The sequence below is a fragment of the Cataglyphis hispanica genome, chromosome 1 (assembly GCF_021464435.1).
Source record: "Cataglyphis hispanica isolate Lineage 1 chromosome 1, ULB_Chis1_1.0, whole genome shotgun sequence".
Lineage (NCBI taxonomy): Eukaryota > Metazoa > Arthropoda > Insecta > Hymenoptera > Formicidae > Cataglyphis > Cataglyphis hispanica.
In genome coordinates, this window is record NC_065954.1 from 8,862,289 (window position 1) to 8,987,500 (window position 125,212).

General features: G+C 31.5%; 10 protein-coding genes across 30 annotated transcripts in view; 5 read left to right on the forward strand and 5 right to left on the reverse strand.

Annotated features, from left to right (window-relative positions):
* Nucleotides 1–2,686: 2,686 nt before the first annotated feature.
* Nucleotides 2,687–5,501, reverse strand: LOC126851348 (lysozyme-like). Its single transcript, XM_050595229.1, has 2 exons — nucleotides 4,495–5,501; nucleotides 2,687–4,367 (listed from the first exon to the last, which is right to left on the reverse strand). The coding sequence occupies exon 1, from the start codon at nucleotides 5,041–5,043 to the stop codon at nucleotides 4,561–4,563; it is 483 nt and encodes a 160-aa protein (XP_050451186.1). The 5' UTR covers nucleotides 5,044–5,501; the 3' UTR covers nucleotides 2,687–4,367; nucleotides 4,495–4,560.
* LOC126849913 (chondroitin sulfate synthase 1) lies at nucleotides 5,238–27,577 on the reverse strand. 4 transcript variants are annotated; one of them, XM_050592311.1, is made up of 8 exons: nucleotides 27,427–27,577; nucleotides 21,689–21,771; nucleotides 19,989–20,973; nucleotides 14,906–15,046; nucleotides 14,437–14,617; nucleotides 10,522–10,878; nucleotides 6,656–9,897; nucleotides 5,238–5,854 (listed from the first exon to the last, which is right to left on the reverse strand). In XM_050592311.1, the coding sequence occupies exons 3-7, from the start codon at nucleotides 20,802–20,804 to the stop codon at nucleotides 8,942–8,944; spliced, it is 2,451 nt and encodes an 816-aa protein (XP_050448268.1). In that variant the 5' UTR covers nucleotides 20,805–20,973; nucleotides 21,689–21,771; nucleotides 27,427–27,577; the 3' UTR covers nucleotides 5,238–5,854; nucleotides 6,656–8,941. The 4 variants fall into 4 exon arrangements, with proteins under 4 accessions (XP_050448268.1, XP_050448257.1, XP_050448288.1 ...); XM_050592300.1 differs by having other exon boundaries at nucleotides 6,323–9,897; XM_050592331.1 differs by lacking the exon at nucleotides 27,427–27,577 and adding an exon at nucleotides 23,920–24,086 and having other exon boundaries at nucleotides 6,323–9,897.
* A 7,672-nt stretch (nucleotides 27,578–35,249) lies between these two features.
* Nucleotides 35,250–52,946, forward strand: LOC126849296 (A-kinase anchor protein 9-like). Of its 7 annotated transcripts, none has more exons than XM_050590988.1 (19): nucleotides 35,250–35,586; nucleotides 35,848–35,967; nucleotides 36,070–36,315; nucleotides 36,573–36,743; nucleotides 36,832–37,167; nucleotides 37,752–39,404; nucleotides 39,543–40,034; nucleotides 40,817–40,951; nucleotides 41,170–41,438; nucleotides 41,691–42,343; nucleotides 42,580–42,707; nucleotides 43,517–43,573; nucleotides 44,320–44,487; nucleotides 45,514–45,579; nucleotides 46,141–46,455; nucleotides 46,569–49,423; nucleotides 49,714–50,530; nucleotides 50,787–51,163; nucleotides 51,639–52,946. In XM_050590988.1, the coding sequence occupies exons 1-19, from the start codon at nucleotides 35,524–35,526 to the stop codon at nucleotides 51,751–51,753; spliced, it is 9,036 nt and encodes a 3,011-aa protein (XP_050446945.1). In that variant the 5' UTR covers nucleotides 35,250–35,523; the 3' UTR covers nucleotides 51,754–52,946. The 7 variants fall into 7 exon arrangements, with proteins under 7 accessions (XP_050446945.1, XP_050446953.1, XP_050446971.1 ...); XM_050590996.1 differs by having other exon boundaries at nucleotides 45,517–45,579; XM_050591014.1 differs by lacking the exon at nucleotides 45,514–45,579.
* Nucleotides 52,947–53,992: 1,046 nt separating this feature from the next.
* Nucleotides 53,993–65,314, reverse strand: LOC126850424 (2-phosphoxylose phosphatase 1). 3 transcript variants are annotated; one of them, XM_050593425.1, is made up of 5 exons: nucleotides 65,117–65,314; nucleotides 64,212–64,436; nucleotides 57,694–57,861; nucleotides 56,632–57,206; nucleotides 53,993–54,978 (listed from the first exon to the last, which is right to left on the reverse strand). In XM_050593425.1, the coding sequence occupies exons 3-5, from the start codon at nucleotides 57,857–57,859 to the stop codon at nucleotides 54,226–54,228; spliced, it is 1,494 nt and encodes a 497-aa protein (XP_050449382.1). In that variant the 5' UTR covers nucleotides 57,860–57,861; nucleotides 64,212–64,436; nucleotides 65,117–65,314; the 3' UTR covers nucleotides 53,993–54,225. The 3 variants fall into 3 exon arrangements, with proteins under 3 accessions (XP_050449382.1, XP_050449390.1, XP_050449373.1); XM_050593433.1 differs by having other exon boundaries at nucleotides 64,886–65,314; XM_050593416.1 differs by lacking the exons at nucleotides 64,212–64,436; nucleotides 65,117–65,314 and adding an exon at nucleotides 59,781–60,219 and having other exon boundaries at nucleotides 53,994–54,978.
* A 1,060-nt stretch (nucleotides 65,315–66,374) lies between these two features.
* Nucleotides 66,375–99,876, forward strand: LOC126849756 (patched domain-containing protein 3). 3 transcript variants are annotated; one of them, XM_050591958.1, is made up of 9 exons: nucleotides 66,375–66,530; nucleotides 84,485–84,758; nucleotides 85,247–85,457; nucleotides 85,616–85,801; nucleotides 87,529–87,872; nucleotides 90,894–91,094; nucleotides 91,416–91,547; nucleotides 92,135–92,448; nucleotides 96,591–99,876. In XM_050591958.1, the coding sequence occupies exons 2-9, from the start codon at nucleotides 84,485–84,487 to the stop codon at nucleotides 98,073–98,075; spliced, it is 3,147 nt and encodes a 1,048-aa protein (XP_050447915.1). In that variant the 5' UTR covers nucleotides 66,375–66,530; the 3' UTR covers nucleotides 98,076–99,876. The 3 variants fall into 3 exon arrangements, with proteins under 3 accessions (XP_050447915.1, XP_050447905.1, XP_050447923.1); XM_050591948.1 differs by lacking the exon at nucleotides 66,375–66,530 and adding an exon at nucleotides 68,159–68,481; XM_050591966.1 differs by lacking the exon at nucleotides 66,375–66,530 and adding an exon at nucleotides 68,159–68,481 and having other exon boundaries at nucleotides 87,529–87,812; nucleotides 90,930–91,094.
* Nucleotides 99,877–103,412: 3,536 nt separating this feature from the next.
* LOC126850063 (putative RNA polymerase II subunit B1 CTD phosphatase RPAP2) lies at nucleotides 103,413–106,902 on the forward strand. 3 transcript variants are annotated; one of them, XM_050592700.1, is made up of 7 exons: nucleotides 103,413–103,608; nucleotides 103,683–103,797; nucleotides 103,878–105,359; nucleotides 105,423–105,583; nucleotides 105,699–105,881; nucleotides 105,947–106,082; nucleotides 106,767–106,902. In XM_050592700.1, the coding sequence occupies exons 1-7, from the start codon at nucleotides 103,550–103,552 to the stop codon at nucleotides 106,776–106,778; spliced, it is 2,148 nt and encodes a 715-aa protein (XP_050448657.1). In that variant the 5' UTR covers nucleotides 103,413–103,549; the 3' UTR covers nucleotides 106,779–106,902. The 3 variants fall into 3 exon arrangements, with proteins under 3 accessions (XP_050448657.1, XP_050448649.1, XP_050448666.1); XM_050592692.1 differs by lacking the exon at nucleotides 106,767–106,902 and having other exon boundaries at nucleotides 105,947–106,250; XM_050592709.1 differs by lacking the exon at nucleotides 106,767–106,902 and having other exon boundaries at nucleotides 103,471–103,608; nucleotides 103,687–103,797; nucleotides 105,947–106,250.
* LOC126850250 (negative elongation factor B) lies at nucleotides 106,775–109,778 on the reverse strand. 2 transcript variants are annotated; one of them, XM_050593073.1, is made up of 9 exons: nucleotides 109,600–109,778; nucleotides 109,351–109,496; nucleotides 108,723–109,202; nucleotides 108,491–108,658; nucleotides 108,173–108,298; nucleotides 107,827–108,096; nucleotides 107,405–107,689; nucleotides 107,061–107,261; nucleotides 106,775–106,939 (listed from the first exon to the last, which is right to left on the reverse strand). In XM_050593073.1, exons 2-9 carry the CDS (start codon nucleotides 109,477–109,479, stop codon nucleotides 106,775–106,777), a joined length of 1,824 nt encoding a protein of 607 aa, XP_050449030.1. In that variant the 5' UTR covers nucleotides 109,480–109,496; nucleotides 109,600–109,778. The 2 variants fall into 2 exon arrangements, with proteins under 2 accessions (XP_050449030.1, XP_050449021.1); XM_050593064.1 differs by having other exon boundaries at nucleotides 109,351–109,778.
* Nucleotides 109,779–110,420: 642 nt separating this feature from the next.
* On the forward strand, nucleotides 110,421–118,158 carry LOC126850765 (uncharacterized). Of its 3 annotated transcripts, none has more exons than XM_050594078.1 (6): nucleotides 110,421–110,814; nucleotides 110,943–111,182; nucleotides 111,356–111,980; nucleotides 114,122–115,108; nucleotides 116,996–117,136; nucleotides 117,473–118,158. In XM_050594078.1, the coding sequence occupies exons 4-6, from the start codon at nucleotides 114,572–114,574 to the stop codon at nucleotides 117,950–117,952; spliced, it is 1,158 nt and encodes a 385-aa protein (XP_050450035.1). In that variant the 5' UTR covers nucleotides 110,421–110,814; nucleotides 110,943–111,182; nucleotides 111,356–111,980; nucleotides 114,122–114,571; the 3' UTR covers nucleotides 117,953–118,158. The 3 variants fall into 3 exon arrangements, with proteins under 3 accessions (XP_050450035.1, XP_050450043.1, XP_050450053.1); XM_050594086.1 differs by having other exon boundaries at nucleotides 114,333–115,108; XM_050594096.1 differs by lacking the exons at nucleotides 110,421–110,814; nucleotides 110,943–111,182 and having other exon boundaries at nucleotides 111,264–111,980.
* Nucleotides 117,079–119,935, reverse strand: LOC126851160 (uncharacterized). Of its 2 annotated transcripts, XM_050594840.1 has the most exons (3): nucleotides 119,685–119,935; nucleotides 118,490–119,041; nucleotides 117,079–117,217 (listed from the first exon to the last, which is right to left on the reverse strand). In XM_050594840.1, the coding sequence occupies exons 1-2, from the start codon at nucleotides 119,794–119,796 to the stop codon at nucleotides 118,497–118,499; spliced, it is 657 nt and encodes a 218-aa protein (XP_050450797.1). In that variant the 5' UTR covers nucleotides 119,797–119,935; the 3' UTR covers nucleotides 117,079–117,217; nucleotides 118,490–118,496. The 2 variants fall into 2 exon arrangements, with proteins under 2 accessions (XP_050450797.1, XP_050450789.1); XM_050594832.1 differs by lacking the exon at nucleotides 117,079–117,217 and having other exon boundaries at nucleotides 118,208–119,041.
* Nucleotides 119,936–120,849: 914 nt separating this feature from the next.
* LOC126850301 (PX domain-containing protein kinase-like protein) overlaps nucleotides 120,850–125,212 on the forward strand; it is a 5,002-nt gene continuing 639 nt past the window's right edge. Inside the window, exons 1-9 of one of the 2 annotated variants that reach the window (XM_050593171.1) lie at nucleotides 120,850–121,327; nucleotides 121,625–121,813; nucleotides 121,885–121,981; nucleotides 122,176–122,600; nucleotides 122,686–122,862; nucleotides 123,109–123,519; nucleotides 123,609–123,765; nucleotides 123,843–123,887; nucleotides 124,229–124,376. In XM_050593171.1, coding sequence (XP_050449128.1) covers nucleotides 121,226–121,327; nucleotides 121,625–121,813; nucleotides 121,885–121,981; nucleotides 122,176–122,600; nucleotides 122,686–122,862; nucleotides 123,109–123,519; nucleotides 123,609–123,765; nucleotides 123,843–123,859 — 1,575 coding nt within the window. In that variant the 5' untranslated portion in view covers nucleotides 120,850–121,225 and the 3' untranslated portion in view covers nucleotides 123,860–123,887; nucleotides 124,229–124,376. Of the gene's footprint in view, nucleotides 121,328–121,624; nucleotides 121,814–121,884; nucleotides 121,982–122,175; nucleotides 122,601–122,685; nucleotides 122,863–123,108; nucleotides 123,520–123,608; nucleotides 123,766–123,842; nucleotides 123,888–124,228 lie in introns of both variants that reach the window. The other variant, XM_050593163.1, reaches the window with a different exon arrangement.

The following is a 125,212-nucleotide window of genomic DNA, read 5'->3' on the forward strand; positions in this document are numbered from 1 at the left end:
CTGTAATTCGATTTTCTGATGATCATAAGTAAAAATATTATTTTGTAATTAACTTTATAGTTTTATAACTTAATTTAAAAAATTTAATTATACATTACTGTTGCATATATATATATATATATATATATATATATATATATATATACTTAAGTTTTATTTGAAATTTATATTTCTATCTAAGTTATATAGAAACATTGTATCATGACGGCAATATAAAGATTTATCTATTATTTATCTATTATCTATAAAATTATCTATAAATTTATCTATAAAATTGTCTATAAATTTACCTATAAAATTATATCTGTGTTTTTGAGAAACGTCACGTTGCATCTGAAAAAAAATTGTTTTTACAAGACTTCCATTCGACATTTAAATATCGTGTTTGCGAGATGGCAAGCTGTAGATTTGATTTAATTGAACAAGATGATTTATTTGCGTGAGATCCGCATTGTTCTGCATATTATCGACCCATAGCTTATCGCTATGCAACAGATGCATTATTTTGCTACAATGCGAATGTGGCTGTGCTGGCTATTAAGACGAGCGGTGTAAACGTAGCTTTACCTCCGGCAGAAGGCGATCACATCCTAGGGTCTAGATTCTCCGTGGATCTCAACGTTCGTACACGTACCCACACACCATATCACGTGTACGGAGATTCCTGCCTAGATATCCGGATAATCACGAGTCTGTGCTGATGCTGGCCGCAGATAAGAGCATTAAGTGAACAAATGAAGCTTAATTTCCATCTTTGAATATCATATTGTTTCTCAACTGTATGATGGATTAAAACCTTTCACCGTTTTGGTCACTTTCATCGAATCAAATTAAATTAAAAATTAAACGGAGAAATTAAATTCAAAAATAAATTAAATTAAAAATTAAAATAGATCCGGACTGAGCGATTCCTGGATATGAAGCTACAGAAATGTAAACTTGAATGTAGAAAAGATCGAAGAGTCTCTAACAATTGAAATGCTCTAATTCAGAACTCGAAGAGCTGCTCTTAAAGTAGAGCAAATTGAACTTGTTGAAATCACTTTTCTGAGAGATAGATCATCATATTTAATCCTTCAACCATTACAGCATTATTATTATCATCCTCGTGTGTCTGCAGCGTCGCGGAATTGATGATCTCGATAATCGAAATTATTGGTCTACCTAATCAAAATTTCATATCTTCAAAGTGACGTAAACAATGGTAAGGATCATTAATGATAATTAATAAATCGATATCGAAAGAAAGTCGGAGATAATGAGCGAGAGGGGGAAGAGGTGGCAGGAGGAGGGAGGGAGGGAGAGAGGGAGGAAGATTGCGTAGCGACGTTACGCATGGCTTGGCTTCGGATAAGAGTTTATAGATTTACTTCCCGTATAATTTTATTCCCACGTACAAATCGACGATGGATGTTTTTTTTTCCTCGCTATCGACTGCCTTTCTTTCGCGGAGACGGGACATCCATCGAAACATCATCGAAACCGCCGAGATAGATACTCGTTACGGTAGTGTGCGTGTGTACATCCATCTTCGTGCAATTGCGCAATCATAAGTCGCTGAGAAAGCGCTAACGCGTCTTCGCACGTTACTCGTTTATCTCAAACATCCCGCTGACACGACATGATTAATCGCTGCGTGATGATACCATGAGAGATTCTGCGTATATCCGAAAAGCGCGTCTTCCACAATCTGAATAATTTTCAGCAAGGAAGAAATGATCATCATCGATAGCTACGATCGCTATTGTCAACAAGATGATAATGAAAAGGAGGAAACAAATCTCTCAATACATGGTTAAATTTAATGAAAAGATGAGAATAAAGCCATGACATACTATACAATGAGAGAGATTATTCTCTTGCGTCGTTACATTAGAACAATAGATTAGACGAGAATCGGCGATGAATCAGTCAATGATCGCTCGTCAATTAACGATGCATCGACAATTGCAACGTACGTTTCGCGATGCCTTGGCTGGCACGGAACGGTCGTCCGTAACGAACGAGTGATGACCTGGGTCGCTCTCACGCGTCTGCCTCTCAGCTGTGTTCACTTCCGCTAGTGAAAGGTGCATGCACTCCAGCCCGGGGCTACGATAAAGTGCGCTTACGTGCATCCTCGCATCGTTCAAGCCAGCCAAGTACACCAACTGTTCCGTTAGCGATCTGGCCTGAAGAGGTCCACTTTCCTTGACTCTTGTAAATTGATTCCGATTAAAATTTTACCGAGTGCAATTGAAAAAAAAAAATAACATCCAGGCAATATCGATGTTGTAAGAGAAAGTCTTTGAAAAATTCTCGACGCGATAAAAGAGCAAAATTGTACGAATCGACGCATCTCTATCATTGAAATTCTAAGAAGCGGCTAGGGTGATAGATATCGGCTTGGAATCTTTCACTTGGAGCAAACGCTCCGTTATGCAATTAATCACGTGCTCGCCATCTCGCGCTTCCTATGCATCATGAGTACAATCTAGGCAGCTGATCGAATCGATTTTCAAGACGGAAAGAGAAACCGCCGAGAGAGATTCCGGCTAAAGGAAATTTATTCTCTTTTGATGTTAATCGCAATTTTTTTTTTTTTTCGTCAAACGTTTAAGATATAATATATTTTATTCAAAGGTACTTTTTTTACTAGAATTATTATTTGTGTCATGATTTTATCAAAATAATCAATTTGTTAAAATTATTTGTTTGATTATCATTTTATTTATCTCAATATTTTACAAAACAGAGTATTTTTACTAATGTATAATATATATATATATATATATATATATATATATATATATATAATTATTATAAAGTATTGAATTTACTTCGCATAGATTGAAATAAACTAAAATATCACGGACATGTAACATCAATTCTACACGAACCAAGAAATCGAAATTTGCCAAAGACCTTGATATTAAATTCGGAAGAGAACATGAATTAAAGAAACACGCGACACCGCATTATGTAAACATATAAATTATTCGTCAATCTTCATATCTCTTAGCCTTGAAGATTACTATCGCTTCTCTCCTTAATGCAAATCTATAAGCAGTTGTGTTATGATGATATTCCGATTGTACCCGTAGATTTTGTTTGTTGATACAGTTGTTGGATTGATTAATCGCTTGAGACTTCTGTTATACAAAGCTGGTATCCGAATTATCAGAATCATTTTTTTTTATATTTGCTCAATTGTATTTGTGGGGCAAATTTATGTAACAAAGAAATTTTTTGTTTTTTTTAAGTAAGCACTAATTTAATTTTTTAAATCTAATTTTTAATGATTTATTTGACTTAAAATATTTTGCAGAGATGTTTCGAGATGTTTTTTTAAAAATTCTAAACCTTTGAAATATTTATATATAATTTATATATAATATTACATATAATTTAATATAATTTGTATATTTAATTTGTATATATAATTTATATATATATATATATATATATATATATATATATATAATTTATATATAATTTATATGTAATTTATATGTAATTTATATATAATATTTATATACATTATTATATAAAAAATTAAATGCAATTTATCTTTTGTAACAATTTACAGGACAATGAATAATCAATTAATAACTGTTACTTATTTTCTCTTATACATTAAAATATCACTGACTTTATATAATATTAATTAAATGTTATAAATGTTATTAACATAAGTTTAATATTATATAAGATATCACACAAAATTTATTAAATAGAATTTTTATTATATTTATCAAATATCAGAAAAATAAAACTATATAAAAGTTATTTACACAAAGTATCCTAAAAATATCTGGATGCTTTTTCTTTTAAATCTCTTTACAATATTTTTTTAGACACTTTGCGTTGCATTTAAGATTTGATCCAACATTCACGTTATTCAACTATAACTAATTTTTATGACTACAAAAATTACTGCTGCTTAAAATATTCTTTCCTGTAGAGAGATTCCTAAAGACCTGTTTCTTTCTTCAAATATAGAGACATTATAGTGTGTATTTTACAATTGCTTGTATTTTACAATTTGCTTGTCCTCTTTTTATTTTTGAATTTTAAAACGCGCGGTTTTGCGAGACGATTCTTCAAAATGTCATACACGCAGCATGAGTAAAAAGAGACCAAATCGGGAAGACATCGGCGAAGTCTCGTCACGTATGTTTTTGTGATTCTAGTAACTAGAATTTCGAAACTATTTCGTATTTCTTGTGTCGCCGTTTGCCAAGTCGCGTGCAAGAGTGAGCTTAAGACAACCACGTGAACTTTTGCGTCATAACTGGCCCAGATCCAATCGGATTAGATTCATATTTATAAAGCGTGCTGGTAAACTTTGTTCGCTCAATGCATTGCACGAAGAAGACATGCCATTACTGGTGAGATAAAAAAAAGAGAGATCGGTTAATGGAAAATAATATTGAAACCTGATGGAATCATACACACATAGAACTTTAGCTAAATAAGGGATTACACAAATTACAACGGTTTAGTGAAGGATACAATAAAATTCCTGAGTTGCAAAATTGAGCTTAATGTAATGAGTGTATTAAACAAATTCTTGCAATCTCATACTGTCGCAGGATCAATTACTTCGACTGGGGCCACCATTCTTCTTCTTCGTTTGCAGTGCGCAATGCTGGGTAGCGGCTTATTTTTGCACTTCTTCGTCCATCCTTCCCATGATTTAAATCCTTCCTGATCGAAAATCTTTTTTCCGCACGCGATGTCGTCCTGAATATCGTCATTGAGAAAGTCCTCGCACCGCTTGAAACAGATGCCACCTTTACGTCCTCTCGTGCACCACTTAGCGCTGTTGATTTGAAGGATACCGAAGGAATAGCTGGATGCTGTCTTTGGACCAGTCATTAGCGCCGAATTCAGGCCACTTTCGCTTCGCATCAGGCAGACCCAATTGCTGATGAAGCTTTTACTGATTTTAGCTCGCTCCAGCTCCTTTACGACTTCACATTCTGTGAATATCTTTCCCTCTACTGGCGAACGAATAGCTACGATCGTCAGGATAAACATGATCATCCACAATTCTCTCATCCTTCAACGATTATCTGCAGCCAAGGCTGCCTTGAAGCAATTAGTACCTTGCTTTTTAGACTTCTCGAATCACTTATTGAACAATTTAAGGGAAGAAATTAAAATCCTTTGCTGTTTGATTTTATCCTTCGACAAATTTAGAAACTGAAACTTAATATTCTGCGATTTCCTAGGCAGAGGTTTTTGCTCCGGAAGATATTGCGCAGCAAGATAAAGATGTTCTTCTATTAGCTGATCTGATGCAACACTTTAATGATTCCTGAATCGTAGCTTGTTTGCCGTGGATTGACATATGATATCGATAATATCATACAATTAAGTATGCAAGTGGCTGTTTGGAATGCTTTTAATTACTCGTCGAGCGACTTTTCTGAATAATTTCGCGTCTCTTCGTTCAAAGTTGATGACCTCTCGTGTTTTGATGAATATAACGCGGCACAAAGAACTGACGATCGCACTGAGAATTCGCGCGGAAATTTGTCTTATAAATGCGCCGTCTACCGCGAACGATTGCAGGCGGCCTTGAGCTTGAGCGATACGCTATTATCTACCAACGCCGTAATAAAAACCGGAGCCTCTGTTTTTCCGTCTTCGCGCATGGTTTTGTGTATCGCGAAGGTTCTATGAATTCTGCGTCCGAAGATCTTTATAGGTAACTACGTGATATAAAAACAACATTCTCAATGAGGTCATTAGCACTTTTGTTTAAAGACAATCTTACAAACACAAGACGTGAATATTGAAGATGCGCCATCAATCTCTTCTCTCGAGAATTTCACCGAAATTCTCTATACATGAATTTCTCGAGATCCTATAATAATAATAACAAAAAAATAGAAAATTACAAAAATAAGAATTATAAAAACTATATATAAAGCAAACATCTCGATTTGTGTTACATCGCATCTTAATTAAATTTTTTAGAAAAGAAGAATTTTTTACATATTATTATTAATCGAAAGAGAAAAATTATTTTTTATCAGTTCTTAGAGAGCCTTTGAGAAAATATACTTAACTGTCACTGTACCGGTATAATTATTATGATTAAATTCATTACTCGCTGAAGTATGAGCTGTGCATTATTCAATGCGCTTTAACCGTGCACTGTGATATATAAAACACTATATGTGCAATATATATATATATATATATATATATATATATATATATATATATAATTATATAATATTATATAATTATATATAATATTTATATTCTCACATATTCTAAATCACAATGTCAAAATTCTCGATATCTCGCAATACGAAAAAAATCGCACCTTTTTTTGCACAAGTATGTTATAACTTGTCATATTATCTATTGCGATTCTAACTTGCTTATCATTCATTTTCTGTTTTCCTAAACGCCATTCGCGAAATTCTCGTAACTCCTCACTTACAATCTGCGGGATAAGACACTTATAACAATACCTTCACAGACATTATCATAACAGTTGACGATTCATAACTGCGTTCTAAATTGTCATGTCGTTTTCTATTTTTATGGTGTAACGTATCACATGAGGAAAGTTGCGTCATTTTACCGAGAAGAGATATTTCGGTACTATCTCTATTGTCAAACGCATCATATATTATAAATTATCACTATTTACCATATTTCCAGCTATTTGCTTTCTTCCTTTTTTTTTCAAAAGCTACTCGAAAGCTCGATAAGTTATCGTTTCTTCGTGTCGAGCTAACACGAGATCAATTCTTTTCTAGCTTTGTTTTCTAAGTAAAGTTTGACTTTCTTTCCATTACAAAGTTCCCCGAAAGTTATAATATCTCCAGACATTTTTAGTCAAACGTTTTGAAATAAACAGCAATTTAATAAGTAAGCATGCGCATTTATTTTATATTTTTTCTTCGAAAAGATAAAAGTCTACAAAAAAATGTCATAGAATATCTAGAATATTAACTAATTAGATCTTTTTATGATATTAATGCTGTTACAAGAAAAACTGGAGAACGCAAAAAGATGCAACTTCAGCAATTCATAGTCAATATTCTGATAACACGCTAGCAAATCGCTCAATATTTCTTCTCGAACTTTACATTTGTACACGATAAGAGCTTTCAATATTTAATTCATCATACATTAAATATTTAATTACGTGCTATTAATTTATTTAAAATTTATTAATATTTGTGTCTCATTATATTCGTTTAAACAAATTAAATAATTAAATTTAAATGAATTTATATATCATATTTTATTTTGGAAGAGTGACAAAAATAATAATGATGTTATTACTTAACATAAGAATTTTGTTCAGTAAAGCATGAGTATTATATTTTGATTATTGCAAAGTCTTTTACCTGTGAATATATGTATATAAAATACAGCACACTGACAAAGTATCTGCATTTACAGATCAATAATACATAAATTTATGGAAACAAATTTATAAAAGGCACGATAATATCACATTTACTCATAATATTTAACTTATTTTCTAAGCTGATGATTTTATAAAATATGTGTGTGATTATGTTTGATTCCTATAAAAGTATTGGCAATTGCAACTGTATACGATATCGGTTTATTTTTAGTGATTATTTTCTCGACAAAAAACATCAATTGACGGTAAGAATATAATATCGTTATATAAGCGGTAAAACTGGTAACGCAACTTTGATTTTATCGCCACTTAAATATGTTGTAGAGAAGATTCTTCTAAGCCATTCTGAGGCATTGGTTTAGAAGATATAACAAATAAAATGTTAAAAAACTGTTTCACAGTTTTTTTAATGCTTTTTCTCAGGTATTATAAATGTAAATAATATTAAAAAAAAATGATATATATAATATAAAAAAAAATAAAGTTTGTGTACTTAGTGTAGAGCAGACGAAAAAGTTTGTTTACTTTTATAGAAAATAATTACATGGTTATATTTTGCCAATATAATGTGTTCCATTTATTTCTCACAATTTGTTAACAGCTTTCAATATGCAACTACACGAATTTGTGAGTCTTATCTTAGAAAATATTATTTATTGAATACGTAAATGGGGAAGGGGCTTCGCTCTTCTTCCTGCATCTCCATCCCGAAAAAAACTAACCTAACCCAACCCAACTTAATTTTTAAAACTCAAAATAGATTTGGGTTAGGTTAGAATTTTTTGGGGGGGATACAGGAAGAGACGCTGCCGACACGAAAATGTCATAAACAGTTTTTTTTTAATAAAAAAAAATAACAAGCTATACACAGCATACACATATTTTGATGTCAAACTTCAATTTGTTATATCTTCTAAACCAATGACGTCTCTCACTTATTATTTTTTGAGAGAAATTACTCAGAAGAGCCTTCTCTACAACATATTTAAGTGGCGATAAAATTGGAGGTGTGTTACCTTTTATGCAGTTTTACTACATAAACTAACAACAAAAAATTGAAAAAATGTTTTTGCACATATACAAAACTACAATGACTTTGGTGATTTTCATTGACTCTTTCAGATCTATTCTTTCTGAAGATCACATTCTATTCTTCTGAAGATCATTCTGCGTGATATCTTTGTTTCATAATCAAAACTTTGACAAATGTATTCTCAATCAAAGCTTTGATAAATTATATACATTTTGCCATACAGTTAAACATTAAATTGGATTAATTTTTATTTGTTCATCTCGTACTCTCTATTTACAATGCTTAAATAATGATGAAATATTCTGGCACCGAAGTTCAGAGCGTCCGATAATCGACACATTATAATATACCTCATGACTAAAGCCACAAAGCGTAACGAGAAAAATATTTTTTAATGGGATGCATATTATTCATGGGTCCCTTATAATTTATAATAAAATTAAACTGTTTTCCAGAACAAAATCTTTTTCGACAGCCCATTTTACAAATTTTCATTTATCACTTTCATTTCACAGATTCGTCGATTAACCAGCAGGATTGGTCCTCTTTTGTCTCCTCTCTTTGGCAAAGCGCAATATGTTCGGATCGGCGTAAATCATATCAGCCAAAGTCTCGACCCCAGCATACGTATCAGTCTTGGATCCAATGCACATGGACAACTGCAGGCTAGAAAGCTCTCGGCTGCATTCTATTTCGTGATACACGTGCACTAGGTGCCTATCCGCCGCCCTGAAGACATCGAGGTCCGATTTTACCGCCTTCTCGAAGAAGTCCACATCCTCTTTACCCCATCCCTGAATGGAGAGATCCAGACCGCCCAGGGTACGATAATCTCTCTTATACAGAGAGACAATTCCGAAACCGTACTGCCTCCAGTGTCCGGAGATCTCGTTTATAGTAAATTTGTCCTGTTTCCCGGCATCACCGTAGACAATCTTAGGATCATATTGGCTGAAAACGATCGGAAAGTACATTCTCCGTCCTGATAATGTATTCAATCGTATCCTGTTCAAAGCCGAACTCGTGAATACGATGTCCACATCTATGAACAGCATCAGATCGTCAGCCTGTAGTTTTGATACGCCCAAGTCTAAGGCTCTGGCTCTGGAAAAGTCCCCGGAAATTGGTAGAATCTCTACGCTGGCAGTGCGATATTTGTACTTGAGCTGCTCGATCAGATCTATCGTTTTATTGAAAGAGTTTTCACTCTTGTGCTGGTAGAGTACGACGAGCAGAGACGTCTTCTCACCGTTGGTCAAACAGATGTCTTCGTAATTCTGAAGAAACCTTTGAAAGATTTCGTAGCGACCTGACAGAGGTACGATAAAGTTGATGGTCTTGTCTCGTATAGAATCTTCTTCCTCTGAGTTGAAATTGAGATTTAAAAAGCCACCGTGAAATAAACCGTGAATAGACTTGTCATCTGATTTCTGACGAGACTGGACTTCGACACCATTTACTGTCTCGCGTATTTCTAATCCTGCAAGAATATATAACATTGAAATAATAATTTTATTAGGTAAGTTTATCAGGTAAAGTGCTTAAATACTATTAAAATGTTATTAATTAATTATTATATTTTAATATGTTGTTAAAAATATTTGTTTACACACGTGAACTGCAATCAGTATATACGCGTTAGATTGTGTAACTACATTTTAAATTTTAAATTTAAATTTTAAATTTAAAAAACATTTTAAAAAACATTTTAAATTAAAAAAAAAACCAGAATGATTAAATTATAATTTGCTAAAATATTATTATTTTTTCAAGAACTGGATAAAACTTTAAATCTACTTCGTAGATTTTAATGCTAATTTTTTAGCCTTTTAAACAATGTTGTTTAAAAGGCTAAAAAATTTTTAACTCAAATATTTTTACACATATATATTATACAATTTTTTTTATTTAATATGAAATGCAGAAAAATTATTTTACGTGAATATAAAATAGTCGATTAATTTTCCAAATCAGTTAGATGTATCAGAAACTTTACAAGAATGTTTTTTTAGTTACGACACTATAAGATTCTAACGTGTATATAATTGCAATAAGAAGTACGAAAAATCTCAAAATATAAAATATAAAAACGTCGTGGAAGTACCAGTGAAATGTTGATGGAGATAAACGTGTCGTCTAACGGGAAGAGTGACTTTCCTACCCCGATACTTTCGATAGACTAATAGAAGATCTAATATAGTGTCGGCCCCGTAAGAGTTCACCCTTCTGTATCCATAAAGGGCCGATCGTTCCTCGACAACGCGGCCGCGCTGCCGCGAATAAGAATTAATGGAGGCCATGACCTCTCTTGTGATGTCTTCCAGACCCTCTTTGATGTCGCTATGAATACGTCGCCTTGGATTGGAATCGGTCAAACTATATTCCAGCCTCGAAAGGAAGTCCCACGGAATCACTTCGTCGCTCGTCGTCGGTTTGAACGAACGTAGACTCGCTGGCACACCTGCGCAAATAAGATTTTATTTAACAAATCAATGAATTTCCGGTTTTCTTAATTAACATCAATTGTCAAAATTGCGTCCTTTAGAAATGCATCACAAAATAAAATTTAAAGTTGATAAGTAGATAAGAATTCTTAAAATGTTCAATAAAAATTATTTAAAATTTATTACAACAAATTTTGTTCTTAATAATTGATACTTAATTATATATTATCATGTTTTGTTACGCAAATTATTTACAAAATTCTTATTTTTTTACTTGTAAAAGGTACAAAATTATATTAAAATAATTTTCTAATTCAAAGTATATAAACTTAATTTCACGTGATCAATTTTTCTTTCAAAATTTCTTGCAAAAATATTTTATGCTTTATTTATGAGATTTAAAATTAAAAACCAGAGAATTTTATGTTAAATCTTGAAGATAGAAGATGATAAATGTCAGCTTTATTTCTGACATTTTCAATCGATCATTTTGATATTAAATTGCAAATATTTTATTAAAATTGCATTATTTTATATAAATCAAATACAGATATAATAAGATTAAAATTCACAAAGGATTAATTAGGAGAGGCTAATGAGTGTGGTATCTTCTCAAATCTTAATGTTCTTCAAATCGCAAACACAACTGCAATTCTATTGGAACGTTATGTTCATTTCCGTTTTCAGACGGTTAATATAAATTTATAGCAAATTTTTAAAAGAGTATACAAATATTTTTTTTTTAAATGTTTAGAAAATTTAAGGAGAGATTATTCTGTACAAAACAAAAATCTGAAAAAGCTTTGTTTTAGAGATATACACAGATTGTTGAAGAAAAAATTAAAAAATGAAATTTTTTCTAAATAATTCTTTAAAGTAAATATCTCTCTCTCTCTCTCCCTAAAATTTTTTTGAAAAGTGCACCTAAGCAATTATTTAATCTTAGCAGAAACTTGATTTCTTAATGCACTGGCATATTTTTAGTGTGAAACTAAAAATTTTGTTTTTAATTATCTAAAAAATTAAAAATTTTGTTTTTAATTACCAAAAAAATTAATTATACCTAAAAATGGCAACAATAATACTATTCCAAAACAACACATGTTGACATGAATTTCTTATTTTGAATTCTTGGGGGATTTTTCCTTAAATTCTTTTAACATCTCTTTAAAACACTTTATACGAGAATTATGTAGGTATGCTCTAGTAACTGCATAAATCTGCGAAGGAAATAGAACATAGAAGTGATTGAAATAATAATAATAAATCTCTTTCAATCATTTACGTTGAAGTTGCAAAATGCTCATTTTATGTCCTATATTATTTGATTGGCCATCAATTTGCATGAGCTCCAGTTCTATGTATATATGTGTTTGTGTGTGTGTGTGTGTGTGTGTGTGAGAGAGAGAGAGAGAGAGAGAGGAGATTTATCAATAAAAATTGTTTAATTGATTAACAAGGACACAATTACCCATACTCATACACACACACACACATCTTAACATCATTAACTTAATCGATTTTCAGAGAGAGAGAGAGAGAGAGAGAGATGTGTATTTTTCAAAGATTGAAACGTTATTGCAAAGAAATATGAATTTTTATTTCTGTGAATTTTATGAATAAAACAAGAATTAATTTAAAAATTTTGAAATATTTTTTTATCATTTTCTCTTGCCAACATATTGCCATCACTTAACAATGTATAGTTTTGAATACCAAATTAAAAAATTGTTCTAACATTTCTTTTCTTTTCTTTTTTAAAGTTTTAACTAAAGTTTTTCAAAAATTACAATAAAGATATGCATAAATACATGTTACATATACATTAAACGACAAAGAAAACGGAAAAACGAAATTCAAGGATTGTAAAACGTATCCTTGACTGCAAAGATAAGAAAATCGCAAGATACTTTCGTAAGATACATAAATTCAGATTGAGATTTGTAATCCATATATTTGTCGTGGGGTTATTCTATGGCAAAGGCAAGAACAAAACACGGTGAAATGTAATACGAGAAGATGCAACGCGATGATAAATACAAAGTTATGCATCGCGATTTTCTCCCGTCTCTCCGCAAGATTGCATATCCGGTTTCAAATAGGTTTATAATACCTTCGTCCCTCTCTCTCCTAGAATTATTATTTGATGCGGTGTCCCGTGGTGCAGTATATAGTTACCCATGCACGCGCAGTGCAAATGCGGAAGCATTAATTTAATAGCGATATGCAGTAAAAGTTATATGAGATGAAAAAGTGTGCGGGTCATTATCATTCTCAAGATATCTCGCACATTCCTGCGAAAGATCGCAGGATTGTTGTTAGAGGGAAAATAATGACTTAAACATTATGCAAAAGTGTGTAGCATAAATATTGCAACACAAAAAATTTATGAGATGAACCATTGTTATTTTTTAGTCATATGATTGTGAGCTTGTAAAATGTTGTTTGTAAAGTTTATTTACAAGTTTACTCTTGATTATATGCAATTTAAATAAATCGAAAATAAATCGATAAATGTATTTAAAAACAAGTAAAAGATTGTGCAAATTAGAAACTCGCACATTGTTTCATCATAATTTTATTTTCTTCTCTTTATAATATCAGCAAAAATGTTTCGTAAAAAAAAAAAAATAAATATTTAGCCCGACATCTCAAAAGTTAGAGCAACCACATCATATTATTTTCATGAAACTTCAAAATTTCATAAAAAAATGAACTCTTTCATCAATTCTCATCAAATTCAATACCAACCATCCTTCAATGATATTCCATTCACGAAAAAATATTTAGCCCGATATCTTAAAATTTGTGAAAATTAAAGCGTGTACAGACATTTATTGAAAAATTTAAAATTTCGTAAGAAATAAAACCTTTCACCAATTCTCATTAAATTCAATACCAACCATCCTTTAATGATATTCTATTCATATGAAAATATTTAGATCAATATCTCAAAATATGCGGAAGTTAAAGCAGCAACACCCTTTTTTTTTTTAAATTCAAAATTTTATAAAAAACAAACTACTTCACCGATCCTAGCCAAATTTAATACCAATCAACTTTTAATGATACTCTATTTATATAAAAAAATTTGGACTGATATCTCAAAATTTGAGGAAGTTAGAACAACCACGTCTTTTTTGTGCACATACACATATACATACACACATACGGACATTTTGTAAAAATGTGATTATTCGACGTTTTAGAACATTTTGAATACATTGGCATCAAAAAAAAAAAAAAAAAAAATTAAAAAAAATTTTTTTTATGAAAACAAAGCTTTCTCTATGAGAAAGCAAAAAATAGATCAGAGTGTTTTTTTAGATTGCAAAGCTTCGTTTTTTGTACCGTGAAGCTATTATATAATACTAATTGTTTTAAAATGTAAAAATTTCATAATCCGCAGATACTTTTATAATCTGAAAGGCAATACTTTTTAGTTATTTAATGTACTCGCGGTACAAGTTCTATAGTTTCTTTTTTTATAAGCTGTATGATATACATATAGATGCATACACGACGTACAGTTCGGCTTTTATAGCCGGCTTGCGATAGCGGAAGCGAGAAATCACCTAGTATGTCCGTGTCGCCGGGGTAATCTTCGGAATTAGAATCAACCGGAAAAAGACGTACACCATCCGCTATTTCGTAATTTCTTAAAGTTTCAAGGTTGACTCCCAATTCCTGGCTCATCGTATGAATGTCTCTATGCAGATGAATCCTCTCTTGTTGCAGGTCTTGTATTCGCAGTCCCTGTAAAATTTTACCAATTTAATTAATTAACATGAAACAGATATTCTGCATACTACGTAAGAATAATTTTAATATTAACGATACAGCTATAAAAATAATCTCTGTATCAAAAATACAATTTGAGAGAATCGAGAACAAAGTGATTCTTTTTCGCATCGCTCAAGCAGCTTTGCTTGTTACGCATGTAACGGTTGTCAGATTATTCTACAGTTACGGATAAGTAAAATGTGAGCAGTTTTTTTCTGTAATTATATAATGATTATCATAATTATAATACTTGACACTAACTCTTATGTAATTGTGCAGCCTGTACATGTGAGGCGGATTTTTTACAGGATGCAAAGTAATGGCACGGTGAACTTCCTTTTTCTTGAGATTTCCGGTAAACGCCTGAGACCCGCTGCTGTTGTGATAAAGAATGGACTGCATCTACGACAATAGGTGGATTGCGTGAGTGATGAGTTTAAAGATACAATCGTGCCTATTTATTGATTAATTGTTTTTATTATTTTTTTTCATGGCAACCATTAAAGTCAATATATCTTTTAAAATGGTTTAAAATATGTTTTAATATATTTTATAATAATATGAAAATATCTTTTAATGTATAATTTTATAATAATTTATAATAATTATAATGATTTATAATAATTTTAAAAATCAAGGCAAAAATATTACCTGATTTTTATTTGCAATTTCAAAAATCATATATTCTTCCATATCTTTCAAATTTAAATAAATTAAATAAATACATAACTTTAGAAAAATTCCTTAGATAAGTATAGATTGCGTGAGTGAAGAGTTTAAAGATACAATTGTGCCTATATTTATTGCAGCCTAATTATTTTTATTATTTTCTTGTTCATGGCAGCGATTAAAGTCAATATATCTTTTAAAATGGTTTAAAATATGTTTTAATATATTTTATAATAATATAAAAATATTTTTTAATGTATAATTTTATAATAATTTATAATAATTATAAAGATTTATAATAATTTTAAAAATCAAGGCAAAAATATTACCTGATTTTTATTTGCAATTTCAAAAATCATATAGTCTTCCATATCTTTCAAATTAAATAAATACATAACTTTAGAAAAATTTGTTAGATAAATATGGATTGCGTGAGTGAAAAGTTTAAAGATACAATTGTGCCTATTTTTATTGACGCAGCCTAATTATTTTTATTATTTTCTTTTTCATGGCAGCGATTAAAGTCAATATATCTTTTAAAATGGTTTAAAATATGTTTTAATATATTTTATAATAATATGAAAATATCTTTTAATAAATAATTTTATAATAATTTATAATAATTATAATGATTTATAATAATTTTAAAAATCAAGGCAAAAATATTACCTGATTTTTATTTGCAATTTCAAAAATCATATGTATTTTTCCATATCTATAAAATTTAAATAAAATAAACAAATGCATAACTATAGAAAAATTCCTTAGATAAGTAATTAAATTCACGCGGAGAAAATCTTTTGTGCCAAAACTTGCTCTCCCTCTCTCATTCGATAGTCCTCGATCGACGCGTTGGCCGAAACTAGTTTAAGAAGGACAAATTACTCGATTGAATCGCGTTCTCGCTTAATCATCGTGACAATGGTATCGCGTCTGTCGATTCCACGGCTGTATTAGTCCGCCACGAATGTCTGAATGCACGCACAAGCGAGCCTCGGCAAATGGCAATTAGCACGAACAGAAGTGGAGTTAAAGTGCGAACTTTCTGTCTGTGTGTACACTCTACGACATACAATAATAATTATTAAGAACATTCGTTATTGTGTGCGCGATGTCTCGCCCGAAATATCGAACCCGCGAAGCGTGTTAATTAGTTCGATACTGGGTGTGGTGGTCTCTTCGTCTCACAGAATTAAGTCAGCGATTCTTGAGTTAACGACAAGCATCTCTTAACATCGTTTGGCTCTAAGTTGATGCGAAAAAAAATTCTGGCGCTTTAATTCCCCATCCCTGCCACTCTATTCATGAAATATGAATTTTCCCAATTTTTCAGATAAAAATCAATAAAAAAACGAAATATAATAATTAAAAATTTCTGAGATATTTTTTACTATTGATTTTTAAATTGATTTTTTTATATCAAAAATTTATTCATATTTAATCTAATTATGTATATATATTTTTCATATTTATTTATATATTTTAGCAAGAAATACATTTTTTATATAAATGCAAATCGACATTAGATTTTTTTAAGTTACTTATAGAATCTTCTGTATACACTTCCGATAAATCGCGATTCCATCAACAGAATAATGCTTCTTTTAAGATACGCGTGTTTTATGAATCCATTTCACGGAACACCGTGAAGGAAATTTAATAAGATCTCATTTAGATCACTGATTTAATATTTCATTCAACTTTCGCTATCGCCAAGACCCCTAATTTCGCGGAATTGACGCCGCAGCTCTTTGTTGATCTTTCCGACGTCCTCAATTAGACGCAGCAACAAAGGCATTGCCAAAATCGTAAATCCCTTATCGAATCTCGCGCACGCTTCGATCAATCAATCGCGGCGCGCATTAAACGGGCAAAAATTGCCAGCGTGCAAACATAGCGTTGCGTAGGCGTAACTTGCATGTCGCAAACACGTACTGATTGTTAAGTGTTTCGACCTTACGTCGAGTGTCAAGACGGGAACGAATAGTTCTCCAGGCAGTAGGTTAGCAGGCTACGATTTGTTCGGACCTTAACGAGTAACATCCTCATCTCCGTGCACTTTACCTTTCGTCCGTCGTAACACCACCACAACGCGTGTATGTCATATCGAGATGCACCCACGCAAGTGCATAGGAAATCATATTTCATATTGCGTTCGTAGCGAAACGATACTATCGTGTTTATCTTTCTATGTGTATTTCAGATGAATATACTAAATAATAATTATTATTTTTTTATTATTTATTATTATTTTTTATTTACTATTATTTATTATTATTTATTACTATTATTTTTTATTATTTTTCTATCGTTGATAAATGTATTATATTAAATATTATATTAAATATTATATTATAATATATATTAAATAATATATTAAATATTATATTATAATATATATTAAATATTATATTATAATATATATTAAATATTATATTATAATATATATTAAATATTATATTATAATATATATTAAATAATATATTAAATATTATATTATAATATATATTAAATATTATATTATAATATATATTAAATAATATATATTAAATATTATATTATAATATATATTAAATAATATATTAAATATTATATTATAATATATATTAAATATTATATTATAATATATATTAAATAATATATTAAATATTATATTAAATATATACGTGTATCTTTTTCAATGTCAATTTGCAATTTTGAAATTAATATATCCGTTTGGAGAAAGCCAATGAATATATTCGGCGATTAAAAATTATTATACAATTTTTCGTAAAATAAACACATTACACAGTTCTTGTTTTATCTCAAAATCTGTATCTTTCTTTTTTGATGATTCGCGCATCAATTTTATTTGATTATCGCGACATGCGTCTCGAAGGTTCAAGCACTTCGTGGCGCAAATTGTTACTTAAGCGGTACGACCGAGTGTCAAGATGGAGAAGAATGGTCTTGATTTGGCCACTAGGTTAGCAGGGTACGATTCACTTTTACTTAACGACTAACATCCTCATCTCTGCGTGCATCGTACCTTCTGTACCTAATCCGCCTAATGGCATACCCGGGCTGCATAAGACGCATGCATGGAGTATTTAAACCGGTGAATGTACAACACGCTAGGTGTACACCCGTTATGTGAGCATTGCGCTCTAATTCCCGATTATATAACTCATTACTCATTACATCGAAATCTGTTATTTAAACGGTGAAAAAGAAAATTAAAATTCTTTCGCATAAATATCCTGAGATCACGCGAAGAAAGGCGTGAGAAAATCAATTATCTCAATTAACGAAATGAGCGTGTATTATCAAGACATCAGGAAATTAACAAAAAAAAAAAAAATTATTTGATTGCTACTGACAGTTCATTGTGACACATGTCTAATCCGCCGTGCACGCATTAATCAACAAATCGTTAGGCGTTTCTGCGGGTTCGTGCACGCAAGGGAGCCTATGAGACGACGAAGAAAGAACGACGAAAATAACTTCAGTATCGTGCGACAATACAACGGACAAAATAGTCTGATGGTTTGTAGAATTCCGAGAGTAACAAGAAAAGCCCTGCTGTATATAATGTGTATATCCTGTTAACTTTTATGAATACAATAGCAGAATTACATTAATATTGTAATTGCAAATTAAATTGATTAAATTTTGCACCAACTGATTTATTTTTTTTATCCGTTAAATATATCACAATTGCTATCGAGATTTCATTAAAATTACATTATCGTCTCAATTATAAAAAATAGACGGTGTCAGTTAAATATGTATGAAATCAAGGTGCAATAATGTTTTGGTAATCAACAAGAGATAGCATTTAACATGTACTTTAGGCGATAAGATAAAAAGTATACGAATTATCTATCTGCGTGCGATATGACGCACAATATTCTCAGTAACAAAATGAATGAATCGATAGACTGCGATGTATATATGCTCTCTAATTTATTTTATTTTGATTTGACTTATAAATAATTATTTATTTTTTTTATTCGAGAAGCTTATCTTCTTGTCTTAAATTTATATTTCTGACAAAAACGACATTTTTGAGTTATCAGGAGAGTTTGTCATAATTTTTGAAGGTACTATTTTTAATATTTTAAACTGTAATGTATATATGCTTTTAATATACTTTAATATATTTTATTTTATTTTTATTGACTTATAAATAGTTATCTATTTTTCTGATTCGAAGGATTTATCCTCGTCTTATATTTTTGCTGCCACATCTTTGAAATTTTATCAAAAGATTTTGTCATAGTTTTTGAAAATATTTTGTTTTTAAATATTTTAGACTGCAATATATATATATATATATGCTCTTTAATTTATTTTATTTTATTTTTATTGACTTATAAATAGTTATTTATTTTTTTAATTTAGAAAGCTTATCTCCCCGTCTTAAATTTATATTTTTGACAAAATGCAACATTTCTGAGCTAACAAGAAATTTTTTGTCATAATTTTTGAAGATAATTTTTTAAAATATCTTTAAATCTTTTTGAAAGATGAGATTTGAAGAAGATAAATTTCTCTCATGAAAAACTATCTCTTCATTGTACTTTACCGCTCTCGTTTGTTTGTAAATAAATATTCTCTTATCTGTTACGTCTTTTATCTGTACACGATTACATTAACTCTCTTTTCCATACCCATCACAATCGAGAAACGATACCTCGTAACTCCAAGTACAGGGAATCCCCGCATATTTCTTCACGCATCTGCCAAGCTCGACGTCCTCGTGTGTGGTGTACAAATGGCGCAGGCAGTATTTGATATGCGGTACAATCCTCCCGAGTGTCTCTCTGGACAGCACCACTCCGGGACCACCCATGCAGAAATTCTCATCGTACTCCAATGACAGCAGCCCGAATTCTTCCGAATTGCCTCTGCCGGCTTGTCCGATGTACATCGCCCTTCTAGAATCGACGGATCTCAGCAGCTTCTCCAACCGATCTGTCCTTACGTATACATCGTCGTCCGCTCTCAAGAACCACTCGAAGCGATCGCCGAAGTTGTTCCACATGTACTCCAACATCATGAAAGATTTCTTCTGCGGCGGATAAGTGTCATCCACTCGTGGAAGCGGCACCAATGGTAAATCGGGGCAGTTTTCAGGTACCGTCGAGGATTCCGACGAGAAGAAGGCTATCTTGCCGGGTAACTCCTTGCCCCAGCTTTCATAGACGGCCTTGGCTCGAGTGTCCAAGTACTTTTGAGCCGTCATCACTCCCACAAACAAGAGACTCGTGGTGGAGCTGTTGATTCGTTCGTCGTCCTTTAATCTCGGCATGTTTCGAACCGATGCTTTTGGCGGTGATCGTAAACCGGGCATGGAGGTCCAGATGGTGAACTGTTGTTGTTTATTGGAGACAGTCAGGCGGTAGCTGAGGATCAGAAAACCAAGGATCAGGCCTACAAAGAGGCCCAGAAAGGCGCTGCCCAGTCCACGCCGTTTCCGCATCACTGGATGGTACGTCACCTCTCCCATTTGCTCTCTTTAGAGGTCCCTGGATCCTCGGTCGGATTCATCCTCGTCATGGCGCCAGCGATTGCCGATTCAGGTATAGTAATTAATCTTGACAGAGAATATCCTTTGGGCAATCCCATCGTTCCAACCGTTGTTAAAATGGAAGGACTTTCTTCAAGATGTAGAGCATCTGTGAATAAAATCAGTTACATTATTTTAGATAAAATGCGTTTACATTATTTTAGATATTAAAATGTAAAAAAATTAAATTATTAAAAATTATAAATAAATAATAATTAGAAATTATAAATAATTAAAAATTATCTTTTTTTTCATATTTTTTATATTATTCTTGTTAATCTATTTCCTCTCTCTCTCTTTTTAAGTAGTTGTATTTTTATCATTATATTGTTTCTATAATTTTCTGGGTAAATATTTTAAATCTCTTTGCATCAATGAGAATAAATATTAAAATGTAAGTTTTTTACGTAAATTATTCTTTATATTTTAAAAACAATTTTTAGCAGTTATTATAAATTATATATGTGTAATATGTATTACAATTATTATGTAAAAGATACATTTACGTTTTTCTATATTTCATTATAAATTAGTATATCGTTGGAACAGATGGCACACGGTCTTGAAAAAAGGAGAAGCAATCTGTTTAAACTCTTAAACGAATTCTGCGAAAAACCTTGATTTACGTTTCGTGTTATTCGTAAAGTAAACTTTGGCTATTTGAACTATACGTTTCTCTTCGCGAAGCTGCCGCTTTTAGTCGATTAGTCATTCTTTTTTTTATTTAAAAACCGCAAACATAATTATTCCCGTTGCATCAATATCCAGTAACGAATCAATAATTATAATGAATAAATATATAAAAAGGTCATAGCAAAACTCACATTAAATTTTTGCTTCAAGTTGAAGAGAATCGCCATATCGTGCCAGTGATCTCGTAGAGATTACGCGATCGAAATGCGATAATCTAAAAGCACAGGGAATTAAAAATCTTAAAACGAGTCATTGGAAATTAACATTCACGAAGAATTAAATTCAATATGTACAGCTACATGCGGCTTTGAAAAACGAGGTCGCAAGCGTGTTAAGCAACGAAGAGCGACTCAAATCGACGTCAGCAATTAATACCCAGCCATTTTTCACCATCAAGCATTATTTGCGATGAACGCTTCATTATAACATCAATCACGATATCAACAGAAGAATACATTATTTTTTTATAGTAGCTTGATCTTGGTAAAGTAAAGTCAATTAGTACTTAAGATAAGATCCCATCATTCCGATTATATTAATCCATCATGCTTTATTTATTATAATTATTTACTTATTTACTATATTCTTTTTTATTTCATTCTTTATGCGATTGATTATCACGCAAATATCATGTATAATTTACAATCATTTTTTTTTAATTTGAATAAAAAGCCTCAAGTCTTAATGCAATTGCCTCTGTGTTGCACGAAAACGATACAGATTCGAGAAAAGTATTTCTGCCTAATTAGATACTTAACTCAGTGACCTGCGATAAAGAAAATGAGAACAAAGCGGGCTTTATGTACATATATATATATATATATATATATATATATATATATATCTAGAAAGTCATAAAATGTATAGCCGGCCAAATGGTGTGTCCAGAAATGAGAACCCGACGCCGTTACGAGACTTTGTTCAGCGAATTAAACGCGCCGATTTCTTCGACGATTCTCGAATACGATATTCCGTTGGCGAATCCGCAGACCACTAGGGTATATAAATATTTTATATTATATCCATAATTAATAACTGGATTTTTATCAAATATTTTTATGGGGTTTGAATTATGCGTCTTTTTTCCACCTGTCACTTTACTCGTACAAATGTTTGTAGTCGGAAAAGAAAATTATTTGGTGATGAAAACATTTTTTCAGCAAGCAATTTTACGATAGGCATTGTTTGCGGACACTTTTTTTGTTTCATTTAAGAGATAACCAAAAACTTGGAACGATTTTCACCGCAAAGTTTAAAAGGGACGATGTATTCGTTCCTTTGTTTAGAGAATCCTTCCTAAATCGCGCATCCCCAACATCGTTATCCCAAATTTATTCCCTCCCAAATCGGCGTAGACAAAGGCTGGATTGTTGGCGAAACCGGTTTTCAGGTCGACTAATATATATGCGTGCGCATATCGACAAAGTAACTGTCAGAAATGAATTGCTCTTCAACGATTTTTTGCAATCCCGTCCAGCCACAAAGGTCGCACGTAAATTCATCAGTTTCCTCGCTCGTGTCATCGCGAAAGAATAATTTTAAGAATCTTTTTCGAGCATCTTGAGAGAATGTCAAATTAACATAGAATATATTATGTACACTTTTACGTAATATTTAATGTAACGCGCGGCGGCAATTTTTCTGACCTGACTCTTCGATGATATTTCAGATATTCCAGGGTCGATTCTTGAAAAAAAAAAAAAATCAAGATAATACTCCCGATAGATAATTGAACTTGTGTAATAATACTCTCTTCGCTAATTAATTATTTATAAGATCGTGACCGCCTATTATCGTCGATTGTTCCTAAGTTACTTTCGCACGCTTGTTTCCGTTCACACGTGTTACGCAGGAATTATTAGAGAGAGGGACGCGTAAATTGCTCTTAAAAATTCCTTCAAAGGTCAGTTAACTTATGCTTACGTTAGGCGGCAAACGAATACAAATTCGCTCTAATCTAACGCTCGATCAACTCGTTTTTCTCATATTTATTAAATTATTAAATTTATTTTCGCACATTTATTAAATTATTCACGAATAATACATTTTAAATCATTTTCCAGTTAGACTTCTCATTAAAGAAGCACACGATATATTTTTTATAATTAAATATCGCATGCATATTTCACTCATTTATGCTTTGTAATACAAGTTATACAAAAATTATTAATTATATTAATTCGCACATATTACATAGTTTTCAGAAAAAAAAAATTAAAATTTTGCACAGAAACATCACCACCAATCTCGCGTTTAAAATCACCAACTGATACCATAAATGTCAAAAGGCACAAACAATTGGTTGTAAGAATTGTGGAAAGAAAATGCCGAGTATCGACAGCATTACTCTTCCCGTGCTTACTTCTTCCGGTATTACGAGGAGAAAAACATGCTGGTCAGATGCGAGAACCGTTATGATCAAAAATCAACGCGCTCTGTCGTCGAAAAGAAGCTGCGGAGTAGCCGTAGATGCGGTAATCGCGATTTACACGCTCGACCTTTCAGATCCACGAAAATCCCGGTGTTCGTCCCGTTAAAGGATACGCTCCGGAGTGACGTGCACGAACGAACTCGAGTAGAGGAACTTAAGAAAGGCGGGAGAACCGGTTTAAGCCGAAAGTCAGAGTCGAAGAGCGCCGCTAGATCGTGCTCGTTCGGAGCACGCGGCTGATTAAAGGAGGAAGCGATGGTATATCGTGTGCATTTTAGGTCAAGGTGGCCCTTTAAAATGCAAATTGCCAGCATAGCAAATGCCAGATGAAGACGAAAAAGCGAGACCGGAAAAGGAAACGATAAGTAAAACGACCCACATCGAACGATACCGATTGCTCCGAAAATTTAACATTAATATTTTAATATTTAATTATAAAAAGATTAGTACTTTATATATTTAAAATATACTTAATCATACGTAAAAAAATATCAAAGTTTATTTTCCATTAACAATTGAGAAATTGAGAAATAGGAGCAACGAATTTCGTGAATTTTTTGTGATGTTTGTGACGATTTCTCGTCACCAAATGAGTCTGCGTTTAGAATGTTTTGACTGTACAAGAGTAGCTTTAAAAAAAAATAAAAACATTTCTTACTTTTATATTGTTTAAAAAATCAAATAAATAAATCCAGATTATTAAATATTAAAAATAATTAAAGCATCACAAAATAATATGATTTTTAATGTTTTCATTAAAAAACTAATTGTAATTAATATCTTTCCTAATTTATGACAAAAACTTTCGATTGTGAATATCATTGAAATCACTCAACTGCAAAAAAACAAAAAAAGAAATTTGCAGAAAGAAAGAGAGAGAGAGATACTATTCTTCTACAATTTTTAGTAAATAACTTTTAAATGAGTGGATCTAAATCAAGTATTATAAATATTTATTAATTTCCTTAATATATGTGTAAATTTTTATTTCATTGGCAATGTTTTTTCTTTATCAATAAATGTGTAAATACGCAATTTTTCATACAAATAGTAACTTTAAACTTAAATAATTTCGTTAAGAAATTTGCAGGTTTTGCACAGATATTCAGAAGAAATAGTAGAACAGTCAAAATTTTCAATGGTTTAACATATGACATATACATGTTTGCGACTAAAGGAAATAATTCCTTTATGATTACGTAAAGATCATATGTCATATGTCATAGGCTCAGATTATCAACAATCAGTTTTTATAAATGCCAATTGGTAAAAGTAGTGAAATAAATTACATGACAAAATTAACCGTAAAGCAAAATTTTTTTCCAGTTCTACAGTTACTCCAAATTAATCTTTCCTTATTCGAAATTAAATTTTATTATTTATACGTTTCAGAGCTCTATATAAAATTATAAACTCATATACATATTAATTTTGACATTAGTTAATTTTAGAAGAAATATGAAAATTATAAAATAAAATTAGCATCGCAAATTAAATTTACATCCGTATCAGTTTTAAATATATCTATCTCGTAAAAAATAACTGTAGACTGAAAAGAAATTTCGCTTTTTATCGTCCTTCTCGCAAATATTTCTAAAAATCCCTCCATAAAAGACGGTAATCCGCACGTCAAGTGACATTACTGGAAGATCATGTTCCACGCATGTGGAGCTCTCGTTGAAAGCAGTTGGTAGCAACAAAACGACCGGGTGTCTGGAGACTCATCGCGGTTAGTCAGCCGCGAAAATCGTCGGCTTACATTAACGACGGTGATGGTTACACGCCCTTCAGAGCCGCCGTAGTCGGCTTGCCGAGAGGAGGAGATGAGCCTTCCTCGCTAATTGTTCCCACAGACGGCAAGACGCAGAATTGTTCGTCGGCTGACCGCAGATGACGAGTAAGACCAGATTGTCGCGGTCATGGCAAGGAATCGAAGATACGAGAGGGGAAGATTCGATCCCGACCGGTGAGCTGGACGACCGAAGAGAAGAAGTCATCGACTCTTCTCTTCCGCGGCTCGGGGGACACGCCGTCATTCGATTTCATTTCTCATGCTCCAGCATGGATCTTCGTGGCAATACCACCGAATTTAATCTTATCGGCTAAATTTAAATGGATTTTTTCAAATGACTTTCTCGAGACGCCGGAACATATTTTCCCCGGTGATTGAGATGTGCGATATAAGAGTTTGATTCCAACTTGAAACTTTGTGTAATCTATATTATATAATTTTAATTCTAATCCAATTTTAAAGTGAAGGACGTTTTAGCGAATAGAGATATGGAATACTATTTTAGTATCGTTGAAGAAATCACATACTAATTTAATTTAATGATATAATATAACATTTAACATTTAATATTTAATATTAAATTATTCTCAATTTTTTATACACTAATATTAAATTTTAATACTAAAATAATATTAAATATTAAATTTAATATTAAAAATGTAATATTAAATATCAAAAATTTAATATTAAATATTAAATTTTTAATATTAAATTTAATATTTAATATTATTTTAATATTAAAATTTAATATTAAAATTAAGAATTATTATATTGAGAAAGTACATCAATTCTGATTCACTGCATCGAAGACATGCCAGTCGATCATGTCATTGATTGAATATAAGTAGCAATAAATTAATAGACACCAAAATCATTGCATTATAAAGAACTTGTTTATAAAAATTATTGAAAAAAAATACATACATTATCTATATAAAGTCCATTTTCTTAAAAAAAGATACAGTAAGCTTATTGTTTTATTTTTAATCATTACATCATCTTTGCGTTTCCGTGAAACATATGCACGTGAACAGAGGCAAAAACAAATATCTCTTTCCAAGAACTTACTTTTTAGAACATCACCAAATTTTTTTTTTTTTTTGTCAATGCCACCCACACTGTTTCCGTCCGCGCACGTGGTGGCTCTCGCCTTTCATGACGAAAAACGTCGTGCGCGCGTTATATTTCGTTCCACCAGAAATCACAAAATCGAATCCAGTTCACTCACGGACGACACTTCATGAGCCCGAGTTTTGATCGTCTCTTTTTTTTTAATAATTCAATTTTAATCAGACCCTTTTTAACTTATCGTTGCTCTAAGATTTAAATAAAGAAAAAAAGAAGTTTCTAAAAAATTGTAATAAAAAAGAAAATGTTGCACTGTTTTATAGAAAAAAAAAAAAAAATTATCGCTTTGTTTTTTATACCAGGGAGCACACGCGATAAAAATTTTTAATAAATTAAAAAAAGCTACTAAAAAATATATATATTTTATTCACATGTTATAAAAAGAGAAACAACGATTGTGATAAGAATATATCATTGTTTTCCTCTTAATTATTAAATGTCCTGTCACATGTTGAATTGACGCGATCGGAGTCTCGGATCTAATATTCATATTAATTTTAATAATCGGAGAAACTTACGGAGGTGCTGGCTGTAAAGTATCCTCGTCCACGCCGGAAATGTGCGATCCGATTAAAAACCGGCGCGGAAGCAAGCGGCCGCGACCGCTTTTCAAATTGGGCCGAGACGCGTGTTGCGAGCAGCAGGATGCCACCGCCGCGACTGACGAGAGGGAAGCCAGAACCGGCAGAGCTACGGCAAGGCGAGCGGAGCGAGCGTGGAGGAGCGGCTGAACCGATCCGATGGGTCGAACGCGAGGAGCTTTACGAGCGATGGGACGACGCGGCTCCCTCCTCTCCAAACCGCTTTGCATCTCGGCCTGATGGTAATATGTTGTTTGCAAACCGTCGCCGAGAGCCCACTCCTGACCTGACCTCCTCAATCTTCGAATCTTCCTCCGGCTCTTTCTTCGTTCTTGTCAACCCCGAGCTGTTGCCGAAAGTCCGCCCCGGACTTTTTTTGAAATACATTATCCAGGGTTCGGAGCGGCGTAGAATGAATCCGGACACCAGGATTTTTGTATCAGCTGACGATTAAATGGATGTTTGGGATTTTTCAAAATTTTGAACGCCAAGATTTGAATATTCTCGAGTATTTTCTGCACGTATTCGAGGTTTGTTTTTCTTTAGCGAAAGGAAGAGCGTCATTCCTCACTCATTTTCCAATTTCAGGTCATCCGATATTTTAGTAATTAGTGTCAAGTTCAAATTCTGGTAAAGTCTATTTTAGATTGATACCAAATTTCACAAAAACATATGTGCCTTTTGTGTATTTGCTGATATTCTGTAAAACTAGCCGATCTAATTTAATTACGCTCACGTTTCGTGTAAAACTGAAAAAAAAACAAAGAGAATGAAAATTGAGAAGATGAAAATTGTGCAAAGAAGAAGTTTGCTTCCTCATCATTTTATTTTATTCACAAAACTTAAGCTCGCGGATTAATGCAAGCGAATTTTTCAATTTTAGTTTTCTCATAGAGAAAGATATTTCAAAAATTTCAAAAGTTAAAGCGTGTACAGACATTTCTCAAAAAATATAAAATTTTATAAAAATTAATTAAACTAAATTAAAATTTTATAAACCTTTTTCCTCCACCAAATTCAATACCAATCATCTTTTAATGATCCTCTATTTACGTAAATAAATTTAATCCGATGTTTAAAAATTTGCAAAAGTTAAAAAGTATACAAATATTTCTCAAAAAATACAAAATTTTATAAAAATTAATTAAACTAAATTAAAATTTTATAAACCTTTTTCCTCCACCAAATTCAATACCAATCATCTTTTAATGATACTCTATTTACGTAAATAAATTTAATCCGATGTTTAAAAATTTGCAAAAGTTAAAAAGTATACAAATATTTCTCAAAAAATACAAAATTTTATAAAAATTAATTAAACTAAATTAAAATTTTATAAACCTTTTTCCTCCACCAAATTCAATACCAATCATCTTTTAATGATCCTCTATTTACGTAAATAAATTTAATCCGATGTTTAAAAATTTTCAAAAGTTAAAAAGTATACAAATATTTCTCAAAAAATTCAAAATTTTATAAAAATTAAACCTTCCACCGATCTTCACCAAATTCAACAGCAATCATCTTTTAATGATACTCTATTTACGTAAAAAGAAATTAACCTAATTTGCAAAGGTAAAGCGTATACAAGCATTTCTCAAAAAATTCAAAATTTTATAAAAAATGAACTTTTTCACCGATTCTCACCAAATTCAATATCAACCATTTTTTAATGGTTTTACTTTACTTTATTCATTTACTTTATTTTAATTTTACTTTATTCATTTTAAAAAATTCAAACCGGTATTTCAAAAATTGCGAAATTTGGAGGTTGTACAATATACATTTTGTACATACATACGAATATTATTTATATATGTATATATATATATATATATATATATATATATATATATATATATATATTATAAATATATATATTATAATTATATATATATTATTATAATTTTTTTTTTAATATGATTTTTCGACGTTTTGAAACATTCTGAATACATAGGCACACAAAAAATGGGAAAAAAAATTTGTCACAAAAACAAAACTTCCTCTATAAGGAAGAAAAATTAGAATTATAAAGGATTAAAAAGTATACTGACAAAAAAAACGTTTAACAAAATTTCGTTAAATTGATTATATTCCATTATTATGTAATTTTGAAAAAAAAAAAAAAAAAAAACAAGACGTTAAAACATCAAGATAACAATTGATACAATTAATATCAGATATAAATCAGACTTCTGCCCTTGAATTTCCGTTATGATTGTAGCAAATGATCATAAGCTCGCGTTGAATGACCGTTGAATTTGTAATATTTGCCACTGAATTATTATTTAAAATCCGTCCAACAAATTGTGCAAGACGGAGAGCCTCCGCGTTTAAGAGTGCAACACAATAGCAAATCAAAAATTATACGTAATGACTGTTTGCAAAACGCCCAGCAGTCATCGACCACCATCATCCGTACACATATGATGAGTCATTTTCATTAATCGTAAGTATACGAAGCGCATTCCGCTCTTCGAATGACACGGCACGTTTACAAGTTGATTGGATCATTAGAGCGATTCATTAATCCCATCCCGTACGGAAGTGAGCGTGCGACAACACAAATGAAATATTTAAATAAATATTCAATCATTCAATCTTCCCTTTTTCTCCCTCTACTCGTCTATGATAAACGTGCAACCTCCTATCGACGATGTGGTCTATTGATTCATCTTGCGTCGATCGCATCTGAATCTTTAATGAAGCGGAAAATGGTGAATTGAAAGATTGGCTAAACGCATCTAAATAGCTTCTTCAACATCTTCCACGTTTGATATCGTGACAGCGTGATAGCAGCGTTTCTGGACATTTTACAATTTCGTCTAATAAAATTCGACAATTTGATTCTTAATTGATTAAGTAATCTCTTATTGATTTATCAGTTATTTTTCAATATCAATTATTATTCAATATCTTCAGGAATATTGGTTATACAAGATATTTTAAATCAGGTCAATGAAACTTCAAGGTTTTGTAGGAAATTAAATTTAGAATAAAAAAGTTCCTGTAAATAATTAATTATAATGAAAATTTAATAAGAATATTTTTATGTTTGCATTTTTTTAAGTTTTTAAATTTTTCAGTGTTTTGAGCTTATTTTTATTTGAACTTTATCGGAATTAAAAATGTTCTGGATGTACAATAGTAGCAAAAAATTGTCAAAGTTAAAAAGGAAACATGTTTCTTACATTATATTGTTTGAAAAATTAAAAAAATAAATTCGGATTATGAAAAAGATTAAAGTATCACAAAATAATATGGATTTTGACGTCTTCGTAAAAGAAAATAGTTGTAATTAATATTTTTTCTAATTTATGGCAAAAACTTTTGATCGTGAACATCCCCTGAAATCAACTGCAAAAAATCATGAAAAACGAGTAGTTTGCAGAAAGAGAAAAAGAGACAGATAATATTTTTCTACAATTTTTAGTAAATAATTTTTAAACGAATTAGTGGATCTAAATCAAATTTTGCACAAATATTTATTAGAATTTCCTTAATAGATGTGAAAATTTTTATTTCATTGGTAATATTTTTTCTTTGTCAAATTTGTCAATAAGTGCTACAATAGGCGATTTTCCATAAGAATCAATAGTAACTTTAAATTTAAATAACTTTCAAACCATTAAGAGAATTGTGCTTAATTTTTGCACACATATTCAGAAGAAATAATAGAACAATCTATGAAACTTTAATGCTATTGTTAATATTTCGATATATGTCACATACATCCTTAAATAAAATTAATGTAATTTTGTTATTTAATTACCCATCAGATTTATTTCGTTACTTTTTTTCGATGGATGAAGGGTTTTGAAGATATTTTTAAAAATCATCAAAAAAATATGATTTGTCGAAGTTCTTTAGTTATAACTTTTTAATGAAGCGTTTCCGGATCTATGTTTATAGAAACTTTTTTGTTCCAAATTCAAATATAAGACTGAAGTTTTATGAGTGTGATCTGGAACACCCTGTATACTTGAATTAACAAAACTAATTAAATATAATTAAAAAATTGCTGAAATATTTAATCACAAAGCGGTAACAAAATACAAAATATTTTATTTTATATTAAATAAAAAATTTAAACGCGCTGCGGCTTCTCTAATTTAAACACGGAAATGCAATGACGCAGTAATTGTAAAATCTTTTCGCACTTTTTCAAACATCACTTCACAAAGCGTAATCGCCGGTAACAAAACTCGTCTGACGAATAAACATGAAGCTCAACTTTATAATCGGACGCACATGTGCGTGACATCACATCGCGAGTGCTCGCATCGTTAAACGCTCTCCCACCCGGTATATATATCGAGCATACTTCTAGAAAAGCCGCCGTTATATGCGGATCCGCTATAGCTGCGTGTCTGTAAAGCAGGAAGTTCCGTCGAAATAGAATAGAGGCGAATTGAACCTATATACCTTTACGCTTCGTGAATTTCGCATTATCTCTCATTCGCCGCGCTCGATTCTTGATAGACCGGAACGATCGGATTAAGACACGAAAGGACGAGTGCGTAGGAGCGCACGCGTGAAAAATGTGCGTAAACGGTGTATGTAGTATGAGAAAGTAGGCATGTAGTTTAATAAATTTATTAGCCGAATCTCCACCTTGTGTTCCGGTGATGACGACAAATCAAAATTAATCTGACAAGCGAATGTTTTATGATAAAGGGAACACGGACGGTTGAAAAATTAGTGTTATATTTAACAGATATCGCACATGATCCAAATTAAGAGAAAGTTTTTGTGTTAATTTAACATAATATGAATATGTTAAATAGTGACACTAATACGTTAATATTTTAATATAAAATAAATGCAAATCTTAAAGTAATTTGAAATATATTTTATGTAAAATCAATATTATATTTTTAATGATACAATTAACTTGGAAAAATGTTATTGACGATCTGTTGTCACTCTCACTTTCACTCTTATTGTAAAATAAAATCAATATTTTTTTCTATAGATTTTAACAGATAAATATTATCACTAATAACACGGAATATATCTAGTATGTAAAATTAAAAATAGGTGCACATTGAATTATTTTACGAAAAATTAATTAATTTATTTTTTATATTCACAAAATATATGAATAAAAATTTAATAAATTTAATTAAAATATCTCTAAATCTCCTCTCACCTGTAAACATTTTTTATTTATGAAATTTTAGGTCTCTCTTAGGAATATTCTTAATTATTCAAATTATTAAAAGATTTTTTTATCTATACATTACTGCCCTGATACTATACTAGCTTTTTCCAGAATTATTTATATTATTCAAAATGTAAATTTAGAATGATTAATTCATAATATTCATATTAATGGCGCATCATTATTTTTTATTTGTATACATCTTTATATTAGTCGTGGATTATACTATAATTCTTACAAGTTAAAAAATACATGATTAATTGGCATTTTTTTTTCAGTTATTTTAATAATTTAACACTTGATTTATTAAGGATGTATGTGACATATATCGAAATACTAACAAAAGCATTAAAATTTCATAGATTGTTCTACTATTTCTTCTGAATATTTGTGCAAAAATTAAGCACAATTCTCTTAACGGTTTGGAAATTATTTAAATTTAAAGTTACTATTGATTTTTATGGAAAATCGCTTATTGTAGCACTTATTGACAAATTTGACAAAGAAAAAATATTACCAATAAAATAAAAATTTTCACATCTATTAAGGAAATTCTAATAAATATTTGTGCAAAACTTGATTTAGATCCACTAATTCGTTTAAAAATTATTTACTAAAAATTGTAGAAAAATATTATCTGTCTCTTTTTCTCTTTCTGCAAATTACTCGTTTTTCATTGTTTTTTGCAGTTGATTTCAGAGTGTATTCACGATCAAAAGTTTTTGCCATAAATTAAGAAAAATATTAATTACAACTATTTTCTTTTACGAAGACGTCAAAATCCATATTATTTTGTGATACTTTAATTTTTTTCATAACCCAAATTTATTTTTTTAATTTTTCAAACAGTATAAACGTAAGAAACATGTTTTCTTTTTAATTTTCACAATTTTTTGCTACTATTGTACATCCACTATAAAACATCCTTAACAGCAATACGTTAAATTAACACAAGAAGATGTTGATATTTAATACAACAATTTTAAGCGGCATATTTTTTAATAAGGAAACACAAATTTTCCAACTAAATGTATGTGAAACGAGAAAAGAAATAGTTTGGAAAGCCAAACTCAAATGTAACACCAAAAATTTTACGAAATACTAATACGGAAAAGTCTGATATATGTATATATATGTATATCGAGAGAAAAGAAAATACTGTGAGAACACGCGAGTTTTTTTACAGCTCTTTTTTTGTACCGCTACTTACTGACATAAGTGTGCGTACAGTTACAAAACGTATTCCTCGCAAAGAAAGAATCAACTTTACAACATGCAATGCTATTATATTATGCTATATTCGTGCATCGATAAATGAAATTCAACGAGAATAGAGAGAGAATTTGCTCGATAATAAAAGTCTTGATAATATATATTATAGTTAAATTAATTAATTTGTAAATTAACAAATATGACTTTATATTCGTAAATCAGAAATTAGTGAGAAATTTTTACACATCCGTCACTTAATATGTATTTTTAAATAAAATACCTACAATTTTTTTAAAGGCATGTATATTAGCGATTGAAAATGGCTTGGCACTTTTACTTGCTAATTATTATGCTCTAGTAAAGAATTTATAGATAGAAAAAAATAATTTTGATTAATTATATAAAATTTCAAAAATTTTGCGCGCGCAAATAACATGAATTGGATATAAATTTTATAAAAAAATATATATTGCAATAAAAGTTATTTCACATAAAAAAAACTCGTTCTCATATACATCAAGTATAATTATTATTCTAAAATAAAGTGAAAGATGTTTCCACTTTCTTGAAAAAAAAAAATAAAGAAAAAAGAATCACGCGTAATAACATAAAAAAGTAAAACGAGATATTTCGTGTATATATAAAAAAAATATTTATACTTTTTTATACATAATATAAAAATAACAAATACGAACATTTTCATATTTTTATAATAAATAATATTTTATTATTAACAACGAAAAAATTGCCTTACAATTTTTTAAATATTTTCCAATAAGCAGACAATATTTTTAAAAATGTTTTTAAAATTTTTAAATATTTTTAAATGTATTTTTAATATTTTTATTCATTAGAGTTATACAATATACAATTAATAAATAATAAATATTATTTATCATATATTATATACATTATTCATTAATTTTAATATACAATTAATTTAATTATACAATTAATTATTGAATAAATATATAAATATTATAAATAAAAAAATGTCTGCTCATTGAATGTTAATATAAACATTTTTGCAATGATTAAAAAGAGACTTAACCCATTTTAATGTTTCTAAAAATATTTTTAAAGACATTTTTAAAAATATTGTCTTATCTCATTGGGCCTTCTCGTTGGTGGTCGGGCGTGACGTGAGCCACAAGAATTGTAACATGACATTATCGACACACGCTGTCAACATTCTCGATTGAGTTTTTCATCTTTTTTATTCGTCATGTTGGCACGACTACGGACGCGTTCGAAAATTCTATTCGTGGGGTAAAGTTGGGTTTCATTGGCCAATCAGCGCAAGGAAATTTTTACTCCTTTTGGTCCCGATTGGTCAATGAAATTGATAGGATTTTCGAACGCATTCTAACGCGCGACCGTTTTAGACCAACCGTTTCCAACCGCTTTCGTTGAGCATTTTATTAATTAACGCTTTGGAAATTTGCGTTTTTTCAGTGTTTTTATTATTTTAACGAACGATAAGCGACGATAATCAGGCGAGTTAAGATCGCGTGATAACCAATTAAGCTGTATCAGCTTACGTCGAAGTGCAAAATTTGAAATGTAGCCTGTGAGAAAGCGAACGGGCAGGTGAACGAATACGTTCTTTGTGTACAAACGTCTTTTATGCAGCTCGAGTCGTTTCAAAATTCGTCGCGATGAGCACGACACACGATAAAGACGAGCGTAGAAAACGCTCGCTGGAAGCCGGCAGAGAAATGGCAAGCCTTTTTCTTTTGTCTATTATCGAGACGTTCGTCGTTTCTACTGTGTATTCTTCCTGTTTACTCCAATTACATCGTTTCTCTAATCGTTTGTTTACATTGTTAATTTCATGCCCATATTAATTTATCTATCTATTCCATCAACTTTATTTTGGAAAAATAGCACAGTTTTAAAAATGTGTTATTAATGTCTGATGTATTTAATAATATTTAATAATAATAACAATAGTAATAATAATTTCGATTTTTTTGTTACAGCTGGAGAAATACAAGGCAATGCGATCCAGTAAAAACACAGGTACAAATATGCGAAGCACGGAACAATCTGACGATGAATCGTTACACAACGAAAAATCCACATTGGTTAAAGAATCTAGTGTAAGGATAAGAGACAATAGTCTTGCGCAATTGCATATTTGGCGTGCAATATTTTTGCATAATTAATATTGATCGCTCATGTTATATTTTTCTTACGTAAAGATAAATGAAGATATATCCTCGAGAGATATAACACACAGCAGTGTTAGTATAAGCGAAGGAGATCTGGAAGGATTAGCAGGACGGGTTGCAGAACTGGAAGAATTGTTACAAGGAAAAGAAGCTATAGTTGGAGCTTTAAATGCAGAAATTGATCATCTACGAGCTGAGACGTCCTCTCCAAATTCATCACAAAGTCAAAGCAGTAGTGTACATGGAAGAGATATTGTATCTATGTATCATCTAAGAGTAAGTCATATTTGAACAGAATTTTTTTTTTTTTTTAAAGTTAAAGAAAAATTAAAGCAATAATGTTCATCCTTTTTTTTTAATATATTTGATATTTTTCTTTTCTATTGTTCTAATCTTTAATAAGAGCTCTCTTATGATTTCAATTCCAAATAGTAATAGCCTGAAGATAGCTTATAATTTTACTGATTTTTATGTAATAAATATATCTTGCTATGGAGTAATTACCATTATGTAATATTTTTCTTGTCAACCAGTTCCAAGAGTTTGAAAAAGCACTGTATCAACGTGATAATCTAATAGAACACTTGACAACATCTTTAGAGCAAGCATTATCTGCCAGAGATGCTGCCATAGGACAACTTAATGCCTTAAATAACATGCAGATTGACAATCCTGTGATAAATAACATGAACTTGCAGCAAAAAGTAAATATCACATACTTCATGTTTTTAAACTTTATAATTATTAATGATGATAACCTTATAAGATGATAAGCAATTATGAATATTTTAGATTGAGGCTCTGGAAACGACAATGAACGATAAAGAAACGTCAATACGCCGATTGAACGCGCATTTGACAGATATACGTAAACATGTACAAACATTGGAAATGGAAAGAGAAACGCGAAACGCAGAAATCAATGATTACAAATTGCAGATAGATAATCTAACTGAGCAAATTCGTCTCAGTGCCACGGAAAAAAACTTAAATATTGATGAAACCTTGGCGCAACAGAAACAATATGAAGCACGTGTTGATAAGATCAAACAGGATATGCAGCATATTTTGAATAAGTTTACCACTGTAACAAATGCCAATGCAACGCATTACCAGCAAGAATTAAAAGTAAGCGTTATATTCTTTTACATAACTCTTTGTTTAAATATTTTAATTATACAGGGTGAGTCAGGAGGAAAAGGCAATGGGAGACGATAGTATGGTTCAAAAAAAAAAAGATTACATGAACATGGTTCTCAATAGTTTCAGAGATATAGCTATTTAAATTTTAAGGAAATATAATAATAATTAATGGTACATGTGTTCGCAAATGATCAAAAATGAACTCTAAATGTCAATACACTTTACAATTTGTATCCTAAGATTACATATTGTTTCTTTGAATATAGTGTATTATTCTTTTGTACAAATAGCATCCAAAATTGACGCAAGCAGTCAATTAATAATAATAAACATGTTTATATAAACTTTTTTTTTACAATAATCCATATTATCTTGCAAAATATTTCCTTCTGATTTACATTGTATAATTATGTGACTTTTTCATTAAAAAACGGACAAAAAAACAGATAGAGTTAAGCAATAATTGGATGCAAAAAATTTAATGTTAAAAAATAAATAAAGTTACAAAGAGCGTTTCTTATGGAACTTTATAACTTGTAATTTAATAATTTGTTATTTAAATATAATAGGAATTAACTGTAAAAAACGAAACTGAAATTGCTGATATAAAAGCAAAGCATGAAGAATGCATCAAAGTACTGAAGGATGAAAACAAAATGCTAGCTGATCGTTTAAACAAGGAATTACCAAACTTGGAAAGCAGGCATGCCAAAGAATTGTCCGTCTTTCAAACGCAGTTGGCCCATTATAAGAAAACTGTCGAAGCATTAAAGCTCGAACTGGTGAATCATGCCGAATCCCAAAAAGTCGCTCAATCGGAAGCTCAGTTATATAAATCAAAACTCGACGAATTGAAACTTGAAGCAGAGAACGAACGACGTATGCAAAGTCTACACTTTCAAAAGGAGAAGGAATTATTGAACGAGCAAATCAAATTGCACAAAATTCAGCTGGAGGAAATCACGTCGAAGCACATTGCAACGATGAGTATCCTAGAGTCCAAGGAAAGTATCGAACGATCACTAGAGCAGGCTTTATCGAATGCCACTATGCTAAAGCAGGAGAACGACTCGCTGAAGTATAAGTTGGATGATTTGTCGTGCAGATATTCAGCGGCACAGTCGATGATCGAAAACAGTCAGATGCATGAGAGAACTCTGAGTGGTAGGATATATGAATTAGAAAGGTCTTTGTCGCGGTTCGACGCTACGAGCGTCAGTACAGTTAGCGAACTAGGTGAAACCATGTACAAGACTTTTGATGATGAAGTTCTTCAGCACCAAATGATAAAACGAAAGTGTGAGGATAAAATGGAAATGGAAAAATTGTTGGTTGAAAAAATTCACGTTCTCGAAGAAGATTTGCGCAAAGCAAATGATAAGCTAGAACAAACCGATCTCGCGAAGAAAACCTATGAAAAACAGCTAAAAGATATGAAAAATATGTGTGACAAGTTGCAACAGGAAGTTAATTCCTTTAAAGAGCTCAATCGTGTAACGTCTCACGATAATTCTACTCAAGAATATTTTGCGAACGACATTCCAGCAAATGTTATAGAGGCTCAACAAAGAGAAATTGAGAGTCTGAAGCTACTTATGGAACAGAAAGAAACAGAGAATGTGAAATTTAAAAAAGATTTAATTGAAATGACAGAGAAAACAAAAAAGCTGGAAGCACAATGCGAACAATTAAGAGATGGCTTGGTCCAAGCTTGGACTCAATGTGCTGAGTTTGAAGAAAAATTGAACCAAACTGCGACGAGTGATAGCAGTAAAATCAACACTTCCTTAAATAGTACAACTTCCAAGCATTTTAAAGCAAATCAAAGTTTGAATAACAGTACATCAGATCAAAATATAATAGATCAAACAAAAGTTCCAGAAACAAACATTACTGATGACAGCACATTAATAGATAATAGTAACGTGAAAAACAACGAGACTTTACATAAGGAAATGCAGAAAATTCTGGAAGACGAATTAAGTATAGATAAAATTAAGTTCAAGTTATGTCGTTATTACACGGTATGCGAGAAAATAGCCGCGGAAAAAGCGCTGCTCTCGACAGAGAATGCCGCTTTACAAATGGAGAAAGAACTGCTAAGCCAAGAAATCCAGGATATTATGACTCGATGTAAAGAAGAACTAGAATCTATTAAAACAGATTCTACCAAAGAGATTAACAGATTACAGTTGTTAGTGCAGAATTTCAAATCATTTCAGGTAAGTCTTTTCGTTCTTATATCATATTTTTCTAGTTTCCGTTTAGAGAGTTTCTTACAATGTTTGTGCTTATATTATGTGGTTATATTATGTTTTTCTACTATAATCCTTTTTTTAATTGTATTTTTTTTTCTCAAGGATGGGAATGACACCAATGATATAAAAGCTGAACTTAATGCACGCCATGCTAAGGAGATGGAGGAACTTCGAACATACTTCGAGCAAAAATGCTTGCAGATGGAAAAGCAATATTCTGAGGAGATCTTCAGCCAGCAATCAAAACGGATTTCTGATAATGATAGTGAAACCGAAGAGCTAACAGATGATCTATATTTTGGTGGTGCAGGTGATTGTTTGAACGCAACCAATTCCCGAGCAGCAACTTCTGATGCCAATGAAGAATCTCTGAAGAACAGGATGGACAATGAAAAACAAGCGCGTCTCGGGATAGAATACGAAGATAGTATCCAAGCATTGAGACAAGAATTGGAACATAAAGTGAAGAAAATTCAAATTATCAAGGCTGACTATGAAAAAGCAATCAAAGAACAGAAAGAATTATATGAACGTCAAATTCGCGATATTGAAGCAAAGCTGGAACGTTCGTCGGCTTTACCCACTATACATCAGGTGAGAAAAAATTTTCTAGTTATTATGATACTTCGCTTTATTAATAATATACATTTGTTGATAATAGCAATTTTTGTGCCATACTTAATGTGTGTTGTATGCAAAGACTGTTTGCTTGCAATAGTAATATTCCTATTATAAAAGCATCCTATTATAAGACAGTTCAAATTTTAAGTATCGATACATAGATGCTATGAAATTCTTCATATTTTAAAAAACGGAAAATATTTAAATTTTTTTGAATGAACTTTAATTTTCCAAAAATTCTTAACGAAACAGAATTTTAACAGCCTTAGTTTCTTAAAATGTACATATGAATCTTATTTCTTTATAAAATAGAATCAATAATTATTTGAGAAATTTGAATTAAAATTTATTATATTTTATTTCTATTAAAAAAAAAGACAAAGTCTTTTATATATATAATTAGAAAGAATTAATTAGATATACTCGATTGGATTCATTATATTTATCATAAAAAGTTATGGCAAAATTTTTATTGTAAATTCAAGAAACATATTAAAATATAAATGCATGGCGTGATCAGCGTGCATTAATTATTAGTACATTTCTCATTTTAGTGTGATCTTGAGATCCCTATATAAAAAGAATCTTTTGTTCTACAATCTCTATGATTTTTTTATTTATTGTAATTACTGCATTTTCTTCTTTTATATTGTAATAAAAAAAAATAATAAATTATTTCTTTATGATAATTTATATCAAAGTGCAAATTTACTTGTGACTAACATACCGCTATGCGACTTCATATTTGCATGCAGTATTGTCAGACAGAATGGGAGGCAGTGGAAAATGATGAATTATCGAGACTGCGTGATGCATATAATCATCAATTGGAAGAACAGGTCGCACTAGCTAGACAGGACATTATCAACGCTCTTCAAGAACAATTTCAGGTAGATGTGGATCATCACAAACTGGGCTGATTGAGAATGAAATATAAAGGGAATAAACATTACAATTTTTTTAAATCAGAAATTCATAATTTCTGTATGTGTTACTTTATATGTTGCTATAAAAGCTTTCGCTAATAGGATTTGCCTTTATGTATTTGTGCAATGATTTATTAAAAGCCATTAGATGTTTATTGAAAATCTGTTGTAATTATGTGCAGGCACTATTATCAGTGGAAGCAGATAAAGAAGATAATTGGCCAATCGAATTGTTAGAACTGCGAGATAAATTTACATGCAATGCTAAACAAGAAATTCAGGAAATAAAAAAAATACATAGTGCTGAATTAACTCGTCTGAGAGATGAACACGATTGCATTGTAGCACAAATGTGTGAGCAACACCAAAAAGAAATCGGTATTCTTAAAACTCAGAATCCAGGTAATAATCAAGAAGACATTGGATCTTCAGATAATATCATGGAAGAAAGGTAATTGATGAAATGATTATTTTATAATTTTAACACAATCATAGAAAACTTTTATTAAAAATATTTAACATATATTTTTTTTAATATTTAATATTTTACATTATTGAAGGATTTAATATTCAAATTGATTTCTGATATTGAGAATTAAAATAATTAGAATTTTGGATTTCACCGGAGACCACAATATGAAAAATATTTAACTCTATAAATCATTTTATTATGCTTAAATATACAATGTCAAATTTTTATTAGGGACAACTTGAAGAAGACATGCATAACTCTCAAGAATTTGATTGGAGAATTAGTTAATTACTTTGTCATCTGTGAAGAAGAAGTTAACAACACTTTGATCAATGAAGTTCTGAAAAGACAATTAACAGAGTCCTTTACTCATGAAGGAAATTTAAGTAAGGACGATAGTATTGTATCAGAAACACAATGCAAAGACCAAAAATCCAACCTATCCATTAAAAGAGTTCATTTTGCTCCGCAATCGAGCAAAATAAATTCTATTGTTAACAGTGATAACAAGACATTGATTGAAGAAGACATTGATGAGATATTAAAAAAGGAGCTAAAGGCATGTTTAAGACGTCTAAAGTCGGATAGCACACAAATACTCAATCTTTCGCTAAATAATGAAGATAATATTGCATTACCATCAAAGGAGACTCTTTTATCAAGTCAAATTAATGAAGAGCTTTCCTTGAAACTGAATCATGCTGAAGCTTTGATAATAGGCTATCAAGAAGAAGCAGAACAATTAAAATTGCATATTTTGGATCTACAACAAAAGTTGATTAGCGCAGAGAGCAAAAAAGAAGTTATCACAGAGGGATACGGCGAAAGTGATCTATCTGGAGTTGATATAGCATTGCAAGACTTCTTACAGGTCCAAGAAAAAGGTATCTTTTCATCTGACTTTTGCATCAATTAATAACTTGTTTATTAATCAGTATAGGATTAATTATACGTTATATATTTTTTTTACGGATTGATTATAATCTTAATATTTTGGAAAAAAAGAATATTTAATTCAATATGAAACTTATAAATTATATTGATTGCTTTATCACGATATCATTTACACTTATATTTTATAATTTTTTTTATGCGATACATTTTTATATATAATTTACAGCTAAACATGTATTATCGAATGGCGGCGGAGATGCATCTTATTTACTGCAATTGATAGAGGAGTTGTGCAGACAAAATGATAAACTAATAGATGACTCTAAAAAGGAAAGGGAAGATTTGCAACAACAGGTAAAAATTATTTATTTTTATTATTTGTCAAAATGCATTGTTGCATGATTCTGATTATTCGATATTGATATGTCGATACAGTGATGAGTATTGTGGTGTACTGTTCATTGAAAAACACGACTTGTCTTTGCAAATCATTACAATTCTAAACATTTCCGTATTCACAAGCTTCATATTGATATTACATTTATATCGTACCTGTTTATCATATAGCAACACACACAATTAACACAAATATTTGTTTTTTTATGTGGCACGTTTTGTATACAGTTTATATATATATATATATATATAATTTTTTCTTTTTTTTTTTTTTTTAATAGCGATTCTTTGTCTCACACATGTACTATATAGAGTGTCTTAAGAAAAATGAATATTGAAGTGCTTGAATCTTGAGATCTTTCTACATACTGTTGATTGAAATTACGAATTTTTGAGTCTACGTTTTTTTATTTTAAATATATAAATTTTTATTTTGCTTGCGTTCTATAATTTTCAGACACTGAAGCTCTTAATTATTTTTATTAATAATTATATTTTAAATATTTTAATCATTTATTTCGAGGATAAATAAATTTACATATTCATTTTTCCTCATGCACCCTGTATATAAAATAATTACAATATTTTTCAGTAATTTATAAAAAGGCTAGAATTTAGAACATTGTGCGCGTATGGTAATTATATATCATTCTTTCAAATAAATATTTGATTAATTACACAGTTAATAAAGAGAATTCTCCAAATCAAAAGTGCAGAGTTCTGCGATGCAGGTTTTAAGAGATTGATTGGCGTTCTTGTCTTGCCAGCAGGTACCTTTAGAACCCACTCCTACCCCATACATTCACAGGGTTTGCTGCAAAAAGGTAAATTATAGAATTACTAATATTAATGTAAACGCTCTTCGCGTAAGTTACTCTTCCAAATCGGCTATAATAAATTAATACACGTGTAACGCTCTATCACAATTAGAAAGTGTAAATAATTTTTTATTGAATCATTTATCTCATTTCTAACGCCCATTTGCAATACTAACTACACATACGTTTATGTTGTAGTACTACTAAAATGTATTATTGCATGTTAATATATATTATGTGATGTTGCAATATATAATAACCGCTTTGCATGCTATATTGTAGACGCGTTTTATTGTAATGCATAAAACGATTCCCCTTTTTATTCTCTAATATCTTATTATTAATTATTTTATTATTTGTGAATAAAATACATTATAACTAACATAATGACTAAAAGCGTTAAATAATTGAAATCCAATTAACATTGTTCCTAAGGATTGCAGATTTATAAAAAAAAAAAAAAATTATTTTATTTTATTAACATTAACATAATTTATTTGGGATTTGTATAATTTCGAAAAACTCTTGAATATTTGAAAAAGTCTTGACAATATATTTATTTTATTTCTAAATTATATCGTTAAAAAGAGAAAATCAAATTCTGCACGAATTAATCGAGTTATCTAGTAGACCAAAAAAAAAAAAAAAAAAAAAAAAGGGAAACGTATCTATGATAAAAATTTATCATAGATATATTTATACATTTTTTTTACACTTATTCATTATTTCTAACTGTAATTACTTTTATTCAGATTGAGGCAGCGGATAAGCAATTACGTGCGACGCGCCGATTTTTGGATGAGCAAGCGAGCGAGCGTGAGATGGAGCGGGATGAAGCCGCAAAACAAATTCAGCTTTTGCAAGAACAGCTCAAGGAACGCGAGCGTAAGAAGGAGAGAGATATGCGAATTAGTTCTGAGGTAAAACTCTTTTTAAAAATTTTATTTCTTTAAATGTGATGATTTTTTTGTTAAATACAAACATACGCTTTTTGCAATCACCCGCTGGCTAGTTAGGGTTTAATGTCTTTTTAATTAATCCTTAATTAGTTGATACTATCAAAGATTGTGATATGACGATCATTTTCGGAAAAATTTTGGAGACAGACATTGTTCTAGATTTATGAATTTGAGAATTAGACGTCGCAATCAAAAAGTGTAGAAATCTGAACAGACTTTGAGAAATATCATAATATCATAATACTTTGATTATCACTAAACTAATTTAAGGATTAATTAATGCAGATATTTCTACATTCACTTTAGCAGTTATTGCACTAACCAGGAAATTTCAACTGGCATAACGACTGCCATTTCTAGAAACTTAACTACAGGTCTCTGTGGTTTATTTTAATATTAAATTTAACCTAGACTTAAAGCTGCTAAAAAAGGAACTTATGCCACTTACCTATGAAAAATGAGGTCAAATTTAAACTTATATTGCAGAAGATCCCTTTATATATTTAAATTATAATAACATTGCTATTTAAAAAAATATGTATAGATTGCAAATATATATATAAATTATAATTACAGTTTAGCAATCAAATTTACCAATATTTTTATACAATTTTATATGATTATTGTTAATTGTTTTTATAAATTTTGGATGTCGTCATATAATATATTTATTTCTATTAAAAACAGTCAATGAACTTATTTCTATTAAAAACATTAGAGATCAGAAATACTAGATAAAACTTACAATTTATAAAATATTTAATTATATTAACAATTCCCTTTTTGAAACAATTTTATTGAAAACACAATAATACAGAATTAAGGTAATACAGACGTAATATAGAATTTAAATTTAACTACAATTAAAAGGATTATTATTTTGGAAATTAATTGTATCGCTGGCAATTAATGTCACGCATCACTACTAATTGTATTAACACAAATTTTTCTGCACTCTGGTTTGGGTTTTCTATTTGTCGCACAAAGCAGTCTGAGCTATCATCTGAAACAACTTCAGGCATCCCTGAGCTTCAAACTACGACCAATGCAACTGTGAGTGATATTGTATTTAATTTCATTTTTTGATTTTTTACACTCTTTTTTCTCTTATTAACATACAGTGGCTAAGATAAATACGTTTATCAAAACGTTATTTAGCAACATGTATGGCTATACAGTTTACTTGTTTATTTTATCTATTCCAAATAATATCAAGAAAAAATAAATCTCAATGTATTTAAATGCTTTGCAAAATTGATGAATAATAAGTAAAAAGCTTAAAAAATTTGATATAATGAATAAGTTCAGACTACTTGACAAAAATATGTTTCACTTATTTTGTTTTTTGTAGCTTTTTTTGTATAAGCTTTATTTAGTTAATAATTATACAATTCTTTTTTGTATCATTAATTATGTATATATATGATTGTTTTCTTTTTTTATCCACTGTATGTTAGAATCAAATTATTGTAAAACCCGATATAATACATATTATAATATATCTCTATGCTTTATATGTTGGGTCATGCTTGACTGGAATTATAGGTGACATCCTGAAAAAGGCGATGCATTAATAACTCGCACATATGTATATATGTGATTTATGATTTATAGGTGGAGGCTCTCGAATCTCAGATGAGAGAAATGTCGTCATTAATGTCCGATACGGAGGCGAAGAAATCGGAAAAGGAAAGTGAATTGAAGGCTGCAGTGGATAAAATATGGGTCTTACGAGATATTATTGCTGACTTGGAGCAACGGTTACAAGATAAGACTGAGAGGGAAGAATCCTTGCAATTGCAAATTAGTCAATTGGAAGCCGTAATAACCGCGCAAACAAAGAATCAGCAAGATCTAGTTCAAGAGCTGGACACTATCAAATCTGGCACTGAAAGCAGACATCTAAACGAACAAATTAATCATTTACAGGTAAATCATTGTGAATAAGTACATAAATTATACAACTATCTATAAATATAAAAAGAGGAAGGAAGAGAGAAAATAATATTATACAAGAGACAATATTTTTTTCTATGTTTTAGGAGGAATTGAATAAGCACAAGTTAAGCTCAGAACATTTTAATGTCAATTCGTCTGTCTTGAAGCAAATGAAAGCAGAACTTCACGAGATGCAAAATCAATTAGACAGAAGAATCCGAGAGTTAGAATCCGCGCACATGTGCGGTTCAAATTTGAGCTTGAGTCAACCGAGTGAAGATGTTTCCATCAGAGAACAAATCGACGCAACGAGATGTTTGACACCTGATGATCCGTCTTCGCCGCCAATGTTACCGCTGGATCAAGTACTTAAGTTAAAAGATAAAATGCTGAAACATGCACGTGCGGAGGAAGTAGCCTTTAAGCGAATCAAAGATCTAGAGATGCAGTTGACAGCGATGAAGAATCAGAATGAGGAATTACTAGCGGAGCAAGAGATTTTACATCAAACAGCATCCGAGCAATTATTCCAGATTGAAGCGATGCGCGGTCGTTTAGAACAACACAAGCAAAGTGCTCCGTTCGCTCAGAAACAGGCAACATCTCGTTTAGAATTACAGTTGTACGAAGCTACTACGAAATATCATTCTTTGGAACAAACTATTACTAATAAAGAGATAGAATTGAAAGAATTGAAAGCTCAACTTGAAAGAACTAATCAGATGCTGGTGGAGAAGGAAGCAGAAATGGAAAACTTTTTACAATCGGAAAATGGCGCTCTACAAAAGATTGATCAACTAAAGGATCAATTAAAACTTGTTCAAGAGGAAAAGAAAATGTTGCAAATAAAGCTTGGAACCCAAGAGCATGTTCAATCAGAACTGCCACAACTGATCGATACCATGTTGGCAGATAAGAACGAGGAGATCGATCATCTGAAAGAGCAATTATCTAGAAAGGAGAAACAATTGAACGTCTATTCATCGTTTGCTTTGGATGAGACACAAATGAGGGATTTGACGAAACAAGCAGAGGCTAAGAACAGCGCGCGAACATTGAGCGATATTCTTTCCATACATTCGGAATGCGAGGAATTCCCTGAAGCTATACGAGCGATTAACGCAACACACATGATGACGCAAAATATTTCCAGTATTAGAATTCCTACATCTATATCGAAGAACACATTAACTGCAAATACTTTTGATACTGCACAAACACCTTTACTCAATGTAGACAGAGTAGATGCGCAAGTTCCACCATTAGATTTAGATTCACACACACATAGTTTCAATAATGATGTACGCCATTCGGAAATGGAGCTACATCATACCGAAGGTGAATCAAGATTGTCATCTCCTAAGAATAATGATGTCAGCGAAGATTCTCGACAAACCGAAGAATTACTTAATGAAAAAATGAAGGAAATTGAGAATTTGTCAAATCAATTGCAAACTCTGCAGCTGGAACTGGAATTAAAGTCCAATATTTTAAACAAATATGAAATCGAATCGACTTCCATGCAGAAACAGTATCAAGAATTGGAAGATGAGTATAAAGAAATTGTTGAAAATCTGGTACGAGATAAAAATTTTTATAAAGGTCAATATGAATTGACTCAGGCATCGGAAAGTAAAATTAAGAAAGATCTGGAAGAAGTCGAGAATATTTTAAAATTGAAGACAGACGAACTTGAAGATCACAAGAACAAGATGCAAGTAAATGAAAGGATCATTACAGAATTGAACATGGAGAACACAAAGCTAAAAAAAGAAATAACAATTAGAGAGAAGGATCAAATAAAAAAGAACAGTTCCTTACTGCAGGAGAAGACGCAGGAATTGCAAAGACTCAAGGAGCTCCTTCTGGAAAAGGATATTGTATTAGAAACTCTTCAGACACGCAATATCGAAATCGAAAACGAGAACAAGCAGTTGTACGAATTTAAGACGAAGCTTCATGCGCGCGAACGGGAGATCACCGAGTTACATGATGAGATCTTGCGATTGACGGACGGTCTAAATAATCGAGATCTGATTATCCGTAAATTGGAGGAGATAGCAAAACGGACAAGCGATGTTCACTCAGGCGCATCGTCGCCTTCATCCTCTATCAGCAACAAAGACCAAGAAATCCATCATCTGCAGGAGTTCCTGAAAGAAAAGGACAAAGTAATTAGGCAGATGAGCGACGATAGTAAGAGCCTGCAACAGGCGCTGGAAACTATTCAGAACAAGATGAAAGAATCTGGTAATGTTGTGGAGCTGAGGAGAAAATTGAAGGATGAGCGCAAGCTGAACGAGGAGTTGAAGAATATAATACAAAGGTTGCAGAAAGAATTAGAGTTGAAAGATGCGTCCGCGCAATGTTCGCAGGATGATAGCGATATTGAAGACATGGTCCAACGAGAACTGAATCTCTCCGCGCGATTGGATAAGCAGATTATGCAAGTCATTAAGAATGATAGCAACGAGGAGATCGTTGAAGGAGCGACAAAAGAGTATCAGCAGAAGTTGAGCGAGATCTGTAAAGACAATAAGATGCTGAAAAAACTGAAAGAGGATCTCGAAATTGAACGTGATTTAATGAAACATCAGATCGCTGAGTACGAGAATCGTATTCTACAATTGAAGGCGGATTTGGCAGAAGAGACAAAAAAGGTAGTCCAGTTAGACAAGGAACTTATGTCAGAGAGAAACGCGGTGAAGTTCTTAAGGATACAGATAGAAGAACATCGTCGGAAAACGGAAGTTGGACGAGCTCAGGATACAGAGTTGATCGAATTTCTGCAGAAAAAACTGAAAGCCTCTCTGGAGAACGAGGAGAAGCTTCGTAACGATTTAGCATCAATGAGGCAACAACAAATTAATCTACAATCACAATTTATGTCCACGAAGAAATTGATAGAAACCGAAAACTTGCAAGGATTCGCTGCAGCTGCGCAGAATAAATCAGAGAGGTATACATGCTAACTTTTAATTTATTTAATCTTTTATTACTTTTATTTATTATGCGATTTTGCCTACCTCATAATATTTTGCTTACCTCCATATATTCTTTATCTGTTATTCGAGAATTATGGATTAAAACTATCAAAATAAATATTATTGACATTTTTGGCAAACAGTAGATATCGACGACGACAGAATATAATTACATTTTAATGAGATGACAAGTACACAAAAAAAATTTAATTTTTCGGAAATAATGTGTTGTATAATCTTTTATTTTTTATTTCTTGTATTTAAGGACAAACGAAGATCCCAAGGAAAGTCGCGAAAATACGGAATTGCAAGAAAATATAAAGAGATTAGAAACTGAGGCGAGTACATATAAAAAACGATTGGAAATTGCGACAGAAGAACGAGAAAAACTAATCAGCAGTCTAGCATTAGCTAATGGAATGAAGGAGATCATGGAAGCGAATCTGCACAGAACCACGGAAGAATTGAAAGTGCAGGAAGAGGAGTATGATCAACTGCAAAAGCAGCTGAAAATGATGATGGAAGCTGAAAATAGGAAGCAAGACAAACGAGATGCTGATCTGGACGAAATCAGAAGATTGCACAGAGAGATTAGCATTGCTCGGGAAACTAGGATAAATCTGGAGACTGACATAAATCTTGCGAAGCAGAAACTAAAGGAATCCTCAGATCGGGAGCTGAAGCTTACACATATGGTGGAATCTTTGAAAGAGCGAGAAACGGAGCTCAATACGAAACTGATAATTGCAAAGGAGAAAGAGAAGAATCTAAAAGACTGGATCGAGAATTTGCAGCCAAGTTTAAAAACTGTTGCAGAAAGAGAGGAAGACATTAGCAACAAATTGGTAAATTTCAACAAAGATGTACCTACGGGCTCCATGCAGAGAATTAAAGAATTAAATGAATTAGTTGAGAAATACTCCGTCGAGAAAAATAATCTTAAACGAAAACTTGACAGAATAACAATAGAAAGGGACACAGCAATGCAGCGTATAAAATTACTTGAAGGACAGATAAAGAAACTGAAAAGTGCACAGGCTCTTACATCCAATAGCAATTCAACAACGATTTCTATTGAAAAGGTATCAAATTTTGTGTTTTTTTGTAAGTTATTATAATTATAATAATTGAAATTATAATAATTTGTATATGAATTCAATTTTTCCATCTTGAAATATTGAAAGACAACAATTACTTTTGCATTATTTGCATTCTTACATTTTATTTATTTATTTATTTTTTTTTTTGATAATCCATGTGCATAAAAATTAATCAATTATACATTTTAGAATAAATAACAATGGTATATATATCTTACTGTTTATATGTTGATTCCAGTTGCAAAAATTTTACGGTTCATACTTACGAGTGGATAGCAGACGAAAGGCATTGGCATATCAGAAGAAATATTTGTTATGCGTCATTAGCACTTACCAGTATTGCGAGGAGAATACGTTACATGTTCTCGCGCAATTGACTCAAAATCAACGCACTTACACGCGATCGTCGCGTAAAAAAACGGTACGCTTCAGGATCGCCGCGTTAACGATAATCAGTATACACAGGATGAAGTGGTTGACCCAACGTTGGCGAATAGGAAAACGCGTGGGTGCTAATGCTATCGTAGGTAGTATAGATCAATTATTAATTGATGTGCCGCCTGCCATTAAAATTGCGTCCAATTATTCCCCACCGGTGAGAGAAAGAACGACAAAGTAAGTAAAAAAAAAAAAAATATATATATATATATATTTCTATGAAACTTATATCAGAAATGATTATCTAAAATCTCTTTAAAATGTGAAAAGACAAAGCAATTATCCAACAAAGAAATATATACATATATATATATATATATATATATATATATATATATATATATAATTTATATATATATAATTATTTATATTATATATATAATTTGATATATTAAATTATTGCATTGTATGTGTGTTCTGTGTTATCTAAAAGAAAGAGAGTCTTAAAAGAAATATTGCAACTTTGTTGAAATCAATTTATCAACTTAATCGTGAACTCAAAAACTCATCATCTTAACATATTCTTCTATTTATTAGCATATAACAACATTCGACTCACATTTGACTGTTTAATAAAATTTGAAGTGTTTAGTCTGTATTTTTTATTACAACAATTATTATACATATTATATAATAAATTTGTATATTTTAGAAAATTGAGCGGAATGAATGCCCTTGAACAGTATTATCAAGAAGTAAAAAATTTCCAAGAGACACTTGATGCAGTTTTGGCAGAGTCAGGAACTAGTTATATTATCTCAGAATAACATTATATTTTTAAAACTTGTAGAAAAGAGAAGAGAGAGAGAAGAAGAGGAGAAGTTTAGCTCTGTAATGTTAGCATTAGGAATATTATGTAATTGTTTAAAAAAATGGCATCATATAGGTCGTGTTTCTTTAAATAGTTTGTTCACATGGCTTGAAAATTTTCGAATTTTTTTTTTTTTTCCTTAGACAGACATACGCAGATTTTCTTGGATTTGATCAAAATTTTGATTGGATTTAAATATAAATTTTAAATATAAATTTGTAAATTTGTCAATTTTGACTCACGACCGTGAACTAATATTAACATAAATGACTTTCTCTATTGAATTATAGAAGTCTTCGAACTTTTTATCAGTGAGGATCCAAAATCTTGTTCGGATGTCGTTTGCGTTTGATATATTCACTTTTTTTAGATTACTGGAATTTTTGCATTTTCTATTTCATTATTTATTATAATTCTTTTTCCCCTTTTTTTAGTAAACACGTCCTGTATTTTGTACTAAATTGCAGTCGTCAATGATCGATCTGCATGGGATTTCTGTTTCCGTTCGACTGCACGATTTACATTGCACTAATCGATCATAATTGATCATAAACTCAACTGATGAGAGAAATGCAAATTTCGTCAGCTTGACCGGAAATAATCGGAACTGGGCATTTACATGGACTCTGTAATATAGACTGCGACTTTATATATCTCTAACTCGCATTACTATTTCATGCAAGATTTTTTTTATTTTTGCGGTATCTTTCACTTATTGATTACAGTGACGCAACTTCTAAATGTCACTTGAAGAATTATAAAAAATGAAATTGATTATGAAACAAAAGAAATGAATTATGAGAAGTTATTAAGGACATGTTATAGCGTAGATCTTAGCATTATAAAACACATGAGAGGCTTTTATTGATTGTTAACAAAATAAAAGCATGTTCTGCGAAAGTTGATGTTAGCTGGACATTGTGCTTGTATTTATGATATTATTATTTCATAAGTTATGTAATATATTGTAGGTACTGTGTGTAAGAGAGAGAGAGAGAGAATGTAAATCCGCGTGTGCCTTGTACACTATAAAATGCGTTCATTATTTATTTATCGACAGATTGTAATAAGTCTTTTATATATCGCGAATTGCATGTAATATGAATACTTTTTCCGAGATTTGTAATAAACAAACCATCTTTTAATATACATGTAAATGTGTTTTTTGTTAAATATGTAAATTAATGTAAAACAGTATCACTAATTAGATGAATACACAGTCATAGAAAAAAACTTTATCATATAAATATTTTCTTCAAAACATAATAAATCGTTTGTATTATCTTCATTTTTTCATAATTTATATATTATGCATATTAATAATCGAAGAAAAAATACGACTGCATTTTTAGTATACATATATATTTCTGGAACATTAAATATATATATATATATATATATATATATATATATATATATATTTACATATATACATTAGAGTGTATGATAAAATATATGTGATAATCGACTAATCGATTTATTAGCGCTATCGTTCTTCGATATATCTAAAGATACTTTAAAGTTTTAGACAAATCATCTATGAAGATAAGGCTCTTTTTTTGTCCCTTGCTAAAACGACAACTTGTATACTCTTTTTTGTTTTTTTTAGTTTTCTTATAACTTTTGACAATCCTAGATTTTCTTAGATGTATACATGTTGATGCGCATCGAGATGTAAAAAAAAAATTTAACTGAGCTTATTGGAATATTTCTATATAACTATTTTATGATAGAATCAAGATGAATTACTTACTTGTTAGGTGGAAAGACTGCGTTCTAAGTGTAGTTTACACCCTACTGTACATAAGAAAGTTTACTGAAAAAATTTAAGGAATATCTCTTTAAATTTTTTCGAATGTTAATATTAATAATTACTTTCACGTTGACTTATTTTCTACAACACATAATGCAAGTCGAAAACTCATTCGGATCCATTCAATAGATCTGATCGTCATGCAAAAAGTGAACGAATTAAAAAGAATTGATAAGAATTCACTTTGTAAAGTCATAATCTTCTAATCTCTACAACGAGAGATTGACTCTTTATTTATCTCGAATGTTTCTTTATTCCTCTCTTTTTTTATTTTTATTCATTAATTCTTATTCTCCAAGACACGAAAGCTATTAAGGATTATAAGAGAAGACATAAATCTATTACTTTAAAAATTGATATATATATATATTTATATCAAATAGATTTTTCTTCTATATCTCATATATTGGTATTTAATACTTTGTAGTTACTAATGGAATAACTATAAAGTCTCATTATATTGAGAATAAAGAGAGATAAAAAGGAGAATCTATAAAAGTGTTAAAAATCTTAAGGTACTATAATTTTGTCGATATTACTATCAAATGATTCTCTCTCAATTCCTTTTAACTCGTTTACTTTATAGAGAATCTTCTTGAGCGACCATAATTAATTTTAGCGAATCTTGTGACTCGAACAAGCATCCTTAAAGTTCGTCGCGTTGAACGGCACGAAATAATCGTCGTGCAGTTGTCGGACGATGTTCTCTATCGGGCACAACTTGACGACGCCCTTCTTGCCTGGCCCTTGTTCTCCATCATCGCTGACATAGGTATTGGCGTTTCGACAGAACGGGATCTTCGTCGTGAGATCCCGACCGTTGGCGACAACGCGGAAGTAAAAGTCGCTGGCGAGGCGATTATCATTCCGCGGATTGATCTTGTAGATCTCGATGACGAGCCTCGAAGCGTAATGCGTCGCCACGTCCGAGACCACGCCAAGAGCGGTGGCGAGGTACTCCAGGGTCTTGTCGTGGCCGGAGTAGAGGACGATCTTGGGCCTGGCCTCGGAGATGATGCGGAGCATGAAGGTGACGATGCCGCGCAGCATCCCGTACGCCTTGAGCAACCCATACTTGTTGCGGCTGCTGCTCTTGGCCACCTGCTTGGACTCCCAATCCGTGTAGGCGAACAGCCCTGTGACGTGATCGCTCTTCACGCACGTCCTCTGCGTGGTCGCTCTTAACGCGTCCTCCGCAAGGTCGGCGCACGGCAGGGAGGCGCCGTGGCACACGTACGTTAATAAAGCGTCCCTCAGGGTATTCGGGTCGCACGTCTGCGCTTGATCCGGAAGCTCGAACACGGCACTCGCCGCCTGTTTGATCAGCTCACCAACGGCCGGATGAGATCTCAGATGGTTGGAGGTCTCCTGGGGAAAATAGAAGAGAGCCTCGCACAATTGATCTCACGTAGCAGACACTCGGAGCTTCGGGAATATTTTCTCAAGAGCACTTTAGAATTATTTTTTAGTATTTCTAAATATATATGTAAAAAAAAAAGAAATAGGAGCTGCAATATTGCTTTCTAAAGTTGGGAAGTTATTTGTAACGATAACAGCGTTCATTACAAAAGTAACTTTATTATTCGGTAATGAGTTACAAATTTAACAATTATTTTTTTACGTTATTTTTTTCGAATTTACTCGGTGTAACTTTCAAATAAAAAAACATATTGATAAAAATGTTGGAATGCAGCATTACATGAAAAGCATTATTGAAAGCTCTTTTATCTTGTTTCTCTCTACTTTGTAAGACGAATAGCACTTATAAAATAATGTTTAAAAATTTTTAGTGTTGATTTTTTATTAAAAAAAATTGTAAAATTTGTATTGCATAAAAAAAGTTACGGAAATTGTAACGACTCGTTACTTTTTTGAGTAACGGTAACGAGTTACATTTTGAAATTGATGAGTTACTTTTATAAAATAACTTTTCCAGCTCGACGAATAGAAAAAAAATCAAAAAGATTTTTTTTATCTTTTTTCTACTTGTCAAAATTATATTGAGATCTTTTTTTTTCCACGCAAGGTTTCAGCTCGAAACTCATCAAAATATTTATTTTACACGTTGAAACATTGGAACGAGTCATATGGTTCCCCGTGAAATTTTAATTTAGAAAAAATTGATATCATCACACATGCATCACACATGTGATGTTTTTCCATATATCACTCGCAATGTACAGACTGCGAACGCAAGATTATTTCTATCGAAAAAATTATCATCGCGTGCGAGTATTTTATTCAGATAACGTACGTTGAAATATCAGTTATTTGTGTGACAGCCTTGAATGACCTATATAGTTTTATTGGATTTCCTGAGAAAGCAGGAGAAGAACGCGATTATTGCAGTTTATTTAAAATGTCTTCGAGGAAATATTCCAGGTCATTAAAACTTGCTTTGATAAAACAGTCGCAATAGTATAATATTTTATTGAATCTCTTCTTTAAAAAAAAAAAAAGAAAGAGTAATATCAGCTTTATATTTCTAAAAAATGAAACGTGTAAAGAAAATTTCAATATAAGTCTATAAATATTTCTTTGAATAATTAATGCCGCTGTAATTATTCATAAAATTTCCATATCAGACTCGAGTAACTCTTATAAAAAAAAAGAACGTTTCATGATCTCATTTTTTAAACGGATGTATAAAAAGCATGCATTTAAAAGTACATACAAAATTATATAAAATTATTATTAAAAATTATTATTATAAATGTTATTATTTTGTATTATTTACAAAATTACAGTAATTTTATAAATAATATAATTATAATAATTATATAATTTATATAATTATATAATTATAGTAAATAATATATAATAATTAATATAATTATATAATTAATATAATTATATTATTATATAATTAATATAATAAATATATAATTAAGTAATTTTATAAATTTTATAAATAATATAAAATAATTACTATAATCAAGATGAAGTCTATTTTTATTAGATGGAAAAATTAAATTCTAAATGCGCTTACATATTTACTTGTGTTTGTCTTCGTGCAATTACCTTTAAATGCTGCTTCAGAAATTTCTCAGCCGCGGGACAAGCGCATTCGTTGTTGCAGAACGCATAGCTCTGGCTCTCCTGAAGACTGATCCTCGCCAGGCTCTGGAAACCGTCGTTCTCGAAGAGCGCGTAGAGCAACGCGACGGCACTCTGCACGGTCCTACGGTAGGATGTGCTGTAAACGATGACGTCCCTGCCGAAGGTGGTGCCGTTGCCGAGATTGAGCCTGTGGTAGTACGCGTTTCTCAAGAGGATCCCGGTCTTCAGCAGCTGCAGAATGCCGAGGGTGGTCAGCTGACCGATCTTGCAGTCGCGCGCGTTCGCCGGTAGCACGGGTAGCCCGTGAAACGGGCCCAGGAACTGGGCCCAGGCGGTCTTCGAGTAACTCGACACATTTTGCACGAAATTTACATAATTCTCGTAAATCGTTTCCAGTTCGGTTACGCCATTTCCGGCGCCAATCTCGCCGCCGCAATTTATGCTGCTTATGTTGCGTATGTGCGTCAAAGGACCTCTGTCGCCGTGACGGATGAAGATCAGGATGCCGCCTAATGTCAAGTTGCCGTCGAGTTTACCTATTTGAAAAAAAAAGAAAACGCCTTATGCGCATCGCTCGTATAATTATGCGTTGTAAAAAAGGAAATTATTTTTCGCGACCGGGGTATGTAATAAAAAATATCGATTTTAATTATTTATTGCGATTTTATTATGCGCAAAGAGCTTCAACAATGATTTCTTTTAATATATTTAGACATCTTTTAATATACAACTGGTAATTGTTGATCTCATATAATAATATAACATAATTGGAATATATTTTATTTTGATGTTTGTCATGTTTTAAATAGAAAAATAGAATAATAGTAATTATTAATCTCGTATAATAGTATAATATAATTAGAATATACTCCATTTTGATATTTATCATGTTTTATACAAAAATAGAATAATAGTAATTATTGATCTGGTATAATAATGTAACATTGCTGGAATATATTCTATTTTGATGTTTGATGTTTGTCATTGTTTCATATAAAAATAGAATAATCATATGGAGCATACCTTCGGTTTCTGCAGATATCTCATGCGGTAAATTGCAAAAGCGAAAGATCTTCTTTGTTTTCGCGTCCGATTTTAAATTTCTCGGGAATTCTCGAAGCGACAGATCATTATTTAAGATTCTCGTTTGCACCGAAGTTTTCTCATCCACGCCGATATATTTATACATGCCTGCGCGAAAAATTGTTTATAATCTTACATTTATATTTCATTACACTGTTTTCTAATATTTTTATTTGATTGCATAAATACAACAATAGGATTATTTATATATGTCAAAATATATTAATTTCAAAAATATGTTAATATTTAAAAAAATATTAATATAAAAAATACATTATATTAGATTTATATGAATACTAGCTGTTGACCGCGGCTTTGCTCGTGTGGATTTTGGGATTTGGTATAATTGTGTGCGGTAGAAACATGAGTTTTTTTTGTAACATAATTACGTCATAGCTACTACATAGGCGTGATGTACGTTAATAATTAATTATACTATGACTCAACTGTCAGATATGAAAAAAGTATTAAATTTTTTTAGTTTTAGATATCCATATCTTAAGAACTATTACTGACGTTAGGAGCAAGAAATTTTGGAAATTCTGTCCTTAAGGGGATGAAAAAGGGAGTCGAATTTTTTTTATAAGAATACCTATATCTCAAAAACCAAAGATGTTGCAGACATAAAAATTGATATTTAGATTCTTTTAGGAGCAAGAAATTTGACACGCAAGCTTACTTTATAATGAAAAATTAAAACGTCAATTTTTACTTTTCTAACATCTTTGATTTTTGAAATATAGATATCCTTATACAAAAAAATTCAACCCCCTCATTTTCATTCCCCTTAACTAAATTTTCGGAAAATGGTAAAACACGTGCTTCTTTATTCTTAAAGAATCTAAATATCAATTTTTATGTCTGCAACATCTTTGGTTTTTGAGATATAGGTATTCTTATAAAAAAAATTCGACTCCCTTTTTCATCCCCTTAAGGACAGAATTTCCAAAAATTCTTTCTTAATAGATGCCTACGTCATAAAAATAATGTACCTTCCAAATTTCACATTCCTAAGTTAAATGGTTTGAGTCGAGCGTTGAGTTAATCAGTCAGTCAGGACTTCTTTCTTTTATATATATATATATATATATATATATATATATATATATATATATATAAAATATCAAATTATTAATAGCAAAAAAAAATAATTAAATTCCCAACAAATTTGTATAAAAAAAACAATCCTTCTCTCGAATTATGCTTTAAGAAAAAATTTATCTAATAATGAAGAGAGAGAGAGAGAGAGAGAGAGAGAGAGAGAGAGATTCTTGAACTGGTTTTAATGGATTAATTTCTTTTCTGCAATCAGTTGTCAACTATGTTTGCATTTGCCTTACTTTATGAAAAAAAAAAAAAAGAAAGTAGAATAGCCAAGTTGCCTCGATAACACGTGACAATATTTAGCTACATAATCCGTTATTGAAAAACTAAAGTTGTCTTCTACTCTGTTATAATTCTATTATTAAAACTCAAGTGATAACGAACAGAAGCGCTCAAGTGTATAGCTGCGACAACATCTATACATATATATATATATATATATATATATATATATATATATATATATATACATCTTACCCTATATTTAAAAATAAAAACTCTAAAATCGCTGAGGGGGTTTAAATATTTAAGCATCTTAAAGTTCGACTAGCTAAATGAAATATCCAAAAATCTATGAGCACGCTTAGAACAAGCATATCAAATGCGATGCAAATATGATATCTTACAATGGAAAATATTCGATAATGTGCGTGGGTAGGAATTTCGACGAGTTCAAGTTTTAGACACGACAAAATATACACCTTATTGATTTCTATTGTCGTAAATAAACGCACACAATCATTTCTCGCGTGCTCACAGCAACTGAACTCGTGTCAGTGAAATTACATCGATCTTTAGGAACTTGTTCTCGATAAGGATATTTAACAGATCCCTTTAACCCCCTTCTACTTCCCTCCTCCTCACCCCACCCCAAGCCCCCCCCGCAATGCACACAAAATCAGCGGTCACGAGGTTGCGTTTACCAGCGACGAGGAGGAAGATCCACACGCTTAGAATCACGTAGCAGTAGAACGCCCTGTGTTGATAGGACAATCGGACCATCTCCGCGAGCATCCCTCGACGTTTACGGGCCCCGTGGGACCGATTCGCGGCTCAACGACGAGCGGTAACGACGTCCCGTCACGATGACGGCGACGACGACGACGCGGTGCGACGCGGCGAGGACGCGACTGGATTCTCGTTCGGCTCGTAGGGGCCGATCGAAGCTGCATCTTCAAACGCCCTTCGACCTTCGCTCTTTCCGCATACTTGTCCCGACGAGTGTCGCGCGACAAGTATCGTCCCGTTTCGTGCCGTCGTACGACGACGAGAGGAGCGATCGCGCCTCGATTTGCGACGCGATCGACGCGATGAAAAGAATCGCGCCGAAAAATATCTGTCTATCTATCCCTGATACCCCGCTGCCAGTCCGCCCGAGGTGGAACTGCCGGTTCCCGACATGGCGATAACAGCGAGGGGTGAATTTTCACGGGGGTGGGTGAGTTTTCAGGCGCAAGCGCTCTATCGGCGATTACCTTCCACCCTGAAAAGCCGACTAGTTTCCCCCGTCCCCCTCCTCCTCCTCCTCCTCCACGACGGCCTGGTCGGTCTACAGGGTGGCACACTCGTATAACGTTTATCGACCTTTCTTTATCTGATGCAGTTATCAAACGGAGAGCCCAGATCAGCAAAAGCCGGTCGGTTATGCATTCTCTGTCGAGAACTAGATTTTCTCATCACGTCACAAAATATTAAAAATATGTATATATATGTGTGATAATAATAAGCTTTCTCTGACATTTCTCGTTTTAAATCGATCTAAAGCGAGAAATGTCAGAATGATGGTAAATTATTTAGCCTCCTTCATCTGATCAATTTTTATATTAGATATAATTTTTTCTCATAATATATAATTATAATTATATATAATTATATATAATTATATATATAATATATAATATATAATATATAATATATAACATATAATAATATATAATATAATTAATAATAATAATATATAATAATATATAATAATAATATATAATAAATTATATATAATATATAATATATAATTATACATTATATATAATTATATATAATTATACATAATATATAATTTCTCATAATATATAATCTCAATATATATAATTTTTTAATATGTAAGAAAAATTAAAGAAAAAAGAAATGTTAATTTTCTTTCACACAATTACAATCACATTATAAACAATTAACATATTAATACACGTAATGATGCATATGTATATTTATATATATTTAATCGCAATAATAAAATTAATAAGAAAATTTGTTTCAATTTGCAACATATATTTTACAAAACTGTGAACCGTTCGCAGGAGAAACTTATTCTGAGATATTTTGCAGACAGAAGATTATCTCGTGCAATATTTTCAACAACATAATCTTGCTTTGCATACAATGCAATAGCGATGGCAATCTAGAATTATCACGTACCAAGCGTTACCATGAGATATCCAATCCGGAATGATTAATTATTAATCAATTCAATTTTCGAAATCAATCAGAAGGTATCAGATTGCAATCACCGTTCACTACATAATCGGATCCTCGATATCCCCGATATCTATATCGCCCAATCAAACTCATCGCGATTGCTGATAAAAAGGTCTCAATCGCGTATTGAGAACTTTTTAATTTCGGCAAGAACAAAGGCTCCCTCTTGTACGAATAAAATGGCCATGAAAAGCAGAGAGCTTGTGCCGACGAAGGAAAGCGGATGTGCTGATGTCACCGTGTTGGGCATCGCCGCGGTCTCTCGGCCCGGCTGTAAATATATTCCATTTAAGACTGATGGCTAGATTGTCCCGCAGTTGATGGTTAGTCTCGAGTTGTCATATCAGAGCAGTTGACGCGCGTTACATCTCGGCGCGCGGTTACACGCGAGTAATCGCGCCCCGTCTACGTCGCCGGGCACGCAACTGTCATTGAACGCCCCCGCGCTGCTGCAAAACTTAAACGGTCCACAGACGAACGATATTCTACGTTAATAAGAATCCCGGTGAAAGCGATACCTTACTTACTATAAGGTAAAGAGATATCTCAAGATAGAGCGCGTCAGAGTGAATGGATTAGGAAATATCGTCACGCAATTCAGACTGCCTGCTGAAGTTGAGTTTTTGTTTATCGATTTTACGTAATAAGTATAATATTTTAGAGATGAAAAAATAAGAACGTTATACCGATGAATGAGTAATTCTATTACATGATAATTAAAAAAGAAAACACGGTGCATTTTTAAAACAATATAAATTTATTATTTTTAAAATAATTAGCCTTTCCATCTCTCTCGTTCTCTCTATCTATTTATCTCTCTCTTATTAAAATAGATACAAAACATTAAATAAATTAATGGATTAATCATGCTTCAAAGGATATTAAAGCAATTTGGCAGATAACTGTGGTCACACTTTAAATTAAAATTCAATCAACTTATACATATAAAAATAAATTAATTATAAATTATATTCATCTTCTCTAATTCATAGACTAAATTGATGTGTAAAATTTTTAATCGCACAAATATATTCAAGACATCAAAACAATTTTTTGATTCTTTGCATAATTTATATTTAATTAATTAAAATAATTTTCAATAAAATATAACGACGATGTAATTTTGCGAACGCATAATTATAAAAATATATTACTAATTCAATTTCTCAAAATTCCTTTGTTATTTATGTTAAATCATTACGTAACTTCTCTCTCTCTCTCTCTCTATCTCTGTTTCTCTTTCTCTATCACTGCCTTTAGCAAGCATGTTGTGCGAAGCAATTCTCATTTCTCTTAGTTTAAGTCCCTTAATGTCTAACGTCGACGACGAGGGAACATCCGGTGATGTAATGTATACTACATGTGCATTATCACAAAGAGAAAATTGTAAGCATGCAATGCGACCACTTTTTTTTTTTTAGATATATCGTCATCATTATTATTGTGCGTCGTATCGTATCCTTCATTATCATCTGCCCGAAATTCGAGCAGGCTTTAAAAATGGAATGAGCGAGTAATTGTATATTCGATTATCGATCGAAATTAAAGTCTTTCCAGAACTTGTATAATGTAATTTTATAATGTAATGAGATGTAATTTCCAAGGATGTGCTGATCGCGAACAAGCGTGCACGGTAATTCCTCTCGTTATCATTATCATCACTGCGTGCCTGATCTTGTCTGGCCTTGGCAAGATCATTGCCATCGTCACGATTGTACTGAATGACATAGCGGTAATAATAATGAACACACCCCGAGTTATGAAATACACAAACAATCAAGATCTTTGAATTCATAATGTCACGAATCAACTTGTCACGAATCAATCTTCTTCGACATATAACGATGTGATTATAGAATATTTCAATCTAGTTGGATTATTGATGGGCAAGTTACTATGTCAATTGTTATAAACAACATGATTATTAAATATTAATCGTATAATAATGATTAATTATATCATACATTTTTATTTACATATTTTATATATTTCATATATCTTATATTTTATTATATTTTTATTTATTATATTAGAGACTTTTCTGAGTCAAATAAAAGAACCAAAATATATTATAATATTGAATTATCCTGGTATATATTTAAGTACACGAATTCCTTCTTCATCGATTATATCTAAAGTCGATCTTGAAGAATTTCATCAAGCGTAAGAAAAGAAATCGTTTACAAGACAGTCAAAGAATCTATAAAGAAGAGCCCCGACAAATCTCTCATGCACTTGGCAGATTATTTCCTTCATTTCCACAATGCGGTGAATAATTGAGATTAAAAAATATTTCACCCGACAAATTCCACGTATGAGAAAATTGTGCACGCACATAAAACAGGAATTTATCTTCTCTGATTCGACATTTTCTAATTTCAATGACTTATTTCTGGAATACGTCGCGTAAAAAATATATGTCATACTAGAATCCGAAAATTTAACTCTCCAAATATCCCGAAATATAGAGATCTTACAAAAAGTTTAAAATTTTAAAAATCTGGGTTTTTCTTTTTGGAAATTTTCTGTTTAAACTTACTGTATTTATCACTCAAATATATATATATATATATATATATATATATATATATATATATATATATTAAAATAGGACACCCTGTATGTATATATATATATATATATTTAATTTTGCGCGTAACTATTTAAATAACTTACAATAATACTGCTTAATGTCCTATAAGTGTACTCACACGTATGTAAAACTTTTTCCAACAATACAGTTAATTTATTTGTGTGAAGTGTATTTTCAAAAATATAAGAAAAAGTTTGATACAATACGTTGGGTTTATTTAGAAATAGGAAATTATTTGGCATTTATGATCTCGAATTTTTTACGACGTAAAACGGGGAAAATCGCATACCTGATTTTTCCAGAAATCTACCTGCGCAGGTAGCCGGTCCGAGGATTAGTCGCTAAGATTAGAATGATTGCGGGCACCTGCTTGCATTGTCCTCAAACCCACCAGACAATCGAGATCCCTTTTCCCTCGTGAAATATTCGAGCATGCACATCCCACAACAGCGCGACGTTAAATCCTCGTGATATTTATTCTTCCCATAGCATAGATAGTATAGATGCATCTGGGCTATTCAGAATAAAATCATTTACAAAAGAAAACATATTTTAATTTTAATGTTAATTTTAATATTTTAATTTTATAATAAAATAATATAAATATTGATACGAGTTATATATCACAATTTCATTAAATAATAAAAATTTAAATTAATACATTAAATGTTATATATTTGAAAAAAAATTATCAAGAAAATTCTATTCTCTATTTTGTTTCAAATCGATGATCTCAAAGCAATAATAATTGCACAGCTTAACAATCAACGCAATTTTTTCAAATAATGTGTTTGTATACATCCACACAAAAAAAAAATAAGATAAAACAGGCAAATGAGGGTCAACGTTCTGGATGAGCTAAAAATATATTATTCTTCATATAAATATAATTGTGTTTATTAGACACCGCGTTGACTCTCATTTGTCCATTTTAACTTATTTATTTATCATATTTATACATACTTTCACATTTTAGATAATTTAAGAAATTTTTAAGTGAATTATGTAAGTAAGATACGTTGTATAATTTGCTAAATAAGTTACGTGAAACCGTAACGTTAAAATAAAATTTCGAGAAACTTTCTCGGTGAGTGGAAAATCCGCAGATATCGTTATTACAGAGTCACTCGAGTCGATCGTACACAAGAACGTGACGTAAAAGGAAATGCAGGTCGCGAAGTGCAGTAAACGTACTGCGATGTTGGTTGGTTCTTCGAGAGTTTTATCATTCTCGCTGCGATCTGCAGAGGTTGGAAGGTCAGCTGATCTTGACGTCTCTCTTTTCAAAGATAGTACATTCGCTACTATCAACTTTCCTTTGTCCCTCTTAATGCGTGTACGATTCGTTATCATCAATGAACGCGCAATCTCGCGATAACCACAGTCATTCGCTTTTTTGACCTAAAAATAGGATGTTTTGAACGAATATTTTCACAACATTTGATGAATGACATTGTCGACAGGAAAACAAATTAATAATAAAGAATATTAGTAATGAAACACTATATAATTATTTGCTGTTAAAGAATCATTGATTATTGATTGCAGGATATTAATATTAAGTACATATAAAAATCAAAGTATATATAAATATAAAATATAATATAAATAAATATAAAAATAATTTTAGATATATAATATTTCTTCCATTTAATTTTGAATTGTGTAAGTTTAATAATAATTTACTTATGAATAATATTATGTCAAAAATAACGTTATCAAAATTAATTAGAAATCAAAAAATGCACGTTACGATAATCTCTTTCAAGTTAATTTAAAAAATTTGTATCATAATTAAATCTCTTGAATGATATATCTATTATTAATTGGTATGAGATGCATCTTACTTTTTAGGAAAGCACTTCACTTTTTAGGAAACAAAAAAATATATAAATATTTATTATACATTTATAAATGAATGTTTACAAATAAATGCATATTATTAAGTGTATTACGAAATATTAATCGCAAATTTATAAATGTAATGTAAATAATGTGAGAAAATGAAATTCTTTTTTTAGAACTGCTGAAATGATTGGCTAAATTCTTCTTCGTAATATTTTTCACAGCCATATCTTTGACAGATTAAAATTGCCTCCATAAAACATGTTCTTTCGAATGAAATTCAAATGTAAAAATTTTCGGTTCTACGGCCGGATATTATTCTCCAGGATATCAATGGGAACGCGCTGCTTATGTGCATGTTACCAGCATAACAAAGACCAAATTCGATTACGATCTATTACGTAAATCAATGAATTAATAATTGACTAATGAAGCGGGATTTAATCGCGTTGCCTTTACGACGTTTCTCGAAACAAAGACCGTTTATACGGTCGCGCATGCGATCGGCTAGCAAGGAAGTGTCAAACTAGATAAGCGAACGGCCACATTCATTACTTCCGTCTACCACAGATGCGCCACGCTCCATGCATTTGAGTTGCATCGCCCGAGAGAAGATCAGTTCATCTCTCCGAGATTATAGGGAGGTTCATATGGACCATCATCCGCCACTCTCGTATTTTTAATCGCGCACATAGATAAATGTTCTCCATTATTACTTCATCGTTTTTGCTTTCAGACAGACTCCTAGAGATTGATATTAAAGGTAAATAATTAAATTAATAATATTATTATTCAATATTTAATTAAATAATTAATATTTTAATATCTAGAAAAATTAAATATCGAAAAGAAAGAGTATAATATTAATATCATACTTCGTTCTTAATAAAATTCTGATTTAATATTTAATATTTAATTAAATAATTAATATTTTAATATCTAAATTAAAAATTAAATATCGAAAAGAAAGAGTATAATATTAATATCATATTTTGTTCTTAATAAAATTCTGATTTAATTTTTAATATTTAATTAAATAATTAATATTTTAATATCTAAATTAAAAATTAAAATTGAAAAGAAAGAGTATAATATTAATATCATACTTCGTTCTTCATAAAATTCTGATTTAATATTTAATATTTAATTAAATAATTAATATTTTAATATCTAAATTAAAAATTAAATATCGAAAAGAAAGAGTATAATATTAATATCATATTTTGTTCTTAATAAAATTCTGATTTAATATTTAATATTTAATATTTAATTAAATAATTAATATTTTAATATTTAAATTAAAAATTAAAATTGAAAAGAAAGAGTATAATTTTAATATCATACTTCGTTCTTCATAAAATTCTGATTTAATATTTAATATTTAATTAAATAATTAATATTTTAATATCTAAATTAAAATTAAATATCGAAAAGAAAGAGTATAATATTAATATCATATTTTGTTCTTAATAAAATTCTGATTTAATATTTAATATTTAATTAAATAATTAATATTTTAATATCTAAATTAAAAATTAAAAATTGAAAAGAAAGAGTATAATATTAATATCATATTTTGTTCTTAATAAAATTCCGATTTAATATTTAATATTTAATTAAATAATTAATATTTTAATATCTAAATTAAAAATTAAATATCGAAAAGAAAGAGTATAATATTAATATCATACTTCGTTCTTAATAAAATTCTGATTTAATATTTAATATTTAATATTTAATTAAATAATTAATATTTTAATATTTAAATTAAGAATTAAAATTGAAAAGAAAGAGTATAATATTAATATCATACTTCGTTCTTAATAAAATTCTGATTTAATATTTAATATTTAATATTTAATTAAATAATTAATATTTTAATATTTAAATTAAGAATTAAAAATTGAAAAGAAAGAGTATAATATTAATATCATACTTCGTTCTTAATAAAATTCTGATTTAATATTTAATATTTAATATTTAATTAAATAATTAATATTTTAATATTTAAATTAAAAATTAAAAATTGAAAAGAAAGAGTATAATATTAATATCATACTTCGTTCTTAATAAAATTCTGATTGTGCAAAAATGAAACGTTGGTTGTCCATAAATTTATAATGATATTAATTTAAAATCGAGAAAAAGCCTAAGGAAAAGTGGTCAGAGATCGATAAAAGCTTTTGCAACTTTTTCATGGAAGAAAGATCTCTTCGAGATTCAGCTAGGAGTGACTTATCGAAAGAATTTTCGCAAATTCGTCCTAGCAATATTTGCGACGTTTCTCTCGTGGGTGCTGATTGATCCCTCGCGCCGCGTACATACACTTCTCGTGGTGAGTGGAGGAGCGAGCGATCGGAGCGAGTTGCGAGCGGCTCTCGAGCGGAATCTCGAGCGGCACGTCGTGCAGTCCGAATCCCGCTTCCCGCGACGACGTTCGATTTCATGCGCGCTCCTTCACGCTCGAATTTCGATCGTCGATCATGACACGCGGACGGACGAAGACGTGCAGGTGAAACGTGCCGCGCTTCCCGCCTGACAGTTCAACAGAGAAGACAAGGAAGAGAACGCGCGACAAAAGTGCCCCACCGTGAAAGTTAAAAGGAAAAGGCCTGGAATTTGCCGAAGGATTTAATTTGGTGGTGATATAAGTTTTTGTGTGAAGATTTTGTGGAAGGTTTGAAGCGCGTTTCGTGTTTAATTCAAGGAGCAAGGTAATTCATTACCTTCATGATTATAAAACTGATTGATTAATAATTGTGAATAATAGGGGATGAATCTTGGTGATTTTTCACCACGAAATATTTAAAAATATTTTTCTTTTTTAGAGTTATTTATTTAAAATTTTTTACCCGCATTAAAAAAAAAATTGTAAAAAAAATATTTTTGAAAATAATATTGTATTTTTATAAATTTATGTATTTTTTATTTTTTTTGCAACCTTATTAAAATAAATGAAAAATAATTGAAGGAGTAAAGTTCCGACGAAAAATAAACTAATCCAAATATTTACACAATTATAAATTTTAATTGAATATCGATTCAATTATATAAGATGTCCTTCCTTTTTTTAATTAAACGCCTTTTTCATTAACACGTTAAAATAATTATATGCTCTTTTGAAGAGAGAAAGCACAGAATGGGAATAAGTGTAGAAAGTGTGGCCAAAAAAAAACAGATCTATTAAAAATAAAGCAATTAAAAAATCTGAAATAATCTTACAATTCGTTCCTTGTTTTAAAACAATGACCCTTAAATAAAGTAAAACCATCTGTTAAGCCTGTTTTTAACATTTATTACACAGTTAATGCGATATGGAAAAAAATTATTACATTTATCATTTAATGCAACTAAATTAACACGTATATTTGAATTAATAATAATATTAATCTTTTATTTTAAAATGCAAAAAGCGAATATTTTAATCGTAAAGAAAAAAGAAAAAAAAATCAAAATAAAAGCAAAATATCGTATCTTACAGATCTTAATTACGTAGTAAGCTTAGCTCTAGTGAATGAGAGCATATTGCATTTCCTCATTAAACATTCTATTTACGGAAGAGCGTTTTTCCTATAAACAGGAAACGTTTTTGTTACAAGGATTATGTTATGCCCACGCAGTTTGGTGCAAGCCTTAGTCATCATTTACGGACGTTTGTACTATAACGCCCCGTTGCCGACTCACTTTCGTGTGTTAACTCATTGCTTCACAACCACTTATTATCTTATTAAAGGCCATTGTACCGTTTCTCTAAATAATAAAGTAATGATGACTGCGTGCGGTGGGAGAATTTGTCGCTTTCAGGCGTAAGGACAGATTTTGCGAAAACGACGACATGTGTCGAGCAGGATGTGTGAAATTAAAATCTCGTCGAGTCAAGGATATGCAAAATCTAAGAGAAACTATATTGCGACAAAATATCCGCACGCAAAAAAAAACAAAAAAAAAAACCGATTATTATAATGTTATTAAATTTAATTGATACATTTATAGTAATAAATTAAAAGATCCGCCGTAAAAAACTTTTTAAATATCCTAATGTGCCTTGGCAAAAATATTTTCTTGTGCTATTTTCAAGCAACATAATATTTCGACAAAATTTGCAAAGTTGTAAAACCACTTCTCTCTCTCTCTCCCTCTCTTTCACTCTGTCTTTTCGTCTGCAAAAAAATTTATCACATCATAATGTTTCACTGATTGTGAATCTAATATATAATTTAATATATAATTACTGCTCTTACCGCATTCCTGATTATTTATCAATGCATATAATAATAAGTAAATACGTATTTACTTGAAAGGCAAAATCCAAACAATAGGGGGAGGGTGGGACATTTTTTTTGTCACTCGAAACTTGATGCTACTTGCTTTTCGCTACTTGAACGCATTTAATAGCGTCTACGTCACAAATTGGTTGCTTTACTCCGCTAACAGGATACATTTTATTATACAATGATAGAGCAAAGGTATGGACTGGTATCAAAACGTATCGCTCCACAACAACAACAGGTCAATCAACTGCGCTGTTGATATGTTCCTTGAACGTCCCCGTAACAAATTGTTGACCTCGGAGGGTCGGTGGGGAATTGCACATTACTGACGCATCGGCAAATCTGTGAGCGAGGGGACACTGCTGATATTCGCAAGGGCCTCCATCGATCATTTTCGTCGCATCGAGAAAATCGCTAGGGAGAATGTAGAATATTGCTGCGTGAATCTCGTTCGCTTTCAATACGGTCAAAAGTTATCTTTGGATCGTCCTTGGGGCGAAGTCGCGCTTTTCGTTGAAAAATAAGAATTTTATTATCGACTTTTACTATGAAAATAACATCGGCCTTTGCGCGCGCGCGCGCGCAAATGTTGGTACTCCTGGTGGCGAAATATTTTTAAATGATTTTCTGCAGAATTGCAAATAAATTTCCTTACACGTACAGAAGAAAAGTATCCGATAATCTTCGTGGAAAGGTATTTTAGTTATTTTTTTTTTTTTTCAGAGATATAAAAAAATATACTAGACACGAAGATATAATAAAAAAATATTAATGAGATACGTAGACTCCAAGAAAATATTATACCTCCGTGATAAAAGCACCGTAATAATAAATCGAGATGTCAGTCAGCGATCTCAACGCCCTGTGCATTATGTGATATACTAGAGACGCAGTTGCATCTTTCAATATATATTAGCCAGTAGCCCCGAGAATATGTTACGCTGTGATTTATTCACTTCGTGCACTCACGCAGTTTACCCTTTCGCAATATCACTTAAGCCGAGATAAACTTATTATTATTATCGAGTATTGCGTTGCACATATATGCATATCAATCATTGCGATAATTCCATACTTAGACAACGGAATTTACGCGTGAACGTACATGATTTTATCGCGCACATTAAGCTCCATCTCTTGCATCTCTCTCCGTGAGTGAATGAGGAGGAGGAGGAGGAGGAGGAGTCGGGGGTGGCCGAGAGGGCAAGGGGTGGTAGAGAGAGAAGGAGGGGGTGGGGGGGGGGAAAGGGACCGGAATGGATCGGATAATATTTGTGCGAAGAGAGAATCGGTCTCTCGAATGTACCGCGAAACACTTATGCAATCTATTTAAATTAGAGAAAAGTAACTGTGGCGCGTCCGAGTCAGGGCAGAAAGAGAGAGGTCCTCCCCTTTCCCCCGCCCCTCTCCCGCTGTCCGATTGCCCATTCCTTCGGGGGCCCATCGTTGCGCGCGCGCCGACGTCGTCGTAACCGATAAATTAAACACACGGGGATATCTCTTCCGGTTTGAAAGCACGCGAGCGAGCGAGCCGCACTGACGATGACGATGATGACGGTATTTTGGGCGGCTCCCGGTCGTTACATTCGGAAGGAATACGACGTGGGATTAAGGGACCGTCTCACGTTCGAGAGACCGAATCGTCGTTTCGCATCCGCGATGATATAAAAATGTCTCATTGTTCTATTTGATAAATGAATGATTCAAATCGATGAGTCAAATCGTAAACGCTTAGTAGTGACTTCATACCGCATTCTCCCTCCCCACCCCCGGTCTTCCCCTCCCCTCCCTCCCACCCTCCCTCCCCTGCCACCCCCTTAGCGAAGCTCTTAATTCCACGAATTTTTTTGACACTACGAAGGTATATATATATATATACGTTTTTTTTTGTCAGTGTCCGTTACCTTATTCAAGAGTCCATACCTAATAATAATTTATTAATATTAGTGTTTGTAACGCGTGTGCTTCTGCGGCATAAATTATGTCTAGCTATGCCTCGCTTAATGTTTTTCCAATATTTATCAATGCGCATAATGTTACAACTACATTTAAATTGTATGAAGTGAATAGAATGAAAATATTAATTTCTTTATTCGCAGACACATTAAAGATAGATAATTTGAAATATTTAAACTGGTATAATCCAAATGTTCAAGCTGGACTTATTAGTCCGGATTTGGTTTTACAAATATATTTAATATATTCTTCAAATATTTTATTTCCCCAGAAGATTATCAATCAACTCATTCAGCAAATGTCCAGACAACATCATGTCCAAAATCGGTATATAAGGAGTCTTAAAAATTTATTAAAGACGTTTTATAGCTCGATATTGGATGCTGGCTATTTATTTCCTTTAAACATTATTTTCACAGAATTCTGATTAACAAAGATATTTACCTGAGTACGTACCTTTAAACATTAATTCGAAAATATTGACTTCGAATTTATTGACTTCATATACAGTTCATATGCTACTCATAAATTTATGTCGCAGTAATAAAGTTTGTTTCTGCTGTACACAATAACATAAAATTTATACTCACGCCATAAAGCAAACAAAGTATAAATTTTTTTCTGCCTTCTTAGATGTAAGATCTGCCTGTTAAAGAAATTCTGTTTGATCAATATGTCGATTCAAGATTTATTTTATAATCTCGAAATATTCGATGATGCGAACCTCGATAAGTATGTATTATCTTCATAATTAAATTATCAATATGAATAATAAAATTGAATGACGGAATAAACGGAAACTTGTGTTGTGTACGTATGTGTCTTTATATTAAGTCCACTTATAAAAATTAATATTATCGTCTATTAAACTTGGCGGGATATAAAATGTAAACATCAAACTCTCTTGACATATATATAATGAAAACAGCATTAAAATGGAGAGAAAAAGAGAGAAAGAGATAGATAGAGAGAGATGTATAACGCTTTATCCTATTTTCTCGATCTTAATATATTCTTGCTTAAATCATTCAAGTCATATTTGGTCACATATGCCAGATTTTTTGCACTTTTAGCCAAATAATTCTCGCCAAAATAATGTCGAAGGGATACAAAGCTGCGCAATGATTATTCGCGCAAATGCGTGCAGCGCGCTGATAAATATGCACGACGCACGCGAGCTATAAAAGCTCGATTAACGTACGTCATTTTAAGGAACGTAACCCAACCTTGTCCCGATTCCCTTTCCGTAGCGATTGCCCGCAACGACAAGACGAGCCATGCGCTTTTGCAATAGTTCACGGCTTTGAAAAAAAGAAAAAAAGAATCAGAAAAACAAGAACCCACACACGTATAAACGTTATCACGCTCGACTCCTTCGCTGACAGAGCAGGCACTGCAAATCGAAATGGATATACACTTAGTTACATTCAACTGTAACTTTGTACAAGTGTTCCAAAGTGAATGGAAAGAAAATGTAAACTCTCTTTAAACTACAATCTGGTTGCAATTATCTTAAATTAAATTCCGCGACGTGGCAATTGTATTTTTTTTTTACAAGGTACAAAGTTTATGATGACTAGTCAGTTATCACAATTTTGCAATCTCCGATATTGCAGATGCATATATATATGTGCGAATCTGAGCGCGACAAAAAATATATCTAGTTAAATTTCATTTAAAAATTTTGGCGAAAGAGAAAACGATAACAAAATAGATTCCTATATTCAAAAATATTTAAAGAATACCATATTGAAAAAACTATAGCTTTGACTTGATTGTATTTTTGGTGACTTCTTGCTTCGAAATACAGAACTGCTTTGTAGCATAAACTGCTACCTGAAAGAATTTGTAGGCGTGGTGTGTCCAGGTCAGCCACCAATAGATGATAAAAAAAGGTTTCCTTAGAAAAAAAAGAAAAACAAGATTTTCTTGACATTCGAAATTTAGGTCTCTCGCCCCGAATAAGTTTCCTTTGTCTGCAATTGCAAGTAGAGCTGCTTCAGGCTCCATTTAAGATAGAATTGCAAAATCATATTTATTCCTTTAGCGAACCTTCGCATAAATACATGAAAATGATTTCCAAACTCAGCCTCAATTTTTTTATTAAGCATCACCAAAAATGATTACGTTCTTAATATTCAATGCTCCATGTTGACGCTAAGGAAGCATCGACTCCGATACTTTGATTAGCAAACTGAGTCATTGAAATTAAGATCGCAAAAACACACCTTGCGCATGTGCAAGTGCAACCTTGATGACTTCCATACGAACTTTACTTTATTTATGTAGAAATTCTTTGTCTCGTTTAAAATTAAAATTAACCCATCGAAAGAGAGAGAGAGAGAGAGAGAGAGAGAGAGAGGTCCAAGGCAACATATTTAATCCAACATATATATATATATATATATATATATATACATATCATTATTATTATTATTATTATTATTATTATTATATATTATATATTATATATATATAATAATAATATATATATTATAATAATATATATAATATATAATTATATATATATATATATATATATATATATATATAATATAATATATATAATTATATATATATATATATATATATATATATATATATACTATATATATAAAATATATATATAAATATAATATAATAAATATATATATTGCATAAATTGAAAAAATATCCAATATTTTTAAATTTCCGGTAAAAAGCGGAAATTTTAAATTTTAATTCTAAATTTCTAAAAGCGCCTGAGAGGCGCTCGTCTGTCGTAAACTATCGACGTAATGTGCAAGATAGTACACATGAGACCAAAAAAAAAAAAAGGTATTATTGTCGCTCTGTTATTGCGGTTGTTGACTGCCACTGGCTTACCTTCGAAAGAAGGAGCGCATTGATCGCGTGAACGAGTTAACGTGTTGTGGGGGCTTCGCTCCCAGGTGTGTCTCGCATATGTTATCTTCGTAATTTTATTAACCCAAGTTACATCTCGGTCAAACGTGCCGTGAAATTTTTCCTCGGATAGTCAGACAGATCGGCTTGTGTCGCTCTCACTTTCGTTTTCTTTTCTTTTTTCTTTTTTTTTTTTGCGCAAGATGTAGGCGGAATATTGATCGAGACGAAGTCATTTGCCTCGCTGAAGAAATATTGGAGAGTTTGCCTCAACTACCGGAAAGGGAAACTGCTTCATGCAGTAATCTGTTCATAAAATATATCAATCACCGCGAACGAGCGGTCCAAAGTTTATGATTTAGATGCAAAATTCAAGATTCACAAAAAAATCTCCTCGCACATAACTAACATTTTCAAAGCTTTAAAAATATATATCGAGAAGAATTAACGATTTTTTAAACACATAAAATATTAATATCAATATTAATATAATTTTAATATTAATATTAATATTAATATAATTTTAATATTAATATAAATTTAATATAAACTTTAATATAATATAAATTTTAATATTTTTAATATTAATATCAATCTAATATAAATTAAATCTTGACATAAAAAGTCCCTAAAGTTTTAAAGACTCGATCATACAGCTTTCGAAAAATTCGATTGTTGAATCTAATATCTATCGAAAAACCTTTGATTCGATTTCCGTGAAGTTATCGAAGCGCAGAAAGCAGTAAAAATTGTTTACGAAAGAATCTACAATTATAATGAAATCCACATCATTGCACGAAAAGAAATAAAACCCTTTATTGCGCTTTCTCGTTCTTTGGGGGGAGAGGTGCATTGGTAAGAGAGAGAAGGAACGTAAGGCGAGGGTTAAGGACGTTTAGAAAGGGTCGCGTATCGAAGCCGCCGGCGAGCACAAGAAGAACGAAAGTGCCGCGCTTGTAAATAACGAAATGGAAAATTCTCTCCTTAGTCACGGCATACTTTCACATCGACACGCTGCACTTGCTTATCGCGTTTAGGTAGAGGAATCGCGCGGTGTTGTACGTACGTCCGTCTTGAGCACGTGCGCGCGCATTTACGCACCTGCGTTAACGCGCGCGAGTACGTGAAAGGTATTTAACGAAAGGATAAGGGAGACCCGAGTGAGGTCGCTAATCGCAATCGCGATTGCGACAAACGAGAATGTTGACGTGTAATAGCGATGTTTATCGTTAGTAATTAATACAATGATCGATGATAAATTTCAATATTAATGGTAAATATATATAATAAAGGTAGAAATAATATTCACAAATATATTTAAAGAGAAAGGAGAGAGTAATGTGGAAATGTTTTTTATGTAAGCTTTATATATGGAAATTTAAAAATATTGGAATATATATATATATATATATATATATATATATATATATAGAGAGAGAGAGAGAGAGAGAGAGAGGCTCAAGGCGAGTTTCCAACACACACACACACACACACACACACACACACACATATATATATATATATATATATATATATATATATATATAGAGAGAGAGAGAGAGAGAGAGAGAGAGAGAGAGAGAGGATCAAGGCGAGTTTCCAACATATTCATATCAACTATTCGCGCGAGATCGGACTCAACGATAATTGACGAATATTTTATACTACTGTGTATATTGCACGTACAATAATATATTGAAATTGAGTGCAAAAATTGCGACACTATTATAGATGACGTGAATTGAATATGTACAGGTCTCGTGCACGCAGTACGTTGTTAATTGCATCGCGTTTGCGCAAACTCTTGTAAGATATTGCTTTCGAATATGAATGTTACGACCGGTTATTTCTCGCTAATAATTAATAAGACGGATACAAATGATAAAATAAAATAATTGCAATAAATAGTAATAAATAATGATGTAATAATGAAATTATATTATGAATCACGGCTGCACGACTGTGTTCGTGGAAGTTTCATCACATTTCGAAATATTTAATTTCTCTCTTCTTAAACCATATTTTCACACAATTCCACTAATAATAATAATAATAATAATAATAATAATAATAATATCTAAAAAGAGAAAAGATATATAAATGCACATTTTCTTTCTACTTTATTATTAAATATAACAAAATGATAAGATTTAATCAACAATAATAAAATAGCAGTAAGTAAATAAAAATATATAATGAATTGTTTCTGAAATTAAAAGTTCACTCACTGAGACTGCTTTCAGTCGCTTGAACATACTCTACCAACTCTCCTGATCTCCAGGAAGCAATCACTCTTATGCTTGAATATACTTTCCCTCTGTCGCGGGTTTTTATCTGTATAATTTCCTTCCTATTGAATTCATCGACTAATATTATAGTAATATTTAAGGGAATCACGAGGAAAGCAATTTTTTATTCTTCACGAGGAGATGATTGCGAAACTCAGGAACGAAAATAGTCTAGCCCAAAAAAATGTATTTATGTAATTATATATAAAGTCATGTGTAATTAAATCCCAAATTTGGCGCAATATATGATCTGGCCATATATAATTAACTCTGAAATTTGACGCGATGATCTTATCTTATATAATCATATTCGCCTAGATCTGATTATATATTAAAACAGATCTGGCCGAATGTGATTATATAAGATCATATTGCGCCAAATTTCAAATTATTTACGAAATTATTTTAAATATAAATTAAATTATTTCGAATATTAATTACGAAAAATTTATTTCTTTTATTTTTTCTATAATCAATTAAATAAATTGTTATATGCTTTTCACACACACACACACACACACACACACACACACACACACACACACACACACACACACACACACACAATTAATAGAATAGTATAAAATAACATAGTAATAAATAATATGATTTATATTTTCGCGTTATACCCATTCATGTTCATCACTTCGACAATTTTCTCCCGACGATTGCGCAGCATTCAACGTCATCGGGGGAAGTTATAAACGTCAATGTCTGCTGCTCGGTTTGTCTCTCGACAAAAGCTACTACGTGCGAATTTCACGAATCGCGAGACTGCGCGCGAGGATGCTTACTTGGTGAAATTGGACAATTAAAATTCTACAAGCGGGTCGTTAAGACGTGTGTCTTGCATTTTCAACTGCCGTTTGGAACTCCATCAGTATCATTAACCATCATCATTTTTAACGAGTCGACAGTTTATTACGAGGCTTCTACCGCTTATAAAGAGATGTATCGTTCTGTAGAAAAGATATATTATATATAAATTTTAATTCCGCTCGCGACGTTGTGATAGTACGATCTTCAAAGATTTCTTTTCAATCACAGATGCTCGATGCTTCGAGCGAATAGGCCACGCCAAATTTCTGATACCGCCTCCACTCTACATTCTCTTTTGGCACAACAAATTTTCACAGCATTATTGTATTATTTTTCAAATCCTCCCCCTAACAATCTCTTAAGTTTGTTATAGAACTAAGTTTATTCTAGAGCTTATCTTTTTATTTGAAATTTCGAATATGCGAGAAAAGTGCGAATTTATAAACTTCAATTTTCTATTTATTTCAAACTGCCTTCCTCTTTTTTTTTTGTTTAATTCATAGATTTTTTGCTCCGAGATCCACATGTTTTTTTATTCTGCAATTTCTCAAAGAAGAAAATTATTCAAATGCATTCATTCTTGATAATATATTACTCGCTAGAGTAGTTTTCCTTGCTCGTTTATAATTACTGATACAGCATCAAGAAGACAGCGGCAAATGTCCTAGTGACCTAAGTAACGATAATAATCTGTCACAACAGAATGTACTTCGATCTTTCCATAGTTCGTTTATAACTTTATAAGAACATAAGATAATGCCAATGACAGCTAGATAACTTTCAATTCATATCGATGCAATTAAGATATATATATATATATATATATATATATATATATATATATATATATGGTATATATGGCTAATAGACAAGATCAAGTTGTTAGTTACAAGTGAATCATGTAACAACAGCTTGTTTAAGGATGTGACATATATCAAAATACAAAAGCATTAAAATTTCATAGATTGTTCTACTATATCTTCTGAATATTTGTGTAAAAACTAAGCACAATTCTCTTAATGGTTTGGAAATTATTTAAATTTAAAGTTACTATTGATTTTTATAGAAAATCGCCTATTGTAGCACTTACTGACAAATTTGACAAAGAAAAAATATTATCAATGAAATAAAAATTTTCACATATATTAAGGAAAGTCTAATAAATATTTGAGCAAAACTTGATTTAGATCTACTAATTCGTTTAAAAGTTATTTACTAAATATTGTAGAAAAATATTATCTGTCTTTTTCTGCAAATTACTCGTTTTTCATTGTTTTTTGCAGTTGATTTTAGAAGATCGAGTCACGATCAAAAGTTTTTGCCATAAATTAGGAAAAAATATTAATTACAATTATTTTCTTTTACGAAGATGTCAAAATCCATATTATTTCGTGATACTTTAATTTTTTTCATAACCCGAATTTATTTTTTTAATTTTTCAAACAGTATAAACATAAGAAACATGTTTTCTTTTTAATTTTGACAATTTTTTGCTACTATGTACATCCAGAACATTCTTAATAATTCATTTACTGTATTATTAATATTATTATTATTATGTAAAATCTATTATCTTATTCTTATCCTTTATCAATCACATTTATATAATTTGATTGATTGATAAGTAATTTTGCAAAAGAAAGAAAAAAATATTTTCAAGTATGAAAGAAAATCAGCTAAAAAAAGGCTATTTCTAAGAATTTTTTTAGCAAAAAATTGTTTTCTTTTATATATATATATATATATATATATGATATATATTGTATTATGATATATATATTATGATATATATATGATATATATATATATATATATATATATATATATATATGATATATAGTGATATATATATATATATATATATATATATATATATATCACTTTGTTAGCATCGCAAAGTACAATTTCAACTATTTTTTTGTGAAATTTTCGTAAAAAATTATTAATATTATATAATAGCCAAAAGTTTGAGCCGCTTTAAAAGGGGAAAGGAGAGGAAGGAAAAACGTAGAGGGCCAATAGAAGCTCTAAACAAAAAAGAACAAATATTTTTATAAAATATAAGACAATAGCTTTAGTTGCACATATAGATTTAAAAAAAAATAATTTGTTATAAAATGGAAAGATTTCTTTTGAAGAAAAAAGTTCCAAAATTGATGAGAACTTAATCTCTTTTGAGTTTTCTAACATTATAAAAAAACTAATTATTCAATTAAAAATTCCATATGTGCAACTAAAGCTATTGTCTTATATTTGAAGAAAATACTTGTTTTTTTTTCTGTGCTTTCGTTGCCCTGCTACGCGTGCATCCGTTTCATTAAGGCGGTTTCCAAAATTGGCTATTGTAGTCAATATTGTAAGCCGCCTTCAAGAATAAATATATAAATATATAAATTATATAAATATTAATATTTTTTAACAAAAATTTCATAAAAAGTAGTTCAAATTATGTACCTTGTGATGTCAATAATGTGATTTAAAAAAAAAAATATATTTACCAGAAAAAATATCCTTAATAATAACCTTTTTTTTTAACTATTACGCTGGTTTCTCCCCTTAAGATTATCTAACAATTCAGGTCCGCTGACGAGAAATAAGGCTCGTGATTATAAACATATATCTCTTACGTATCACTTCCAATTCTTTTTTTACTTTTGCTTATCTAACAACTGGAACAACCTAGTGAAAACTACTCTAATTACGTCCACTATTCTAAGAACAATGACCTATCAGTATGAATACGTTCGACCATTGGTTATCAAAGCTATTTATTCAGATCAGGTCAAAGTTATTTCTAAAGTCATGAAGTAATTGTTCCTCTCTTCGGTGACAAAGGCAGATGCAAATAATATGCAAAACAGCGCGAAGCTCCCTTTTGTCATCGACTTGAGAGAACTCTCGTCGAACATTCGAGACACACGCGTGGAAATCTAAGGCCCCGATAGGATTGGCGACAGTTGCAGAGTGCAAGCGTCTCTAAAATGGCGTGGCAAAAGCGCCGATTATTGTTATGCGATTGTTATTAAATCGTGTCTAAACGAGAAACGACAAGTGCGCGGCGAGTTACGGGGGTTACCCAATAAAGTAGCTTCGACGTAACTTTCTCCGAGAGAGAGACAAACCACGCGCGTGCGTATCAAGGGGTACTGGCCTCTGAACTTCGGCTTGCGATACCGTGCGCCTCTTGCTAATGATAAGTATACGACGACGTGCGCGGAAAATCCGTGTCGCCCCGGGATTGCAAGCGGTTTTAGAAAGTCGCTCGCCACCGTCCTCAGCATGAATCCATATTTGCAACTAATGCCATTTCGTGTCGCAAAACACCGTGGCGGTAACAGGCTTTACGAGGATTTATGGAGCTTTTTATTTCGCCCAGAAGTACACATTACGTTTTATATGTGGAAATTTATATGGAGAAGTTTTGCGGTATCGATGCGCAATGTTTCTGCGAAATTATATGAAACCTCGTTGCGGATATTCGGGAATTTATAACTGCGGACTTTTTATACTTGAATAAGAAATATGTATTTTAACCAATACATATTTCGCACACCCCGTACATCTGTTTATTCTTGCTTATTCAGGAGATCTCCGTCTCCTTCTAATTCAATGGATACGATGATTAAAGTCAGCTATACAGTTGCCATATATTTCTGGACTGTCTATACGCAAAATGAATTAAAAACTTTCTTGAAACACTTCAAGGTGAGGAGAGGAACGTGCGTGAAAATCTGACGAGGGATGATTCATCCTCCTTCGATATGTCATGTAATCCCTTATGGGGGCACCATCGTCCCATGAAATAAAGCTTTGTGTCAGAACAAAAGGTATAGAATTCTAGTTTCGATCAATGAGCCCTTTTTTGATAAAGAATCGTTCAAGCGAATATTCCTTTGCTAACTGAAAGATGAATCTTTTCGATGAGATTCGCATAATAGTGCCATGATAACAAAGGAGATAATGTAAAATATTTTATTGTTACTGTACTATTTTATTACGTTATTATTTATTATTAAATTATTAAACATGTATAATTTTGCAAGCTTGTACAATAATTATTTCAATAATTTCTCATTAATATGTAATAGATATAGTAACAGGTCAAATCACATTATTGGAATTGAATTATTAATGAGGTATCGTATTATGAATAATGGATTTAAATAAATTTAATCGATTCTCGATTACGCCACAATATTATGCCAACTTATGCATGTGTGTGTGTGTGTGTGTATTTATATAAATTTAAACATATTAAATTAAAAATCTAAAATTTTAAATTAACTTAAAATCTACATTCTGTGTCAGTTTTATTTTTCTACGGCTTTGCAAGAGAAACATAAAATTAAAATTATTTATAATTTCTAATATATATATATATATATATATATATATATATATATATATATATATATGAATATGTATATTAATTTTAATTTTTTATTGCGCAATTTTTTTTATATCTTTTTAATCTTCGTGTCTTATCTATATAATACATAAAAAAGCTTCTTTGTGTCATATGCACATATATACATACATAACATGTATGCAAACTGTAGAAAAATAAAACTGACACAGAATAAAGATTCTAAGTAAATTTAAAACAGATTTTTAATTTAACATACTTAAGTTTATATGTATATATATATATATATATATATATATATATATATATATATGTATGTATGTATGTATGTATGTATGTATATATATGTATATATATATATATATATATATATACTATATGTATGTATCTATGCTTATATGTATGTGTATATGTGTGTGTATGTGTGTGTACAAAGAAGCTCCTTTATGTATTAGACATATAAGACACAAAGTAAGATTGAAAAGAAAGAAAGGAAAGAAAAAGAGAAAGAAAGGAAAAAAAAACTCGCACAATAAAACATTGCATGTATTATTTTTTTACGTTATTATTTAGATTAAATTATCATACATGTATAAATTTGCAAGCTTGTACAGAAATTATTCCAATAATTTCTTGTCATTGATATGTAAATAGTAATATGTCAAATCACAAATGAATTATTAATGAGATATCGTATTATGCATAACGGATTTAAGTAAGTTTAATTCGATTTTCGGTTATGCCACAACATTACGCCGAATATGCATGTGTGTGTGTGTGTTCATATAAACTTAAGTATGTGTTAATTAAAAATCTGTTTTAAATTTACTTAGAATCTTTATTCTGTGTCAGTTTTATTTTTTTACAGTTTGCATACATATTATGTATGTATATATGTGCATATGACACAAAGAAGCTTTTTTATGCATTATATAGATAAGACACGAAGATTAAAAAGATATAAAAAAAATTGCGCAATAAAAAATTAAAATTAATAAACATCGTTGGTTCAATATATACGATTCGTTTCTATAAAATGTAATTGATGATAATCTCATTGCAGTTTTAATATATTGAACACGTAATTCTGAATGTAGGTCAAGTCTGACGACACTTTTCTACATGATTTCAATGACAATCATCCTAAATGCTCCCCTCGTGCAAATTCTTTAATGCTACAATCGCTGATAATTCAAACAGTTGAAATTGAGATTTTAGAAACCAGACACGAACCCAATTTGAATTTTTCGATATTTTCGACATAAAGAAAATGAAGAATTCTAAAATCATCGATATAAAACTCCTCTGATTCCACATCATATATTTTTAACATATATTCTTAATTTTATAAATTTTTCATTTTTCTGATCCATAATAATCAATCTCGCATCTTTGACATTTTAATTAAAAATTATCGTAAGTTTCACTTCACTGCCTGCTTTCGTAAAGCTTCGATAAGGTCTTAATTTGACTTCTTACGACACAGTATGACAGATCTTTTTCGTATATTCTACTTCAAGGAACATTAAATAAACGAGCCACGTTATGTCGAGTGCAGTCATCGACTTAAGCAAATAATAATTTTACGTAACAAAAACGAATAGAGAGAAAGAGAGAGAGAAAGGGGAAAATGGAGCGGAGAGGAGGGGGAGGAGAGGGGAGGGGGAAAGATGGAAGGAGTAAAAAGATTATGAGTAGCACATCTTTCGCATTGTGGGTTTAACGAACCGTACAAGAGATTCTATCCTACACACATATAATTCGACCACAGCAACTTACTTTGCATTAACCAACGTGTAATGCATTATAAATGCGAAATACTAATTAGATAGCACGAAACATTTCTTGCACCTGTATAAAGCACCTGTGTTTTCTACACAAACATTTATTATTTGCACACCGTCTCTAGGAACTGTTTGCAGAAAACGACCACTGTCTTAATTTCTTCATTTTCGCAGACTTTTAGTTTTCACCTTCAGTTACGAAAATCGCGATAGCGATTTCAATGCCAGTAGTAATTTAGCGGTAACACAATTCGTTTATAAATTTTTTACCAAATGAGTAATTATAATAATTATTCATTAAACGATATAACAATTAACGGATGGATTTGTTTGTTACTTTCGCTTTTCAGATGTGGCACTTGACGTGTGTCGATGACTTCTTAAACCGCGCCTTTTACAAAGTCGGCCTCATTGTCGGTCGACATCCCGGCTACTTCGTAATCGTGCCGATACTATTGGCTTGCATATGCTTCACCGGCTATCAAAGGATACACTACGAGATTGATCCGGAATACCTCTTCTCGCCCGTCAACGGCCCCAGCAAGACCGAGCGAGCGATAGTCGAGCAATACTTCAAAGTCAATTACAGCCATCAATTCAATGTCGGTCGTATTACTCGACCAGGTGAGATTTTCATCAATCATTCATTCTGGCGGTTTCTTCTCTCACGAAGAATTCCACGAATCTAATAAAGAAAATCCCAGAAAATCCTTTTAATCGACAGCTGGCACATAAAATATATAGAATAAAAAGATTCCTCTGTAAAATGCTCTAGAAAAGATGCAATACAAAAGGCGAGTAAATATAAAAGAGAATTATTAAATATTGCAATCATTTTTCAACTGCAATTCTTCAACATTGAAATTATTGGATTCATAGTCTCAATTTTTTTTTTTAATTTTGTAAAATTGAATTTATTTTAAGTTAATTTTTTTTAATATTTTTTTTTTCTTTCTTTATAATTTCTATTATTAAATACTTTCATAAGTGGACTTCCTCGCCATGTTTGTAGAAATGTAGTTCACAATTCAATCTCCTCTTGCTGTAATTAAAGGTAATATTTTAGGATTTCTTCTTGATTCGAGATCAATTAAATCTGTTGCTTGTTGCAGGCCGATTCGGTCATGTAATCGTGATTCCCAAGGACGGCGGGAATAACATGCTGAAAACCTCGATTTGGGAAGAGCTAATGAAACTCGATCAATTAATTAAAAATGTCAAAGCAAAATATGAGAACAACGAATTCACATACGAGCAGATTTGCGCACGGTGGCTTGATGAGTGTTTCACCAACGATATTCTAAATCTACATCACGTGATAGAGTAATCATAAACTGCAATAAAAAAATTAATACGCAAAAAAAAAAAATGAACAATCTCGTATCCCAGTTCAAGAAAAAAAAATAACTTCCTTTTTTTTTTGCTCAAAACAATTTGTTAATAAATCTGTCGAGTTTTGATCGAATCTTCGACTTTTGCAGCGAAGTGGAAAGGCGGAAGTTGAATCTGACATTCCCGATAACGATCAATCCGACCACCTGGGACGCCCATTTGTTGCCGGTGTTCTTCGGTGGAAGTGTTCTCAATGAGGATCTTACTGTAAAATCGGTGCCTTCGGTGCAGCTAGGCTACTTCATCACAGTCGATAGTCCACAGCAAGACCAGATGTGAGTCTATACACTTCGTTTTATTTTGAGTTTGCAAATACGCTCGCGGAGCTTGTCGCTGAAAAACTGGTTAGTTATCTTACTTATACGGGAGAACGATCTTGAAAGTAACCATAATCTTGACCATAATTTATTTGCGAACGGTTAGAGTTCTATAAAAATATATACATTCTACGTGCTGAACGATACTTATAGAGTATTTTCGTAAGTAGAGTATTTTCTATGATAAAATTGGCAGCGATTCCTTGTTTAAAAGTTTTGATTTTTTACAAGTCTCAAGAAATGTGTTTCAGACTACAATTTTGATAAAATATAATCGAGATACGCTGTTAAAAAATTCATATAAACGATAGTCTTTATCTCTAATTTCTGTACTTCTGTGCATTCATTTCTTTGCATATACAGGGTCCTAGACCGTACACCCCTTTTCTTTCAAAAACTAAGCATTTTAGAGAAAAACGTTTTGAAAATTGTATGGTTTTGAGGGGAACATAAGATGGTGTCATTGGTTTGACCTTGAATGGCATCGTTAAGGTCAAGTCAAGGACACCTTTAATTTCTTAAATGGAAACCCCCATTTTTTATTTTTGTTTGAGCTTATCTCGAGAGCTTTCCAAAACATTATAATAAAGTACTTTTTCATTAAAAATTTTTTTAGTTATTTTGTATCTTAATCTATATATATTTTAATATAAAATATAAAATATCTCGAAAATTATTCAGTTTTCGATAATTGTATCGTAATACTTTTATGTACAGAATAATAAGATGAATCAAATGGTGTACAGAAAATAATTATTTTTAAAAAAAAGTATGCAATTATTTGCAATATATTTTTTTATAACAATTATTTACTTTTTCTTTACACCATTTGATTCATCTTTTTATTCTACATAAAAGTATTACGATACAATTATTGAACACCAAATAATTTTCGAGATATTTTATATTTTATATTAAAATATGTCAGATTAAGATACAAAATAACTCAAAAAATTCTTAATGAAAAAATACTTTATTATAGTGTTTTGGAAAGATCTCGACATAAACTATAAGAATATGCAACACAAAATTAAGATCAAACCAATGACACCATCTTATGTTCCTCTCAAACCATACATTTTTTGTTCAAAACGTTTTTCTCTAAAATGCTTAGTTTTTGAAAGAAAAGGGGTGTATAGGTGGTCTAGGACCCTGTATATTATTTATACAAATTATTATAATATATATTATTATATAAAATTATTCTAAATTTTTAAAAGCAATGCCTATATAAAAATAAAGTCTCGTTAATCTATAGTCGCCAATTGGATATCATCAATTGAATCATCCATTGCTATCAGTAATGCTCGTGCAAATAATAGATGTCTGATTCACTCACGACTATTCGTATTGATTATCTATTGTTGTCACACATTGAGGTATTGCATATTGAGGCATATTAATAACCTTCCCGCCATATTCGTTTCGGATATATGTCAACTAAAAAAAAAATTAAATTTCTCACTCTATCCTGTTAAAAATTATCAATCACCTCTGTATCTTGTCAGAATATAAATAAATAGATAAGTGTATACATCTGATGTGTACTCTTCATTTTGATATTAAGTGATTTTCCATCAAAATATTTTTTGATCGAAGATAATGTTTCAAGGGCGCGATACTTTTCAATTAATTTTATTAATTTTTCCTAATTTAATTCGACAATGTTTTCCTTCCCGAATCAGCGGCGCCGCCTGGGAGGAGGCTTTCTTAGAAGTCGTCGGCAAAGCTGAGGACGGAGGCGCGTTTAAGCACATTAGCACCGCGAGATTCGCCTCGAGGACTCTCGAACTGGAACTAGAGGCCAACACCAAGACGATCGTGCCGTATTTCACCAGCACGTTCATCATAATGGGCCTGTTCTCGGTCGTGACATGCATGATGGCCGATTGGGTACGCAGCAAGCCTTGGCTCGGTCTTCTGGGCAATATCTCGGCCGCCATGGCGACGGTCGCTGCATTTGGATTATGCATGTATCTGGGGATCGATTTTATCGGCATCAATCTTGCCGCACCGTTTCTCATGATAGGTAAGCTGCTATTGAAATTGCCATAATTCAGGTGTCGCAACACTCTGAACACTGTAATTTTACCCGATTATCCAATTATCTGATAATAATTAAAGGCATGAGATTTTATAATATCAATTTAACTATATATATATAATTAATAATTAATATTATTTATTAATAATTATATATATAATTAATAATTAATATTATTTATTAATAATTATATATATAATTAATAATTAATATTATTTATTAATAATTATATATATAATTAATAATTAATATTATTTATTAATAATTATATATATAATTATTAATAAATAATATATATATATATATATATATATAATAAATAATATAAATACAGAATGTCTACTAAAGTCCCTACCTCTTATATTAAATAACTCAACATTATGAAAAATTGCGAAATTCGTATTTATAATTTCGAAGGGCTATTCTTTTAAGGGAATTGGGGGATTTGTTTCCCCAAGGAGGTGCTCCAGAGGGATCCCAACTCAAAAATTTTAAATGGAATTCTTCATAATGTAGTATATCGTTTAAAAGTTTATAAAAAAAGAAAATTTTTGATGTAAATCGGAAGTTAAATATTGACCCAATCGGAAGTTATTTAGAATCAAGGTTCAAAAAATCGTTTCTCTATTTGGAAAATTCTAAAAAAAACATTGGAATGAAATTTTTTTGTCTTTTTAATAAAAGTCTGTATTAAATCTTTAACATAAATAAATTTAGATTTGACCTTGGTTTTTGCAAAAGCTATTAAATTCAAGATAAGGTCAAATAATTTTTTTTTATAAAATTAGGATTAAATCTGAATTTTTTTATGGAAAGGACTTAAAAAGACAAATACCTTCACACCTTGAATGTTTTTTTAGAATTTTCCAAATAAAGTAACAATTTTTTAAAAGTTGCCTTTTCAAACTTTGACCCTAAATAACTCCTAAACGGGTCAATATAGCAACCTCCAATTTGGATCAAAAATTTTCTTTTTTTTTATGCCCTTTCAAACTATACATAGATATACTACAATACGGGGAGTTCCATTTAAAATTTTTGAGTTGGGGTCCCCCTGGGGAACCTCGTTAGGGAGACTCCTCTAACTCCCTTAAAAAATAGCCCTTTGAAATGATTGAACTCGTATTTCGCAATTTTTTATAATTTTGAGCTATTTCCGAAATATAGGAGATAGGAACAGACTTTATAGACATACTATATATTAATTGCATTATATCACGTAGAAATTATTTAGAGATCTTCTAGAATTATTGACCTTAAAAAATAATTTTTTAATAAAAATAAATTAAAAATATTTTTTATAAAAATAACTTTAAAAAACTCCTAAACATTAAAATATCAGAACTAAATATGAAATTAATAGTTAACTAGTCAAATATTTAAAAGCAATTCAGTTTGTGAGGATTTATAATTTGAAATAGTATTATATTTAGAGTTCTTCTAGAACTGTTAATATTAAATAATACTGCTTTTAAAGTTTTTTAACACAAATTTAACTTAATTTTGTATTTAAAAAGTAATTGTTTAAAAACAACATATATTTATTAAAATTATTAAAAATAATATATTTATTTGGCAACAAAGGTTGCATGGTATCCAGCAATATTAATTTCACGAATAATTTTGAAATTGTCAAGTAATTTGTAATTTTGAAATACTTCGTATACAAACTTTTCCCATCATCACTAGTTATTTTCGCAATTCTTTATTAAATCGATGTGTTGGAAGATTTGTCAATCGATACTTAGATTGATACTTTGTATAAGTTGAGCAACGCGAAAATAACGACAGGGCTTAGCCTTTTTTTGCAATACGATGCCGTAATTCCCTGTCACGTCTGAAACGTAGAAATGTACATTCTCGGCGATAAATATGTTAGCTCGCTTCGTCAGGTGCATACAAGCGAAATAAACATACTGTGATTTACGTGAAAAGCGGAAGTCTTCTTTTCCCTTTCGACGTTGCGCTCGCCTGCGCTCAACGCCGAGTAAAATCGGTCTTTATCGATAATAACAGCTTTATTCGCGATCCAATCGACCGGACGCAATTCAAACCAATTATTATATTCACTCACAACTTTTATTCAAAAATATATAATTGATTAGCAACTAATATATATCTGTTTACTTCTTTATATATTATTTTATTTAATTTTATTTAATGGGGGAGAGTGGACAATTTTTCTGTCTCTTTCTAGACTTTTCAGAAACTTATTCATTTATTTCTATCATGAAACTAAATAATTTTAGTAAAACAATAAGTATAATGAATAAATATATGTAACAGCAGATTGATAATATTATTACAATTCTAAGTAGAAATTAAAATAACATTATATATTCAAAGAAAAGCGTTTCTCTTTTATATGATATGCATCTTTATTAGTCACGTACAATTACTTTGTTTCGATAGGAAACCTAATGCATATGCGAAATGCATTGCCTCACGGTTTTGATATATTGCAAAGAAAACGCGTTTCTATTCCTATTTATACTTTCTGAAAAATCAGAGGCGATTCATGTAGACAAACGTGACATCCGAAGAATTGGCGGTGATAAATTTTCAAGGAACAATCGCACGCTCAGAAAATGCGGATTGTTTCAAGCAGCATTAATTTTTTTTAAGAAAATAACTTATTCATCGTTAACGATCTCTTCAAATATAAAAACTTCAATTTTTGTAGAATTATTTAATAAAATTTATTAAAAATTAAGACAGATTTACTAAGAAATTTTTTAAAAAATTAACAAAACAAAAATAATTATAAATATATTTTTAAAGAAAATAATTAAAATAATTATGTTTAATAATTAAAATAATTATTATAATAATTTGTGTATACTAATTTAGAGTTCTTTTCTCTTTATATAACTTACATATATAATTAAGAGTATAATTTGTCACTTTATATACGTAAGCAAGGAAAATAATTAGAATTACCGAATCGCAATAAGAACAAAACATGGATTATCGGATTTTTAACGTATTTGTATTTTTTTGTCATAGGAATAGGAATCGATGATACCTTTGTTATGCTAGCAGCCTGGAGAAGGACGAGCATCAGTAAACCAGTGCCAGAAAGGATGGCGGCGACATTGAGCGAAGCTGCTGTTTCCATCACTATCACATCTTTAACGGACATGATATCCTTTTTTATCGGCGTTTGGTCGCCTTTCCCTTCAGTTCAGATTTTCTGCATTTACTCAGGTACCAAGACATTTTTATTATTTACATTTATTATTTACATATTTACGTAAATAGATCTTCGCTTATAATTTTTTTACGTAGAATATTTCAAAACTGACAACATGCCGATATTGTTTGCTAAAAAATATATAAGGATAATAAAAAAAAATTGAATAATTCCTAATAAAAAAAAAAAAATCTTTAACATAAGAAAACATACAATAAGACACATAAGAAACGATAGCTTTTTGAGATATCCTCATTACAATACTTTTTGAAATATCCACAGCAACATCATAATGTGATTCATATTTTTAATATCAAGCATGTATTAAATGACAGGTTTCGCAGTTGTCTTCACTTTCCTGTTCCATCTAACATTCTTCAGCGGATGCGTCGCAATCAGCGGTTATTGCGAACAAAAGAATTTGCACAGTGTTTTATGCTGCAAAGTGCAACCTTTATCTAAATCTGGTAAGTATTTTACATATAATTATTTTAATTGTAATAGTAAAATATAATTTATCTTCCTCGCTTCTTTTTATATTCAAATTTTTGTTACAAATCTGTTACAAAATTTCTATCTTCTTCATCGGAAGGAATATAGCTGGCAATGTATTAATTTCAAGTTTTAATTAATTTCAATCTATATAAATTACTAGTCTCCTTCTGCTATTTCTATCATTATGTCAATCATCATTATTCTAAGATCACTCGAAATTGTTACGTCTACATAATATATTGAAGTTACGTCGTGCAAATGCACGCGTTACGTTTGAATATCGTTAATTCGTTAGATCACACAGTATTACGTAATGGAGAAAGAGAGCTTGCTTTCTCCTTGTTTTATTTCTCTTGTTGTCATATCGACTGCGAAATATTGAAAAAGAGTCATATTATTTCTATCACGCGCTATCACACTATTTACGCAAACGATTACGTTATAATTAAGCAATTAGAATATTTTGCAATAGCCTTAATAAGAAACGAATAAGCTATGCGAAGAAAATTTCTATCACTTCTTTGCGTTTAACGATGCATTTTTTTAAACACTGTTTCAGCTCATCGATCCTGGTTTTACAGAGTACTATTATCGGGCGGAATTGATCCCGACGACCCTCACAATCCAATCGACAATCCCGAGCACGGATGCATGACTTGGTTCCGTGATTATTTAGCGGCTGCGCTAAACTGTCGCCCTGTGAAAGTCATTATCATCCTCCTTTTCGTGTTCTATCTCCTTGGTGCCCTTTACGGGCTCACAACTCTTAAGGAGGGCCTGGACCGACGCAAGCTTTCCAAAGAAGATTCCTACTCGATCGCTTTCTACGATCGCGAGGACTTTTATTTCCGAGAGTTCCCTTATAGGATACAAGTAAGTTGTCAAAAAAAAAAAATACAAAAGTCGCGAAATAATCAATGGGAATTTTTCTATTTCTTTCGCGATATATAAAATTTTTCTAATCTCTTCAATTTTTCGTCGCCTTTTTTTATTAGAATCCACAGATTTTATTTACTTTAATATTTAGAAATAAAATGCAAAAATGCCGAGAAAAATATTCGCTTTTATTTATTTTAAATATTATTGTGTAAGAGCGCATATAAGAAATGCAAAATCTTAATTTCTTCTCTCCAACACCTCGATTGTCAATATCCGAAAGTGTTTTTTAGCACCACTCTTTATTGACTATGCAAGATCTATACATTTATATGATCGCGCGGTTATTCAAATTTAAAGTAAAAAAGAAAAACCAGTCACAAAATTCGCGTTGATCAATATTTAAAGAATTCCGTTTCGTACAAGCAAACTTCGAAGAAATATATATTTCCTCACAAGTGGCGCAAAAAGAAAAGAAACATTAACATCGGAGGAAGGTGCGTTACGCTTGGACCTGCCACGCATAATCCGGTACACGCAATTATGTCACGTGTTCCCCTCGATACAACGCGATATCGTGCAAACAACTTTCTCCGGTCGGCTTGCTTGGACTTCAAGAAAAGCAATGCTCGTTACATCACTCTCCTCCGACTCGATCGACCGACTAGAGAAGAAAGGCTAACTAAACAGAGAGATTCTGCGTTCGAATTGCTTGGCAATTCACGTTCAATTTCATTCCGGATATTTATACCCGCGAGAACGCGCTGCTTCTTCCTTTTTTTAATATGCGATGCAATAGTTACATTTTTTATAACAAAATGGTTTCGAGAAATTATACAATATTTTTTTATAAACTATAGTAATTAAAGAATTTTAAAACTTTCCAAATTTCATTTGGAATAATATATATATATATATAGATTTGAAATAATATTTAATTCATATTCCAGCTCTAAATTTTAAAATAATTATTAAAATTTATTTTATTTTATTTTATTTATCTTATTAATTATAAATTTTAAAATAATTATTAATACTATGTTACATTAATTTCCAAGTGAAATGTGCTTTGTTTAAAAGCTAAGATATATTATCTATATATATATATATATATATATATATATATATATATATATACATATATAGATAATATATCTTAGCTTTTAAAAAAACAAATATTTTTATTTAAAATGAAAAAACAAGTTTTTGCCAATCCTGCTTTTTACATTGAAAATATGTGAATTTCAAAGATTTGAGGTAATATTTAATTCATATTCATGAAGATTCCAGCACTAAATTTTAAAATAATTATTAAAATTTATTTTATTTTATTTTATTTATCTTATTTAAAATAATTATAAATTTTAAAATAATTATTAATACTATGTTACATTAATTTCCAAGTAAAATATGGTTTATTTAGAAGCTAAGATATATTATATATATATATATATATATATATATAATAGTATAATATATTATAATATATATAATATATAGATAATATAAGTGAAATGTGCTTTGTTTAAAAGCTAAGATATATTATCTATATATTATATATATATATATATATATATATATATATATATATGTAGATAATATATCTTAGCTTTTAAACAAAGCACATTTCACTTATATTATCTATATATTATATATATATATATATATATATATATATATATATATATATTATAATATATTATACTATTATATATATATACATAATATATCTTAGCTTCTAAATAAACCATATTTTACTTGGAAATTAATGTAACATAGTATTAATAATTATTTTAAAATTTATAATTATTTTAAATAAGATAAATAAAATAAAATAAAATAAATTTTAATAATTATTTTAAAATTTAGTGCTGGAATCTTCACTGAATATGAATTAAATATTACCTCAAATCTTTTGAAATTCACATATTTTCAATGTAAAAAAAGCAGGATTGGCAAAAAACTTGTTTTTTCATTTTAAATAAAAAACATTTGTTTTTTTTTTAAACAATGTTTTTTATTTTAATTGTGTTTTAAGTAAAGTAACAAAAAATATGTTTTAAACTAAAAAAGCATGTTTTAAACAAGCAAAAAAAACTTGATAGCTTTGATCTGTGTAAATATTATAATTTAAATTTTTGCTAGCGTCAAACTGTAAATGTAAATAACATTGCCAAAATACAAAAAAAAGTAGTTTAAAACTATTTAAAACAAAAAAAAGTAGTTTAAATCTGTTTAAAACAAAAATGTTTAAAGCAGTGCTTACTGTTTTAAACAAGTTTTAATCAGACAGTTTTAAACATATTGTTTAAAACATGCCAATCCTAAAAAAAAGTTACGTAAAATTTGTAGCTAAATAATTTCCAGAAAATGCAACTCTCTTAAATTAATTCGTCACAAAAAGATCTTCTACAGCTTCCGCTTCAATTAGATAATTGCATATCTCATAATGCAGCGTGTTGAAGGCGATTTCAACGCTGCGTGTTTCTTTACGTGGCGTTAAAGTCTCGCTTCGATGAAATAAAATTATAAACTCGGCAAGAGATATGGTCGAACTGTGAATTTCACTGGGATCTTTTTCCCCGTTGCGTTAGTCCCGATACATTGTAGTGAAAGTACGTTTCTCAAAGATGGTCCCGCACTATCGCGTTTCCTCGCAATATTAATAATGTCACGAGAGTCGCGGCGCCTAGTCGAGTTCCGATGATTTCGCGGAAATGTCATTCGCCGAGAAACTACTGTCAAGAATGAATTTTTGACACGACACGCATCGTAATTAGGTCCACTCGTGAAATGTTGAAACGTGCGTCACTCTTGCCAAGATAAAACAAATTGCATAATCATGACAAAATATGACGTTGAGGTCCGGCAAACGCGACATGTTACGTCTCGCGAGGCGCGCTTTCTCGAAATTACTTTCACGAAGATATTGCTGGAATTCCCGAAAAGGTACTCGTGTTTCAACATTACATTCTCTGTAATCGGCATTGGCGATCTTATCATTATGTTTACGAATTTTATAAAAGAAATAGAAAAGAAAAACAAGACAACAACAAATGATCAAATTTCTTGACAAATCTTCTAAGTTATTTCAATAAATTGAAATATATGTATGTATATTATAGAAAACACAATAGACAATTATTTACTATGATCTTTGAAAAAAAAACAAACATTTAGCAAAATAATTGAATCCCTAGATTTTTTTTAAACTACTCAATAATCAAATTATAATATAATTATATAAATATATATGATACTATATTATAGATTTATATAATTTTACTATATAATTATTATAAATTATTATTAAATAGTTATAAATTGCATGAAATTTTCTATAATATATTACATTATATAATACAATTATACAAATAAATAAATATATATATATATATATATATATATATATATATATATATACAGGGTGTTCGGTAATTTTTGACGCACTCAAAGTGTAGATGGTCCGCTGCTACGATGGCGCACCTCTACCAGGCGTTGAGAAAAATAGTTCAAAACTTTTCTTTTCAGTTTGACTCAATCTATCTTTACTTTGAGTATGTCAAAAATTACAGGACACTCTGTATATATATGTATATATGTATATATATGTATATATATATGTATATATATATATATATATATATATATATGTATATGTATATATATGTATATATATGTGTATATATATATATATATATATATATATATATATACATATATAATACTATAGTATTATTAAACAATTAGAAACACTACATATGATTTAACCTTCTTATTAAATAAGTTTTGTTATTAAATATTATAGTAAATAATTAATTAATTTAAAAATTTATTAAAAAATCAAAATAAAATAAAATCAGCAGAGTTAAAATTCTTGTAACAAAAATGTTTTCTTGAAAAATCGGAATATATGTGAATAATTACAGAAATGCCACGTTTCTTTTATTGAAATGTGTTTTGTCATCTTCAAGATTTAATAAACAAGATTTGTAATTTAAGAAATGTCATAATAATATTTTAGATTCTGTGAAGGATTTTCTCGCTTTCGCGCTTGCTTACTTTCATTAAAATTTTTAATTTAAACATTAAGTAAACTATGTATATCTTATATATATCGTATTTTTATCATCTTTTAGGTAGTAGTGGCCGGCGAGTATGACTACAGTGATCCAATAATTCAACAGCAGATAGAGAACTTGACGAAAAGCCTCGAGGCAAGCAAGTACATCAGCGCGCCGATCTACACGGAAAGTTGGCTTCGCAGCTTTCTTAGCTATATAACACGCAACAAAGATTACTTGAACGTCACTATTAATGATAAGCATAATTTCACCACGGCTCTCAAAGAACTCTGGCTGTTCCCGTCAAGTTCTTTCTCCCTAGATGTCAAGTTCGACGAGACGGGCGAGAACATTGTGGCAAGCCGGTTTCTGATACAGGCGGTGAATGTGAGCGGCACTAATCAAGAAAAGGACATGGTAAAAGAGCTGCGTCACATCTGTGACATATCACCGTTGAACGTCAGCGTGTTTCATCCGTACTTTGTATACTTCGACCAATACGAGCTGGTCCGACCGACCACTATCCAGTGCATGACATTCGGTGCGGTCGTCATGATGCTCATTAGCTTCATCTTCATTCCCAATATTTTCTGCTGCTTATGGGTCGCCTTCTGCATCGTGTCGATTGAGATTGGGGTGAGCGGTTACATGGCGCTGTGGGATGTTCATCTCGACAGCATCTCTATGATCAATCTAATCATGTGCCTCGGCTTCAGCGTCGACTTCACCGCACACATCTGTTACGCTTACATGAGCTCAAAGCAATCACGGCCAGAGGATCGGGTCAAGGACAGCCTGTATAGTCTAGGTCTGCCAATCGTTCAGGGTGCCGCGTCGACGATACTCGGTTTGATGGCGCTCCTGCTGGCTGGCACCTATCTCTTCCTCGTGTTCTTCAAGATGGTCTTTCTAGTGATCTTTTTTGGCGCCATGCACGGTATGTTCCTACTGCCTGTGTTGCTGTCCCTCTTTGGACCCGGCGCCTGTAGTAAGGGACAAGACGAGCCCGGGGAAGCGGAGAATGCGAAGAACAGCACGCAGGAAAAGGAACTGGCAAACAAGCTTCAGCAACCCTATGTGATTCCACATCCTCATCTAGTCTATTACACCGCGGGCGTTGTCAAGCCGCTCCAGGATAGTCCCGCGACCAGCATGGCGGCGTTCGAGGAGAGGGATCCTGGCTTGGGCACCAGCGAGGACAGCAACTCGACCGAGAGTGGCTCCTCGCAGAGCAGGAGACGCCAGTGCAAGGACCAGCAACCGGATCTGCAGAATCAGGCCCGTCACGATATGTGGAGAAGATCCATCGGCGTCCTGTACGGCCTGTCGCAGTTTCAATCCACGACCGGCGAACCCGTATATCCAGCGCCGGACTATCCTGGTGCCTTAGCGCGAGAATCCTGCGAGGAAAACGGTGCACGAATGGTGCCTTATCTAGGATCATACATCGCGTATCGCCATTCGAATCAGTTGTCGCGGGACTACAGACGCAGCAGATCCTATCATAATCTGCAGTATCCTGCGTCAACGCGATATATAACGGATCCCCGATATCCGTAGTAGAGATATGAGAGGGTAGCGTGAAAGAAAGATATTGTCGACGTGATAAGCGAGACGAAAGAATCATTTGATTGAATTTTAGGCTCATTCGAGCAGAACGATAGCGATAACAGATTAAGGCAAACTGATTTTGCTGAAAGAATGAACTGATATATCGTAAAACTATGACAATGCAAGAGAAGAAAGAGCGAAGGAAGGATATCTTTTGGGCAAGATTAGAATGTCCGATGTTACGATTTATATTATTTTTAAAGGGCTGAATTTTGATAGTCAGAATTTAACTCTCAAACAGCGGCGCAATCGCATAGAGGGTGACGCCCGAATATTTGTATATTCGGATCTATCACAAAATATTTTTTATCTCGAATAAAATTTTTATTGTTACATTTTGATTTCATTGTATACATAAATTTTTTATTTTATTGTATATCAAAAAATCATTCTTCCTAAACTATCCATGGAAAAAACATAAGACATAGAAAAATAAATAAATAAATAATAAGCGTAAATGTGTTTTTAATAGAATGTTAAAAAATTTAAAAAAAAAGGAAAAAAAGGAAAAAAATTAGAATAAAATGAGAAGGTATTTCTTAAATATTTTTCCTCTTTTCTTTGATACAATTGATACAAATAATTTAATAAAAAAGATAAACTAATTTTATATATTAGTTTTATACTATATATGTATACAGAGTGTCCCAGAACTGGCGGAAAAGTTTTTAATGACAGATTCTTCATGAAATTCTAAGCCAAAAAGTTTTTTACAAAAAAGTGATCCGATAAATAGAATTTGAATGGTAAGGCATTGAAGTTGACATATGGGAGCGCATGAAATTCGTGCGGTCAGGATCGGCATGATCAAGTTTGACATGCATCACCGCGGTCAGGATTCATGATCGCGGCGATGCATAATTCTTATTATTATACATTATTCTGCTATTAATAATATAAACTAAATAGTAATTAATTTTATTACAATTGATCTTTATTAATTAATAATTATTTATATATTTTGTTTACATATTAGTTGCAAAGTCCTTAAATATAGGACACGCGGGATATTGATTAGATTAACTTAACAAATGATAAATGTAAAATAAATAACTATTAAATAACAAATTGATCATAATTTTATCAATCAATTAATTAATAAATTACTCAAATAACTTAAATTAGTTTCCCATATTTTTCCGTGTTTAAGAATTAAGCAACTAGTATGTAATACAGAATAAATCAATAATGAATAAATATTAAATAATTAAATGTAGAGTAATAAGAAAAAAATAATAAATAATTAAAAGTAAAAATAATAACAAATAATAAATCAATAATAAATAAATAATAAATAATAAATAATTAAATGTAGAGTAATAAGAAACATGCATCGCCACGATACACAAGTCATGAGTCAAACTTGGTCGTGCCGATCCTGACCGCGCGAATTTCATGCGCTCCCATATGTCAACTTCAATGTCTTACCATTCAAATTTTATTCATCGGATCACTTTTCTGTAAAGAGCTTTTTGGCTTAGAATTTCATGAAGAATCTATCATTAAAAACTTTTTCGCCAGTTCTGGGACACCCTGTATATAAAACTAGCTTTTGTACACATATTTAAGTTCGAAAAAATCTGGACACCGTTGAACAAGATTAATGTGATCTTGAAGAAATGTTTTATATAATAATGCTTATATTACAAATATAAGCAACATTAAAATGACGGTCAATATATTTGTATCTTACGTATGATATCAATATTTAGGAATATAACTTGCAAAACGAATTATTGTATACAGGGTGTCCTAAGAAAAATATACATCAGTAATAGACGTGTAATATCCCATTATAGCTAAAATTAATATTAAAAAAAGGCAAATCTCTCTAACAATCCTCAAATTTTTAGAGAATTCATCGATATATTTAGATATATATACAGGGTGTCCGGCGACAATCGCACCCGTCGTATGCAGATAAAGCAGATAAAATTGAGAAGAAAAGTACTGTACCAATTTTTTTTTATAACGCTTAATAAGAGAATTATTATTGAGTAAAGTCTGGCCAATCATCGCCGATCTTTAGCCAGACGCACGTCAGTGAGACGCTGTAAACAGCTGAGCGCTCACGCTAGGCGCGCGGTTCATTGACGTGCGTCCAGCTAAAGGTCGGCGCTGAATTGCCAGACTTCACTCGATAATAACTCTTTTATTAAGCGTTATCGAAAAAAATGGTATAGGACTTTTCTTCTCAGTTTTGCCTGCTCTACCTGCATACGACGGGTGATGCGATTGACGCCGGACACCCTGTATATATAACTATTTAATAAATTGTAATTATTTTGAGTATCTAATATTTATGACATAAATATAAAATGAGGATAAGGCCCTGCGTACAATAAAGAAAATATTAAGAATAAATATTAAATTTTAAGAAGAACAATTGGAAATTATTTTATTTCAAATAAGAGAACGAAATGTATTAACGCATAATAAATTTAAAATTAAAAATAATCCGTTTCTTTGTTTGAAATAAAATAAATTCCAAATTGTTCTTAAAATTTAATATTTACTTCTATTCCTAATATTTTTTCTATTGTGCGCAGTATCTTATAGACAGAGTCTCATTCAGTTCGAAATATACGACAAAAATGTATAAATTTAAGAACTATATAAATTTTAAAATGTGAATCTCTGATATCTTTAAATTCGTAAATCATTTAATCATAACACAGAATTTCAACTTGCTGGATTTTAAATCAATAATTTGTCTCCCTCTAATCATTTCACAATTTTACGTTGGCGTATTGTGCCCTACGTAGCCAAAGGGTTAATCTTGTAGTACTCACGTTGTGCATTGTTCTTTGCGTAAGAACAATGCACACATTCAAGAAAATAATGTTGGGATGGCGACGGGTTTATGTTAGTCGTTAAGAATAGCTCAAATCGAATGCGATAATGTAATATAAATGTATATGTATATATATACATATACAATATATATACATAAACATATATGCTCAATATATCAATCAAAACCAAAACGACCCGCGATGTATCAAAGAGATTTGTGTGATTGACATATCAATTGTTTACATCGAGCAACATGTGGCCTTAAAACACTTCACAGATGTCAACAGTTTGTTGTACGTAGTAATTGTAAATCGAGTAAATCCAATTTGGCAAGTAGTTTATACAGTGATAGCTAAAAAAAAAATTATTGTATGTGAAGCTTTCTTCCTGTTTTCTAAAGTTTCTTAGAGAGAGAGAGAACAAAGCTTGAAAAAATTGTTTTGTTTCTTTTTTTTTATAAATATATCTATATATATTTGATAAAAAATAGTTACATTAAAATAAATATTTAATTTCAAAGTTTTCCTTCATTTTTAATTTTCAATAGCGCTTTGCACAGATAAGTCTCAAAATCACTCAAATGATTTTCTACAGAGAAAACCTGCCTTATTATGATCAAAATAAAATCTACAAAAAGAGAGCTAAATGAAGATAGAATTAAGCAAGAAGGCAATCCAAGAGCGCCACGCTTCGTGATTCGCATAATACTCGCATACATCCATATATGAATGAACTGTTTAATGGCTCTGTAATAATTTTATTACATTTTCGTTCCTTTTAAATTTGCAAATTCGACGAAAAAATAAAACGCAAATTGTCATTCTTTTGCAAAACCAAAGGATTCTTGCTATACGTACGATATTCACAATTCAAATAAAAATGTAATTATCGTGATAATAATCAATCCATAAAAATCAAGAGTGATTTTAAAATTTTCTGCGTGAAAGCTTTCTCTTCCTATTACTTCTCTAAATTTTTGAAAATGTTTGTTTTTTGCACATCAACTTCTCACAGTTTTAAAATAATTTTCAAAATGTGTCTTAAATGTTTTTTAAATAATTTTATTCTTATTTAGAAATTTATATACGATCGCGATGATAGAAATGTAAAAAAAAGAAGATTGGCAGTAGATGTACGTATATTTATCGTACCATAAATTGTAACATTTGTGAAATCTACGAAGAAGTCAGTCGCAACGTTTGCACGTCACTCTTAATTGGGTTTAATAAAATCTGCAATTTTAAAACTGACCAATCACGACTATGCCTCTGAAAAATGGAATGACTACGATTGGCCAGTTTTATAAATACGGGTGTTATTAAACCTGATTTAAATGTGATGTTAACATAGTCAATATCTCATTTGTTGAATAAACCGGTCTCATTTATCATAATATCACAAAAATGTTTAATAAGTATGACAATACATATTTTACAAGCACGAATAACGAAAACAATAACAACAACAACAATGTACAAATGCGGGTAAATATAATATCTAAAGAAACATTTTCGCGATCAACGATATATATATAATATAGACGAATATCTTCCTCACTTTGCAATTCGCAGTATGTGTGCGTTTTCATATTTATAAATGCGAGAGAGAGAGAGAGAGAGATAGTATACATGAGCCGAGCGATATTGTAGTTAATGGTTAACATGTGACGATTTGTTGCCATTAGAAAAAATAATTAATATAGGAAATATATTCTGACAATGATCTTTTAAATATTTCTTTTTTTTGTGGCATCTTTTTTCGAAACTTTCCTCTCTTTTAAAAGTATTATTCTATCGAAATAAATAATATAGCAATAATTATAATCAAAATTTCAATATTCGATACTTTTATATGATTTTTTTCTTTCATCAATAGGATATACCTTGACAAGAGTATTTTGTGAGCTTTCCAAAATATAATTCGTAAAAGGCACATATATATCTGTGTAAAATAAATTGCAGATTTCGGAAATCGAAATCAAAGAACTTAGATGATTTCACGTACTTGGATGATTTCAGTAGATAATTTGAAAGAGATTAACGCGCAAATTTTAAATTACGCGAAGCGCACATTATACGTACTTTCAAAAAAATAAAAAAAAACATAATTTGATAAAATAAATTGTAGATTTAAATTTCTAGATTTGAATTTTTGAGCTCCGGTGGACCGGCACGTTTATTAAATAAACACAACACACACCGAATGGAGTGAATTAAAATTGATACTCGTTAGTTCGCCATATTAGATACAGAGTGCGCTTTATTTGTGATAATTTGATGGACCAATCAAGATAAAGGAATCGATTGACTTCTTGTATTCTGATTGGTCTCTTCACTCTGTAAAAGTAACATTCAGTTTGTCGGACGTATTGATTGGCTGTTATATCAAGAACCTTTAAAAATTCTAGTAATTTTCTATCCATGGCCAATCAAAATGTCAATTGATAAACTCATCGTATGATAGTGTAATATTACCTTAAAACATATTAACCTCAATTGATCATAAATCGAGAATTACGAAAAGTAGATACTCGATTGACAGTATGTTAAAAAAATAATAAATAAATCAAGAATTAATTTTTAACTTTCTAAGCAGTGCTATAATCAGTGTTATAAGTGTGTTATCTTATGAATAACGCTGAAACGATGTCAGCGACTAAAGAAAAACAGAAAATTAAGAAGATGAGGTAAAAATCTTCTTGTATCGAAAAATCTCTTATTTTAAGTCTTTTTATCTAAACAGATTGAATTTTTGTTCAAGTAAGGCGCAGATACAACTAGCTATAATAAAAAAGAAGCAATGCGATGCGAAAGCTCTTGCGATAGTCGAGCAGCTCTTGGAACCAAATATAAATTCTGAGTGGCTACTTCAAAATGTAAACGCATCAGCAAATATCTTTCTATATTGGATATTTAATAACAAGAATATTTTTATTTTTATTACTTTTAATTTCAGCTAAGGTTTATAAATAAAAGTCATATGGAAGACATTATAGAAGAGAGAGCGATAATAAAGCTGTGTGGATATGTTCTCTGTTCAAAACCATTGACTGTCATTATCCGACAACAGTATCACATATCGGTGCATAGAAACAAGGTATACGATATTAGTAGACGGAAAAATTTTTGTAGTTCATCGTGCTATGGGGCAGCCAATTATCTTCTCGAACAAATGCTGGAGAGTCCACTATGGTTGAGAGAAGTAGATGATATACCAATTTTTCGAATTTTGCCCATTAATTCTAAGTCTAAACAATGTGTACCTGGAGATGAAATAAATATTGGTGAGATTAATCCACAAAATATAGATGCTGACAACAAAACATCTACAAAATGTAGCGGTCAGCAAACAAAAGAAGACATATCATCAAGCCCTGAGGAAAAAAATATATGTAGCTCTCGTTTATCGAAAGATATAATTAATGATAACAATGTAAAAACAAAAGAGATTCCTATAAATAGTAATTCTGATAAATTTGAATTACATTCATTAGATGTATATATGAATCAAGAGAAGAAAAATCAAAACTATTCAGAAGAATCTATAGATTGTAAGAGCAACTGTACTAATATTCTTAAAGAAAATTTAGATTCGCAGAATTTAGAAATAAAAATTGCTGAGCAATCTGAAAATATTCCACACTCGCACGAATATAATAGCAGAGCTGCAGAAAACAAAAATATACATGTTTCATGCACTAATAAGGATAGCAAAATATTACAGTCTCAATTAGACAAAATAATTAACAAAAATGATTGTAATGAAATAATACAACCTTTAAATGAAATAAGTAATGACATAAAAAATACAGATGAAAAACTACTATTTCAATCAAGTAAAATAAGTAATGAAAATAATGAAAAATTACAACCTCAGTTAAATGAAACAAATAATAGTGAGAATGATGATAGAAAAATGGCACAGCCTGAATTGGATGAAATATATAAAAATAATACTACAAAAATGGCACAGCCTGAATTGGATGAAATATATAAAAATAATACTACAAAAATGGCACAGCCCCAATTGAATGAAATATGTAACAATAATGCTACAATTTCTTCTGAATCTTGCAATGAATATAAGAAAAAGAGAGATGCAAATAGAATTAAAAATAAGAAATATAAACAAACGGAATCTTGCAATGCAAAAACACAAGCTAATATTTATCACACACTTGTAATGCATGTTGAACAAAGTGTTAAAGAATGGGTTACAGAAAATACACTTTGCCTTCTAATGGGTGAGACGGATGAGAAACATCAATTGTTAGAAAGTCTTATGCAGTATGATAGATACCAACAACTGTGCAAAAAATTAAATAAATTACAGCTAGAAGATGAAAAGGAAAAGCGTGTCAATTTAGAGAGAAACGTGCTCAAACCTTTGCCTCACTTCTCTGCACTTCAAGAGGAGGGAAAGAAAATCGATTTGAAGGTATAATTTTCTCAATTTTAACCGAACAGGATATATCACAAATCGGTTGTAATATGTGCATAGGTGCGTGCATTTTATGAAGGACGAATGACAATAACGTCGCCTGAAGATAATAACAAGGAGTCAAATAGTAAAGATGATGATGATTTTGTATTACCATTAACAGATGCTCACACTCCCAATGCACTTCGCCGCCGAATTTTCTTGGACAAACTTAATAAAATGTAATAGTCTCCATTTCAATACAATTAGAAATTATCGCATGCTAAAAAAAAGCTTAATATCTGTGCTTTAATCATTATTTAACAAATAAATCATTTGTGTATTTATCGATTACAGATTGCCAGATTTGATGCGCACTTTAACGACAAATGCGGGCACTTCTTCAATGGCACAATGTACTTATGATCACGAAAGATACTCATTAATCAAAATGTTGATTACCACTTTTAATTTATCTGCTTCAAATATTGTTTTTAAAACTGCTGAATGGACACTTGTGGGACTCATCTTGATTAAAATGTAAGAATATAATTACAAAACTTAACTTATATAAGTACAAAGTCCAAAAAAAAATATAATTTCAGGTTAAGTTTAATTGATGTACAATTGCAATCATTGCTCCAATCTAAACAAGTCTCGATGTATACATCAATGATTCTTATGACTTATAAATTGGATTCCAGCTATTTGGACAGACTCATAATGGAAGTAACAAATACTGTAAATACATCTAAATAAAATAATAATATTAATTGAAAACTTTGTACAAAATATAATTTTATATAAATTAATTTTATAATTTTTTAACTTTATTATCTATCTTCTTACATTTTTAATCTGATATAAAATACATTTCAAAAAGTTTAATTACTTATTGTATATAATAATATATTGCCTACAATATTAGAATCACTTTAATAATATTGTTTGTTCCATTATTACAAAATAACCATTAAAAATTTTTTCCAGAATTTGGTAGATATATTTACAATAAAAGATTAAAGACAAAAGATATATATATATATATATATATATATATATATATATATATATATATATACAGGGTGTCCAAAAATTCGCGCAACACCATTTAAGGAAAGATAGAGGGTATTATTCTGAACAGAAAAGTCCTGTCCCATTTTCACCGACCGTGCGTCCAGTTAAAAATCGTCGATAGGCCAGACTTCACTCATTAATAACTCTTTTATTAAGCGTTATAGAAAAAAATGGAACAGGACTTTTCTGTTCAGAATAATACCCTCTACCTTTCCTTAAATGGTGTTGCGCGAATTTTCGGACACCCTGTATATATATATATATGATATCACTCACTCCATTTCCCATTTCATGTTGTACTTATAAATCAAGGAAGCTTTTATTTTTTTTTATATTTTCTTGAATTAGACATATTCCTAAAGAGGGCATGTACTCGATGTTGGTATGCCAGTAAGAGTAGGAGAAGAACAGTCAAGACCTAATGTATCCATTTGAGCTGTTGATGCTAATTGATCTTCTGTAGAATGACTACCAACTTTATCACGTAAAGATTCATAAAGATTGTGGACTGCTTCGTTATGCTACCAAAATTTAAGATTTTTAATTAATATAATAGATTTTGTACTACATATAATATATGAATGCCCACATAACAATTAACATAAACTATTTTTAAATATTCCAAATTCCAAAATATATTACCTGACTTGTTGGTTGTAAGGCTTTCAATAATGAATGTAAACGTGCAGATGGCAATTTAGGATGTATATACCAAAGTAATTTTAACAAGTGCCGTGTAACATTATCTCTACCTAAACCAGCCAGAAAAAATTCGTCGAAAATTACTGTACAGAAGGACTCATTTGAGAATTCATCAGCCATATTTAGTATTAATAATGAAACCTGCAATCAAAAATTAAATTTGTTAGTACAACAGTTTGCAAATAAATTTCAGCATTTAACAGTGACAAACTGTGAAAAAAATGTTTTCTTTCCATAATGATAGCATATAAAATATAAGTGCATAATTAAGATGAATATATTACCAATGTGTGTAAAAATGGATCTTCAAAAGCTCGTTGCGCTTGACAGTTTGGAAGTGTTGCTAACACTCTCATTAAACCTCTAGCATCCCCTCTACCTCTTCCAACTCCACCGCCCCCTCCAACATGTAATGCATAGTACATTGATAGAACTGCTGCTACTCCAGACAACTGAGCATATGCTTGGCATGCATCAGGGGGTGGTCCAGAATGCTCGATAATAGCGATAGCACTTTCTCTCTCATCAGGTGGAAGTTTACAATTCAATTGTCTTATTTGATCATCAACCTAAAAATTAATTATATTATTTGTATGTGTATATATATATATATATATATATATATATATATATATATCCATATCTTTATATTATAAAACTCTAACTCTTTATAGAAGTTTTTTAATTAATTATTTCATAAAATTACCATAAGTGACATAAGTGCTGGCAGAAACTTTGTAACAACTTGAATGTCCAGTTTTGGCTCCTTAAAATCTTGCGAATCAATCATCTGCCAAGCAGACAATCCTAGTGCAAGCATTCTTAATAATAATACAAGCACTGCATTTTCTCTAGGTAACGCCTCGCTATTTATCAAATGAAGAGCTATTTTGATTGCACTACTAGCAAGAAAGTTTACCGCATAGGGATCACACAAAGTCATACTTAGATCTCCCAACACCTGCTCCTGCCCTCTCTATAAAAAATTATACATTATATCATTTTTCTAATCAAACAATATTAAAATACAAGTTTATATTTCAATTTTTTACCTTAATACTGTCCAGAAAACCTTGTAACTCACGAGATCTTTTAACATCTACATTCTTTTCTCTAATGCATGCATCCAGACACCAAGTAAACTTGTGACAAGGATCTACAGAAATAATATCTTGCACCTAATAACAAATATCGTGTTCAACAAAATTAAAGTAACACAATAGTTTATTACACACACACGCACACGCACACACACACACACACACACACACACACTATATATATATATATATATATATATATATATCAGTAGAATTTAATAATAGGATATGGAAAACTAATTAACAATAATATATATTAAATATATTTACCTCTAAATCATGTAATGCCATGAGTAGTTCTGCTCTTAGAGTACAATAATGAATGTTTTTAGTACGTAGAAATAAAGTCCTTAAAAATTGCAATACCATGTCATATAATTTCACACTATGCCCAATCATGTGGGCTAACTTTTGTACAACTTCTCCCTGCCTCCTCACCTACATACAAAGTAAAAGAAATCGATAAATATGGCTCACAAATTTCTAATTAATTATGACCTACCTTGGGAGAGGGTGTAAAAAATAAACTGTTCAAGTTGCGGTGATCAAATAAGATCTGTTCTTTTTCAATAATATAACGACTAAATAATGGAGAAACTTCATCTCCAAAAAGACTTTGATTATCTTTCCATATTTGGCGTTTTACTTCTGTATCGGCATCATTATACAGTTCCTTCTCTCCTACTAACACTCGCAAATATTTCTCTTCAATGTGCGGAGTATTCCTTAAGATACACATGACAACAGGTCGCAAGCCAGTGACTCTTACAGCAGGAAAACTTTTAGATAATAATTCCTTTAATCTTCTATCGCCAGAGGAACCTTTATCGGCTCTTTCCACACCAATTTCATTAATTTGTTTGATAAGTTTCTCTCGTAACTCCTCAAGAACAGAAGCATGAAAATCTAATCTTCTAACTCCATGTAAATCAAGCAGAGGTAACATAGGTCTCAACGATGGTAATAATATGCCATTTTCTAGCTGAAATATGATAGCCGTTATCAATGTGTGCAAAAAATATGCATATTTTTAAGATACTTTATACATTTAAGACAATAATTAATTTAACAATAATTAATTAATTTAATTATTATTATTATATTAGACTACAAAATTTTTTATTATTTACTTGAAATTCCTCGATGGCTTTCAGCGGATCTGTACAACTTGTTAAAGCATCTCTTAAAAACACTGGCCCAGGTATACCAAGATCCTCCAGTCCATTACCACTTTCACCGTTACTCTTCATCGGATTCATCGTTTTATTTTATTACACTATACAAAATATCACATATCTATTAGTTATTTATATTGCAAATTGATTCTTTATATGCACGTGTACACACGATAAAAGTTTCGTGATCTACGGCATATTTACACAAATTGCTTTGACACTTCCTTCAATAAATTGAAATCAATTATACAACGTGAATTATCGATATAGTTCCTTGTTTGCTTGAAAATACTTTTTACAATACACGTTATTCTGTATAAATCAATCACACAGTTTCCAAATACCACCTAAAAGAGAACTCCGCTTGATTTGACTAATGTAAATAATCATTTTAGACCAATATCAAATATCGCACGTTATCGATATTTTTTTTCCTGGATATAAATTGATATCCAATAGTAAACTACGTTCTATAGGGAGAAATATATTACTATTACAGTTCCTAGGACACAAAGTCTCTTATTGGACATTGAATCTAGCTAGAAAAGTCATTGGTTGCAGTGTAAATCCGCCCCTAAGTATATATAACGCCCTCTGAATTATTGTCATTATATATGTACACTTGAATCAGGTGAGGTTGGATGCATTATGTCTACATAAATATTTCGTGTAAATATTCGTGCCTTTCTTATATGACTCAGAATTATGTATCTATGACAGTTTGACATTAACGTAAGATGTTGCACAGAAAATATGTGTGAATATAAATACAGAGAATATTTCTTACATATGTTTTATTATAAGATATAACAACAATTCAATTAAAATTAATATGTTGTATGAAACGAAATTTAATATTCTATAACAAACAAAAAATAAATAAATAAATAAATAAAAATAATTTTTTCTTATAGAACAAAAATATATTTTTTAAATTATATATATATATATATATATATATATATATATATATATATATATTTATATATGTTATACATATTTATATGACGTTGATAAGAATTTTTTTATTCATGTGGCATGCATGATAATTGAAGCGAAAATTCTTGGAATTCGTCCAACGAATCACAGAGTCATGATGAGACAGGTCGTTATACCTGCGCCGTGAAATCAGGCTAAGGTAATAAAGGTGAAAGGTCAAAGGCAACGGGCTAACGCGGATATCGACCCAGGTGAGATCGAGAAGGCGAGGTAACCCGGTTACAATCGGGGTAGCGGATGGGCGCGAAAGCAGATTGCCCTAGAATTCGACTTTGGCGTTTCCGCACACGCGCATTGCGCTGTTCGACAATACTCATCCCCCCTACACGCTTAGGGGGGAGAAGGATCTTTGTCTAAACAATCCAAACCCTTCTACCCCTCGTTTCCCAAGCGGTGGTTTCCGTCGATTCTAAATTCGCCGTAAGTACCTATGGCTATCGGAATTAGCGAGAACGTATAATAATCTGATAAATATATTAATAAATCGATATATAATAATATGTATATCTATGGCAGTATAATATAATAAGCAAGCTTTTTCACAACAGGTTCAAATAAAGAAACAACAGAATGTTGGAAGAAAATGATACAATGCAAATTTCAAAGTGAACGATGTTTTTGAAAGACGTCATTTACAATTTTTTAAAAATTTATGACATTTTTTTAAATATTTGTATTATCTGGGAGAATTGTGTGAAAAAATGAAGTTAATTATTACACAAGTTATTATAAATGTGCCCTATATTATATATGTATAAGTACACATTTTAAACAATGACAAGAAAGAGGTAATTATTTTATTATTTAACATGTTAATATAACATTTTTTTAACAATATGTAAATAATTATTTTTTTATATATATAATATCATTGATGTATAATACCATTTTAATGATAATATAATATAATATTTCTTTTTTTTATGCCATCCACAAATGTCGCATCTCTTTTTTTTTGAAGCGACACGTTTTGGCGAATGTATACATGATATCTTGTGAGTACGGTGAAAGTGACGAGTCAGCTGCTATTATGTTCACATCCCGATTCCTAGACTCGGCCCTGCGCGTAGGGGTGCGCGCGCGGCTACTGATAATAGGAAGGGTGCAAGAGGGAAGGAGACGGAGACAAAAGGGTGAAAAGGAGACAGGGCGAGTAGAGATGCGCGTGCGGAGCGCCTGTCTACGGCTAGCTCAGCAGCCGTCAGTCGGTGGTCGCACGCTCGTTCGGGGGTGACGGGTGCGTCTACATACGCGAGGAGGGCGATGGAGGCTTCGTGCGCCTCCTTGGCGATCGAGTGAGACGCGCCATTCCATGAATCCCCGTTCCGCATCGTCCGTCGTAAGAGTGAGACACGGATAAAACAGAACAGCACGAAAAAGAGGAAATCGAGCAACACAGGGCGACAAAATGTCGACGTACCACTGTTTATTGTGAACGAGGGGACAAGGGGGAGAGAGAGAGAGAGAGAGAGAGAGAGAGAGAGAGAGAGAGAGAAAGAAAGAGAGACAGGAGGAAAGAGGAAGAGAAGAAAAAAAGGGGGTTGAACACACAGTGGCGATACCTCTCTCTTTTTTCCGAATTGTCGGTACGCGTAATCGTTGTTGGTGTTGTTGGCTGGCTTGATGCCTGTTTCTTTTTTTTGGTTTGCTATATATTGCTGTTGCTGCTGCCGTTGAAGCCGCCGTCCGCTGCTGCAGCGGTCGCTAGCGAATTAAAAATTAAAAAAGAGAAAAAAGATATACACTCAAGCCTTTTTATTGTCTCGTCGTTGTTTCGTTTTCGTTGTCTTTATATTTCTCCACCCTGTAAAAACAAAAGAAAAGAAATTTTCATCTCTGTCATGAGAGAACGATGCGAAAAAGAAAAAAAAAAGAATTATACATTATATATGACATTCTCGAGGGCCACCAGTCAGCCTTTGTAACTTCTTTTTTATCACGAGTAGATGACAGATATCAGAGTAGGTCACTCCTCTTCTGGTATCTCTTGCGTGTTGTACTTATCGTGGACTTTCTTGGTCCCACTAATGTCCGCAGCGTAGACTATCGCGTTATAAATACATTCCTGTCTATATATCTTTGTGCGCGCACATATTCGTCGTGCATGTCGTTTATTCGCTTAGAAACGATTAAGCTTATCTGTCTAACTCATCTGTCATACATTTTTAAAATCGCCGTATCATAATCTCTTTTTCTGAATATTTCCGAATCTCTTTCAATTCCCGTCTAACAGCTGACTTTCAATGTAAATAATGTAAATAATTTATAGATCGAAATAATCATGAAAGAAAGTTTATATACTTTGCATGTGGGCTATAAAACTTTATTTTACTGTGATATTGTCCTCACTGCCTTTTTATGCAATGGAGGCTTGCGATGTGTAGCCGAATACTTTGATATAAATATGCACGAATAGAAATTGCTTTTCGCTTTTTCTTAAGTGTTGTAAACATTAATGATATGTGTAATATTTGTAATTCAATTATCATAATCTTTGTTGAAAAAAAAAAAACTACAGATCTATAATTATTTCACGTTATAAGATTTTATCAATAGTTATACATGATATTATTGATGCACAAAGTTTCTCCAAGATCGCTTTCTTGCGATAACATGATACTCTACAACGATAATGTGACACTATTATTACATTGTATTTAAAACAAAAATTTTTGAATATTTAAAATCAATTTTATAAAAAGTTTAAAAAAATATCTATAATTATTTTGGTAAATTAAATTAAATTAAGAGATACCATTAATTTATGCAACATTAAAAGAAGTTTACAATTTCATTAAAAATCATTTTCTGTACACACATACATATACATGTGATTATACGTACAAAATTTTCTTATGCTAGAATGTAGCAATTATTAGATTATAAATTAAATGCAACTTCCCTTGCTTTGCTTTCAGAAATTCAAAGCAAATAAAAATCCAGAGCAAGACATATTAAATTCTGATGTATACATATCTTAGACAAATTATATTATGGAAAAATATTGTTCTGAACTTATCGCTATTTTTTGTGTTTACTATTAAAATATGTTTAATATATAACTTTATTGATACACACACACACACACACACACACACACACACACACACACACATATACACACATATATATGTTGTATATATATGTGTTACATATGTGTTATATATATATATATATATATATATATATATATATATATATATATATTTATATGTATGTATGTACATGTTGTACTAAAGCCTTCATTTTTAAATATGTTTTCTCTGGTAACATGGAATTGCTTGCTACATATGCATCGTAATATATGTACTTATTTTTTTAATATCCAGCGGACGCATAACCAAAGAATGAAGAAGATGCTTTACATAAGAAAAATTTTATAGATTAAAAATTTTTAATCATTTTAAGATCCATTTAAGTGGCATTAAAATCTATCCCCAGAGAATTCAAAGTTTGCATGATAAACAGTGATTGAAAATTATTAATATGTAACATAGAATGTTTGAATTTTATCACTATTAATATTCCTGTTCAAGAAGTAATAACGCTTTTCAAATATTTTCTCTCTTACAATTTGTCTCTTTTCTTTTTCTCAAATATTTAAATATATGCACTTATTGCACTTTAAATGTAGAAAGCAATAAAATATATCTGAAAAAAAATAGATTTTAATCTTTAATTATTTGTGTGATTCGGGCCTTTGAAAAATATTGTATCTCGGAACCAGCTAGGCATATTGAAGACAAACGTAACAACCTATGTCTATGGCGAATCGCCGAGAAAATAATGCGTTACGCGTTCGCTGATTAGTGGCTGATCTAGAGTCAACGTAAAATGAATCGCTTTCAATGTGCTTGTCGCATAGCGATTTAGAGACGTAGACCGTAACGACGGGCGCCAGAACGGGCGGAGCTCCGTCACCTTTCTTGCCTTTCCAGAGAGGCAAAGGAAAGAGTGAAAGAAAAAGAGAAAGAGAGGAAAAAAAAAAAGAAAAAGAAGGCGGCAAAGAGAAATTCTTCTGGGACAGTGTAAGGGGTGTGAGGCATGCCTGACATGACACGGACCCATCATCGGCGCATCATGCGACCATGCGAATGTAACTCGTAACAGAAACGGGGGCATCCCAGAGCTGCTTTGAGACGGGAAGAGAAGAAGCGATTGGGCAACTCGCGGAGCGATGTATGCCGCGGCGGGTGGTGCCAGCATCGCCAACCGGAGGAAGCAGAAGCGGCTGCAGCTTAACAAACAAACGCCGGTCCATGTCATTCCGCCAAGACTGAAGAGCGTACCCCCTGGTTCGCGTCATCATCAGCAGCAGCAGCATTATCAGCACCATCAGCATCAGCACCAGCACCATCACCCGTACCATCATCATCACCATCACCACCATCATCATCCTCCGACCAAGCTCGCCACCACCCGTCAGCAAGTCCCACGAACGCAACAGCAAGCGCTGACATCGACGTCTTCGTCGTCCGCCGCGTTTCATCCGGGCATCGACGATCGACGCCGTCACGTCATCGATCACCACAAGTCCCACCAGGAGCAGGTCGCGCCGGTCTCGCCGATCCAGTTCCCAATCTCGCCACCCCCGCTTTCTCTCGAGTCCTCAACGTCCGCCACCACCTATCCGGCCAACAAGTCCAGTAAATTTCCCTTCCCGCCATCCTCGGTCCTCGATCTCCGAGTATCACCTCCTACTTCGGAGCTACAGGTGGGTACATCGTTGAGCACTCTCTCCTCATAATGTCAGCCTTTTTCGACCAGCTCACGCTGTTTCTCTTAGTCGCTCTCTATCACCCGATTCTTTACCACATGTCATATTTTACATATAGTTCCACGCGTATCTATACACGCGCCTAGGAATCACGCAAAACGAAATAAATACGCCATGCAGTGCGCGCAGTAGGTAGAGAAAACTGTTGAACTTATAACACTAATGTTGTCAAACACTCATGAGCTGTCAGGTTCAGCAAGTATAAAAAATTATGTGATATACTTTAAAAATCTTTACAATTTTTTTACACGCTTATATTATTTGCGTTAATTGCTTTTACCGTGCACAGTCGCCGAACCTCATTTTTTATATCATTTTGTCAAATTCCATTATTTTATTGTTTTTGTCAAGCCTGCAAAGTATACATTATATTAATTATTGAAAAATTGGCACAATAAAAAATTAATTTTTTTAAACAGTGTATTTTTTATTCGTCACAAGTTTCAATAGAAAGAAAAGTCAATTTTAATCTTTTCTTCGCTTCAGTTTTATACATTTGGATATATACTGAAAATTCGATTACACAACAGGCAGCCGTTATCTCTGCCAAGTGCACGATCGCATTGACGAATTAGATTAACGAAGATTATAAACTCACTCTATCGCTTTAGCGTGATTCACCCCTCGAAACGTATACGCTCCTTTTGATTGCACCACACATCTCTCTTGCCGGCACCTCGTGCAGCAAGTATATAGCAAATAGCATCGATCGGCTGTCTGGTGGCGTATAACACGCGAGTAAATCTGTCGAACGGTGTAAGAAAGGCATGACAGATTCTGCAAAGCCCAAATATCTCTCTAGTATTCCAGGTCGGCTAAAAGCTCCGCAATGTAATTTCAGTATAGCGTGAAACATGCTCCCCGCGATTATCGTCTTGGGCGAGCATGAGCATCGATCGATGCCGACGATGTTAGATGTATATCGTTACATTCGATACCGTCCTGGATCGATAATGAATAATATCTGAGGTGGACTTCAAAAAAGTTTCTCTTTATCCTTTATCGAGGGTAAAAGAGAGAGAGAAAGAAAACCGGCCATCATTGAGGGGGTTGAAAAAATTTCAACAATCGGTACAAATGAATAAGCGGAATGCAGGCTGCTCTATTGATTAGACGAACACAGCGAGAGAAACAGCGATTACGGGGTGGTAAGGTGGTGAATTTTAGAGAATTACCTTCCAACTTCGCCACCAGACTCATTCCGCCGTTACCACAATATCCCCCACGATCTTACGTGAATGGGGTAAGTATCAAGAGTCATGGCCGCGTTGAAAAGCCTTCTTGATCCCTCCGTGTGAGCGTGTTATAAATTAATAGTCACGCAATCCTTCAGTGGATCAGCATCTACAATCGAACCCGTTATAGATTAGAATCTGTCACTACGAATTTTATTAACCGTATATGCATATTTCATCGATTAATATTTCTTTGTGCCAATTAACGGCGAAATTGATCGAGCGACCTTGATGCAAATCTGACGACTTTATTAATCGCTCTTAGAACATTCCATCCCACTCTTCTGCTATCATTTCTGAAATAATTTCATATTTCATTTATTCATATAATATAATCACATCAAGGAATATGTCGATTTTCAAAGAAATTATAAAGATCTTAACTATCAAATCTAAAATATTAAATACACTTTTTTTTTAGAAAAAAACTACTTTGCAACTTAAAATTAATTATATAATAAGTAATAAATTGAAAATAAACGACATAGCAACTCGGTTTCATTGACTATCACATTACCATCAACAAAATCATCATTATTGGTCTTAAAAATCGGTTCGTAACGATATGTCTGAGAATTACATATTTCAGTGCGGCGGTCAAGGACCTGGCGGAAAAGCAGCATGGCAGGGATGCAACAGACCTTCGCCCCTTCCTTTATCTCCTACGTCACCCGGCTACAACAGGACGAAGCAATGCGAAGCGCATCGGCGATGGATGAAAAGAAACAGGGTAAGTTTTTCAATTGTTTCTAGATTATGCAGCTTCTAGCTTCTTTGATCGAATCTTTCTAATAGTGTAATGGGTCCAATTCTAGATAGAGAAAAGAGAGAGAATTATTTTCATTATATTATTAAAATTAAAACAATATTCTATCATCTGCTTCTATCTTTTAATTATTGCATAGTTATAAATTATAAGTCAATTTTTTTGAAATTAAAAAATTCTTCAAGACGTAAGATTTTGGGATGTCGCGACAAAAACCAATACATATGTTATCGAAATACAGTACGCATCTGCTAATAAAAAAATTAAGTTTTAACACACACGGAATCGAATGTGCTTTAGATAAGAGATGCCAGTTATTGCTACGGGAGCAGCGACGACGAGGAAGATGACAGTAATGCCATACGGCAGAGGGGAGAGGTCAGCGCGGCGGTCAACACCGTGCTCTACGTGGGTTTAGGGACCACTGCGCTCGGTTTAGTTATCTCGTTCGTCGGCACCGGTGAGAAGGGTTTCCTAAGTCCGCAACTGAGACTCGTCGGTCCATCGCTTTTGTGCGCCGGATTGCTGTGCTGCCTGTTTCGTGTGCTGATGTGCCTCTGCCTATGTCGCTGCGGTCAGTGCCGTTGGCAGTTCTGTCACGTCGCTTCGAGTAAGAAGGAGAAGGCGAGGAAAGCAGACATGCGACCGGGAACATTATCGACCGCTTCGTTGTTGCCGCCGACGCAGCAGGAACGACCTATCGCGCCTACCAGCCGTTCCGTGTCACCAGCGACGAAAGGACACGAGCTCCTGCTCTCACCTGCCCAATTACCAGAGTGAAAGGACAACGAACGTGCGCCCCGAACATTTTTTACGAATGAATTCTATATACCATATACGCCGATTTACTGCCGGTTCTTGCCCACTTATTCGGCTCTAGTTTCTGTTGCGGCTTGAATCGCAAATTCTCGCAGCCTAAAAAGTAGTCTAAACATGCGTCTTTAGATCTTAAATAGATAAATAAAGGAATCGGCTACGTTTTTCTATCCTTGTCGTATTATCGAGAAAGTAAAGAAACCGTTATCGTCGACTGGATATCTTTCTTCAGTCTCCTGGTTTATTTACTCACATTTACAAGTTGCTTCTTTACAAAGGTATGTAAAGTTACCCGAACTTGCGATACTTCTTGACCAAATCTTAACATAATCATACTTAACATTAAAACTTAATATACTTTGCTGCCCACATATTGTTAGGAAAAAAACATTTTTCTTTTCCACGAAATTGTAATCTGTGCGCAATCGTCCTTATGATCTGTTTCACAAATCACACAGTGTGTCTTAGAACAAATACATTATATCGATATCACTTTAATACCTAATGATCAGGAAAGTTGAAACTGCATCTGCTCATTGGATGAATAACTATATATGACAGGGGTATCAGCGCTGGTTACGCTTGATGCTGTTGCAGTAATGGCAAATAATTGATCTTCATATATGCCTTGCGGCTCTGTTTTTCCATTGCCGGTTGTTGCTCCAGTATTGGGAGGATTATCACCTTTTGTTGCCTCACGATACTTTTGCAGATACATTTTCAAAGGCTCAACATAATTATCAAAACCGAGATTAGTCATGGCAAACAGAATGTCTTCACCATTTATAGTTTTACGTTTCTCCATGTGACACCTGTCACTCGCTTCTGACGTGATAAATGAGATAAACTCTGACACACACTCTTGAACACATTCACGCGCATCCTTAGCTATTTTTCCAGCCTCCGGAATGGCTCTTTTCATGATTTTGGCAACATTTGCTATTGGCAAGAAGCGATCCTGCTCACGAAGTGGTCCACCGCCAGTGGAAACTCCAGGACTTTGCAAAGGATCTCCAGTACCATGATTGGAATCATCCGTGTTTTCAGGGTCATCTGTTTAGTATTTAAAAGCATTTGTTAAGATTTGTACATTGTCTTACAATCCAAAGAGTTTAATTTCCAATTTTATTTGCAATGATTTACAGAGGAGTATCTATATATGTGTAAATATATTACATGAATATCATTCTTTTAATAAATTACATTTAGTTAATATATTTCTACCTTCATATTTCTCTTATAGCAAGTAATAATATTAATACAATAATAATTCAAAAATAATATTAATATAATAATAATTCAAATTTCAAATAGGCAATTAGTAAAAAAATTCAATAACTTATCTATTCAAAATAGTTGATTTTATCATAGAAATTTATGTTTATTGCAAAATATCGACAAACGAAAGAGAGATAAAAATATAAAATACAATTAATGTATCTGATTCACATTAAAATATAATGAAATAAAATAGTAAAATAATTAAATAAAAATAAATTAAATTAAATAAAATATTAAATAAAAAAAAAATAAATATTAAATAAAAAAATTAAATAAAATACAAATACATCTTGTGTAGTCTGAGGAACTACGTATGAAGGAAGAATTAACATATAGAGACGCAACATATAGGTTAATGATCAATCATTAAATACCTCACAATTTTCCCGATACTATCGAAAGAACGCTAACTTACCTTCCATATCCGATTGTACGCCAATGTAAGACGTCGCAACAGTACCTCCTCCCAGGAATGCAGTCGATCCTAAAGGACCACCATCGTCTCCGCTTTCACCGCTATTCTCCATTTCTCGATATAATTCCCGATTATAATACGTACTTAAGGTAAACAAACACCTTGCGTGACTCTCGTGCCCCTTTAACCTTTTTCTATCTTTGTTTTTATCTTGCCGCCGTAAGCTGGAAGAGTCACTGTTATATGTATATAAATTTGTATATATATATATATATATATATATATATATATATATATATATGTATGTATATAAGGGATAGCAAACAATGAATAAACGGACTGAATATGGACGCCGTGTAGCACTTGATTTCCGTTTTATATCCATTATTTCCGGAAGCGATAGGAGATTGGTCACATGTTATTCCCTAGCTTGCTACGAACTGGTTCTAGAGCCTTAATTGACCAATCAGCACAAAAAAGAAAAACAAAAATTTCTTTATTCTGATTGGTCAATTAAACGCTACCTTACTCCACAAGCTGAATTTTCGAACGCATTTTTATACGAAAGAAAGAACTAGATATGAATTGGAAGCGACCAATTAGAATCGAGAAATTTTTTTAAATGCAAATTTGAAGCTTATCCGGACAAATTTGCACAGATGCATATGCATAAATTAATGTAGAAATTAATCACTCATGTCTAATGGGATATTATATTGCAATTAGATGAATGTGATTAGTTGATGATTTTTTTTGTGCATATATGCATTTTGACAAATGCATGTTTGAGCGTCGGAGATGGAAGAAAAAAAAAGACGCGGGAGGTCTATTATGGTTTTTGAAAGAAGATGGAAAATACAAAAGTGAAGAAATTCAGAGAATATCTACAATTTCATTTGTGAAATCTAATAAATCTATTCACTTTTTTATAATTTTCACCTCGTTTCAGGGACCGTAATAGCTTCCCAGAATTTGAATGTAAAAAATGTAAGTAAAACAAACAGGTTTATTTGAAATGCTAAGTAGATTTTAAAAAGCTGCCGCGAATAAAATAATAATGAGTCTGATTGTCACATGTTTTTGTCGTTCTTTCGAACAAAGAATGGCGGGTGTGTAAATTTTTGTAAGTATAAGAGAAGAATTCCACTTCGCAGGATGGATTAGAGGGAATAGAAGGAAATCCAGGATAAAATGGTAAAAGGACAGAGGGATTTTTACTGTGGTATGCGACTTTTTTCTAGGAATCTGCGCCGGCGTGACGTCACGCCGTCAGTGACAACCTGATCGCCGAGTGTTGTCAAAAGTTTCGCCGTGTATATAGGATTATATACGCGTCAGCGAGTTATCGTATAATCCTTTCTCCCTCTTCGTGTATATCGTGTGTTTGACATTGAAAATATTCCGCGATAAGCGTCTGTCGTGCATTCACCAATGTTGCAATGATGCAGAAGCGCGTCATGTATGGCGACGCGCGGAAACTGTGCGAGAGACAAACGCAATTGGACCCGTACGGGCCCTGCCTCGCGTCAGACTAACGATCAATGGCTTTATTCGAGAAGAGATACACGAATAAAGTGTTGTTAGATGATACGGAGCAGTTGACCAGTGTCATCGAAAATGCGAGGACCATCGACGGGCATACGGTATCTCACTTCCTCCCTCCCTCTCTCTCTCTCTCTCTCTCTTTCTCACCGTATAATTATTTTCATTTGTTTAATCAAAGTTGTACGGATATAAGAATTTTTGTTATTACATATTTCATTGGACTTGATTATATTTTTTAATTCCAATATAGTATTCGTTTTGTGTACATGAATCACAAATTGAAATATTTTGTTGAAATTGTATATCTTGTAACTTTGTTTTTGTATATAGCCATGTTTATTATTTACTTGTTGAGATGTATACTGAAAACTTTGATACGTATATTGTATATTTAGGAATACGTAATCAAAACACAGAGAGGTCCATTACCCGAAAGATCTTGGAGAGTGAGCAGACGTTACAATGACTTTGTACAGCTCAATGCGACTTTATCCATATCTGGCTTTGATCTGCCACTACCACCAAAAAGAATTATTGGTAATATGGAGCCAGACTTTATAGCTCAGAGACAAATAGCATTGCAGGTTCATCATCATAATATAATATGCATGTTTTCTTCTAGTATTTGCCAATAAGTAAAAGATTTTTTTTTTAGAATTATCTAAACATAGTACTAATGAATCCTATACTGGCATCTTCACTTCCCATGAAAAAGTTTTTAGACCCTGAGAATTATACAGCACCATTACATGGTAAGCTTATTTCTCACTAAGATAGCACATCAAAAATATAGATATCTTAAAGATTAGAAATAATAATTATCTTTCTTGAAGATTATCTTAATGTGAACTTTTTCTGAATATTATAACACTGTATATATATTTGATTCTAGATATTATAAAATGCATGTTGTGTGTGCAAAATATAAAAATAATCTGTTTTACAGAAATCGCTCTACAACAAGTGTCATTAGCATTAAGGAGTGACGCCAATTTCGAAGTATGCAAACCCATCCCTGATATGGGTTGGCGATTGAGAAAACATTATTATACAGTGAAAAATCGTCAGAATCCAAAACAAGAACTCTTACTAGCTTGGGTCGAGTTTGGCCCTGACAAACATTTACAAGATAAAGATATACAAGGAGTTTTCAAGACTTTAGGCTCTCTACGGCATACTTACATCGAACCAATAGTACATCAGCATGTTACAGACAACGGGGCACTAATGATAAGAAATTTCTATCCAATGGGCACATTACGTGATGTTCTGTGTATCACTAAGCCTAAACAGCCATTTATAAAAAAATATGGAAACCCAAAACAAATAAAATCATTGACAACTCAAGAAGTCGCGATGTATGGTTATCAGGTTAAAAATTTTTATATAAAAACTATATTATAGTGTGACATTCATGACAAAACATTATTTTTTACATAATAATATTGATTTGTAGATATTGGAAGCCCTAGGATATCTTCATGAGAAAGGATTACCATATGGACATTTACATACTGGCAATGTCCTTTTAACCCCGAGATGTGCTAAATTATTAGATATAGAGAATGGTCTTTTAGGATTACCAGCATTTTATCGGCCTTACGTAGTGCAGAGGCGTAAATTACATGCTACGGTAATACAGTGATATATAAAAACATTTTGTAACTGACGACATTTTGTTAGCTGAAAAAAAGGAAGATATAATTTTTTTAACTTTTAAAGTCTCAAAAGTTTATCTTCAAAAAGTATGGATAAAAAAAATTTTCTACTACATTTTGTATTTTTCATGCAAAATTATTCTTTTGGATTTTATTTTCTGAATAAATGTTTTTTTGCATTTATAAAAAATTTACATGTTTTGATATATTTTTCCTAACAGGCTCAGGTTGATGTATACTCATTTGGTCATGTTTTGTATGAGATGGCATTTGGACGACCACTTTTGGAAGCAACGTGTTCTGAATTACCGCATTGCGAAGCAAACTTGAAAAATTTGCTAGAAGTTATATTATCGCCGGAAGCTTTAAAACAAGATTTGCCGACAGTGTCTCGATTGTTAGAACATTCATTTTTCGAATCGGCAAGACGCGCCGCGTTGGCCATTGGCACTGTAGAGAAACCATATTTCAAATTGAGTAATCATTTGAAGGAAGCTTTGCAAGAAGCTGTAAATAAAGCTGAACAACGATTGCGCGATGAACAGAAAGTTGTCCGGCATCAGAAAAGGCTTGTCAAAGTTCAAGAAATGATGAGTTCTGAAGAAGAGATGAAAAAGCGAAAGCATAAATTGGTGAGTATATGATAAAGTAGAGGAAAGAGTTTATAGAATAAAAAGTAACAATCGAGATTAGATATCATTTCGATTATCATATATTGCAGAAGAAAGAACAGAAATTGGCACAAGAACAACGCTCTGCATTACAACTGGGTACAAATGGGACAAAGCAAATAAATGGTAAGAGTCCAGAACGTTCAGACAGTCCAACAAGTACATCCACGGCTACCAGCGTTGGAACGTTGACTCCTCCATCGCTTCGTAAGTCATTATAACGCTCCTCATTGCTATTGTCATTGATGCTAATTGACATTTATGTTTCTACATCTCTTAATTAGCTGGGCACAAAAGTTGATGGCGCGTGCTGAGGTCATTCCTTTCACGTAGGTCATTCGAGCATTCAGGCCTCCTTAATGTCTAACAATTTTTCATAATTATTCTCTCATCTTTATTTCATAAAATTTTTCCTCATTGTTGCTTTGCCGGGTCTTCTCTATAAGATATATTCTTGTAATTTAAGAATTACTCTTGCAAGCTTATTTGGCTTATCTAGTATTATTTTCAAATTTTTCAATGTTTCCTGTAATGTATAATTGTCATATAGGTTAGTTGTGTACTCCCATTTTCTTGAAGAAATGAATTAGACAAATTTTTCTTGAATTCCCTAGAACAAAAATGTATGTATTATGAAATCTATGTCGTCTTTCATTTTTTTCCATTCAAGGTTCTGTAGATATTCCGCAAGGAGATGCGATTCCTGGCAAAAGTGTTCCACCACCACCTTCGTTGCCGCCACCGTCTGAAGCATCTAGTGGTGTATCAAATAGTGTATCAAAATCATCAAACAACCGTGCTGCTTTACTTGGTAGTATTTGCAATTTCGATAAAAATAGGCTGCGAAGAATTGCAAATGGTCATCGTTAGATAAATAGACGGAAGATAAATAGATTATAGGGTTACATAGATGAAGAGGGAAAAGCCACACAGATTTATTTCAGTGTGACTGCCATGTAATGTTGGACAAAGAACTTTGCTTGTGCTTGATTAGAACAGACGATGTACCTGTAGATTATTACATTGAATTCAAAGATTGCCTGGACGATATAGCTGTGTCATATTCCTCGTGACTCCTAATAAAATTGGAATATTGTTTCATTTCGATCGCGATACTTGCATAAATTTTTGAATTTTGATCTTATTTTAGTGAGATGTGCTTTATATAACAAGATTCTAGCTTAAAGCAGTTATATTAAAAGTACAATATATATTAAATTTGTGATATATAATCGATATTAGTCCCGTTTGGCCTATTCTATGTTTTTATAAGATCTAATGCAACGCTTGCTTCATTTATAGACTTGCCGTCCAAGAACGAGCCTAAATATATACAGAACAATTAATCAAAATAACAAATGCTTCGAAAAATTGTCATCTTCATGAATCTTATATCGTATTCTTCCAAAATATATATACATTAAAAGCTATTTAAGCTTATTAGAAATATTAATAGAATATAATAACAGGAGCATATAATTATATAATTATATATTATCTAGTTAGCACAGAATGTATAATAAATTATGCTGGGAGCAATCTAAAACATTTTTAAAATTATTTTGATTGATAATGTTATAGGTTGCACTTGAATTAAGAATATGGCCACATGAGAAATTATATTTTCTATATAGTCCAACATATCTCTCTCTTT

What these genes read in the sequence shown, in the direction of transcription:
- LOC126849296 (XM_050590988.1), top strand. Translation starts at nt 35,524, where the DNA reads ATGAGCACGACACACGATAAAGACGAGCGTAGAAAACGCTCGCTGGAA. An exon ending in AGAATTTCAAATCATTTCAG is followed by an intron (nt 39,405 to 39,542) that starts GTAAGTCTTTTC and finishes TTTTTTCTCAAG; the next exon opens with GATGGGAATGACACCAATGA. An exon ending in CTTACAGGTCCAAGAAAAAG is followed by an intron (nt 42,344 to 42,579) that starts GTATCTTTTCAT and finishes TATAATTTACAG; the next exon opens with CTAAACATGTATTATCGAAT.
- LOC126850063 (XM_050592692.1), top strand. Translation starts at nt 103,550, where the DNA reads ATGAATAACGCTGAAACGATGTCAGCGACTAAAGAAAAACAGAAAATT. An exon ending in CTGAGTGGCTACTTCAAAAT is followed by an intron (nt 103,798 to 103,877) that starts GTAAACGCATCA and finishes TTTTAATTTCAG; the next exon opens with CTAAGGTTTATAAATAAAAG. An exon ending in GGACTCATCTTGATTAAAAT is followed by an intron (nt 105,882 to 105,946) that starts GTAAGAATATAA and finishes ATATAATTTCAG; the next exon opens with GTTAAGTTTAATTGATGTAC.
- LOC126850765 (XM_050594078.1), top strand. Translation starts at nt 114,572, where the DNA reads ATGTATGCCGCGGCGGGTGGTGCCAGCATCGCCAACCGGAGGAAGCAG. An exon ending in CTCCTACTTCGGAGCTACAG is followed by an intron (nt 115,109 to 116,995) that starts GTGGGTACATCG and finishes TACATATTTCAG; the next exon opens with TGCGGCGGTCAAGGACCTGG. An exon ending in GATGGATGAAAAGAAACAGG is followed by an intron (nt 117,137 to 117,472) that starts GTAAGTTTTTCA and finishes AATGTGCTTTAG; the next exon opens with ATAAGAGATGCCAGTTATTG.
- LOC126851160 (XM_050594840.1), bottom strand. Translation starts at nt 119,796, where the DNA reads ATGGAGAATAGCGGTGAAAGCGGAGACGATGGTGGTCCTTTAGGATCG. An exon ending in CGTACAATCGGATATGGAAG is followed by an intron (nt 119,042 to 119,684) that starts GTAAGTTAGCGT and finishes AATACTAAACAG; the next exon opens with ATGACCCTGAAAACACGGAT.
- LOC126851348 (XM_050595229.1), bottom strand. Translation starts at nt 5,043, where the DNA reads ATGAGAGAATTGTGGATGATCATGTTTATCCTGACGATCGTAGCTATT.
- LOC126850250 (XM_050593073.1), bottom strand. Translation starts at nt 109,479, where the DNA reads ATGAATCCGATGAAGAGTAACGGTGAAAGTGGTAATGGACTGGAGGAT. An exon ending in TGGCATTACATGATTTAGAG is followed by an intron (nt 108,299 to 108,490) that starts GTAAATATATTT and finishes ATTTGTTATTAG; the next exon opens with GTGCAAGATATTATTTCTGT. An exon ending in CAGCACTTATGTCACTTATG is followed by an intron (nt 107,690 to 107,826) that starts GTAATTTTATGA and finishes ATTAATTTTTAG; the next exon opens with GTTGATGATCAAATAAGACA.
- LOC126849756 (XM_050591958.1), top strand. Translation starts at nt 84,485, where the DNA reads ATGTGGCACTTGACGTGTGTCGATGACTTCTTAAACCGCGCCTTTTAC. An exon ending in AGTCCACAGCAAGACCAGAT is followed by an intron (nt 85,802 to 87,528) that starts GTGAGTCTATAC and finishes TTCCCGAATCAG; the next exon opens with CGGCGCCGCCTGGGAGGAGG. An exon ending in CGCACCGTTTCTCATGATAG is followed by an intron (nt 87,873 to 90,893) that starts GTAAGCTGCTAT and finishes TTTTTGTCATAG; the next exon opens with GAATAGGAATCGATGATACC.
- LOC126850424 (XM_050593416.1), bottom strand. Translation starts at nt 59,871, where the DNA reads ATGCTCGCGGAGATGGTCCGATTGTCCTATCAACACAGGGCGTTCTAC. An exon ending in GATCTTCCTCCTCGTCGCTG is followed by an intron (nt 57,862 to 59,780) that starts GTAAACGCAACC and finishes TTTTTCGCGCAG; the next exon opens with GCATGTATAAATATATCGGC. An exon ending in TTCTGAAGCAGCATTTAAAG is followed by an intron (nt 54,979 to 56,631) that starts GTAATTGCACGA and finishes TATTTTCCCCAG; the next exon opens with GAGACCTCCAACCATCTGAG.
- LOC126849913 (XM_050592322.1), bottom strand. Translation starts at nt 20,804, where the DNA reads ATGGGAGAGGTGACGTACCATCCAGTGATGCGGAAACGGCGTGGACTG. An exon ending in CCTGTACTTGGAGTTACGAG is followed by an intron (nt 15,047 to 19,988) that starts GTATCGTTTCTC and finishes CTATTGTCGTAG; the next exon opens with ATGCAGTCCATTCTTTATCA. An exon ending in TCTCCATCAACATTTCACTG is followed by an intron (nt 9,898 to 10,521) that starts GTACTTCCACGA and finishes ATATTCTTGCAG; the next exon opens with GATTAGAAATACGCGAGACA.